Source organism: Meriones unguiculatus, chromosome 2 (assembly GCF_030254825.1).
Source record: "Meriones unguiculatus strain TT.TT164.6M chromosome 2, Bangor_MerUng_6.1, whole genome shotgun sequence".
Lineage (NCBI taxonomy): Eukaryota > Metazoa > Chordata > Mammalia > Rodentia > Muridae > Meriones > Meriones unguiculatus.
The window spans coordinates 114,009,931-114,154,109 of NC_083350.1; the positions used below are offsets into that span (position 1 = coordinate 114,009,931).

Below are 144,179 nucleotides of genomic sequence, written 5' to 3' on the forward strand. Positions count from 1 at the left end.
CTTGCCAATAAACAAATAGTTGTTAAAAATTATGCAACATTTACATAGTACTTTTATTGATGAGTAGAGATTCAATAAAGGATTATAGCTTCAATTAAATGGCTATATGCTAATTAATGATTTGCTTTTATTTAAGCAATTCGTTTTAAAGAAGTATTTCTAAAAATTGTTTAAATTTCACATGTAATTTTTTTCTGACTATGTAGGATCTATAGCAGCACATTTGTTTTTCATTCCTGACACTCAATTTGAGTGTCCTTTTAAATCTAATTAGTTTTGTCAAAGTTGTAACAATTATCTTAGTTATCTAATAACTAACATTTGGAATTGTTAACAATTAATGTGGATATTGTTTATTGATTACCAACCTTTTCATTGCTGGAATTTATTTTCTAATAATTATATTACAAAACAGAATACTAGGAGTCCAAGCAAAGAATAATTTAGTTTTCTATGAATATGCAGGGATTTTGGAACACCAACAAACTGAGAAAATCTTTGAATGATAGGCATAGATAAGAAAGAAGAATCCCAAGATCAATTATTTAGACTAGATCTTCACCTAGATCTTATATAAAAACTTCCTTAAACTAAGAAAAGACACAATCATACAGATACAAGCAGCACACAAAACATCAGATAGACAAGAAATTTCCCATGTCATACCACAGTTAAAACACTAAATATATAGAACATCAAAGAACAGCTTTTGACTGTGCTTCCTACGTTGTTTTAGCCAGTCTACATGTTGTTACATTTGCTAGTAGGCAGTTATTTGCAAAACTGTTTATGAGAGTAATGTAAGCCAAGAATGCTGTATTTGTTAAAAGATTTACTTTACAGTTCCCATCTATATACAGGGGTAATGAACTTTAAAGAGGATCAAAGTTTGTGTGTGTGTATGTGTGTGTGTGTATAACAAATGCTTTGGAGATGTTTAAACAGAGCTCATGTACTGGTATTGTGATACCATCAAATACTACTTTCAGTAACATACTTAGCAAGTGGTAAGTTCTTTTGGCACACTGTCACTGTGAGCAGATTATGCTTTAGGCCCTGTGTTTGTTTTTTGGTAATGAAATTTCCCAACTTTTGGGTACTATAACCCAATATGACAGCATGGCAGGCTGGTGGCACAGTTTATTTTTAGAAGTTATACTTGAGCATATTCTAGGCATTTCACCTGTGTTCTTATCTGTTCTAATCCTCTGTAATAGTTAAGGCAGGATTAGCAGTAGTGAACAGACTAGACACTGTCCTGTGTTTCTTTGTAACAGCACACCTCTTGGCTATAAATCTTTGTGGAATAATTTACAGCAATGATATTTTTGTGTGATTTTCTATCAATGAGCTAAGGTTTGGAAGAACTAAATATATTTTCTTATATTCTGAAAAGAAACTAAAAAGAATAAAGAATAACAAAAATTTGAGCCCTGCCCAAAACCCAAACTCACAGCCATTTAGGAAAATAAGAAACTTCATGCCTCATGAAAGAGATACCAGCTTAATTACTTAAAGCTTAAAATTACTTAAAGCTTAAAAGGGGGATTAGTATATCACTACCACCACCACCACCATCATCTGTGCTAGGGCTAGAACCACAAGTCAAAGAACAATCATTAATGCATAATATATGGAAAAAATAACTTTTTGTGTTAAGTCTCTGTTTATGACCATAGATAAATAAATGAGATTGAAAATACAGACCATAAAAGATAGAAATTAGCATAAAATCAATATTAATCTTCAGATACAGCACCTGGTAAAGTACATTTGAGTTTAATTCCCTAGTCCCTTCCAAATGATTAATTAAAAGAGAATGAATTATCTCAGCAAGCAAAAATGCTATAAGACTTTGCTTTTCATCTGATAGTACTTCACCTTTAAATGTAGATAATTTCTTTGCAAGTCGTTTGACTAGAATTTAGAACACGCTTTTTCCTATTAATTCAATGCTATAAACACGAACAAGTTCGCATTTCTGTCCCTCCAGGATACTTAACTAATACAAGTATTAAATACCATGCAGTCAGAGCCAGGAAGTAAGTGCTTTACACTTGGAATTGCACCACCTGCATCAGTGTGATGGAGCTCTGGGGTCTAAGAAATGAAACCACCTGCGTCACCATGATTTATTTGTTTGTTACAGGAAAACTTTGCCTGGGAAAGATAAGGCTGTAAAGCAATAAATAACCTCATTGTTTGTTTCAGGAAATTCTTACATATTAGCTTATCTCAGAAACATAATCTTACCTGGGTAAGAGCTCACTTATCAAGCAAGTTTACTGATCAAAACTTTCCTCAAGATCCTTGCACTGCTATATATATTTATCTTGGACTTGGACAATGGTTCTAGACATTTACAAAGGCCAGGCTTTTTCACAATGGAGCCCAGACACTTTGATTACATAAATATCCTCCTGAGCTTCCCCTTCAACAACACTGACTGACAACTGTCAAGCAGGCCATCTCTGTTGCTGCAGTGAGTTCTAATAAGCTTTTTTTTTTTTTTTTTTTTTTTTTTTTTTTTTTTTTAGTTCTAATAAACTTAATCTCAGTTTTTGATGGCTGTCTTGGAGTTCAGTAGCACTTAGTACATTCCTCAAAACAGCTGTCTTTCTGTTTTAAGTTGGTATAAACACATCTGAGACTGAGTTATTTATATACAATAAAAATTCATTATTTTACAGTCTGGAAGCTGAGCAGTCTGATGGTGTTGCCTACTGGTGTGGGTCTTTTTATTGTGTCTTCTGTGGTGAAAAACAGAAGAACAAAGAAGGAACATACCCCCATAAATTCATTCATAACAGTAGAGTGTTTAGGACCTAAATACTTTCCAAAGGCTCCATTTCCCTTTGTTGGGGTTGAAGTTTTTAACATGATTACTGAAGAAATGGATTATAAAAATCGTATCAACATTATGAAAGGAAACAATTAATAGATGAAAACTGAGGTACAGCTGAAGAGCTGAGCTACTTACCCAATTTAAATAATTTTGAGTTAAATGATTTACATCACGAAAATCTAAACTATGGCACTTCTGGTTAAGCATTCCTAACCTGAAAAGCCTAAAACTTAAATGAGCAGATTCAAACTATTTCATGCCATATGTAGAAATGTCATACATAGAAAATCCCGTACCAAGTAAATGTTTCATGCACAAAATAATTAAAAATTGAGAAAAATTTATTTTCAATTTGAATAAATAAAAAATTTATTCCAAGGTTGTATAAAATGCATATGAATCTCAAATGAAATTGTAGGCTTATACTTGGGTCATATCCATAAGGTATTGCAGATGTATACGCAAATATTCCAAAATCTGAGAAAACAATATGGAACCTCAAGTCTCCACTGTTTAGAATACAGTGCGTTGGTGACATTACTTAGTCCCCTTTTGAAGTCTTGTTTATTCACTGAAAAATAACCCGAAGAGTCCATCATAGACATATGGTAGGCGTTCACTAACTATTTGTGAAGTGAGTATTAAATGAGACTCCATTTTTCAAATGAACCTGGAGTTGTTAAGCCTCTTGTTCTAGGTCATCCAGAAAGTGATTAGCAGATTGATGCTCTTATCAAAGTATCATGCTCTTCAGTGAACTGTGAAACTAACTCTGAAAGGGCAGCTTTTATGAGGTGGATATCTACAATCACTGCAACGGAGATTTATGTATGTAAATACATAAATGTTATCTCCGGAATGTTATCTCAATATGATCACATATATTGTCTTTTGTTACTGTATGTCTAAACTGATATTTAACTTCTGCTCATATCTTAAAATAAAGGTTACTGTAAACTTTAATTGTTAATAGTTGTAGTTCATGTTTGTATGCAAATCGTGGTTTCACATATGAGGTCTTTGTATCATAATGAGAGATGAGCGTTAAATGCATACTTGGTTGCCAAAGAGAGTTGTTAAATTTTTACAGAAGTAAAATTACAAAGGGAAAGGCTAGCTAGACCTTCTGAGATAGCTACATATTGCAAATAATGTGAGGAAATAAAAGGACAGTATGTTGAAATAAAAGGCACTTTAGTATAAGTAACGAAATAAACTGTTAGATTAAAACTGGGAAGATTCTCAGCCAATCAGTATTAATATGAGAGATGAATTCACTATATATTTGTCTTTCTTTTTTTTTTTTTTTCAATGCAGTTTATTCAGGAACATTGAACAATCCTCGGACCCTGGGGAAAGCCAGCCCACAGCTTAAATAGCCTCTGGGTAGCCAACCCAGGCGTGCCACGGGGGCAATGCAGATAGGTCCACATACATGGAAGCAAGCCAGATCCTTGGCCTTAGCCAAATGTGGAGTTGTTCGTGACAGAGAGCACTCACCATCGGGAAGGTGGAAGGCGGAAACCAGCTCCATCTTTAAGGCATAGTATTCCGCAGCCAATCAGTATTAATATGAGAGATGAATTCACTATATATTTGTCTTTCTTGTTTTGGTTTTTTTTTTTTTTTGACATAATATAATTAAAGCATTTCTCTTTCCCCTTTCTTCCCTCCAAACCTCATATAACCCTTTTCTCCTTTCACATTCATGGCCTCTTTAATTGTTACAGCACGTGTATATGCATATACGTATATATTTCTAAATATAACCTATTTAGCCTGTATGTTACTTGTATGTATGTTTTCAGGAATTATTACATGGCATAACCACTTCACTAAGAAGGCTGAAGGAGGAAGTTTTTAGTAGTTCCTTAGGCTTGTAACTGGCAGGAGCTGATCAATCCTATTAGCACCAAACTTGGGACAGCAAAGAGGGTCTGATGCACTAGAGATCACATTACTAACTACGATTAAGAAAACAAAACCCAACAAATAAATAAACAAAGATCAGTGAGATGCTTCAGAAGGCAAAGGCATTCACCATTGATTGATGGTATCAGTATGATCCTTGGAATTCACATGGTAGAAAGAAGGAACTGACTCCCACAAGTAATTCTCTGACCTCCACACACTGCTGTGGCATACATGTACCAACTAACTGTCATACCCCAGCAAACAACAAAAAAGATGTAATAAAAACAAAAATCTCAAACCCTTAAACAATAACTTGAACTTAATCAAGTTCAAACTGAACTGATAAAAGGTCGTTCTTAGCAAATCAAAACAATGCAAATGAGAAGCCCCATAATGTTATTATAGAGAGAGACACCTAGGTTTTAGAAACAGATAATAAATTGATTACAAAAAAATCCCATGCTGAGTAGTATTCCATTGTGCAGATGTACCATACTTTCTGTATCCATTCCTCAGTTGAGGGGCATCTTGGCTGTTTCCAGCTTCTGGCTATTACAAATAAAGCTGCTACAAACATGGTTGAGCAAATATCCTTATTGTACAGAAAGTATGGTACATCTACACAATGGAATATTACTCAGCAATAAAAAACAAGGAAATCATAAAATTTGCAGGTAAATGGCAGGAACTGGAAAAGATCATCCTCAGTGAGCTGCCCCAGAAGCAGAAAGACACACACTGTATATACTCACTCATATAGACATATAATATAGGATAACCTACTAAAATCTGTACATCTAAAGAAACCAATCAAGAGGGAGAACTCTGACTAAAATGCTCAATCCCCATCCCAAAAGGCAAAGAGGATGGACATGAGAAGAAGGAGAAAACAGGGAACAAGTTAGGAGCCTGCCACAGAGGGCCTCTGAAAGGCTCTGCCCTGCAGACTATCAAAGCAGATGCTGAGACTTATGGCCAACCTTTGAGGAGATTGCAGGGAATCTTATGAAAGAAGTGGGAGTTTGTAAGACCTGGAGAGGACAGGAGTTCCACAAGGAGAGTAACAGATCCAAAAAATCTGAGCACATGGGTGTTCCCTGAGACTGATAGTCCAAACAAGTAGCATACATGGAGATAACCCAGAACCCCTGCACAGATGTAGCCCATGACAGTTCAGGCTCCTAGTGGGTTCCACAGTAATGGGAACAGGGACTGTCTCTGACTTGAACTGATTGGCCTGCTCTTTGATCACCTCCCCCTGAGGCAGGAACAGCCTTACCAGGCCACAGAGGAAGACAATGCAGTCACTCCTGATGAGACCTAACAGACTAGGATCAGAAGGAAGGAAAAGAAGACCTTCCCTACCAGTGGACTTGGGGAGGGGCATGCATGGAGGAGGAGAAAGGGAGAGATTGGGAGGGGAGGAGGGAGGGAACTACAGGGGGAATACAAAGAAAATAAAGTGTAATTAATAAAAAAAAATTAAAAAAAAAGAAAAGCACAAAAAATAATCCCATGCCTTCTGGGATTTTCTTAACAATTTTTTAGCAGAGGAAGTTTTAGTGGAAGTGCATGTATATAAATATTCATAAAGTTGACATAAGACTGATAAAATACTGATAATCATTAAAATATGTGACTAGTACATAGGAACTCCTCAAAATTGAGCTGCCACCTCCAGACTCTTGAATTCCTATCAAATAAAAAGTAGTTTGAAGTAGCTCACCAGGAAAGTACTCCCTGGGAACAGTTCCTGATCATTTGTATACACATCTGTTGCAAATTCCATGATGTAATCCCAAAGACAAAGTCCTTCTCATCTACAGAAATGCTCATTACAAAAGTAGTTCCTTTTTCTTTTCTAGAGACTCTAGGAGAGTCCTGCAGCTAAGCATTGAGGAGACCTTATTCTAGCTGTTCATCTCTTTAGTACACGGGAGAAATTTGTCTTTTGTTAAAGAAAGGGACTTGTTCTACACTGGGCAGGGAGAGGTCTCCCATTCAATCTGGCTTCACTCAGCTGTTATATCACAACTTAATTCCCCTCAGCATCTCCCTATCACTTCATTTTAGTAGGATAAATAGCCTCAAGAATGCTTAAAGTGAAGTCTTTCAGAGGCTGTCTGTGGTAGGCTCCTGTCCTGTTCCCTGTCTTCTCATTCTGAATGAGGATTGTGCATCTGCTCTAGAGTCTTCCTTGTTGTTTAGCTTTTTTAGGAGTATAGATTTTAGTATGTTTATCCAATACTATGTGGCTAATATCCACTTATGAGTGAGTATATACCATGTGTATTTTTCTGCTTCTGGGATACCTCACTCAAGATGATCTTTTCTAGATCCCGCCATTTGCCTGCACATTTCATTATTTCCTTCTTTTTAATTACTGAGTAGTATTCCATTGTGTAAATGTACCACAATTTCTGTATCCATTCCTCCACTGAGGGACATCTAGGTTATTTCCAACATCTGGCTATTATGAATAGAGCTGCAACCAGTCCTGATGAGACCTGAAAGGCTAGTGTTAAATAGAAGGGGAAGAGGACCTTCCTTATCAGTAGATTGGGGAAAGGTGTACAAAGGGAAAAGAGGGAGGAGGAGTGGGATTGGGAGGAGACAAGGGAGAGGGACACAGCTGGGACACAAAATTGAATAAATTGTAATAAATAATAATAATAATAATAAAATTAAAAAGTGCTTAAAGTGAATACTTACTCTTAAAATGTACATTTCCTTAAAATAGTATATTACTCCATATACTTTATATTAAAACAGCATAAAATATGACCTATATTAAGCACATTTTATAACTGACCTCTTCTTGAAACCTGATCACGAGTCTTTTTAAATATACATCTCCCTTTTATGGCAATGTGGAAAACTATTCCATAGTGTTGTGAAAAATGCATATAATACTCAGCATTTGACAACACCTACATTTGGGATTATCATTTTTTTTTATTAAATAACTAAAGCTTAAAATGTGACATGTGGGTCCCAAATATTGTACAGAAATTAAAACTGAATTTATTGATATACTAAAAAATGTTGGTCATATTTTCATAAATTCTTATTTTATTAATGTATGCTTTGAGAAGAAAAACTGAGGATGATTTTATGTTGTTAGCCATTATTTTATTGTTCAAAAATACAGAAATTTAAAAATGTTTACATCACAGGATATAAATGTGTAGAAAAGTAGTCTTTGAGGTAAGTCCCCAAACAGGCAGACTCACAATCTGCTTCAGCTGTGGTCACGTTGGTTCTTGAGAGCAATGACAGCATAGCATCTGGGAGACTGTACAGGATCAAACAGCTTCACAAGAGCAGACCATGCTATATCCTCCTGAAAATTGAAAAAGAATTTACAGAACTATTTTTGAGTAAATAAAATAAGGATGAGTCAGACTACATAGATGGATTGAACTACACACTGTAATAGAAAATATAAATAGAAACCAAAGGCTAATTTTTTTGATGAATGAAGATTAACATTTACAATTTCATTTTCAAGAAGTTATATTGAAAAAATATACACCTATAGAGACTGACTACTGTATTCTTTGTTTCAATATAGAAAAGCTGGACAAGGCTAATAACAAATACTGTACATTAAAGAAACAATTTTATGATGAAATATTATTCACCTTGTACAGATAGTAAGAAAATGCTAAATTAAAAAAGTACACTAAACAATTACTATAGTTTTAAACTATAAAGAGTTAGCACACACATGTACAATCTTCATGTTCGACATCATTATAAAATGTATATAACATTTAATAATTAAGTCTGAAAGGCAGGAATATTACTCCTTTTAATTTTCTTTTGTTATAGTACATAGCGTAATTTTTTAAATAAATATGAGTACTTTCATAAGACATTTAAATATTTGGACCTATTAATTTTGTTGCATGGTATTTTACTTAACTGTTTGCCTACGTCAATGGAGTTTTTTTTGAGAATGGATATGAGTACCTATTAAAATAATTGCTGAGTATCTTACCCCTCACTTTGAGGATCAAGGCTTTGTAGTGATTTGGAATTAAATGATGGCTAAGGAAAATATGTTATTTAAATACTTCAAAAATTACCTTAATATGTAATAAAACTACCATATAAAATAAAGACATTCATTTAAATCTATTTGTTTCAAGAAGCATTTGAAAAGAAAAAGCATTGTATGACAAAATAAATTTCTTAAAGGATTTGTAGTGGACAATAAGTTGATTTCTTGAGGGGAATTAACAATTTAAAACAATTTACTGATCACAGCTCAGCAGACCACACAACACAGAAGAAATACTACTCTGGGGGAGAAATACTCTTCATTGACTAGAAAGACATTTGTATGTTATAGGACACATATGTCCAAAGCACATTAAAAGATCAGGTCTTAAAAAGTGAAATGTATACACAGGATCTTTAATGTCTGGCTGTAATTAATTTTGGCTCTAAAATCATATATGGTTGCTTATATTCATTGCCTATGAATATTAACTATCACATAATTAAAAGAACATCAAGTTTATTGCAGCAATTTTCCTGAGGACATCTGCTGTACATATGTGCATCTAGGAAGTAGGAAATAAGTGAATATTAAAGGTATTAGAGCACGAGAGACATTATCTTACTCATTTCTATGAAATAACATTAACTCAGCTATATGAATTTACTTGTTTTATTCTACCTAATAAAGATATTTGCTACGTATTGAAAAAATAACATAATTGACCTGTTCCTTCAGGTAACAAAGTCGATCAAGAAGAATCAGGGTTTCTATACAAGGAGCCAGAACAACTTTCAACTGCAAGAGAACATGAAAGGGATTGGGGCTTTAAAAGTTTATTTGCTTAACATTTATGTTTGACAAAATATATCCACAAAACTGCACATATGTCAGGTACCCGATACCCACTGTACATCTTCAGAAAATGAATACTACAGATCAAAAGCTTTTCTTTACCAATAATAGGAAAAGAATGCCTTCTAAGAGACATGAGGTGGAATCCAGGAAGCAATCATGTGATGGAAAGCTTTTAAAGCACTCTTAAGAATGCAATTCATTAAAAGGAAAGCTTGTGAAATAACTGCTCTGGAGATCAACATGTGTTCAAAGAACTCTGAAGCATCACTCTGTGCATTTATGATGCACTTTAAAGGAAATCTACCATGTGCTCATTTTATGACATTACTAACACCTAATATAGTTCTGAAATAGGAAATGATCCCAAATAGTTTTCCTACAGAGACAACACACACATGCACACACCAACTCTCAAACACACAACAACAACACAGATTGGTTGGCCCATGATAAAATTTAATAGGATACTTTTCTAGTCTAGCAACATACCCATATAATTCATATATATATTATGAATTATATACATATATATGTATTATACATATATATATGAATTATACATACATATGACTTACCATATTAAATGCCTCCAGCTCATTCATTCTAGGTTTATGTTTCTCATAGTAGTCCATTATAATTTCTTCAGAGACCTTGCAAATAAAAACAGTAAGAATAAATTTATCAATGCTTAAAGTTAAATTACTAAGAACTCCTATAATATAACCTAAAGTAAGTATAATACCGATTTAAGATAACTGTAATGTGTGAAGAGTTGAAGAGCAAGTACATATAACAAAATTCGTTAATTCAAATATTTTGAACTGATATTTTTACCATTTCATAAAAAACCCTATCTTGTTTTTTTCCAAATTCAGTACATAGTGGTAAAATATTTCACTTTTAGCTAAATAAGCAAAACAAGCAATATATGAAGCTATAACTTATTTATAACATATATACATTTGCATATATAGATATAGATATATATCTGTAGTAATGCATAACCTTTAATATCTAGCCTTTGTTGAAATAAAGTACCAGTCTAGAAAAAGCATGGCTTTCTCATCTTCTATCTCCAGAATATTTCAAATAAGCAAATACAGGAAGAAACAGAAACAGTACTTTTTTAATTAATTTTAATTTTTATTAATTACACTTTATTCACTTTGTATCCCCCCATAAACCCCTCCCTCCTCCCTTCCTAATCCCACCTTCCTTCCCCCTTCTCCACACATGCCCCTCCCCAAGTCCGCTGACAGGGGAGGTCTTCCTCTCCTTCCTTCTGATCCTAGTCTATCAGATGTCATCAGAAGTGGCTACACTGTAATCAAGAGGGAGGACTCTGGCTAAAATGCTCAATCCCCATACCGAAAGGCAAAGAGGATGGACATCAGAAGAAGAAAAAAACAGGAAACAAGTTAGGAACCTGCCACAGAGGGCCTCTGAAAGGCTCTGCCCTGCAGACTATCAAAGCAGATGTGGCCAACCTTTGAGGGGATTGCAGGGAATCTTATGAAAGAAGTGGGAAATAGTAAGATCTGGAGAGGACAGGAGCTCCACAAGGAAAGCAACAGAACCAAAAATATTTGAACACAGGGGTCTTCCCAGAGACTCATACTCCAATCAAGTACCATGCATAGAGATAACCTAGAACCTCTGCACAGATGTAGCCCATGGCAGTTTAGTGTCCAAGTGGGTTCCATAGTAATGGGAACAGGGACTGTCTTTGACATGAACTGATTGGTCTGCTCTTTGATCACCTCCCCCTCAGAGGGCAGCAGCCTTACCAGGCCACAGGAACAGTACTTCTTTAACAGATCATTTTAAATCTTTAATTAAATTTTTATTTTATTTTTTTACTATAATTTTTATTTTTTATATTAATCACAGGTTAATATAAAAAATACTTTGTATCTCAGCCATAGCCCTCTCCCTCATTCCCTCCCAATCCTACCCTCCCTCCCTCATCTCCTTCCTGCCCTTTTCCAAGTCCACTGATAGGGGAGGTCCTCCTTCCCTTCCATCTGACCTAGCTCATCAGGTATCTTCAGGACTGGCTGCACAGTCCTCCTCTGTGGCCTAGCAGGGCTGCTCCTCCCTCAGGGAGGAGGGAGGTCAAAGAGCTAGCCATTGAGTTCATGTCAGAAATAGTCCCTGTTCTGCTTACTAGGGAAACCCACTTGGATACTGAGGTACCATGAGCTACATCCAAGCAGGGGTTCTAGGTTATATCCATACATGGTCCTTGCTTGGAGAAACAAGTCTCATAGAAGACCCCTGTGACCTGATAAATTTGGTCCTTGTGGAGCTCCTGTCCTCTCCAGGTCATACTAATTCCCCCTTCTTTCATAGGATTCCCTGTACTCTGCCCAAAGTTTGGTTATGAGTCTCAGCATCTGCTTTGATACACTGCTAGGTAGAGTTTTTCAGAGAAAAGATCATCCTGAGTGAGGTACCCCAGGAGCAGAAAGACACACATGGTATATACTCACTTTTAAGTGGATACTAGACCTATAAGATAGGATAAACATACTAAAATCTCTACACCTAATGGGATAAGATGATCAATCCTCACTTAGAAAAACAAATGAGATGGACACTGGAAGTAGGAGAAAACAAGTAACAGGAAGGAGCCTACCGCAGAGAGACTTTGAAATTTTTATTTTTTATATTAATTAAAGTTTATTCACTTTGGATCCCAGCTGTAGCCCCCCCCTCCTCCCCTTTCAATCCCACCCTCCCTTCCTCATCTCCTCCTATGCCCTTCTCCAAGTCCACAGATAGGGGAAGTCCTCCTCCCCATCCATCTGACCCTAGCTTGTCCGGTCTCATCAGAATTGGCTGCATTGTCCTCCTCTGTGGCCTGGCAAGGCTGCTCTGCCTTCCAAGGGAGGCGGTCAAAGAGTTAGCCACTGAGTTCAGGTCAGAGACAGCCCATGTTCCCCTTACTAGGGTATCCACTTGGATACTGAGCTGCCATGGGCTACATCTGAGCAGGGGTTCTAGGTTATATCTATGAATGGTCCTTGGTTAGAGTATCAGTCTCAGAAAAGACCCCTGTGCCCAGATATTTTGGTTCTGTTGCTCTCCTTGTGGTGCTCCTGTCCTCTCCAGGTCTGTACACCCAAAGAAGGTGAGCTAGAAGGAGGACCTGGGTAAGATGATCAGTCCTCTCTCTGAAAGGCAAATGGGATGGACATTGGAAGAAAGAGAAAACAGGGACCACTGAGGGTCTCTGAAAGACTCTACCTAGCGTTGTATAAAAGCAGATTATGAGCCTCATTTTAAATCTTAAATTAGGTGTCTCATAAAGTACAATAGCCATGATGGAGTGACATAGGAAGAGCCCAAAGACATACCTGGCGTCACAGGTCCCGCAAACCCAACAGAAGATAGTTCTCTAACATTATGTCTCCTAAACAGCAAAGTCAATAAGTGCTATCTAAAACAAAACAAAACAAAACAAAACAAAACAAAACAAAACAACAACAAAACCACAGCCACTGGTTCTTCTCAACTGGCACCAAGAGAAAATAACATGGAGAATTCAGAGCCACATAAAAAACCCATATTTGCAGAAATCGACATGATAGAGATTAAGAGTTCACACTGTCCTTCAACTGATAAACTTAGGACATTGGGAGAAATATGCTAAAGCTTTGATTTTGACCTTTGTGAGATCAGACCTTCACTTGCCTCTGATTGCCACTATACACTTTTGTACTTTAAGATTTAGAATTTCAAAGCTATAGAAGAATTTGAAAAAAAAATACATATGAGAAAACTCTAACATTTATCTTTTTAATTTTTTTCAGTTTTTGTCTTCTTTCACTTGCTTTGATGTGCTGTCTTAGTTACTTTTCTATTGCTGTAATGAGATACCATAACCAAGGCAACTTATAGAAGAAAAAATTTATTGGAATTTAACAGTTTCAGGGGGTGAGTCCATGGCTATCACAAAGGGAACAAAGCAACAGACAGGCAGGCATGTAGGCATTGCACTGGAACAGTAGCTGAGAACTACACTGTAAAACAACCAAAACAAAGAGCCAGAGAGCTAACTGGGAATGGCATGGGTTTTTGATACCTCAAACTCCAATTTCATTGACACACCTCCTTTAACAGGGCCACACCTCCTAATCCTTCCCAAACAGTTTCACCACCTGGAGACTAAGCATCCATGGTCTGATTGCTGTTCTCGTTGAAACTATCACACATGTATTTTACTTATTTGGTTGGCATATTTTTGTTTCAAGAGATTAGCTCTTGATGTGTAGCCCAGTCTGGTCTTAGATTTGCACTCCTCTTGCCTGGGGCCCCCAAATGCTGGGATTCCAGGGTACACCACCATGCTTGTTTTTGACATGTACTCTGGGAGCAGTTTCATCAGATTACTCCCGTTTGGTCTGTACACCACAAAGACATTCATTTTATAAAAACAATCTTGTTTGCATTCAGTTTATTGAACATGCAACTTCATCAATTACGTATGACTTATATTATTATTCTGGTAATATAACTGACATTAAAAAGTTTAGAAATGAAAATAATTGACTCACTAACCACTAAGTTCAACTGCTGAATGAAGACTTGTACATGTCCTACAAAGTAGCTCCAAGTGTGATAATTCAGTATAGTAGGAGTGTACTATCCAGAGAAAATATGGGAAATAATGGTTGCTGATAGATTACTTTAAATGTGAACTGTGCTGTTCCTGTATCCCTGTTACCTTTGAACACTGAATGTACACTGATGGCTGATGGAAGCACTGAATATAATTCTATTTCCTGTTGTCCAATCTCCAACCGTAGAAAAAGCCCTTAGTATGAATTGAGCTGTCTGTAAGGAGTATGGGTTGTGGTCAAATAAATGGTCAGTTCGAAAGAAAATTGGAGTGGAAATAGTAAACAAACAATCCTCTTAGGCCCTTTATTCTCTCTCCAACCCTCCCTGTAATTTGTTCAATTATTCTGGCTAAATCTGACCTTACATATTAGTAAGGTAATGTATATAGAGTATATGTGTTACTGCCCAGTAGATTTTGTACACCTGACCATATTCATGCTGCCTGGAAGAATTTCAAGAGTTAAGATTCAGATGGAAACATTTTTCTGTTAACTGCTCAGGAACTCATAATTTCTTCTGTCTTTATTACAAACCTTAATATTTAGTCTGCTTAGAAATAAATTTATTGCTCTTCTAAGCCGGCACTCCATAAGGAAGAAGCCATGTATATCTCGAGTGCCAAGATTGTGAAGCTCAATGGTGAGAGGCTTGGAGGAGTTGAGTTTGGCATCTCTCAGGCACTGCTCCATCTGGAGATGAACTCAGATCTTAAGGAGCAAGGACAGGAACTCAACATCATGGCCAAGGAAATTGAAGTTGGTGGTGGTCAGAAAACTATCATAATTTTTATGCCAGTTTCTCAGCTGAAATCTTTCCAGAAAGTCCAAGTCTGGCTAGTTCGTGAATTAGAGAAAAAGTTCAGTAGAAAGCACGTAGTCTTCAATATTCACAGAAGGATTCTGCCAAAGCCAACGAAAAACAAGCAGAAGCGCCCCAGAAGCTGCACCTTGACAGCAGTGCATGGCACCTTCCTTGAGGACTTGGTTTGCCCAAGTGAAATTGTGGGTAAGAACTCTGTGTGAAACTGGATGGTAGCAGCTCATAAAGGTTTATTTAGACAAAGAACAGCAGAACAATGTGGAACACAAGATTGAAACTTTTTCTGGTGTGTATAAGAAGCTCACAGGCAATGATGTTAATTTTGAATTCCTAGAGTTTCAGTTGTAAAGAAAATGACTGAATAAAGTGAAAGAAAGAAAGAGAAAGAAAGAAAAGGAAAGAAAGAAAGAAAGAAAGAAAGAACGAAAGAAAGAAAGAAAGAAAGAATTATTTGTAGGCAAGCATGGATTTCCTCTTCATTCTTCCTTTGCAGCCAGTGTGCTTGATAAATGCAGTACTGGAAAACATTCCCATCGGTCTTTCTAAACGAGGATTGATCATCTTACCCCATGTCCGCTCAATTGATTATCTTTTTTAGGTGTACAGATTTCATTATGTTTATCATATCTTATAGTCTATATAAGTGAGTATATACCATGTTTGTCTTTCTCCTTCTGGGATATTTCACTCAGAATGATCTTTTCTAGATCCCACCATTTGCCTGCAAATTTCATGATTTCCTCCTTTTTGATTGCTGAGTAGTATTCCATTGTGTAAAAATACCACAATTTCTGTACCCATTCCTCCGTTGATGGACATCTGGGTTGTTTCCAGGTTCTGGCTATTACAAATAAAGCTGCTATAAACATGGTTGAGCAAGTATCCCTTTTGTGTACTTGAACAAACTTTGGGTATATACCTAGCAGTGGTATAGCTGGGTCTTGAGGAAGCACTATTCCTAATTGTCTTAGAAAGCGCCAGATAGCTTTCCAGAGTAGTTGTACCAGTTTATATTCCCACCAGCAGTGGAGGAGGGTTCCCCTTTCTCCACAACCTTGTTTAGAAAGACAGATGGGATGTGCATAGAACGTATGACAGGAGTCTACTGAGCGTATCTGAAAGACTCTAACTAGCAGTGTTTTCAAAGCAAAGACTCATGACCAAACCTTTGGCAGAGTACCGGGAATCATAAGAAAGAAGGGGAGTTAGTCTGATGGGGAAAGGATAGGAGCTCTACAAGGACCAAATATATCTGGGCACAGGGTCTTTTCTGAGACTGACATTCAACCAAGGACCATGTATGGATATAACCTAGAACCTCCACTCAGATGTAGCCTGTGGTAGCTCAGTAACCAATTGTTTTCCCAAAGTGAGGGGAACAAGGACTATTTCTAACAGGAACTCAATGACTGGCTCTTTGGCCTCCCCACCCCCAAAGGGAGGAGCAGTCCTGTTAGGCCACAGAGGAGGGCTTTGCAGCCAGTCCTGAAGATACCTGATAAAACAGGATCAGATGAATGGGGAGGAGGTCCCCCCTATCAGTGGACTTGGAAAGGGGCACAGTGGAGATGAGGGAGGGAGGGAGGGTCTGGGAGGGAATGAGGGATAGGGACACGGCTGTGATACAGAATTAACAAAATGTAACTGATAAGAAAAAAATAAAATTAAAAAAAAAAAAAAAAAAGAAAACATTCCCAACTGGAAAACATGCACAACAAACATTCTTCATGTGAACAATGCCTGTTATTATGTAAGTATGACAAGATAACAGCTATGGAGTTAGTTGTCTTAAATTAGAATACTCCTTTCCCAGTGACCTAGATTTTGTCTTTAGAAGTCCGCTTAAGGAGCGGTGGTGGTGGTGGTGGTGGTGGTGGTGGTGGTGGTGGTGGTGGTGGTGGTGCACACCTTTAATCCCAGTACTCAGAAGGCAAAGATGGGCAGCATTCCAGCCTGCTCTACAGAGTGAGTTCTAGGACAGGCAGGGCCACAGAGAAAAAAAGCTTGTCTTAAAAGTCCACTTATCTCCAACTTCAATACAATAGATTTTGATTCATCATGTATTTTATTTTGTCATGCTTAGTTATCTTTTTTTTGGGGGGGGGGTCAAAGTTTGGCTGATCTCCACTAATGAGCAAGAGAAAAGTACTAGAGGTGGAGAATGAGAAAATGTTGGGAGAAACTGGGAAGAAAAACTATAATCAAGATAGATTGTACGAGAAATGAATCTATTTTTAATAAAAATTAATATAGTAAAATATATATTAATTCCATTATTATATAATACATACTAATTATATTATTTAATATATATTAATATCAATATATATTGATATAGTGAAGACCTGGAGAGAGGTAGATGAATGAGAATTTATAAAAAGTAAAAATATAAGAGCTTTACAATCTTCAATAGAAATGGTGACCAAGTCTGTGGCCTTGGATGTTTTGGGTTGTTCCAGCCACTTGTACCTGCATCTAGTAATTCAGGTGCCCAGGAAGCAGCTTTCTAGATTTTCTCCACCTTTACTAGGTATTTAAAACAAAGTATATCAAAGCCTCACAAAAAAGAAAGAAAATCTACTTAACTTATGTCTTAATCTCCTATAAAATCAAAATCATATCAATTATTTTATAATCACTAAATTCAACATGATAAAATATTTCAGAACAATATTTGCATGAACAGAAATTTATAAACATCTTATGCTGTTTAAATATTTTGACTGATTGATTTTTTTAACTTTATGTGCATACACATTTGTCTGAGTATATGTATGTGTGCTGAATGTATGCATATGTTCACAGAGGCTACAAGAGGGTGACAGATCCTATGGAACCCCCCATGTATATACTCTGAACTAAATTCTTGTTCTCTGCACAAGCAGCAAGTGATCCTAACTGTTGAGTCATCTCTCCAGCCTCACGCTGGTATATACACAATCATGTTTCAGTAGTTTTGATAACAGCATAATCTTCATATATGCATTTTATTTTTTAAAAAATATCTGACAATTTATTCTGATCATGTTTTTCCTCTACCCCAACTCTTCCCATCTCTCCATCTTATGTAAGTGGTATATTAGTTTTAATTAGAGAAGTAATGCTGATATATTCTTAATTAAAGCTCATATTATACTCAGATTTTCTTGGCTTTTGCATAACATACATTTTCAGTTTCAGAATCAAACACAGGATGTCACATAACATTCATCTGTATTAGCTTTGATGCTTTTTCTTGTTTTTGATGAACTTAACAGTTTGAGAAATATTGATCATGTAATTTACAATCTTCTAGAATGATTTAGAATTTTTTTTTTCAAAAATCAAAATGGGTTGTAAGTTGTGAGAGGAAGAATGCTGGAGTAAAGCACTGTTCACACCTCATATCAAGGCTCCATACAATCCACAATCCCTGTTGATGTTGACAGTGCCTGCCAGCTTTGTTGACTGGGGAAATCTTCTGTTCTCTGTTTCCAGAGTCTACTCTATGAAGAAAGTTATTATGTACTGCCCCCACCTAATTAGTTGACAGTTATGCTGCCAGTCTTTGTGTATAGAATACTGTGGTGGTTTTAATGAGAGTGTCCCCCCCACAGAGTCAGATACCTGGTGCTCGACTGGCAGAGCTGTTTGTTAGTTCAGTAATACGGCTGGAGGAAGGACATCACTGGGACAGGCTTTGGGAATTCAAAGTCACATAACATTCCCAGTTTGCTCTCTGTATTTCCTCTTGAGAGTCAAGAAATGAGCTCTCAACTGTTCCTGCTACCATGCCTGTCACTGTCATGATTTCCTGCCATGACAGAATCTGGAAACATAAGCCAAGAGAACATTTCCTTCTATAGTTTGTCTTGGTCATGACATTTCTTCACAGCAATAGCAAAGTAACTAATACAAAAATCCATGCATATTACTTTCAAAGGATCTCTTTTTTTGTATTTATTCTATTTTTTTTTTTAAAGATCTGTAAGAAGGATTGCAGAGTAGCAAAGGTGGCCTTAATGAAGCTCAGAACACACACTGGATGAATTCATGAGAGCTGCAGTCCTTCACAGGTTCTTTCTATTTCCACCTGATCAGAGACTTAATAACTGAATTATTTCCCATCACTAGATGGTGAAACTAAAGTAGCTGCGATACCACTGACTAGTACAAAATTAGCTCAAGAATAAAGGAGAACAGAAAAACTGCTCACTTAATACAATTATAAGAATTTCCAAACGTTGGGAATGACAGGAATGGATTAACTCAAGAACAATTTAGAACCCCAAATAGACACAGCTAGAAAAGAATCTCTCTCTGAGACATATTTTAAAAATGTTAAAGCTAGAGAACAAACGAACAAAGTAGCAAGAGAAAAACTCATTACTTCCTATGTCAAACATACCAGAACAACATTATACCCTTTAACAGAAAAGGTAAAAACTAAATGAAATGGTGCAGTGGATATCCTGAGTTTAATCACTGGAACCCACATAAATGAGGAAGGAGAGACCCGACTCTACAAAGTTGTTCTCTGATCTCCACATGTGCACCAAAGGTATGAACCTTCCCCATATGCACGCACACACACAATAATAACAAATAAAACTTAAACAAGCTTAAAAACTAGAAACACATGGAATGATATATTTCAGGTCATGAAAGCAAATAACTGTCAAGATAGATTATATTTTATCTAACAAATATAGCTTAAAATGGATGGGAAATACGTTCCAAGATAAGCACAAACGAAAACAATTCACTGCCAGTAAGCAAGTATTAAAGAAGATACTTAAAGAAATTCCACACACAGAAGGAAGAAAGTCACAACACAATGTATTGTATGTGGAAGAATACATCTTATGAGAAACAGATTAAGAAATGAGCATTATGGGGTTGGAGAAGTTTAAGAGCACTTGTTCTTGCAAAGGACTAGATTTTAGCTCCCAATATGCATGCTGGGCAAATCAACTGTCTGTAACATAGATCCAGGGGATACAACATTTTCTTCTGTCCTCCATGGGCCCCATGTATAAACATACATGTAAACATACAAACACACACAAACCTTTTTTAATTTAATGAGAACTAGAATAGAATCAAACATTTCCAATTCAGTAGGCAACACATGTCTAAGATAAAGAAGGGAGAACAACAAAACAACAAAATAGTATCAGACCAACATTAGAAATGTAGTAATAGGAGTCAGCAAGCATCTTAGCATTGATGGATTTTAATGGTCTCAATGCTCCAATTAAGACATGTAGACTAGCTGACTGTATCAAACCAGAAGATCTAGTCCTTTGTTTTAAAAGACACAACTTAACAATAAAGACTACCACAGAAAACGAAAGCATACAGGAGTTTGTATCAAGTGAACCATAGTAGGAAATAGGCATATTACCTTAGAAGGAAAACACAAAGACAAATACAGTCTAAGGAGGTAAAAAGGTCACGACATATTACTAAAAAGTATAGTCCATCAAGAAGAAAAAACAATTTAAATATACATTGACCAACTGTTGGAGCTCTAGCTTTGATAAACAAACTAGGGAGCATAAAGAAGAGCCAGGCATATACACAGCATGAATGGGTGACCTCAACACCCTAGTTTCAGCCACAGAAAAATCACTCATATAAAAATTCAACAAAGAATATTCAGACTTGAAATGTCATAGCAGACATCTACAAGATTTTTGTTCCCAATGGCTATAGAACACAAAGCCCATGCAACTTCCTCTAAAACAAATTACAATTAGGGCCTTATGTCAAGTCATTAAAATACAAAAGAATCAAATTAATTTGTATATGATGTTAGATAATAATGGAATAAAGATAGTAGTAAATAGTAAGAGAAACTACGGAAACTCAACAAAGTTTTGGAAACCAAGCAATATACTCCTAAATGATAAGATAGGGAGAATCACTGAAAAGCCATGGAGGAAAGGAAAAAATTCTTAGAATTAAATTAAGAATGAAACACATAGAGACGTAAAAACTCTTAATAAAATACTTGCAAACTCAATTCACCAATACATTATAAAAATCACACACTATAATCAAGTTTTTTTCTTTTGAGGGAAGCATGATTCAACATACACAAATCAATAGCTGTAATATATCACACAGACTAAAGAGGTTAGGAGAAGCAGAAGGACTATACCTCATATAATAAAGGATATAGATGGCAAATTCATACTGAAAATAGTACAGTTCTAAGAAGTGTCTGAAACTAAAAGGAGAACTACCATATGATCCACCTACACTCATGGGAATGTAGGTTATCATATTACAGAGAAATGAGTTCTGCTACGATTGCTGGAACACAATTCATAATACCCAAGTTAGAGAATAAGCTTAAGTGTTCATCAATACAGAAACAGATAAAATGTGGCATACATATATAATGGGAATTTTATTCAGACACACAAAAAAAAAAATAAAATTAGGTCTAGACGGAACTAGACCTAAGACAGAACTAGTCATAAGAGAAATAGACACATAAAGACAAGTATCGCATATTTTTTTTTCTCAGATGTGAATCCTAGTTAGCAAGCACGCAGACACACAGGCAGCACAGCACACATGCACATAACACAGATGAGACATGAAAATTAAGAGTGCTATTTGAGATGGGGAAGGAGTCTAAACAGGAGGGAGTGTAAGACAGGGTAGTGACAGGGAGTGAATAACATATTGAAAAAATGTTAATAAGTTATTATTAAATGTTATTATTAAACAAATAAATTCCAATAAAAGTGATTTTTTTTAAATAAATCACCAAAAGAACAAAAGAGAGACAACAATTTAAAAGAGGTGGCTTTGGAGGTACGGTTAATTTCTTAAATCCTGTCAATCGAGCATAGAGAAATAAGGCCAGTGGCAAACAGGCTCAAATGGCCATAGTATTCTCCTGCTGACTGAGAATATTGTGTACTATTTCTCAAAAGATTATTGATACTGTGTTTCCTCTGCAGAAACAGAGAGGACAGAACTATGCGCAAAGTACTTTTAGACATCATGAAACTATTAATCTTTGGGAATTTGAATTTTAAGGGAAGAAAAAGAGATTTTTTTTTTAATGGAAGGTAAAATAAAGGGGCCTATTCTTTCTTCTTTCCTATTTGTAAGTTACTTACTAAGATTTGAGGCTCCACGATCCTTGTAGGCATATATCTACAGGAAATGAAATCAGCACCTTGGAAAAATACCGATGCTCCCATGTTCACTGCAGCATTATTCCTCAGAACCGAGATATGTTAACAACCTGCTGTCTCGCTGACAAGCTAACAGATTAAACCTGTGGTTGCTGTGAGCATGATACACACACACACACACACACACACACACACACACAGTGAAATACTATTCAGCCTCCACAAAGAAGAGAATCCTACTATTTGCCACAGGTACTTGACACTGTGCCACAATTTGATTTCAGAGGTACATATTTAGGCTTAACTTTCTTGGAAAATGGTAAATATGCTTTTACAATAAACCAGACTTTATGAAGGGGGTAAATGAACACCACTCCAAGGTTACTAAAAACTTTCAATATTACAAGATCTAAGAAGGGATCATCTTGAAAATAAGTTTTCAAGCATACAACCAATATACTATAATAATTGCATACTGCCCCTTTTCTTTCCCAAACTTGTGGACGGTAAATGGCCGTTATAAAAAATACACACATAATGGGAAGGTTAGGTGGCTGCAGATGAAATTAAAGAACAAACGAATAACAACAACAACAACAACAAAACCCCTCAAAATAAGTGGTTGTCAACAGGGGGCAATTTTGGTAATTTCCAAATGTTTTATCACTGTGCTACTACTGCCATCTAGTGGACAGAGGCCAAAGGTGCTGATGAGTGCATAAAGCAGCCACTCACTACACTAAGATTCAGTGCCTGAGGTTTTTTTGTTGTTGTTTTTTTAAAGTGTTTATTTTAATTAAATTGTAAGTGCACATGCAGTCATTAGGAACAAAGCTTGGAAATGCTATCCACCCTTTGACCTGACTCCTAATACTAACACTTCAGAATTCCAAGAGAAGAAACTTCCAGAATTGCATATACCATATGTTCTTAGTGTCCATATTTTATTTTATTTTTTGCAGTTGTTTAACCAGTCAAAAAACCGAATGGAGAACATTGGCATCCACACAGAGGTCCCTGGTATTATTGTTTTTCATGGCTATACTTGCTTTCTCCTGCTCTCAGTCCTCACTTAAATCCTTGAATTTGCTAATCATACCTACACATTCTCTATAACTTTACCATACCAATATTGCCATATAAGTATAATCATGTACGCTGCATGTTTGTCTTTGGCAGAATTCCCACTGGACTTATATAGTTCTCTCATATATTCTTATTCTTTTTCACCACAAACTAGAATTCTGTGACAGGGTTATTTATTCACATAGGGCATTAGGTTAGTTTTAGTTCTTAAATATATAAATAAAATGCTAAGAATATTTGTCACTGATTCTTTTTTTTCTTTTTACTTCCTTCCTTCCTTTTCTTTACATATTTTATTTTATTTATTTTTGATATTAGCCATTCTGATGGGTGTAAGGTGAAATCTCAGCATCGTTTTGATTTGCATCTCTCTCATGGCTAAGGACGTTGAGCATTTCTTTAAGTGTTTCTCTGCCATTCGATATTCCTCTACAGAAAATTCTCTGTTTAGCTCTGTAACCCATTTTTTAATTGGATTGCTTGATTTATTGCTTTTTAATTTCTTTAGTTCTTTATATATTTTGGATATCAGCCTTCTGTCAGATATGGGGTTGAAGATCCTTTCCCAGTCTGTAGGCTGTCGTTTTGTTCTGACAGTGTCTTTTGCTTTACAGAAGCTTTTCAGTTTCATGAGGTCACATTTATTGATTGTTGCTCTTAGAGCCTGTGCTGTTGGTGTTCTGTTCAGGAAGCTGAACTCTTTGATCCACTTGGATTTTAGTTTTGTGGAGGGAGATAGATATGGAACTATTTTCATTTTTCTGCATATAGACATCCAGGTAGACACATGCTGGAGAGGTTGTGGAAAAAGGGGAAACCTCCTTCATTGCTGGTGAGAATGTAAACTTGTATAACCACTTTGGAAATCAATCTGTTGCTTTCTCAGACAATTAGGAATAGTGCTTCCTCAAGATCCAGCTATACCACTCCTAGGCATATATCCAAAAGATGCTCAAGTACACAATAAGGACATTTTCTCAACCATGTTTGTAGCAGCTTTATTTGTAGTGCAGGGAATCATATGAAAGAAGGGGGAGTTAGTATGACCTGGAGAGGACAGGAGCTCCACAAGGACCAAATATATCTGGGCACAGGGGTATTGTATGAGACTGTATCTCCAACCAAGGACCATGTATGGATATATCCTAGAACCCCTGCTCGGATATAGTCCATGGTAGCTCAGTATCCAAGTGGGTTTCCCTAGTAAGGGGAACAGGAACTATTTCTGACATGAACTCAATGGTGGGCTCTTTGACACCCCACCACCACCACCCTAGAGGGAGGAGCAGCCCTGCTAGGCCACAGAGAAAGACTTTGCAGCCAGGCCTGAAGATTCCTGGTAAGATAGGGTCAGATGAAAGGGGAGGAGGTCCTCCCTTATCAGTGGACTTGGAAAGGGGCAGGGAGAAGATGAGGGAGAAAGAGTGGGATTGGGAGGGAATGAGGGTTCGGGATACAGTTGGGATACAAAGTTAATAAACTGTAACTAATATTAAAAAAAATAAAAATTGGTTGAATGTCAGTCTCAGAAAAGACCCTGTGCCCAGATATATTTGGTCCTTGTGGAGCTCCTATCCTTTCCCCATCAGACTAACTCCCCTTCTTTCTTATGATTCCCTGTACTCTGCCAAAGATTTGGTCATGAGTCTTTGCTTTGAAAACACTGCTAGTTAGAGTCTTTCAGATGTGCTCAGTAGACTCCTGTCATACGTTCAATGCACATCCCATCTGTCTTTCTAAATGAGGATTGATCATCTTACCCCATGTCCGCTCAATTGATTATCTTTTTTAGGTGTATAGATTTCATTATGTTTATCATATCTTATAGGTCTATATAAGTGAGTATATCCCATGTTTGTCTTTCTCCTTCTGGGATATTTCACTCAGAATGATCTTTTCTAGATCCCACCATTTGCCTGCAAATTTCATGATTTCCTTGTTTTAAATACCACAATTTCTGTACCCATTCCACCGCTGATGGACATCTGACCATGTATGGATATAACCTAGAACCTCCACTCAGATGTAGCCTGTGGTAGCTCAGTAACCAATTGGTTTCCCAAAGTGAGGGGAACAGGGACTATTTCTAACAGGAACTCAATGACTGGCTCTTTGGCCTCCCCACCCCCGAAGGGAGGAGCAGTCCTGTTAGGCCACAGAGGAGGGCTTTGCAGCCAGTCCTGAAGATACCTGATAAAACAGGATCAGATGAATGGGGAGGAGGTCCCCCCATCAGTGGACTTGGAAAGGCGCACGGTGGAGATGAGGGAGGGAGGGAGGGACTGGGAGAGAATGAGGGATCGGGACACGGCTGGGATACAGAGTTAATAAAATGTAACTGATAAAAAAATAAATAAAAAAAAATAAAAATTTAATTAAAAAAATTCAGTGCCAAACTTTGGGCACAGTGGAGGGAGTCTTGTGGAAGAAGGGCTGGGGGAGGGCAGAATAGAAAGACATGGAGGGGACGTCCCAGGAGCTCCACAAGGAGACTAAGAAAGCTAAAAAAAATCTGAGCCCAGGGTATTCTGCAGAGACTGATGCACTACTCAATGACCATGCATGGGAGGACCTAGACCCCCTGCTCAGATGTAGCCAACAGGCAGTTCAGCTTCCCTGCAGGTGTCCTAGTAAGGGGAGCAGGGGCTGCCTCTGGCATGCACTTGGTTGCCTGCTCTTTGACCAGGCCATAGAGGAAGAGGATCCAGACAATCCTAATGAGACTTGATAAGCTATGGGCAGATGGTAAGGAAGAACAACTTCCCTTTTTAGTGGACTAGGGGAAGAGAATAGGCGGGAAGAGGGAGGAAGGGTGGAAACAGGAGGAGTTGAGGAAGGGAAGGGTTTTCATTTGGAATATATATAGAAAAAAATTAAAAAAAATGAAATTAAGAAAAAAAAAAAAAACATGTCAATGGTGCTGAGTTTGAAAACGGTTCTCAGAGCAATGTCCACTGCTGACTTTCACAACTACTGACAGAGCCTTCAGGCTTTGTAACAGCCACTCTGAATGCAGCTTATGCAGCCTTGGTCCCCTCTGGGAAGAGTTTACCAGGGTTCTTTGGTTTCCTTTTGTGTTTAATGTAATTTCTTGTGACTAAATCTTAAGCAGTGTGTTGAAGATGTTTTAAGGTAATTCACTTGCCTACACTGTTAAATGCACATCAGTACATTTGCCACCCATTCATTGCACAGAAATATCATTAATAAACAATTATGAATTTAATAAAAGCTCTTTTAAGTATTTTGGTGTATTTAAAAATTAAAATTTCACATAGCATTTAGGATTTCATGTGAAATTTCTTTTTAAAATAAAGTTATATACAGATACCTACTGCATTATGGTGTAAACTTTAATTTTAATACTTCAGTTTCTTGGTGTGCAAGTAAAATGAAATATCTGTATAATATCAGAAATATAACTTTGGTTTTATCACTTTTCCTGTATCCAAACACTCTGGCGTAAAAGACGCTACTTTAAAAATCTATTTTGTTTAAAATGAAGTCACCAGCACACCCGCAAACAATTCTTATCAATTTGTTTTCTTTTCCCTAGTACACCATTATTTTATATCCTAAGATAGCTGCTTGCCCTCCTCTTTCCCAATGCATTCCAGCTTACACTTTTTTTTAAAAAACACAAAACAAAACAAAGTGATTGTAACAACACCAACAGGCCATTATTAATATCTTTCTTAGCTAATTAAAGAAATCATCTGAGACAGTCATTTTATTTAGTGATACTTGTCTTTTCCTGAGACTTTCTAAATCAGTTTTGAATACTAATGTAAGCATCTACTGTAAGTATTTCCTTAAAGTGTTTCTTTTAGGAAAGGTCAGAACACCTGCAATGTGTTGCGACTGTCCACAAGAGACTCCCTCATCATTAGTGTCATAAGAACAATGTATTTACTGCAGATGCTCTGTATGCTATGGTTGTTCAGGACCGTACTTTACACTGGGATCCATTCCCACACTACCCTTTTTATGGGAAGGTAACTTTCATGAATTCTGACCTTGCTGTTCTACCCAAAGAATCATCATTACACCAAATTACAGATTCTCGCACTATAGTCTAGAAATGGCAGAGACTTACATTTTACACACGTGAATTTGAGTTTGGGAAAGATGTAAAGCTTGTTTCTAAATTTACTTATCTACTTGTATATGTCCTATTGTTTGAACAACATGTGGTAAAAAGAGGTTTTTTGCTCTATTCTACAGCCTTTGTCACTTTGCCAAAGACCACTTTGTTGTATTTGTGTGGGTCTATTTCTGTATTCTCAACTCTGTTCCATGATTCATTTGTCTACTCTGCAGATACCTAGCAATAACTCCTAAGCTTTCTTGTCATTTTATGTTGTTAGAATTTTTTATTCTTTTGCCTTTATGTAAAAGACTTAGAAACAGTTTCTATATCTATAATATAATTTCCTGAAATATTGACTGAGATTGTACTGACACACAAATCCAAGTTGGGAAGCACTGACACCTTGAGAACAGTGAAGTGTCCTATCAAGAAAACAGACTGTTTCTCCACTTACTTTCTTTTCAGTTTTGTACTGAAGAAACATTTTATTTGTTTTCTATTAGAAAAATCTATATATTTCATTTTGGGACAAGATGCTCATGTAAATGCTGTTGTATCTTAATTTCAACTTCAACTTTTCCATTGTTGCTATAGAAGACAATAATTTCCTGTGTATTATCTTTATATCCTATCTTGTTCAATTTTATTGTTTTAGTTGTTCATTATTCCTTTAGATGTTTTTAACAGAAGATTATTATGCTATCTTAAACAAGGATAATTTTCTTTCCTCCCAGTAAGAATACAATTGACTTCTTTTTATTCTCTTACTGAACTAGCCAGTATTATAGGATGATGTTGAAAAGCATGAAGGAAAAAAAAAATCAACTTATGATGCCAGAGTAACAGTAGTTCAATTAAATTTCTTAGTAAATATAATTTTGAATTTTTTTCCCTCAGAGTCACCTAGCTTACTATTTACTTTCAACAATGTTAGCTCAGAGCTAATGTGATGCTACAACTTAACAGAATGCTCACACTTATAGACAATGTGAATTTAATGTTGAAAGTTATAATTAGCCATAAAACTGAATATAACTAATTTTAAAATTAATCATTTCTTCTTTGTTTAATTCTAATTTCCACCTGATTTTTAACTCTATTTTATTTAGTGAAATCACATATGCTTTTAACCAAAACAAACCAAAAACAAAACAACAACAAAACTAAAGATGGAGTCTCTTTGATGATATGCAATAATAATCTTTCCGTATATGTGACAGGGAAAATGAATTGCAAAAAGGGTAATAGAGGCTTAATTTCAATATAATTCAGACTTTTTATAAAAGGGAAAAAGTAGAAAGTAAATGATTTTGTATTGCCTCAATCCATTGTTTTCTTGTACAACTGAAAACACTACTTCTTGTATTTTGTGAAAATAAAAGGTAATCAATTATACACTGACCTTGGACTCATCTAATCCAAGCTTCTTTAGAGACATTCTGACATAATCCAGAAAGGAAGAACATTTGGAATAAATTTTACCAACGTGCCGATCACTGCAAAACAAAAGTGAGTATCTTTTTAGTTTTTCTAATTTAAAGTGTAGATGGTTTTAAATTTCAACATGAAATATGTTAAAATATCTTCCATATATATTGCACAAAATGCAGATGTGATAAAATGAAATAATACTTTTGTAACATCTGTAAATGACATATCAGGATCCGCTTCTGAGAATTCTTGGAATACACAGCAGTGGCAGATAATTTTCTGCACACAATACTATGTAAGATACGTTTCAAATTTATACTACTAAAAATCTCAGTTTAACGAGAAATATGTCCACAGAAGTTTCCACTGTGCTCAAAACACATTTTACTTTTCTTGGCTTGACATTACTTTGCACATTTCATTGCAACATGTTCTAAGAGGGGCAATACTTCAGCAGCTTTTCAAGGGAACTACCAAGTACTAATAGCCAACTGGGGTCTGACTATCAATTATGTCATGCAGATTTTATTATAATTTATACAAAGTAGCATGAAATAGTTTTCAATTCAAATAATACTATGATAGTCTATCACATCTCTCAACTTTGGCATAATGTAAAAATCAGGGGCATAATCTAGATGGTATCAAAAGTGATCAATAAAACCCCATTTACTGATGAGAGAATATTCAATCCGTGATTAGACATTATATTCTATCCTACTTTTGCAATGTATTTTAGATTTCTTTATCTTTCTGTATTTTAGATTATCTTTATCTGCTATTTCAAATAGCAGACTCAGTTCTTCTTCTATGTCATATATTTCTAATTCCAAATATTTCCTGAATTCTTTTTAAAATAACTGTTTGAGAATGTTATACATGGACAAATGCATATACTTCCATCAAAACTACTCCTATTTCTTCCTAATTCCTCCCCTTATCCTCCATCTCTTTTCCTTTACTACTTTTTGTGCTGTTTTAGAAAACCCATAAAGTCCACTAAGTGCTGTGTATATGTGCATGGTACAGGATGATCTAATGAAGCAGGGGTAGGCCCTCAGCAGTCTAATAAAAACTGCCTCCCTGTCCTCCATTCTCCCTCAACTGCTAATAACTCTTGAGCTAGGGGTCGATTCTATGACCCCTCTCAATTCATGTTTGTAATTTGGCTAGTTTGATGCATTATGTGTGCAATCATAACTATGTGTTCAATGATGCTGTCATGTCTGGCAAATACAGCCTTAAATTCCACTACCCTGGGCTTTTACAATTTTTTTCACCATCTCTTCTGAAATGATTCCTGGACCTAAGGGTGAAAAGGCATACAGATGCCTCATTTAGAGCTAAGCACTACACAGTCTTATTCTCCGCTGGTTGCTTAGTTGTGGCTCTCCATATTAATCACCATCTACTGTAAAACGCAGCCTCTCTGATGAGGACTGAGAAATGTACTAAACTCTGGGAATAAAGATAAGAACAATCCTCGGACCCCGGGGAAAGCCAGCCCACAGCTTAAATAGCCTCTAGGTAGCCAACCCAGGCGTGCCACGGGGGCAATGCAGATAGGTCCACATACATGGAAGCAAGCCAGATCCTCGGCCTTAGCCAAATGTGGAGTTGTTTGTGACAGAGAGCACTCACCATCGGGAAGGTGGAAGGCGGAAACCAGCTCCATCTTTAAGGCATGGCATTACGCAGCTCTCTACAGTTCCCCCTTTTTGTTTTATACGCATCAGGCAAGAATAGAGGTCTGATCTCTGATATTAGAAATAAATTGGGACTTTGTACTGATGTTCATTTAAGTGTCATCCACCCAAAGAGCATCAGACCCGTCTGATACCTTTTTCTCAGAGGTGGGACCTGGGGCATCAACCTGCATGCAATCAGACATGCTCTTCTCTGGGTCCAAAGCGCAGTGCTTAGCCTCGCATCCTGAGCGTAACATTTTAGCTTTTTATGGTATCCAACCAAGCTTGGGGAGAATGTCCTGCTTCAATGGCTGTAAAGGCCTGAATGATCATGGCTGCATCACGCTGTTGTGAGACTCTAATCTTGCATATATACCACAGGCAAACCAAGGAGACCAACACCAGAAGGCCTGCTAAAGCTCCCATGCCCGCCCATTCCTTCAGATGATTCATGGCTGCAGCAATCCATGTTGATAATCCTGTGCCTAGTCCTGCGTCCACTCTGGTAGAATTTACCATGACAATGGCCACTCTCAGCTGCTCCATCGTAGTATCGAATTCTCTAGTCCAATTACCTAAAATATAGCTAGACAATTGTTTAGAAAGATTTGGAGCACAGGGAAAATTCTCATGTTGTATGCTAGTGACTCAAAGTCCAGCATACTTTCATTGACAGCCAAGTTGAGCGATTTGCCATAGGGTATCAATTTGCTCCTGCACGAGGTCAATCCTCTGATTGAACACCATCAAGCCTCCTTTTAGTTGAGCATTAATTCCTTTTTGTACATCTAAGGCATGAGCTACATTGGCTAAAAGGTTATTCAGGGTCTGAGGAGTCTGCACAGTATGACTCCTGGCTAATGCCGCGGTGGTAGCTCCAACAGCCGCCAATGAGATGGCAGTAACAATGGCGGCTGTAATTCCAAGATCCCTTTTCTGTCTGAAGAGAGTCATACATAGCGTGAGGGGCATCAACGGGCACAGGCACCCAGCGAGGCTAACCACTGCACTCAGGGTCAGCCGCTTTGGACCCAGAGAAGAGCATGTCTGATTGCATGCAGGTTGATGCCCCAGGTCCCGCCTCTGAGAAAAAGGTATCAGACAGGTCTGATGCTCTTTGGGTGGATGACACCTAAATGAACATCAGTACAAAGTCCCAATTTATTTCTAATATCAGAGATCAGACCTCTTGCCTGATGCGTATAAAACAAAAAGGGGGAACTGTAGAGAGCTGCGGAATGCCATGCCTTAAAGATGGAGCTGGTTTCCGCCTTCCACCTTCCCGATGGTGAGTGCTCTCTCTCACAAACAATTCCACATTTGGCTAAGGCTGAGGATCTGGCTTGCTTCCATGTATGTGGACCTATCTGCATTGCCCACCTGGCATGCTGGGGTTGGCTACCCAGAGGCTATTTAAGCTGTGGGCTGGCTTTCCCCAGGGTCAGATGATTGTTCAAGGTTCCTGAATAAACTGCATTGAAAAAAAAAAAAAAAAAAGATAAGAACATGGCGGGGGGCATGCATTGCTGTATTAGGTTGTCCCCTTGGATCTATGATCTGATCAGTTATGCAGTTTTTTGGCCAGTTAATACTTGTGGCATGGGCTTTAAATCCAGCCAGAATGTTGTTGGTTAGTTCCTTAACATCTGTGCCACTACATCAGTGGACATACCTTGCCATGCCAGTTACTATCACAGTTCCTAATATTTACAAATAAATGAGACTTTTTATGATTTTTTCTCTCCCATTCAAATTAAATGAACCTTCCAGAACCATGAAAATTACCAGTGAGGACAGAGCTTCCAGGTGAGTAAGCAGTACAGTTTCTCTACTGGGTTTTTATTCAATGGCCCGTGGTATGTGGGAGTGGGACTGGCCCCTTTTATAGGTTTTCCACCGTTTAAACTCTCACCTGCATCTATGCATACTATGTACTTTTGGAAGCATCTCCAGTAGTTTCTATAAGGCATTTCAAAGCTCTGTAGTGTCAGTTATCTCCCCAGTCTCTTCTCTCCCATCTCCCGCCCCATGACCCTTCCTGTCCCATTCCTTCTTTTTTCTCCATCATACCACCAGTGTTCTACCCCCATCATTGAAATCTTTCTTCATTTCTGTTTATATATCTTTTTAGAAGATTTTTTAAAAGAAGAATCAATTTGTCAGATCTCTACCCCAAACGTACATAACTTTTAGATTAAAAAAAAAAAAAAAGGAAAAAAAATCCTCAGTTATACAAGCAGGACCCACATTTATACCAACATTTCCCAACCTTCTCACACACTGTTCATTACATTCTAGACTTTGGTTTCTCCTTTGAAACGACTGGTTACTGGTTTGGATCTTTGACCACACTTTTGCTTGTTTTACCTATGCACGCAGTCACTTCTGAATAGAATTGGAGGTTCCCCACTCTCTTTAGCTGTACTAGTCTTTCACATTGAAAAAGCTCAGGTGCACCTGTTCTTTTTTGGTAAAGTAGTTAACAGTTTTCTTTTTCTGAATTTTAACAATTTACTTATTCTATAGCCTTTATTATCTTTTCATTCAATTTCTTATTTTACCACTCTCTTGAGTGAAAAGGAATTTGACAGATACAGGTGGAAGAATCAGAAAACAACTTTTACAGGGTGTGTGCCTTTTTTCAATAATAATACATCTCATGTGTAATAGATATTGATATAGTAGATAGGTACAGCTTAAAAATCACAGAATATTAGCTGAACTGAGTAGCCACCCAGAAAAGATGCCATTTTATGCCAATTTCTGCTTTTCACGCTAAGAATGCTTGTAAGTATCCTCCCCACCCCCAAAAAGAAAAGCCATTAATTCTTTCCCTTGGTGCAAGGATTCTATTTATTCTACAGTAGTCACTGTTCCCTTTGGAGTTCTTCAACAGAGAAAGCACCATAGATAAATATATAGTTTTCAATTATACTAGTTCTACCATCTACTAGCTTCATAATAATACCAGTAATACCTAACTTTTAGAGAAACTGCAAAAATTACCATGGATAACACGTACAGTTCTTAGAACGAGACACTGGCTCTTTCTATGCATACTATATTTTCATTTTAAAATAATTTATTTTGTGTGTGATCATGGGTGTGGTGCCGATGTGGAGGGTAGTAGACAGCTTGCAAGAGCATGTGTACTCTTTTCTACTATGTGGAGCTCGGGAACTGAATTCAGATAATTAGGTTTTGGAGCAAGCACCTTTACCCAGTGAGCCATCTCTCTGACTCCATTAAATAAAAAACCATTCCTGAATTCTTAAATTTGTGTGTGTGTGTGTGTGTGTGTGTGTATGTGTGTGTTACAGGCCATAGTATGGCTTGGGTATATATGTATTTCCGTTTACACTTTACTTTTTCAGACAGGGTCTCTCACTGACCTGGAACTCACCATTTTGGCTAGACTGGCTAGCTGGCAAACCTTAAGGCTCTCTTGCTTTGCTACTGTGTTCTTGGTCTGTGATGGTTTTTACTGTAGGCATGGTATGTGGGTACATGAGATCCCAACTCAGGTCCTAAGGCTTGTGCAGGAAGCATTTTACTCAGTGAGCTATCCAGTAAGCTCCTGAAATTTTTTTTAACCTATGAAAATATTAACATTTTAATATTCAGGATGTATTCATGTCTGTTAGGTTATCTTTTAATTTTTGTTTAAATTTTCCCTTTTTGATAATCTCATACTTCTTTTAATCCTATCCATCCTCCCCCAACTCCTCTCAGATCCATCACATTCCTCACCCACCCAGCTTTTGTGTCCCCCACCCTTTTTAACCCATTAAATACAATTTGTATTTCCCACATATTCTTGGATATTTGGATTTCCACTGGCATGTGGTCAACCTACGAGAGGCCAGCATCTTAAAAACTTTCTCTGCTAGTAGCTATCATCTTCCAATAGTTCCTCTGCCAGGAGTTGATTAAGTAACATCAAAAGAACCAGAATTAGATGCCACTGCAGGCAAATGTAAGATTATAAGTATAGATGGACTGGATTGATTCCCGAATTTTATATATTGTACTGCTTAAAAATAAAAGAAACATTTTAAATTTTAATTTAATCCCTTTATTGTTCCAAAATCTCACAGCATAATTATTGTTAACACTACTTTTAGTACATTAAACAGTAATTTGTTGTGTAGGACATCTGGAATCTTTTATTTATTTGTATTATTATATTTATATTTAGCAATAGCAGGAAGAAACTATAAGCCAAATAGAACTAGAAAGATGATTGGTTGGGTCACTCTTGCTTTTTAAATTCTTCAAGAGTGTCTCAGGAATCTTGAATCTTAAGTGTAGGATATGAACCCTTCATTGAGTGAATAAGCCTGTAATGTGGTTCTCTGAGTGTTCCAACACTGTATCCTCGGCAACACTGGCACTTTTACAGCTTTTTGAACACACTTTAACTATAAACATTATTCTTGGAACATTCCTTCTACTTTCAAGTCTTGTCCTTGGAAGCCCAAACTCCCTTTAAAACCTACCTCAAACACTGCTTCCGTAAGGATGAATGCCTCCTCTGGAATTCTAGATGAAACTGGAATACTGACACAAACATTTATTTCACATATTCTTATTTTTCTGATTATCCATTTCTTGATATTTTAAGCTAGTAGGCTTTTCCAAGAAGAGTATTATAATTTTACTTTCTTTCTGTTTTTTTTTTTTTTTTTTGTTCTTCTCAATGCAGTTTATTCAGGTCTTTCTGTTTTTTTTATTCCAAATTTTGAGCTCATTGTAAGTTACACACTAGCATATCACAAATAAGTATTTGTGTTATATGCATATTCATAACTACTGATAAAGATATGACATTTAAAATTATGTCTGCAATTACTACTCTAAGCAGCTGAAGAAAACCTTCTACTGCTTTATTCATGTCTATATTGTTAATGCCTAGTATGGTAGGAATATATGGTAAGATCTCAATAGTGGAGCTAATCATTAATCAAATAATTTTTTACCAGAACAAACTTTGCACAGTAAGAGGAAAATGTATTACTAGAGTAAACAAGTCTATTTATTGTACTCAGATTACAAAAAAAGGCAGGCCTAACTATACAAACAAGAATTAGTACATAGCAAAAACTATTAAATGAAAAGTGCAAAGTAAAAAATCCACTGTTTCTTAACTCATTTAACCCACAAACATCTCCATGTGCCTACATGTCATTACTAATGCCATGAAGGAAAATAGTATGGAGAGGTTTAGTAAGCTGCCTGATACCTGTTTTTACCACTTCAGTTAGTAACTCCTGCCAATACTACATCCAGCAGGGCACGGATTGAACACATGCTTTATATTACCAAGCTGCAAATGAAGAATGGTCACCTCTGAGCTGTAGGTAAACTGAGGTAGGCATATTTCAGGACACCTTTCTATGCCTAAAGCTGTTATAGGATAGCTATGAAAATCTCTTGTCACACTTAAGGAAAAGTGATTTTGAGACTTTGTGATGCAGACTATGAGCTATTTTTTGTAGTTGCAAGAAAAGGATTGTTATTGACCACTCTTCAAAAGCATCTACAGTTGTAAGGATAAATACTTAATTTTGTTGGTTAACATGAGAAAAAGAGGAGGCCTAAGACCTTAAATACCTAAATTATAGAAAATAAATGAGTGGAATACGCATATACAAAAACAGAACATGAGTGTATTGTTTTTCAGTACTGTTAGTCATTTTGTGAGAACTTGCTGTAACTATTCTGCACCTTCCAGCTTTCTAATCATCATTCCTAACAATGGAATTTTCCTACATAACTTCAGAATGTAACAGCCTTAAATAAAAAGTGCTAACCCCATTTTTTATTATAAAACAAGGTGCATTTAGAGTCTGCTTGGATAATTTTATTACTTACATCACATCTTCACTGCCTTAATTTATACTGAAATATTTCAATAAAATAGAAATCTTTCAATTCATTACTTAGGTAATATTTTCTATCAGAAAATACATAAGACTAAAGGTTTGAATGTTATGTTCTTTCTTTTTTCTGTATCATTGAAACCTTTTTATTTAGATTTATTATTTATTTATGCATATGTGGGCGCATGTGTGCATGTGCATGTTATGTGCAAAAGAAGCAGCAGCTGTAAAAGATGTAGGCTTCCTTAGAGTTAGAATTTACAAATGATGCTGACAGCTCACTGTGGGTGGTGTGAACTGATGCTGGCCCTCTGGAAGAACAGCAAGTGCTCGTACTCACTGACTCACCTCTCCAGTCCCTTTTTGTAAGTTGCTCCTCATAGGCTCTTTATTTTCATTATATAAAAAGGTTCAAGGGTGACTGCTGAGGAGGCTCAAAAAGTAAAAGCACTTGCCACCAAGTCCTTATCTATTCCAGGACTCATATGGTGGCAGAAAAGAACTGCCCCCAATAACCTGTCCTCTGACCGCCACACAGGTACCACTGTACATGGACAGCATCCCCCAAACTCTGAAACAAACAACAAAACCAAAAATGTAATAATTTAAAAATTGCATGCTGGAAAAACTAAAATACTCAAGGGAAGATGCTCAGTTGATTGGTTCAAGCCTGAGAACCTGGGTTCGATGCCTAGGCCTGAGAACCTGGGTTCGATGCCTAGGCCTGAGCTGAGAGCACAGACAGAGCTTGTGCTTTTCACCCAGCCCTGGAGAGCTGGAGAGATGGAGAGCTGGAGATAGGTGCATGGCCAGCCAACCTAGGCTTTAGGTTTGGTGAAAGAACCTACCTCAAAGGAGAGTGATCAAGGAAGGACAGACCTTAACCATGTGCACTTGTACGCACTTTTTCACACACATCAAAATAGACACAAGCACACACAACTTTACATTTTTATCTCTGGAAAAAAACACAAGCAAGCAAGCAAGCAATAATAACAAAAATACAACCTGTGCTCTAATCCAGGATACCCAAATTATTTAATATATGCTATATGTCAAATGAATAAAAAACAGAGAAGAGCTGATTCCTATGAGCATTTAAATTACATGACACCAAGTAATATTTGCTTGGTATATCATTAATATATTATAGAATATTTTATACAATTAATTTATGATATATATAGGCAAATAATACTCAGAAGAAACTGTCAAAAATACTTGCAGGCTTCCAGACAGATGGAATATTGTCACATATAAAATTATAAAGAAAAGCAAAGACCAGTCAGCCAATGAAAAATGTTGCACAAAAGTCCAAAATATACAATGTGCCTATATTTACTACAGCTAACAGAAAATACTAATGTAAACAGTTCCATTTAATAAGAATCTTAGTACTTTACAGTTATTGACAAATATTTGTCACATTAAAAAACCATTAAGTGCTTCATTGTGCTGCTGTCAGTTCCTTTGGATTTTGAATAGGCATAAACTGACTTATATACCAATGGAGGTCATCCTCAGAAGGGTCAGAACAATTCTTTTCATGATTTGTTGGTGTTTTTCAGAGTTTGTTTCACAAAGCACTGAAAGAATACTAGCATGTATATATTTTGACAGATGAAGTCAACAAAGACATTTATTAGAAAACTAATAAACACTATGTTTCAAGTATTGTTTTGAGCAATAACTGAACTTTCAAAGTATACCTTTAAGATGTCATCATCAGTCTCAATTACAAGGAGGAAAACCGAAGGGAAGCGACTCTGAAGCACAGGACCTCCCTGCGATAACACTGGGCATAAGATTAATGCCTGAGGCATAGAGTTCTTTTGCTTATGATCTCTTTTATTTTTTCTTTATATTCATGTTTTTGAGACAGAGTCCTGGAAAGTTACCCAAACCAGTTACGAAATGGTAATCTTCATGTCTTAGCCATGCCAACATGTTTTAAATAAAGGTGACTCTGCTGTCTCTCATCCAGTTACCTACTCTTAAAATATAAATGTGCTGTAGGAATCCAGGCAGGGGGTTCATGCTCCATATGATGCATGAACTTGCATTAGGAACTTCTCTATTAAAGTACTTTTACAGCACTGCTTTGAAACGACAATATAGAGGACATCAACTTACACTGATCAAAGTCTGATTTATCCTTTTCCAAAAGCTTTAAAAAATACTCTGTGAGCTGCTTATCAAGTACTACCCCAACTTAAAAGGGAGACCTATAAGAATACAAGAGGCCTACAGAACACCTAATAAATTAGACCAGAGGGGTCTTTTCTGAGACTGATCCTCTAACCAAGGACTATGCATGGAGATAACCTAAGACCCCTGCACAGATGTAGCCCATGGCAGTTCAATATCCAAGTGGGTACCATGGTAATAGTAACAGGGACTGTCTTTGACATGAACTGATTGTCCTGCTCTTTGATCACCTCCCCCTGAGGGGGGAGCAGCCTTACCAGGCCACAGAGGAAGACAATGCAGCCACTCCTGATGAGACCTAACAGACTAGGATCAGAAGGAAGGAAAAGAAGACCTCCCCTATCAGCGGACTTGGGGAGGGGCATGCATGCAGAGGGTGGAGGAAGGGAGGGATTGGGACAGGAGGAGGGAGGGAACCACAGGGGGAATACAAAGTGAATTAAGTGTAATTAATAAAGAATTAAAAAAAAAGTACCACCACTTGTACTAAAGAAAAGCAAGAAAAAAATGTCGTAGGAGTTTCAGGATGATCAACAATGTAAGTGCAACAGGGAATAGCAATGAGAATCAGGAGAAAAAGCAAAGCAGGGAGGAAGTGAGAAGCAAGTGAGGGTGATTGGTAGCTATTTGGCAAATGATGACTCTTAGTGAAGAACTGAAGGAAGAGAGTGAGAGAGCCACACAAGTACCTGCCTTGGGGTGATATTACAGCCAGAGAATAGAGGATACAAAGCCCTAGCTGTTCTGGCATTTTTAAAAACATCAAGGGACTCAGTATTTCACAGAATAGGTGAGAAGCATGCTTCATCACAAAACAATAAACTGTAGGCAGCACAGATTCTAGGCAAAGGAAGATTAAGACCTGAGAAATGACTATGGTCTTCTTCCATTCCTGGCCTGCTTTCCCATGCTTAATGGCATGGTCAGAACAATCACAGCCTGTGGATCCTGGGACTGGGAGTAAGGTAAGAACAGCCAGGGGATGGAGACCTCAGGCAATGAAAAACAGACTTCCTGGGATACAGGCTTCAGAAAGACAGCTTATTTAATTGGGGGAACAAAGGCAATTTTCCTTAAACCTTTGGAGAATGCATAGAGGCTTTTGGGGTGAGTGTACATCATTGGCTGGGGCCAACGTTCGGGGAATGCCTTTTTTATATGAAGAGGAATACCAGGTGCTTATTATGGACATGCCATAATAAGGAGAGAGTAAGTTCAATGTGTAACCAGGCTGCCAAGCTAAGTGACCATCTCACCGGTGGCAGAGGTGGGGGTCCTAAAGCTACGTGCACTGGGATTTTAGGGGTTTGGACAGACCTTGACCTCAGTCTTGCTCCAGGCCCAGCTCTCTGGGTTTCAAGTTTTCCTGGTCCCACAGTATTCAGCAACAGGCACACTAAGGCTCCTGAAAGGGGTGGTTTGCTCCAGTGGGAGAAGTAAAAACAAAGCAGAATATATTCAAGGGAAGTAGAAAAGCAATAACAGCACGCCAATTTATTTATTTATTTATTTATTCATTCATTCATTTATTTATTTATTGGAAAGAAAGCATAAAAGACCACAGCTGAGTTGGGAGATGATCAACAGGAGAAAAATGTCCAAAGAGGACTTTGGCCATTAAGGAATTCATAAGGTGGTTGAGGAGTAGAAGAGCAAATCATTTTACTATGAATATCATTAAAAGGCAGTGATTACAGTTTAAGTAATATGGGAGGAAAGAGGATCAAAAAGAAAAGAAAGAAAAAAGGAAAAAAAAAACCCTCCTCCATTGAGTTTAAAGGACATGCTCTAGGGTAAAGAAGTGGTAGAACTGGGTAAGAGAATATGCCAGATAGACAGAAGAGTTCCAAAAAGCAAAAAGGGCATAAAACAAGTTACATAAATAATGCAATAATCTAGTAGAGCAACGGTGCATGGGCAGCTGCTCAGCGAGCAAAGAATATTAAGTGGAAAGGATATCTGTAACAGATTAGAAGTGGCCTTCAGTTAGACAATGAATATCTTTTAGTTTGGGCATATAAAGGTTAAGAACTATCAAATATTTTTAATAAGTTAGAAAAATGGAATTATTGTCTGAAATAAAAATGATAGGAAATTAAAAGCAGATTACAAGACAGCCTATCAAGAATAAAGCATGGCCACCATGCTAAAGAGGAATTGTATTCTTTTTAATAAAAGTGAATACACTAATTATGACTAAAATTCTACTCAAGGTAATCTAACACTACCTACATACTTTTCCAAAATTAAAATCATAAGAACATGGTGATGGTATACAGTACTCTCCAAACAACAGCTGTATGGATTTATAGGAAATAATGAAGCAGCTGTACCTGAAATAAATGAAAACAAGCACACAAAAAATAGAATATATAGCCAGCACTGTAAAAGATCTATGAACTTATCTTGTACTGGTTACATGTTAATACACATTGAAGATTTCAAACAGCATTTAAAAGACCAATCTTTGTAAAATATTAAATTACATTTCAGTTAGAAATGTATAGTACTTTTAATATTAACTTGACCACACACTGAAGATTAAAGGGTCTTCTGATGGAAGGAGAGGAGGATTTCCTCTATCAGTGGACTTAAGAGAGGGACAGGGAAGAGATGAGGAAGGGAAGAAATGAGAGAGGGAGCTACAGCTGGGATACTAAGTAAATAAACTCTAATTAATATAAAAAAATTTAATTAAATTTTTTTCAACTATTAAAAAAGGTCTTCTGAAGTTTTAAAGCTCTGGATTTTCATTTTACTATTTGGTCATACTAAAGAAAAATAAGATTAAACTTGGTAACTTATAATTATAACAGAAAAACTTATCTGTTTCTTATATAGTTGGGTATGGCTCTCAATTCAGAACAGAATAACATGGATAATGCAGTATTGATGTAGTTCAATAGTGAAGTGTTTGCCTCGCATGTATGGGTTCATCCTCAATACAGAAAAAAAAATTAGAATATAAGTAAGATTTAAACCTTGTGAAATTCCTTCTTTGGTGCTTCATTCCCTTAGGAACTTTCCAGATAAAGACTAATTATGAAATAAAGGAATTTCTATAAGTTATTGACTTTAACATGAACTCAGTGGCTGGCTCTTTGATAACCTCCTCCTGACAGGGAAGCAGACTTACCAGGCCACAGAGGAAGGCAATGCAGCCCATTCTGATAGGCTAGAGTCAGAGGGAAGAGGAGGAGAACCTCCCCTATCAGCGGACTTGGGGAGGAGATGAGGGAGGGTAAGATTGGGAGGGGATGGGGGAGAAGGCTACAGTTGGGATACAAAGTGAATAAACTGTAATTAATAAAAAATTAATTTTTAAAAAGTTATTGACTTTAAGTGTATTGAGTGCTAAACCAAAACTATAATGGAATAAAATGTTATGGTTAAGTCCACAAAAAACAGTGACTTCTAATCTTTTTTTTTTCCTAATTTTTTTATTAATTACAGTTTATTCACTTTGTATCCCAGCTGTAACCCTCTCTCTTGCCCCCTCCCAATTTCACCCTCCCCCACCTCATCTCCTCCCATGCTCCTCCCCAATTCTACTGATAGGGGAGGAGGTCTTCCTCTTCCATCAGACCCTAGCCTATCAGGTCTCATCAGGACTGGCTGCATTGTCTTCCTCTGTGGCCTGGTAAGGCTGCTCCCCACTCAGGGAGGGGGAGGAGATGATCAAAAAGCCAGACACTGAGTTCAAGTCAGAGACAGTCCCTGTTCCCCTTACTAGGAAACCCATTTGGAGACTGAACTGCCATGGGCTACATCTGTGCAGGGGTTCTAGGTTATCTCCATGAATGGTCCTGGGTTGGAGTATCAGTCTCAGAAAAGACCCCAGTGCCCAGATATTATGGTTCTGTTGCTCTCCTTGTGGAGTTGCTGTTCCCTCTAGGGTTTTTTGTTTGTTTGTTTGTTTTTGTTTTTTTATCTCCCCCTTTTCTAATCTTCTATTTTTGGTTGTAAGTCTAGCCTTTAATGGCTGAGCCTTCTCTCTAGTCCCTTTCTAATCTTAAGACTGTATAAGCAATTACACAGAGAAGCTTACAGAATAATACTGGAGGTATTCTAGAACAGGTTTTCACCTTAAGATAACTTAAACTAAACAAAATATTAAACAATTAAGTCACAGTATTTTTTCTGTTTTCTGTTCTACAAAAACTTATGAGTAGATTTCAATCAACTTCAGTTCATACTCTTCTGGATGGCTCAGGCACCTGAGCTCAGGGAATGGAAGCTTGGTGTCCATTAGGACGATGAGAGGCAGTGAGCCCTTCAGAGATGGAGCAAAGGGGAAGTTGTTAGACACTTAGGATGTTGCTGTCTTTACAAGGGGTTAACACAGGTAATATGGGACCTTCAGTATTCACAAGGATGAGTTGTTTTAGGACTCCTTTCTAGGAAGCTCATGAGGCCCTAGTCTTAGACCAGGAAATACTGGCAATGAGGGCTGCTGGGGAGTGGGGATCATTTTCCTCAGTGGTATTGCCATTGGAATGTTATCCATGCATCAGTAAATAACCCCACATCCATGCTAATGCAAGCAACCCCAGCTAAATCAGGATCATAATGCACAAAAGGACTAGGGAATAGGAGGGGGATCTTGTTGAGAAGGGGTACAAGGGGAGGATGAGTAAGAATACAAGAGGCCAATCAAGGGTAAATATGCATAATTACTGAAACCAGGATTATAGGCATGCATAAAACTGTCAAAGGATTTAAAGAAAATAAAGACTCTTTCCTACACTCTCTTGTAGCATCATCTTGCCACCTGAGTCTTTGTGCAACGGTTCTACCACAAGGACAACACCCTTATCCCTTCCCTTCTGTCTTACCTTTATTTGGTATTCAGCTCTCTTATATACATTTTAGCAAATACATGTATGCACTAATACATCCATACCCTAGAATATCCATTAAAGGCACTGGATCACAAGGATCTTGTAATCATCTTGAGAGCTTGCATTTTAGTTTTTCAATGTATGTATTTTAAAGAGTTCTTCAGCATTTTTGTATGTTATTATATTCCTCATGAGTGTCTTAAATTACCATAGTTTTATCATTAGACACACTATTTTTCATTCTCTCTTTTGGTCATTTAACAGAATTTCCCTATATAGCCTAGGTCAGCCTTAAACTTTGATATTCTTGCCTCAGCCTCCTGAGTAGCTAGGATTGAGGTGTGTTTGACCATGCTCAGTTCTAGATAAGGCTGAATTTTTAGTTAAGATTCTAGTGGTACTTAAAAAATATGCTTTTTAATGATGCCTGGGTAAAGAACTATCTTTCTAAAAATCTGACTACCACCCTAAGATCTTCTGTTTAGTAGCTTCCCACGACTCAACATAGTAAAGTAGTGGATACTCATTCCAATAGCCAAGACATTTTCATTATCTTAAGGATCACTTGTTTTGCTGTCTTTCAACCATACCCAGTCCTTCTCATCCTGCCTTCCTGTACTTCCCCCAAGCCCCAAATCAGAAGTATCCTGCAACTTCTGTAACTTTTTCATTTCAAGAATGTATTGGAATGGGTCTTGTTGGTATAATATACTTTTGGGATGTATTCAATTTACCCTTGCTTGTTCAAATGTTGATTTCTCTCCCCCACTATCTGTTTTCAATCCAGACATTGCATTGAGATGCTTATTCTAAGCATGACCTGTCTCAAGTTTGTGTAAACATGCCACAGTTTGTTTTCTATATTGTCAATTCAAACAAAACAACCGGCCACAATGTTAAGCAACGGAGAGGACAGGGTGGGACATACTGGTCTGAAATGGGAGGAGGAGGAAGGAAGCAGGAGAGATTGGAAACAGGAGAGGAGAGGAGGAGACTCTGGAGGAAGAGGTCTTGGAATCATGTGGAGAAATGAACTGGACCTAAGATATCATTAAAAGCAAGTATAACGGGTGAATCTGAATGATAGGAAGCTATGCAGGCTTGGAGGTTTAGGATGGAGTAACTATTGCCCAGCATTGTGCTCTAGGTTAAGTAAATAAATCCCAGTCTCTGTGTGGTGATTTGGACATATAGCTGGTTTAGGAATGACTGCTACTTAACTGAAAGCTGTATCAATAATAAACATCAATAACCAACAACAATTACCCTGTTGCGCCCCACACCTTGCCCTGTTGCAAGCACCAGGAGTAAGCCCATGGCCTTGCGTTTACTAGAAAACTGCTCTTCCATCAAGTTATGTTTCCATTCCCAAGAGTGTGTAAAAACAGAATCACACACACACATATATACTTTTATAATTGGAGTTTTTCATTCAACACAATTCTCTGGAGATTCATTCAGGTTGTTGTATATATCAAAATTTGCTGCCCAGTGAGAAGTCTCTGGTAGAAACTATCATAAATTGTTTTAATTAAATATCTACTGATGGACACCCATTTGTTTTCTTCCATTTGTGCATGCATGAATAAAGTGCTATGAACAACTATAGAGCAAATCTCTGGATATTTGAAATGACTGGTGGACGGGATTCATCCTTGCTACTGCTATGACCACAAGTGGTCTTCACTGATATTGGAGTATCTAATTATTGTCGAGAAAGAATGTAAATTTTGATTCTTTATTACACTGTGTTTGGTGGGAGAAAGGGGGCATTGCTGAGTAGTTTTATAGGGAGGAAATCAAGCTTTAATCATTAATAAACTCAATGGTCTCTGTGCAAAATTTTTTTCAAAGAACTAATAAGCAAACAAATAGGCCTCAGAGAAAGAGGATGCAGGCAATCCTAATGAGATCTGAGAGGCTGAGGTCAGATGATAGGAGAGGAGGGCTCCCCATTTCTGAGGAATAGGGAAGGGTCTAATGGAGAAAAGGAATGGAGGGTAGAACTGGGTGAAGATGAGGGAGGTGGTTACAATCGGATGTAAAGTGAATAAATAATCAAAGTAAACGAACACTGATTATAATTTGTCCTTCATAAATTTACCCAAATACTTAAAAGAAACCCCATTTATCTAACAATATAAAGCAGCTATTTTTATTTATTTATTCATTGTTTGGTTGCTTGGCATTGAACCAAAAGTATTTCACATCCTAAGCAAACTATCTCTAGGACCAAGCAAAATTACAAAATAAAATTTTCATACCATTTGCTGATGCCATAATAATCTTTAATAATATTCTGAAGAACAGCACGATAGAAGAGTGATTCGGTAGGCAGCTGAAAAAAAAAAACAAACAGATGTATGTGTAAAAATAATAAAGGAAATCTAGAAAACAGAATTAATATTAGAGACTTGAGGTCCAGTAAATGTATACGCCTGATTTTGTTAAATAGAGAGAAAAACTTTACAGTGTCCTATTGAAATTCCAAGTATGTTGGTAAATCTATTCTTGTTTCAAATACTGTTAGTTACAAACTGCTTTCAAAGTTATCCAGTTTTTACTGGCATAACTACAAAGTAGATGACAATGTTTATATTAAACTCCTGAAGTAGTTAAAATTTCTTATGCTTTTGAAAAATTGCATAAAATGATATTAATATATTATAAAAGATACTTTTTAAGTACCTGTAAACTTTAGAAAAATAAAAAGTAGAATGAGAAAGTAACAATAGACTATATGAGACACATTTGCATTTTAAACATGATAATATACATAAATAAAATGGACAGAGAAAAACAAACAGGACAAAATAGATTATCATTTCCAAGTTACCCCAAGCAAACAATAGCTTTCCAGTTGTTTCCTAAAAGAAAGAAAGTATAAGTCACTTTATAGTGCTCATTTTTGGAATAACTATGTTGTTCTGTCCTGGTGAGTACAGATATAGATGGGGTTGGGGGGAAGATAGTCAATATATTTCAAGCACTCTGTGCCTGGCTGTTCTAGGAATAAACTGGATGTGGCTTAGAATTGACTCTTATTCCTTCACAAGTAGTATATCCAGCGAACACTTTTAGTGCATTGTAAATTCAGGAAAAAATATAGAGAGATTGTGAACCCTTTGACTATATATACTATGCATCCAATGCACAAGACTAGGGCAAAGGGGACAAGCTACAAGTGAGGGTTCTGCAACTAATTAAGGAAACTACACTATACCATTAAATTCCTCCTGTGCATCATGTTCTGATGTAAGGCTAAAATAGTAGCCAATTCCTAAGATTGAATGGAAGCATAAGCAAAACCTTAAAAAATATAAAAACAGTCATACTAGTGGAGACTAATATGATAGAGGCCCCTCACTATTTCACAGCCCTAGGGAAACCACTAAGAGGCTTGTACTGTAGAAGTTAAAAATCTAGCTGGAGATTGAAATCCTAGAGTTTGTTATCTTACAGTTGCCTCCTGCATATTGGTGCATAATGATGATACATAACTATTGATTATTATTAATATTTAATATTGATTTATCTTTTAGTTAAACAGCAGTTATTCCTAAACCAGCTGTATACCCAAATCACCACATAGAAACTAGGGTTTATTTAATTAACCTATAGCACAATGCTGGGCAATAATTACTTCATCCTAAACTTCCAAGCCTGCATAGCTTCCTTCCTTTTAGATCTCCCATATAATACCTACTTTTAGTCATATCTTAGGTCCATTTCATTGCATGTTTCAAAGTCCTCTCCTGTAGTATAACTCATAGTCCTATGTATTTATCAGCAAAACTGACAAGAAGTTTGAACACTACATTGGAATGCTCTATATATTAGACTTGATATTTATTTTCAAGATAATTATCTTCCATAACGGTGATTATGGTTGACATTTACTGAGTACTTACTATACATTTTAAACATTTTTCCTGTTTCTATTAACTTCATGCACCATGAGACAGCTTAGACAGGCAAAATGAATAATCCTAAAAAAAAACTGCAACTGCCACCACCACTTAATTGACCAAGAGTAAATAGTACTTGTTATTGCTATTATTATTTTAAAAATAGAATTAACATTAATATTCCTTGAAAAGAAAACAATACTTTTTAAAAATTTATGTTCAATATAATAATTTTATAAAGATTTTAAAATATGATCTTTAAAATTCCTATGTTTCATGAATACACAGTAGAAGATAATACATTGTATGGATATCTGGGGACATAACAAACTTCTGTTCATACCTGCCAGTCTGGCTATTTCAACTAATGACTAATTAAGTTGAAAAAAGTTATCAAATAGCTAAATGAAACATTTCAAATTACACTTAAATAATACATTTAACGTTACTTCATTTTCTTTGCTTGAACAAACTCCATAAAAGCCTAATGTCACCTACAATGTTCGTTAGAAATATTTACAGATTGTTAATACAATATGAAGAAATGAGAGGTTTGGTATAAGAGCATAATGTGGAAACTTTCCTCAAACCTTAATGTGTCATGCTGTAAGTTCACTTTACACACACAGAGGATGTATGCACTTGAATGTACAGCGGTGACAAGATGGAGTGATATCTATTAAAATCTACCAGGTTTCAAGTTCAATAGCAGGTCAAATTTGAAGAGGACTTGAGAGAAAAACTATCTTGTTCATTAGCTACATTAAACACTCTCACTTACCCCTTGGCCAACTGCAACCCGTTCCAATGCCTTAAAGAAGAAAGAAACAAGACAGAGATTGTTGACATATTTAGTCTTATGGGATTTATAAATATACTCTTAAGGATTTGCAATAGTGACAATCAAAAAGATTAATTAAGTGATAGCATGTATGTTTATATAGTTAAAAGTATTAATATTACTAAAAATGTTACCTCATATGCTTGTATAAATTAGGACTAATTTATAATGAAAAGTGTTATATATACAAACACATTCATATTCTAATTATACACTCTGTGAATTGTAAAAGGAATCAGCAGGAAAAAAGGCAGATTCTGACTTATGTTTAGTGTGGCTAAACAATCAAATCCAAAGCTGCTCTTATGTATGATAATGGCACAGACGTAGTTATAAACTTCTTTTTGATATCTTATAGTTTATGGAACATGTAAGTTCATCTTTTTAGTTTTCCTCCAGTGCTGAGAATTAAACCAGGTTCCTGCTCTTAAATGCAGGTGTTCTACCAGTAAGATACCCAACCCCATCTGTTAATTTCATCTTTTGGCAAGTAAACATGAACAGATTGGAGGTGGAAGAGTATTTCAGGGGAAAATCTGTATGTCATGAATTTAGAGCACAGTTTCAAATGACCTAGCATTAGAAGAAAAAGAACTTGTTAAAGTGTAAACTGGTCCCACATGTTTTGATGCTTTTTTTGGTGCTACTGCTATTTGAGGGGTGGAGGGGCTGTAGAACACTTTAGAGACAGTTTAGGTGGTAGAAATCAGTTACTAGTGGTGGACCTTTGAAAGTTATACCCACTCTCTGGTTGGGTCATGATGGCTCTGCTTAAAGATGTGCAGTGCTGTGAACACTGTCCACAGTGCCATGAACTGGGGGGGAATGCTAACTATATGAAAACGTGCTTCCATGTATATTACAGAATAAATGTACTACAAATTAACTCCCCTAAAGAAGTCTATTTCAATTTCTTACCTTTAGGGTATAAGCCTGGCAAGCAGTGTTCCATGCTCATTACAATCTAAGAGTGACTGTTATTCTAACAATATTCTGAGTGTGCTTCATTTACATATAAAATGAAGGAAAAAGAGAAATTTCCAGGGAAGTAATGTCCTATATAAGACAGTGATTATTTGAGAATAAATAGATTTCGAAGCTATTCATTGTATACAAAATCTCTGCTGTTACTTATATGCACATAACAGTAGAACAGTAATGTAGAAACAATGGGCTTTGAAAAAATTCATTCATCTAATGGTTGGACATTAAGCAAATTCTTCAGTCAACTGTATTTTATTCTTAAAAAAGTTTCTCTATGTGTAAGTAAACCTACATGTTGTGATGTCCAAGTATAACAGTGAAATGATTGAGAGAAGTAAACATTCACATCTCCATTATCACTTTTAATTTGCATACATGTAAGAGTACTATGTTCAGAATACTTAACAATGTAATACTATAATATTATAGTCATGCTTCTATAATTTAGTTTTCTAGAGTCATTTTTCCAAACTAACTGCAATATTTAAGCTCCATGACAATAAATATTCACCTGTAGTAATTAGCTTGCCCTTTTGTAAACTCACATGGTAACATGGACAAAGAATGTCAAGGGCTAAAGTGAGTGATCTATATTTAGGGACACTAGTCAAACCACACAAATAAAGTTTTTACTAGTTATTTCTAACACATTTTAATATCTTCCTATTCCATACAAAATTAGAAGATAAATTGATGTTTACAAGTATACAGACACTACCAAGCTATATATAAAGTACTGAACTAATTCTGTGTTTAATTCTGGTAGTTGATGCCTTTCATTTCATAAAGAAAACAGCCACATGTAAACTTTTCTATGATGCTGTACATAAAATGGATGGTTGAATACCTTCACCATTATGTTTTTTACAAATTGTAATGTTCAAAAACATTAATGGTTGTTAATTAATTAATGGTTGTTAATTAACCCATACCAAACATGCTGACATTCTTGCATTACGGCCACAGCACCATCTCTCCTCTTTCAGATAGCGGCACATAGGAAATCCCGAGTTTTCTTGAGCACATTCTACAGACGGGAAAAATAAAAATTATTTAAATAAAATTCTTCCTCTTCCAGTTACAATAAATAATGTATTGAGAGAACATATCAGTCATTGAGGCAGTCAAACAGTGATGAAAATGAAGTGGTGACAAGATGTTTAACAGTGCATTCCAGGTTTGTCAACGGACAGCTTGTTAATGTTATCAAATACATTTGCTCAACAACAGCTACCTCGTGTTTAAGCTCCAGATCTGATATGAACCAATTTGCCAAAAACTATTTATGTAAGACTTAGTGAAAGCAACTTAAAACTCAACAGTTATCCTGTTTAGTGTAACCATAGGAGACAATTAATGACATAGTAGACATTTATTGCTGTCCCAATTTTCTAAGAGGAAAAAAAAGTACAACAGCTGGCAATTTATTAAAGAAAGTATGAATTCATTCCTAACAACACTGCAGCACCATCTTTCCTGTCACTGTGATCCTTTCTTTGGAATGGAACAGCTGTATGGGCTCTGAGCTTTTCACTGTTTTAAGACGCTGTAATGTTTTTAGACTGCACTGCCATTTGGCTTAACTGTACTTATGGTTCAAATGACAACAAAAATCAACATTTCTACTGCCAACTAATTCAGACTACACAACTTGCTAAAGCGCAAACACCTTACATGGAAATATTAAATCCATTATGCTTTGGGAAGGAAAATAAGACATTTATGTTTTAAATTGAGTTTCAGATATTAATGTTATTAAAATTGTGACAAATAATTAGAATTTGAAATAAACATACATTGTTGTTATATCAAGAAAAGCCTACAAACTTGAAAAAATACTTTAAAGAAAATGCAAATGAGGTATATTCTACTAAGAAATGTCTATACTATAAAGGATTGAGTGACTTTTGAAAAGAGATAAAGCTTCAATTTTACGTAGATGATTAATCATTGAAGTATTAAATTAAAATTCAAAATATACCCTATCAAAAGCCAGACTCAAAGCCAGACTCCTCTTCTACCTTCAGAATTGAAGCACACATAATTGTAGTACCAATATGATATTCAATACTGTGAAATACTACTGTAAGTGCTTTACATATACTGACTTGCTTTAGCCTGTGTAGGAGTTCTGTGAACTAGGGATACCATTATTTCTATGCTTCAGATAGGGAAATTGGGCATAGCCAAATTACGAAATCGTATTGATTTGCACATTCTTCATGGGTAGTGTGACTCCACAGTTCATGGTTTAGTTATCAAGCTATATCAACGCACATTCACAATCCATCTCACTTGCAATTGCATAAGTCAGGTAGCCCTTACATTCTACCCAGACGGCAGTGTTCGCTAACTACTTCTATTTTCAAGATTACGTGAAAGAAAGGTTTGAGTCTTGCTGAAGGTCTTATGACTTAACTGAGACATAGTTCTAGGTTAATGAAAGAATAACCCACAGCCAGATATTACTGCAAAGAATGAAGCACTGGAAAGCAGGTGTGCACTTTTATTTACTGTGGTCAGAACAAAGCACCCACTAATAAAAGCTAATTCCATCCTCCCTGTTCTTTGTACAGAGAGAGGGTTTATTACTATGGAGAGTCAACTGAAATTTCCAGTCTCCCTCAGAGTTACTACTATATGAATTGCCTTTGGCCAGATGAATGGGTGCAGAAGCAATGGACACAAACTCGTATTCTAAACTCATATTCTCTCCATTATTTGTTTAGCTGAACGTGATTACTGTGGTAGCCTAACTAAAATGATGGAAACAAGAGGGACAGAGCATGAAACAATGGGACAGAAGAGTCCCATTGAAGCTGTTTGTTCATACCAACTCTAGTTGTCACCTTTGGCCTGAAACAGAAATATCCCCGTGTCTTGTTTTTTTATTAATTTATATTTTTTATATTAATTAGTTTATTTACTTTGTATCCCAGCTGTAGCCCCGTCCCTTATTCCCTCCCAATCTCACCCTTCCTCCCTGATCTTCCATGCCCCTCTCCACATCCACTGATAGGGGAGGTTCCCCCTCCCCTTCCATCTGACCCTAGTTTATCAGGTCTCATCAGGACTGGCTGCATTGTCTTCCTCTGTGGCATGGCAAGGCTGCCCCCCTTCAGGAGGAGATGATCAGAAAGCCAGCCACTGAGTTCATGTCAGAGACAGCCCCTGTTCCCCTTACTAGGGTACCCACATGGATATTGAGTTGCCATAGGCTACAACTGAGCAAGGGTTCTAGGTTATATCCATTATATCCATGAATAGTCCTTGGTTGTAGTATCAGTCTCAGAAAAGACTCCTTTGCCCAGATTTTTTTTTTTTTTTAATCTGTTGGTCTCCTTGTGTAGCTCCTTCCTGTCCCCTCCAGGTCTTGCAATCTCTCCCTTCTTTCACAAGATTCCCCGCACTCTGCCCAAAGTTTGGTTATGAGTCTCAGCATCTGCTTTGATACACTGCTGGGTAGTCTTTCAGAGGCCCTCTGTGGTAGGTTCCTGTCCTGTTCCCTGTTATTTCCCTCTTCCAATGTCCATCCCGTTTGTCTTTCTGAGGGAGGATTGATCATTTTACCCAGGGTCCTCCTTTTTGCTTAGCTTCTTTACGTGTACAGATTTTAGTATGTTTATCCTATAAGTCTAATATCCACTTATAAGTGAGTCTTGTGTCTTGTTTAAGCCAGTCATTCTGATTCTGAACCTATTATGCTTCCTCAAGTTTTTCTTAGCAGTCTTAGAACAAGGTTTTTGTTTTGTTTTTTAATCAACCTGATCTTATCATAAGCAAACACCCATGGGATGAAAGAAGAAATACATTAAGAACACCCATAAAGCAATAAAAGGATAGTCATGAGATAGTTATGTCCTAATTATTATGGAATATCTTTTAAGGATGTGATATTTGAACAGAGACTTAAATCAAACGAGAAAGTAAGCCAGTTGGCCCTCTGTTTCCAACATTCAATGTCTCCAGGGACATCAACTAAAGGGCAACATATTTTTAAAAATTCAGTCTATACTAAATGAACATAGGCAGATACCCTTTTTTGTGTCATCATTCACTAAACAAAATGGCACAACAGCTCTTTATGTAACATCTACATTTATGAGGTATCTAAGTTATGAATGATGTTTTAAAAGTATAGAGAATTGTCTATGTGAACTGTGTGAAGATATTATATGACTTTACATGAAGAACTCAGACATCTGTATCTTTAGGTAGCTCTGATGGAGCCTGTAACTGATGAGCTGATGAAATTGAGGGGCAACAGTATCAGGGACGATTCAGTGAAATACCACAAAGAAAAACTCCTATGCTTCCAAAGAGATTATTCTCCACAGTACCTTCTTATCAGCCCCCAAATCATAACTGAATAGCAAATTTCTAGTACCTTCTAATATCACAACCTTACAAGCTTGTAAGCAAACAAACTTGTCCAATTGAAAAACAGTAAATGAAAGTAAATTTATTTACTCAAGAACACAACACAAACTCTTCTTAAATGAAAGAAAAGAAGGAACCCCAAAACAAAAACAAAAACCTCCAACCCCCAAGGGAAGCAGGTAGGTAGGGTTACTGCAGATCTTTACCTCTCTCTTTTGTTCCAAATCCATTTCCCCACTCTCATTCTCAGCCCTGTAGCAGACCACCTGCTGCACCAACTCCCTCACCTCTAGGTGAATCAGACAAATTTCCTTCAAGCATCACTTTTTTCAGCCTCCAACTTCAACAGGCAATTCCTGGCAATGACATCACTATAAAATAATTTTTTATATAGTGAGTGCGTGAGATGTGTTTAGGTCTCCATTACTGATTACTATGCCAAGCCTGCCAATGAAAGAAGTAGACCAGTGAAGTAGCTAGGTGAGCTTCAGACCTGCACTCTCCCTCCCCTCTGCCATATCCAATCTTCCTGTCTCATTTCCAGCTTTGTAGCCTGTTGTGGCCTCTCCACACTCTCTGTTCCAGTTCCCAGAGGAAGCCACTCTGCATTCTACAAAAGGAGAAATATAAGCACCAACCCAGCCATAAACCCTCTGATCTATAATGATGTCTTTCTTAGAAGATATACTAGGACAATGGTGGCACAAAGCCTGTAGGAGTAACCAACTAATATCTGATTTGACTTAATGTCCACTCCAGGAGATGGAACCCATGCAACACAATGCTTTGGTGGCCAAGAACCTGTGAATGGATAGCCCAGGAACCTACAGTAAAAGCAAATACTACTGCTGTTAAAGGAGCAATAAAACAACTCCTAATGACATTCTGCTTTACTCAAAAATCAGGGTCTTGCTCAGCCATCATCAGAGATGCTTTTTCTAGAAGCAGATGGCAACATATCTGGAGATCCACAGGAGGACATTATGCAGAGAGTAAGACCTTGGAAGATTCAGTCTTGAATGAGGTATCTTCATCCAAGCCCTCCCCTAGGGAGTCAGGGAATTCCAAGTAGAAGAAGCAGAGGCAGAAAGAGTGTAAGGGCCAGAGGAAATGGAGAACACCAAGAAAACAAGGCCATGTAAATCAACAGATCCATGCATATACGAACTCATGTAAACTGAGGTGTATGCACAAGGCTTACACAGTACTGCACCAGATGAAGTTCTAGAGCTGAAAGGAGAAGTGGACACCAACTCAGAAGTAATCTCCAATTGATAACTAATTGCAAATGAAAATTTAGTTTTCTTTAAGGTAGTCTTACTGAGGAAACAAATTACTGTTAAGGACAGCCTGCATACACAGGAAGTAGTAGATGGCCAACAGAAAACAAACCCAAAGGTGTCTTTGGAAGTTCTTTGTCTCATAATGTTATGTTAGGGCTTTTTTTTTTCCCTTTTTCTTATTTTTATTTTATCACATGCACACACATACACACACACCTCTTTACCATAAAGTCCTCTGTGTGAATACTAAGGCTTATAATTTATAGTGTTTTTATGGGATTCCTAAGGATACATATCAGTGGATCCCTACATTATATATTCCAATGTTATAGTTTGTTTTAGCTTAAGGTATTTATTTTCTAATTATTCCTTAAAAGCCTGTTTGCTTTCTAATTAGAGACAGAAAGAGAATGAGGAAGAACTGGGAGGAGTATAGGGAGGGAAAAGTGTAATCAGAATAGTCACATAAATTGGCATTTCCAAAAAAAGAAAAAAAATAAAACAAACAAAAAAGAAAAAGCACATATATATTAAAAAAATACTCCAACCCCCAAGCAATGGTTTTATAATGAAAGGTGTAACTGAATTGCAATGCAACACACGCTAAAAAAAAAAAAAAAAAAAAAAAAAAAAAAAAAAAAAAAAAAAGGTATGTTCAAGTGAATGGAAATAGGTAAAAAGACCTTCCTAGAGCAATAAAGGAAATTTGTACTGAAAAAAATTACTTAATACTAGATTGAAAGTAATACAGAATTTAAAAAATATATTACATTGGAAGAAGTAGAGTATTAACAGGAAAAAATTAATAGTAAGAAATTCATGGCCAAGTTATTCCCAAATCTCTTCACTACAGGAACTGTGAGAAATAATAAATTACCGTGGCTGTAAATATGAAGACTCAGTGTTGACTTCCTACAGTTTTAGGGCACAGATATAGTCTTAGATTTAGCAATGAACTATAAAAAGATAAGGATCTTGGAGGGATTAGAGATACAAGGCACATACCAAAACATAGTAAAGGCAATACAGAGCAAGCCTATATCCAACATTAAACTCAATGGAGAGAAACTTAAATCAATCCCACTGAAATCAGGGACAAGGCAAGGCTACCCACTCTCTCTCCATATCTCTTCAACATTGTACTTGAAGTCCTAGCTAGAGCAATAAGACAACCAAAGGAGTTCAAGGGGATACAAATCAGAAAGGAAGAAGTCATAGTATCACTGCTCACACATGATATAATAGTATACATGAGTGACCCCAAAAATTCAATCAGAGAACTCCTTCTGCTGCTAAACACCTTCAGCAAAGTGGCTGGATACAAAATTGACTCAAACAAATCAGAAGCCCTCCTATATACCAAAGAAAAAAGGGCTGAGGAAGAAATTAGGGAAACAGCACCCTTCACGATAGCCACATAAAGTACCTTGGTGTGACTCTAACCAAGCAAGTGAAAGAACTGTTTGATAAAAACTTAAAGTCTCTTAAGAAAGAAAATTAAGAAGATATCAGAAGATGGAAGGATTTCCCGTGCTCACAGATCGGTAGGATTAACATAGTGAAAATGACCATTCTGCCAAAAGCAATCTATAGAGTCAATGCAATTCCCATTAAAATACCAACACAATTCTTTACAGACCTTGAAAGAAAAAGTCTCAACTTCATATGGAGAAACAAAAAAACCCAGAATTGCCAAAATGATCCTGTACAACAACAGATCATCTGGAGGTATCGCCATCCCTGATCTCAAGGGCAATATTACAGAGCAATAAATAGTAATAAAAACTGCATGGTATTGGCATGGAAACAGAATGATGGATCAATGGAATTAAACAGAAGACACAGAAATAAACTCACACACCTATGGATACTTGATTTTTGACAAAGAAGCCAAAACCATTCAACGGAAAAAAAGACAGAATCTTCAACAAATGGTGCTAGTCCAACTGGATGTCTACATGCAGAAAAATGAAAATAGATCCATATCTATCACCCTGCACAAAACTAAAGTGCAAGTGGATCAAAGACCTCAACATGAAACCAGACACACTAAACTTGTTAGAATAAAAAATGGGGAAGAGCCTAAAACTCATTGGCATAGGAGACAACTTCCTGAACAGAAACCAACAGCACAGGCTCTAAGATCAATATTCAATAAAGGGGACCTCATGAAACTAAAAAGCTTCTGTATGGCAAAGACACTGTCGTCAGAACAAAATGACAGCCTACAGACTGGGAAAGGATCTTCACCAACCTTATATTTGACAGAGGGCTAATATGCAGAATTTATAAAAAATTAAAGAAATTAAAATGCAACAAATCAAGCAATCCAATTTAAAAAAAAAATGGGATACAGATCTAAACAGAGAATTCTCTGTGGAGGAATATAGAATGGCAGCCAAACACTTAAAGAAATGCTCAACATCCTTAGCTCAACATCCATCAGAGAGATGCAAATCAAAACTACCCTGAGATTTCCCCTTACACCCACGAGAATGGCTAAGATCAAAAACTCAAGTGACAATACATGTTGGAGAGGTTGTGGAGAAGGAGGAACCCTCCTCCCTTGCTGGTGGGAATGTAAACTTACACAACCACTTTGGAAATCAATCTGGTGCTTTCTCTGACAATTAGGAATAGTGTTTCTTCAAGATGCAGCTATAGCATTCGTAGGCATATATCCAAAATATGCTCAAGTACACAAGGACATTTGTTCAACCATGTTTGTAGCAGCTTTATTCATAATAGCCAGAACCTGGAAACAACCCAGATGTCCCTCCGTGGAGGAATGGATACAGAAATTGTGGTACATTTACACAATGGAATACTACTCAGCAATTAAAAACAAGGAAATCTTGAAATTTGCTGGGAAATGGTGGGAACTGAAAAAGATCATCCTGCATGAGGTATCCCAGAAGCAGAAATATACACATGGTATATACTCACTTATAAGTGGACACTAGACCTGTAAGATAGCATAAACATACTAAAATCTGTACACTTAAAGAAGAGAAACAAGAAGGAGGTTCTGGGATAATCCTTACTTGGAAGAGAAATGGAATGGACATTGAAAGTAGGAAAAAACAAGGAACTGGATGGAGCCTACCATAGAGGGCCTCTGAAAGACTCTACCTAGCAGTGTATCAAAGCAGATGCTGAGACTCATTATCAAACCTTCGGCAGAGTGCAGGGAATTATATGAAAGAAGGGGGAATTAGTATGACCTGGAGAGGACAGGAGCTCCACAAGGACCAAATATATCTAGGCACAGGGGTATTTTATGATACTGTATCTCTAATTAAGGACCATATACAGATATAACCTAGAAGCCCTGCTTGGATATAGTCCATGGTAGCTCAATATCTAGTGGGTACCCTAGTAAGGGGAACAGGGACTATATCTGACATGAACTCAATGGCTAGCTCTTTGATCTCCCTCCCCACCAAGGGAGAGCAGCCTTGTTAGGCCACAGAGGAGGACACTGCAGCTAGTCCTGATGAGACCTGATAAATTGCAATTGAAGAATAGTAGAATACAGGCTTACATTCAAGAATATATAAATATTTAGAGTTCTGAAAATAAAATAAATATAAACAGTGAACTGGGGCTTTGGGGGTTTGTTCTTTTCTTTTGGAGGGGGTGTTTTTTCTTTGTTTGTTTGGTTTTTTGTTGTTTTGTTCTGTTTTTGAGACAATCAATGAAACCAAGAGCTGGTTCTTTGAGAAAATCAATAAGATAGACAAACCATTAGCCCAACTAACTAAAAGGCAGAGAGATATCATCCATATCAACAAAATCAGAAATGAAAAGGGAAAAAGTCTCCCATCCAAAAAAGGCCAGGGCAAGACGGTTTCAGTGCAGAATTCTACCAGACCTTCAAAGATGAGTTAACTCCAGTTCTCTTCAAACTATTCCACAAAATAGAATCAGAAAGGAACACTACCAAACTCATTCTATGAAGCCACAGTCACCTTGGTACCTAAACCTCAAAAACTCTACCAGGGAACTCCTATAACTGATAAACACCTTCAGCAAAGTGGTTCGATACAAAATTAACTAGAAAAAAAAATCAGTAGCCCTCCTGTATACAAAAGACAAAAGGGCTGAGAAAGTAATTAGGGAAACAACACCCTTCACAATAGCCACAAAAGGCATAAAGTACCTTGGTGTGACCCTAACCAAGCAAGTCAAAGACATGTATGAAAAAAATTTCAAGTCTCTGAAGAAAGAATTAGAAGAAGATATCAGAAGATGGAAAGATTTCCCATGCTCATGGCTTAGCAGGATTAATATAGTAAAAATGGGCATCTTACCAAAAGCAATCTACAGATTCAATGCAATTCCCATCAAAATACCAACACAATTCTTTACAGACCTTGAAAGAAAAATTTTCAACTTCATATGGAATAATAAGAAACCCAGAATTGCTAAAACAATCCCCTACAATACAAGATCTTCTAGAGGTATCTCCATCCCTGATCTCAAGCTGTACTATAGAGCAACAGATATAAAAACTCCATGGTAATGGCACAGAAACAGAATGGTGGATCAATGGAATCGAATAGAAGACCCAGAAATAAACCCACACACTTTTGGACACCTGATTTTTGACAAAGATGCCAAAACCACAGAATGGAAAAAAGATAGCATCTTCAACAAATGGTGCTGGTCTAACTGGATGTCTACAGGTAGAGACAAGGTGCACTGAACTTAAAGAAATTCACTTGCCTCAGCCTACTAAATGCTGGGATTGAAGGTGTGAGCCACTCCACCCCACTAAGGAGTTGTTAAGGTCTGGAATGGGATATAGGGTATGATGGAATTATTTTTGAAATATTTCTTAACAATAGTAAAGCAGTTTTGTGGTATGGTGAAGGAATTTTTCTTGAGAAAACAATTCTCGGATTTCCCAGGTAACTTCTGGTAATAAAGAAAAGGCTTGGGGAGGCATAGCCATAATCACCCTGATTCCGAGATGACTTAGCATGATAAACAGTTAGAGAGCAGTCATACAGCCATCATACCAATCTGGAAAAGCAGAGGCTGTCATACTTCACACATGTTCCCCAACTTGTATTCATGATGGCAACAGTGAAAGAAGGGTATCTATATTCTTTTTTAGAACACATAAAGTTAGTACTATAATAATGATGGCCAACCAGACGTAACTCAAACTGCATGTAATACAATCTTATCTTAAAGCATGTGGACTACATTCATTTCTGTTGCTGTGATAAATCACGGCAGTCAAAAGCAACTTATAGGAGGAGAGGGTTTACATGGCTTACACTTCCAAATTACAGACCATCCCTGATGGAAGCCAATGAAGCACCCAAGCTGCAAGTCATACCATTCTCAGCCGGAGAGAATCAAATGTGCCTATGCTGCCTCTGAACTTAGTACTCAACTTCCCTTCTACTCTCTATTCTTATACAGTTCACGGCCCAAACCAGTACCACTCACAATGGATTGGTTCTTCTAGTAATCTAGACAACCCCTCCCCACCAGACCTGCCCAGAGGACAATTTGATATAGGCAACCCCTAAATTGAAACATTTTTCTCATATGATGTACGAACAGTTAAAATTAACCAACACATCCACATACCCCAAAGTGTTAAGGAGAGTCTTAATGCATGGCCTGGTTCCATGAATCCCTAAATAAGTTTGAAAAGCAGTCCTACTAGCTTATAAAAAATGAGTCTGGTGTCTTCAAAAGACACTTAAAATGCAAATTCTAAAAATGATTCAAGTTGGAAATGGGTTACTTGACAAAGTTCCTAGAACTCAAGATAGCATGATGGTTACATGTTCAATGTTATGGCTCACAAGTAAATGTGTTAAGTACCTCTAGACCTTGTTGTAGTAAAAAAATAAATAAATAAATAAATTAAAATGAGTGTTGGGCTATCTAATGTTTATTATTAGCCCTAAGATTATCACGGCAGTATTATGTAACCCTGCTATCACAAATAACAAGACAGCACCTGTTAGATTTATAATTGCTGTTTATCTTAGGCCGGGCAGATATTCCGACCTATACTGTATGAATCACTTCACCATCTATCTTCCAGCCCCCAATAAATGCCATCCTCCTTAACCATCCTATCTTCCACCCATAATCTTATAAATACTTGCTTTTATTCTTCATCTGGGCCTTTTCATGCCATTATTGGAGTCCTTCATCTCAGCCCCACATGGTTTCTTCTCCAGGTTAACCCATCATAGTCTTCCTTCTTCCTCTCCCTCTCTGTCCTTCCCATGATTACTCATGGGATTCTCCAAAGCCAGAGAACCTTAGCCATAGCTACCCCATTCTGCCCTGCCCAGGTACAGGCTGTTTAATTAGCCAATCAGGTACAATGACTCAAGCAGGTTTATACAGAGGGCCAGTAATTAGCAGCAGACCAATCTCCAACAGGTCCTTAAAACAGATTCCAAAGATATGCTTTTGCTTCAAGGAATATTTTAATGGAGATAACTGCAATTGGAAAATGGTCACTTCACCATCAGGATAATAGTAAAAGAATAAATTACTGTTTCTAATTTCTTTTTCTTTGGAAAATGCCTAGTTTATACTAACTTGAATGTGCTACAAGATGTGCATATGTGTGCTTAAATATTATTTCTGGGTATGTTTATAATGGAGCTTTGGAGAGAGACTGGAATTTAAACTGGAAGAAGGGAGAATGAAAGGCTCCCTTCTGTTGGTTGTGTTGTATGGTTCCTCCCTTGTGTTAGGAGGAACCATACAACACAACCAACAGAACCACGGATTCTGGGGGCCAGAACTGAGGAAGAAGTGGAGAAGCGTTGGACTGTCCTTTTCTTCTTGACTGCTTTGGCAGAAATGCCTGTGTTCTTCTATCTTTGGACTTGGATTTCTGTCATAAGCACTCCAAGTTTTCATCAGATCTTCAGACTGAGAGCAGGATTTATATAACTGGCTTTTCAGTATCCTTGTCCTTTCTAATGTGGGACTTCTCAGTCTCCATAGTCATAGGAATCAATTCTTTAAATATCACTATATATGTGTGCATAACATATAAGTGTATGGGGCTTCTGTGTGTGTGTATATGTTATACATGAGAGCCTGACTGCTACTCCATTGTAACCAGCATTATAAAAGCATTTTCCTGCTTGCTATCCCTACATCTAGTTTCATTGCATCAGTGGTTCTCAACCTTCCTAATGCTGTGATTCTTTAATATAGTTCCTCATGTTGTGATTACCTCAACCATAAAATTATTTCGTTGCTACTTCTAACTGTAATTTTACTACTCTTAGGAATTGGAATGTAAATTATCTGAGATGAAGGACATCTGATGTGACCCCCCCCCCAAGGGGTCATGACCTACTGGCTGAAAACCACTGCATTTTATCATCAATACTTTATGATTTCACTTGTTCTTCAGTTTTGAGTACAAGGTGGATATATAATTTCAGTGCATAGATATGTAAATTATAAAGACATATAAGAAAATAAAACAGTGAAAAAGTATGTATATATATTTAAAGTTCTATATAGATTAAAAATGTTTGTGACAGATTCTAGTCCAGATACTACTGTTACTATTGTTCTATTTCCATTCATGACTACAGGCTGGCATAGCTCACAGTGTTCTAGTAAAACTGTAACAATATCTCCCCAATGTGATTTATCACTGTGTATGACAAAAGTTCCCTTTGCTATAAAAATCTGTTTTTAATTTAAACCAAAACTATATTAAGGCACACGTGGAACTTCTGAAATAATTGTTTATACAAATGCCATCGATCAGACTGTACTTTGATTTCTGTTGTTTCAGACAAAATGGACAAAATTTAGACAACTAATGTATGATTATCTCAGAAAAAAAAACAAATACAAGGTATTTTTAGCAATATATTTTGAGTGTATTTTCTCTAAGGTATTCAAATTCAGATCTGCATATAAGTGCAGTATACTGTAAACTAGTTTCTGTTAAGGTCTATCAAGCATCTCTATTAACCTTAATATCTGCTTATGTTCACAATTTAAGTTATTTCTCTTTGCTACTGCTTTTGTGTGTTTTGGTGCCTATGCATGTAGGTGTACATCTGTATCCAGGTGTACACATATGGGGGCCTGAGATCAAGTTGGGTGTCCCTCAGGAGCCTGTGATTTTGCATTGTTTCTGAGACAGATGCCTCAATGAGACCTGGTGCTCAGCAATTAGGCTAGGCTCTGGCCAGTGAGCGAGAGGAACCCTGGTGTCTTTTCCTCCTAAAAAAGTGCATGTCGTCATCAAAACAAAACGACTGCCTACAGATTGGGAAAGAATCTTCACTAACCCTTTATCTGACAGAGGACTAATATCCAGTATATACAAAGAACTAAAGAAGCTGAAAAGCAGCAATCCAAGTAATCCAATTAAAAAATGGGGAACAGAGCTAAACAGAGAATTCTGTAGAGGAATATCGAATGGCAGAGAAACACTTAAAGAAATGCTCATCCTCATTAGCCCTCAGGGAAATGCAAATCAAAACAACCCTGAGATATTACCTTACACCCATCAGAATGGCCAAGATGAAAAACGCAAGGGCCAACACATGCTGGAGAGGTTGTGGAGAAAGGGGAACCCTCCTCTATTGCTGGTGGGAATGTAAACTGGTACAACCACTCTGGAAATCTATCTGGCGCTTTCTAAGACAATTAGGAATAGTGCTTCCTCAAGACCCAGCTATATCACTGCTAGGTATATACCCAAAGTTTGTTCAAGTACACAAAAAGGACACTTGCTCAACCATGTTTGTAGCAGCTTTATTTGTAATAGCCAGAACCTGGAAACAACCCAGATGTCCATCAACGGAGGAATGGGTACAGAAATTGTGGTATTTTTACACAATGGAATACTACTCAGTAATCAAAAATGAGGAAATCATGAAATTTGCAGGCAAACGGTGGGATCTAGAAAAGATCATTATGAGTGAAATATCCCAGAAGGAAAAAGAAAAACACGGTATATACTCACTTATATAGACCTATAAGATATGATAAACATGATGAAATCTATACACCTAAAAAAGATAATCAAGAGAACGAACATGGGGTAAGATGATCAATCCTCATTTAGAAAGACAGATGGGATGTGCATTGAACGTATGACAGGAGTCTACTGAGCACATCTGAAAGACTCTAACTAGCAGTGTTTTCAAAGCAAAGACTCATGACCAAACCTTTGGCAGAGTACAGGGAATCATAAGAAAGAAGGGGAGTTAGTCTGATGGGGAAAGGATAGGAGCTCCACAAGGACCAAATATATCTGGGCACAGGGTCTTTTCTGAGACTGACATTCAACCAAGGACCATGTATGGATATAACCTAGAACCTCCACTCAGATGTAGCCTGTGGTAGCTCAGTAACCAATTGTTTTCCCAAAGTGAGGGGAACAAGGACTATTTCTAACAGGAACTCAATGACTGGCTCTTTGGCCTCCCCACCCCCCAAGGGAGGAGCAGTTCTGTTAGGCCACAGAGAAGGGCTTTGCAGCCAGTCCTGAAGATACCTGATAAAACAAGATCAGATGAATGGGGAGGAGGTCCCCCCTATCAGTGGACTTGGAAAGGGGCACGGTGGAGATGAGGGAGGGAGGGAGGGAGGGACTGGGAGGGAATGAAGGATCGGGACATGGGTGGGATACAGAGTTAATAAAATGTAGCTGATAAGAAAAAAATAAAATTAAAAAAAAAAAAGTGCGTGCCACCAATGAGGTTGTGCACACTGGGATCAAACATGTCCTCAGACTTGTGTGGCAAGCCATATCCACAGGCCTTCCTATTCTGAGTGTTTATATTAATTTTTGAGATTTATTTATTAATATTCATGGCTTCTTTTATTTACTATGAGCAAAATCAGAGGGCCTTTTTAGTGCAGAGTAAACACAACTTACATAAACTTCAAAAACACTTCATATTAGTTGGAGAAAATAATGAGGTGCAAACTAAAGTAAGAAATGAGGAAACTATATTAAAGATCCATTTCTAAATAGTGCTAGACAGCTAAAAGATGCCCCAGGGCAAAAAATAAATCAGTGCCAACATTCTAGAAAACATATGGCTGACTGAAGATCAGATACAGCTGTCTGTGTGAAGAAACTGTACAATGAATGCCAAATACATCTACATATATCTGCATTCCCCCATGCAAACTGCCAAAAGGTTTTCTGTGACATTGGTACAGCTTTAAAAATTAAAGTAGTGTGCTATATAAGAAAATTACTATATATAGGTGATTTTCAAGGTTGGCAGTACAACTTATTTACCTGCTTTAGCTTGAGCAATACCAAGCAGAGCCAGGCCTGGTACTTTTATTCAAAGTGAGACAGGTCCTGACACATTCTAATTGTCACTAGTAAACATAATATTGCTGATTAAGAAAATGAAGGCTTAACTATATATTTGTAATCAAATATATAGGGCTTCTTTTTTTAGAAACCAAACTTAAGAACTTTGAGAAAAAGAAATGTCTGGGCTCTATAATCCTGGTACAAATTTTTAAGTTTCACAGAATTAACCAAATGAAGAATCACTGCAGGAAATCAGAATATTTGGTATTTAAAGCCAATACAACTAAGAAAATGAGACAAAACTAAATCAAAATGTTAAATAAAAATAAGCTAAGTTAACTTTAAATAATAAACCTGTTTTGGAAAGTTGTATTCAAATCAAATACCAATATCATTTCAGCTATAAGAGAAAGATCATCAAAGTTAATTGCTTTTCTTTTACTAATTTACAGAAGAGCCAGAGAGGCTAACTGATTTACTCTAGGACACAACACTTCAGATGGAGAATGACAAGTTTAGTCAGTCAAGCTGTCTCTACTGAACAATGCTTCCACCCTCCTATGGACATATGGAAGGCCCCATCTGGATAAGATTGTTCGCTAGCTCCAAAGCCACACTGGGAGAAGATGCAGTGGCTGGAAAGGGCAATGGCCCACAAAGGCTCACGGGCTTCAACACCTGCTCCCAGCTGGTAGCATTGTTTCGGAATAAGGGAATCCTTTTGAAAGTGGAGCCTCCTTAATTGAAGAAGTGGGTCACTTGGGTGGGGCATGAAGCTTTAAAACTTGGCCTGACTTGCAGTTCACTCCCTGCTTCCCAATTGTGAACAGAATGTGACCAGACAGCCAGCTTCCTCTTCCTGTTGCCAAGCCTCTCTTGCCTGCTGCATGATGGACTGCATCCCCCTAAAACCATAAGCCAAACAAGTCCTTTCTCCCTTAAGCTGCTATATCAGGGTATTTTATTACAGCAACAGGAAAAAATAAGAATGAAGATGACGTGTAAGGCACATAATATTTAATATCCTTATATATCACTAACACTGAGATAGTAGAGCACCTGGCTTACTGGCCACCACTATCAGTTGTATGTTTATTTAGCTAACTTTAGTTATTTTATATAAAACATATATTATATTTATAGTTTTTATACATAGTTATGTGAACTATATATTTATATATTTTATCATATATTATCATATATTATATTATATATCATATTTTATATAATTATATATATATAAAACAATTTTTAGTAAGGGCAACCACTTACCAACATACACCTAGTAATAGCTCACTGAAAGGTTATAAAATCAATTTTGTGAATTGACATTAACATTTTACAAAATTTACGAGAGCACATTAGAATAAAAATGTCAACCTGAACCACAGTGTTACATTAAGGACTTATTAATAATTAATATATAAATATTAACTATAAAAATACCTTTTTGTGAAACTGAAACATACTACATACTAGATATTAAGTGTGTGTGTGTGTGTGTGTGTGGTAGAGAGCAGAATCTAGGGCTCTACTCATGCTGACATATATAAATGTTCTATCATAGATTACATGTATCACAACCTTAAAATGTATTTCTTTAGGTGATCTTAGTCAAAATACGTGACTGTACCAACCTTATTAAGGAAAAATAGTAATTTTCATCTACAAGTGTTTTACACTGCATGCTCTGCTGGTTGAAGACCACAGATTGGAAAAGCAATGGTTTTGGAGTTTACAAAACATTAGGACCCTTTTCTTCCTTCTCAGGGAATACTGGAAAAAAGAAAGAAAGAAAGAAACTATAGTTTATGAGCAGAAAAGAATCAGAAGCAGTAATCTAAAGTTAAGTTTCAGCTAAATTTGGCCAACATAGTTATTTCCCCTCAGGATTGCTCTTACAAAAAATCTTTAGTTTCATATTGAATCAGTTATTTGAAATTTGTAGTTTTATTTCCTATGTTGGTTTGTCTTAGTTACTATTCTATTGCTGTGAAAAAAAAAAAAAAAAAAGACAAACACCATGACCAATTCAAGTCTTATGAAGGAAACCATTTAATTGGGGGCTTGGTTATAGCTGCAGAGGATGAGTACATTCTCATCATTGTTAGAAGCATGGAGCTAGAGTGAATGCTTGCTTAGTGTTAAATATTAAAGATAGTGTTTTGTCTTTAAAGATGTGCCTCTTCAGGAGCCAAATGTCTGTTTACAGTCATGGGTTACCCGAGGTTTTTAACCTCTTCTCCTAGAACTCGTGTTACCCACACAAATAGTAACAGAAAAGAAAAACAAAATCAATTAAGATTACAAAAAAAAGGTAACTCAAGAAAGCGCTGCTTATATTTTTTGCAGTATTCAATTTGAGAATAGTGAGAAATACTGTTTTAAATAAATGACAACAACAACAACAACAACAACAACAACAAAAAGATAGGAGAAGTTACAAGTGTATCTACCAGCAAGAACATGATAGCACATGACTTTCATCCTAGCACTTACGAGACAGAGGCAGGCAGATTTCTGTGTTTAGGGCCAGCCAGTGAGTTCAAAACCAAGCAGGACTATATAGTGAGATCCTGTCTGAAAACAAGCAAACAAACCAACGAAACTCCCAGGTGTATCAACTAAAATCATGTTAATCTGATAAAATCTTAATGTAAGTCGACAAAGACACCTGCCATATGGGCACACGTGAGAACACATGCATGCATACACACAAACACACACACACACAAGATTTGGAAGAGAATACATCTCAACGTCTTTTATATTTCCAGCTAGAAGGTTAATTACAAGCAAATATGTTCACTTACTAAAGTACATGTTACACATAACAAGAAATGCAGTTAGGTCTATATTGATAAGATAGCAATTATAACCATTGTTGCCATGATGGGAATAATTCATTGCTATTACTTTTACTAAGAAAATAGTCATATTTCTACAGCTTACAGTCACCTTGAGTTTTGCAAGGCACACAATAAATATCAGAAAGAGCAGAGATACAATAGAAGCTTTAAAAAAACAAATATTATTACAAAAACAAGAAATATGAGCATGTATTTATTCAACCTCTAGATCTTTTTAGATGAAGTCACTCTAACTTTAAATCAATGAAACCAATCTTTAAAACCCAAAGAGTGGATCAGACAAAGTACCTAATTTTTGTTTTATAAAGAAATACAAGTATCAGGGTGAAAGACACTCCCAAAAGATATCTGCAACTGTTTACCGCCCAATGAGTAGGCAACCAAATAGCCACACAGATTAATAAGCAAAGTGAAGACTATAATAATGAGGAGCCTAGTAACACATTAAAGACTGAGGGCAAGCCTCAGTCAGGCTGTTTGACAAGGGACAAGGCAAGGCTACCCACTCTCTCCATTATCTCTTCAACATAGTTCTTGAAGTCCTTGCTAGGGCAATAAGATAATTATAGATGATCAAGAGGATTCAATTCGGAAAGGAAAAAGTCAAAGTATCACTATTTGCAGATGATGTGATTGTACACATGAGTGACCCTAAAAATTTTACCAGGGTACTCCTACAGCTGATAAACACCTTCAGCAAAGTGGCTGAATACAAAATTACCAAAAGGAATCTGCAGATTCAATGCAATTCCCACCAAATTACTAACGAAATTCTTTACAGACCTTGAAAGAAAAATTCTAAACTTCATATGGAATAACAAGAAACCCAGAATAGCTAAAACAATACTCTAAAATACAAGATCTCCATCCCTGATGTCAAGCTGTATAGAGAAACAGGGCTGTAGAGATGACTCAGAGGTTAAGAGCATGGCTGCTCTTCTAGAGGTCCTGAGTTCAATTCCTAGCAACAACATGGTGGTTCACAACCATCTATAGTAAGACCTGGTGATGTCTTCTGGTGTGGAGGCATACATGCATGAAGAACACTATAAATATAATAAATAAATAAATTAAAAAAACTGAATGGTACTGGCATAGAACTACACTGGTGGATCAATAGAATCGAATAGAAGACCGAGGAATAAACTCACACACCTATGGACACCTGATTTTTGAAAAAGATACCAAAATCATACAACGGAAAAAGGACAGCATCTTTAACAAATGGTGCTAGTTGAACTAGATGTCTACATGTAGAAAAATGCAAATAGATCCATACTTATCACCCTGCACAAAACTAACGTTCAAGTGGATCAAAAACATCAACATAAAAGCAGACACACTAAACCTGTTAGAACAAAAAGTGGGAAGAGCCTAGAACTCATTGGCACAGGAGACAACTTCCTGAACAGAACCAACAGCACAGGCTCTAAGATCAACAATCAATAAATGGAACCTCATAAAACTGAAAAGCTTCTAAAAGCAAAGGACACTGTCATCAGAACAAAATGACAGCCTACAGACTGGGAAAGGATTTTCAACAACTGTAACTCTGACAGAGGGCTAATATCCAGAATATATAAGGAACTCAAGAAGTAAAAAGAAACAAATCAAGCAATCTAATTTAAAAAATGGGGTATGGATCTAAACAGAATTCTCTGTAGAGGAACACAGAATGGCAGAGAAACACTTAAAGAAATGCTCAACGTCCTTAGTCATTAGGGAAATGCAAATCAAAACGACCCTGAGATTTCACCTTACATCCATCAGAATGCCTAAGATCAAAAACTCAAGTGACAACACATGCTAGAGAGGTTGTGGAGAAAGAGGAACCCTCCTCCATTGCTGGTGGGAATGTAAACTTGTACAACCACTTTGGAAATCAATCTGGTGCTTTCTCTGATAATTAGGAATAGCGCCACCTCAAGATTCAGCTATAGCACTGAAGGGGAACAGGGACTATTTCTGACATGAACTCAATGGCTAGCTCTTTGACCTCCCTCCTCCCCGAGGGAGGAGCAGCCTTGCTAGGCCACAGAGGAGGACATTGCAGCCAGTCCTAAAGAAACCTGATAAGCTAGGGTCAGATGGAAGGGAAGGAGGCCCTACCCTATCAGTGGACTTGGAAAGGGGCAGGGAGGAGATGAGGGAGGGAGAATGGGATTGGGAGGGAATGCGGGAGTGGGCTACAGCTGGGATCAAAGTTAATAAACTGTAACTAATATTAAAAAAATAAAAATTTAAATAAAAAATAGTTGTGAAGCTATATCTTATGGAGAAATTTACCATATAAAATGTATCAAGTGCTATTAGAAGCTGCCAATACATTTTTCTTTTTGCTTTGTAGCCAGAGACCAGAGAGTACTAATTGAATATTACTATTTTAATAAAATAACTGTACTTAAGCTTTCACTCATAAAAATATAAGTATGTTGATTTTTCTTTTTAAAAAGAAATATCAATTCTTCAGAAATGGAGAAAACTTTGGAAATGAGGATAAATTTTTGTATTTATGAAAATAACAGCTTTACTATCATAATCAAAGCAAAACTTACAAGCACTTATAAACATAAACCCTCTAAAACATACCTTGTGTATTAGAGAATTTTCAAATATTTGCACAATTTTTAAAAAATTCTTCATTAATTACACTTTATTCACTTTGTATCCCCCCTGTGGTTTCGTCCCTCCTCCTGTCCCAATCCCTCTCTTCCTCCACTCTCTGCATGCATATCCCTCTCCAAGTCTACTGATAGGGGAGGACTTCTTTTCCTTCCTTCTGATCCTAGTCAATTAGGTCTCATCAGGAGTGGCTGTGTTGTCTTCTTCTGTGGCCTGGTAATTCTTCCCCCACAGGGGTGGTGATCAAAGAGCAGGCCAATCTGTTCATGTCAGAGACAGTCCCTGTTCCTATACAATGGAACCCACTTGGATACTGAACTGCCATGGGCTACATCTTTGCAGGGGTCTTAGGTTATCTCCATGCATAGTCCTTGGTTGGACTATCAGTCTTGGGAAAGATCCCTGTGCTCATATAGACATATAATATAGGATAAACCTACTAAAATCTGTACACCTAAAGAAACTAATCAAGAGGATGGACTCTTGCTAAAATGTTCAATTCCTATCCAGAAAGGCAAAGAGGATGGACATCAGAAGAAGGAGAAAAGGGGGAAGAAGTCAGGAGCCTGACACAAAGGACCTCTGAAAGGTTCTGCCCTGCAGACTACCAATGCAGATGCTGAGACTTATGGGCAACCTTTGGGCAGAGCGCAGGGAATCTTATGAAAGAAGTGGGAAACAGTTAAGATCTGGAGAGAACAGGAACTCCACAAAGAGAGCAACAGAACCAAAATATTTGCACTATTTTCTGTCCTCCTTAAGTCCATTTTATGGCCAAATAAATTATAAAATGTAATAGTGATATTGTACCTAATTTCATTGATAATATCAACACTATTAATAGTATTAACAGTATTAACATTAAATTTGCAAAAAAAAAATAGATGTTATCTCAAATGCTAATTCAAGTCACAATAATGGCTAGACATGGTAGCACAAGCCTCTAATCCATAGTCCTCAATCTGTGGGATGAGGCCCATTTGGGGGTCAAATAATCTTTTCACAGGGTCACATATCAGAGAGATAACCTGCATATAGATATTTATATTATTATTCATAACAGTAGGAAAACTACAGATATGATGCGGCAATGGCTGGGGGCCACCACAACATGAAGAATTATATTAAAGAGTTGCAGCATAAGGAACTTTGAGAACTACTGCTCTAAGGCCAGCACTTAAGAGAGAGAAACAGATGGATATCTGTGAGTTCATAGCCACACTGGTCTTTAGAGTGAGCTCCAGGATATCAATACTATACAGTGAGAGTCTTTCTTAAAAAACAAAACAATCAATCAAGTCATAATAATGGCCAAAAAAGAAGCAGAAGGCAGCTACAATAACTACCATAAACAAAAATTACAACACACAGAACGTTTACTACCTTTATGCTGGTTTTCAAATTCCTCAGATAAGAGATGGTAGCAACAGCCCACACTGCAAACTCCCTTGACCTCAGACTTGGATGCAAATATCCGAAGAGTATTTGGTGCAAGGTCACCGCAAGTATGAAGACCCACCATTAAACAGTCCTTCAGGGACAAGGAGGAAAGAGGCAATTAAAGGAGGAGTTAAACTATATAGGTGACGATTTTAGATGTCTTTTCAAATATGTAAAACTTTTAATTGGTTAATTCCATCTAAAAAGTGTTACTTGTAATTTTATATTCAAAATAAATAATGGTTCCTTTTAGGCAAAATGGTTATAGCTTGCTACAGCTTCTGTGGTTTTTGCTTTGCTTTTTAATTTCTGCATTTGTATTTTACCTCATCTCTTTTACAACTAATATTTCCTAACAGCCAGATACTGTAAAGGATAAGGTTGGATCAAAAATGCAGCTGCTCTGATAAACCTGAGATTTGAGATATCATGTGATACAACTTTACTAAGCAAATACTGATTGAACTTCTTCAGGCCGCCCACCTTGTAAAACATGGTTACAAGAAACAGAAAGGATGCTAAGTTGTCATTTTGACATGTTTAATTTACTCATTGATCAAATTAAAAAATAAAAATCAAGATTTTTGCTCTTGATTTTCTAACATGAATTTTACATAAAATATGTATTAAGAATTTTTCCCAATTATTCAAATCCTAATTTAAATATTCTCATATGTAATTAAGTACAAATTAATGCAACCATAGTTTTATCAATGTACCAATTATCCCTAAGTTAAATTTATTAATGCTTTGTTTAACAGGAATCATAAAATTGAAATAAAAAGGAGCAAATGTGACCTTTCATGTAGAAAATGTATCCATATACTTTTGCCTCTTGGAACGAAAGACTTTTAGGCAAGTTACACTATCTTTTCAGTTTCTAAGATGATACCCTTAAGCACAGATATTCCATGGGTCACATTATTATTGATTTATGATTTGAATATAGTCATAGAAATTTCTCAGTGTTTAAACAACATTAAACACACAGACACATACACATATACACAAGCTGTCATAACCTCCAAATGTTATGTAAGTAATTATTCACCCAACAGCTCAATTTTTATATACCAATTACAATTAATTTTAAAGGTATTAATAAAGAGGAACATGATGGCAATATAAGACTATAGTCCCAGAATTCAGGAGGCTGAGGTAAGAGTATTGCCATGAGTTTGAGGTTAGTCTGGGCTACATAATGAAGTATAGGCTAGCCAGGTTTATACAGCAAAACTCCTTGCCTCAAAACAAACAACAACAAAATTATACCGACACTGTCTTTACGAGCTATCTATCAAAGAAGTGTTTAATTACCAATAAGTCTCATTATACAAATGAAATAGATCGGTATCATTAAGGGATTTTGTAAATTTATCTAACTTTTCAGTTTGTTATGAAATTATAATGTCTCCTTATGTAGTCCAGGCTGTCCTTGAATTCAGGATCCTCCTGCTTTAGTTATGCTATCGATAGCTGTGTGCCACCATGCTCAGGTTGCACACAGGTCTAGTAATATAATACTAACAAAATTAGAAAAATCTAAGTGATAAAATATACTAAAATTTTAACTCTAAAAAACTGTTAGGGATAATCTAATTATTGCTTTTAAGTGCATGAGGAGACTAAGGTTTCATTTAGTTGGCACCGGGCAGCAGGGGCGGGAGGTAGAGTGAGTGTAGTACAGGAGGTGGGGGTGGAGAGATAGTTCAGTGGTTAAGAGCATGTACTACTCTGGCAGAGAACCCAAGTTTAGTTCTCAGCATGCAGAGTGGGTGCCTTATGTTCCTATAGTTCTACATCCATGGCATCTGCCCTCTTCAGACGTGTGTAGTTGCTGCATTCACAAGCACAAACTCACACAAGGACACAAACATATACACATAATTTAAAAACAAGAATAAAACCTTTAAAAAACATCAGCGTGATGGGGAACCCTCTTTTTAAAAATCATGTAAAATAAAAATTTTAATGTCTAAAAATTTTCTGATATCTTTGTTTAGCCATTTCTTTTGGGAAGGTTTTTGAAAAATTAACAAAGAATAACATTAACTTTAAAAGACACTTTGTCTTCTCGAGGAGTTAGGCTAAATAATCTCTAGAAGCTTCTGTATAATACTGTTATAACATATAATAGAGCCTTTAGGATGCACTGTCTTTCAACTATATAACTTGATAACTTAGAAGACATTAAATCCTTAAAGAATACTCATAGGCTAGTCTTGCTCTAGGAAATTGCATGTTTGTCAATACATTTTAGGTGAATTACCTCTTTATCTGGTGTCACTGTCCTGTTCATCTAGAGTGTGTATAAAAACAGCATGATGCTTTCCATGAACATCTATAATTACTATAAGCATCAATTTAAAACAATAAAAATCATGAAAATACTGAAGATGTTTGTTCACTTAGAATTTTTTTTCCTTAATGATTTATTTATTTACATTTTATTTTATGCGTTGGTATTTTGGCTACATCTGTGTCTTTGGATTTCCCAGAACTAGAGTTGTGCGCTAGAAGCTGGGTACTGGGAATTGAACTAGGGTCCTCCGGAAGAACAGCGACTGCTCTTAACTGCTGAGCCATCTCTCCTTGAATTAGAATTTTTACAACCTCTAAATTGTAGATAAGATAACTTGGCTTATTGACTAGCATTTGTGCTAGCTCTTCAATTTAGAAGTGAAATCAGTAGTGGGTTTGGTATTCTATAGTGTGCCTTAAAAGTTTTGACAGTTGTGGATACAACCAAAGCCAGCTCAGGATTTTATTCTTGGTCTTTAGAAATAAAGTGTCAAATACGATCACATGAGTTTAATAACAAGCTATTCAAATTTCATTCTATGTCAACAGTATTTTTGCAACCTAAAGAATTCAAAAGTACAATCACCTCCAGATCTTGAATAATGTCGTGCAGTACTGAGTCAGCAGTGATAAAAGATGTTAGTGGTGAATATACACTTGAGTCACTTGGTTTGGATGTCACATTTCTTCTCTCTCTCCTAATTTCAGACACTTCTGTGTTGAACACCTGTGATGAAGTAGGTTCAATGGCACCAATAGGCAAAAATTCTAATAGAGAAAAGCCATTTTCAAAACACAAATTCTCTTCTTCAAGTGGCTGAGCATGTAGATTTCCTTCCTGTTTTCTGATGATTGAAACTGCAAAACCTGAAAAATCTGGCAAGACATCGGTAGACAGCTCTTGATTCACAAGACTATTCTTGAGTACACTCTCAAAGTCTTCCTTACACTTTAATTCCTTTTGCACTTTCATTTCTTTTGGCACTTGTAATGCCAGTGTATTGGCATCTACTTTTGACGGAGAATGATGCAGCTTCCAATGTTTCTTCAACTTCCTGTTTCTCTCCTTAGCTCCATGAGTATTAGTATTTGAGGAATCGATGCCATAAACATTTAAACCATACTTTAAGGACAAAAAGGAGCTTAGGTAGCCTTTACCAGAACCCACGTCAATTATCTGAAGAAAACAACAACAACAAAAAAAAAAAAGAATTCAAGACTTTAGTCAGTTTGTAGTAGAAACATTTCAGACATTTTATTAAGTAAACAGATGCACTATATCATTTACATAATATTATATGTTATTTGAAGTTGATTTCTACCAAAAATCAATCCCTGATCATTTTTATCCAACGTTTTCCAGTTCCAGATAGAATAGTAAGTCAAAGGAACAACTAGGGAACAGACATAATATTGAAAGTGAGGAAGAAAATATGTTTTAATCATACCAGGCATGATTGTCTCTCTAGAAAATTTCAAAGAATTTATTTAAAAGTCAACAAAAATAACCACTGTATTATATTAAGCAATGTGCCAAAGCACAAAATAAATAGAAATTAACAATGATCCATCAAAACATATACAACACAGTAGCAATGAACATTTTGAAAGCAAAAGTTTTAAAACAAGACAACATAAAATACCTACTAATAAGTTTAACTAAGGACAGAAGTCCCATACACTGAAAACTATAAAATATCACATAAAACCCTGAAGACAGCTCATTTCATGAACTTACACTCTCAGTACTAAGATGCCAATTCTTATATTTAACTTGACAAGGAGATCAATAGAACCCTAATCAAAACAGAGGGGCTTTCTAAAGACACTGAAATTCGTACATTACAATTTGTATGGGAATAACCATCTAAGAATAACAAAAACAATTTCCAGAAAGAATAAAGTTATTACTAGTTCAACAGTTAACATAATGGGCTGCCAAGAAGGCTCAGTGGATACAGAGCTTGTCTTGCAAGCAAGCGAACCCAAATTTGGATTCTCAGAACACACACCAAGTGGGAAAGGCATGAGAGCCACCTGTACTCAAAGCACCAGGAAGCAGAGACAGGATCTTCCAGCAATCTGACTTGGTAAGGTATGAGTTCAACAAAAGAGTTCAATAAAGCGGAGCATGATCAATGTAGATATACCTGATATCTGCTTTGAGCTGCCAAAGTACACATCCATATGTGAATATGCCCTCACACATACATGTGTGAATATGCCCACACACAAGGAGGCATACCACACAAAAATACACAGGCAAAAAGAATTAACATAAGACAGTGATCAAACAGTTTAACAGTGCCGAAAGATAAATCACAGGGGGAAGTACTCTAAAAACACACCTATATTTAAATCATCAACAGGTTTTACACAGACTGCTTAGGATAAAATAATCATTTCAATAAGTGATATTGTGATACCTAGGTGACTAAATGGGGGGGGGAGGAATAAACTCTGCCTCTCACACTGGAAACAAATATTAAAAGTGGATTACAGTTGTAAATGTAATAGTAAAAATAATATATTTTGAAAGAAAACAAGAAAAAAACTTTGTGATCTTGGAATATGCCTAAGGATTTTGTACACACACAAAAACATGAACAACAAAATAAAGTTAAAATACATTTCATTAAAAGGCTTTTACTATTCAAAATATACAGTTTAAACTGAGAACAAAAGATATATTTTCAAATTTGTTTGTTTATTATTTGTGCATGCGTGGGTGTGTCTGTGAGGGGGGAGAGAGAGAGGGAGAGAGAGCGCAGAGATTCCTTATATCTCCTTCCATCCAAGGATCGAACTCAGGTTGTCAGGCGTGAAGGAAAGTAGCTTTCTCTGCTGCATCATCTTGGCAGCCTCTACACATTTAAAAACCATAGCTGAATGGAGTAGGGAAGGGACTAACGAGCCTCTACCCCTACCTAAAGGGCTACTGACAGTTGAGGGTAGACAGGGGAGAATCATTTGTCTTTAAGGGTGTGAGCCAAGCAGGCCAACCATGCTCCAGTGCACAGCTCTATATCCATGAGCATATGGGCAGCACTAACTGGAATTGGGTTATAAAGAAAAATAGGACATAAAGTTGGGAGGAGGAACAGGGGTGATTCAAATTACATACTTTAGCACATAACACTTCAATACAGTAGTAAATCGTATACAGTCTAACTCAGGAGGGAGGATGGAGACATGGTGACAAAAGATTGGACCACAGCAAGACTGAACCACAACGAGGAAAATACACAAGTTTGCAGCTCCATTCCCAGTATCTGGGTTGCAGTAGCTCTGCCCCTTCCACTTTGCTGCCTGCAACATACATCCCTCTGTTAGATTGATTCCACTTCCTGCATGCAGCCCTTCCTTGGCAGACTGCCCACTAGTCTCACATTCCATCTCAGGTTGTCCAGTAACCCAGGCTCATCTTCACAATGGCCTCTCTGAATTTTCTCACAGGGACTCTGACTCAGCCACATGTTGCTAGGTCTCAATGGCTCTCTGAACCATGGAGGAAGAAAACATGACCACCGAAATCTTGCATCTCTTATATCTCCAAAACCAGTACCATGTGGACAACACTACCAAGTTCAAATGCCAGCTCAGAATGGAGCCTGCCCCATTTGGACCACAGTTTCAACAGCTTCTATATATTGAAGATGGTGGCGTTTGTAGGTGTTTGCCCTCCAGGAATAGGAAACCACTTTAACTCTTTCCTTTCACAAGTTTGAGCCTAAATTGTATAGAGTTTTGCACTCTAGGTACCTGTGATGGCTATTCTTGTTGTCAACTTGACTACACCAGAATTAAAACCCAAAAATGGGGAGCCACCAATGTGGGAGATTTTTGCTTAATCTGAAATGAAAAGATCCACTTCTAATCCAGATCTTTGAGGTAGCAAGACAGATCTTTAATCCAGTATCTTTTGAGGTGGAAAAGTCACCTCTAATCTGAACCAAGTCTTCTGCTTGAAACCTATATAAGAACATGGAAGAATGAAGCTTTTGCTTTTTACCTGCTTTTTCTCACCTCACTACCAAGTTTATTCTTTTACCGGCATTAGAGCCTACTTCTTAGGGATTCCAGCATACACTGAAGACCAGCTGAGTAATCCACCCTTGGGTACTAAAAATACTACTGGATTCTTGGACCTTCAATTCACAAGCATTAGCTAGACAAGAGTCTATACGTCATCCTAATAAATCCTCCCACTCTCTCTACCTTTCTCTTTACAGACACAAGCACACACATGCACACACATATGTAGAGAGAACTTCATTCTCTAAGTTCTGTTACTCTAGAGACCCTGACTAATACGAGAACTACATTCTCTAAGTTGTTACTCTAGAGAACCCTGACTAATACAGTATCTTTCTAATTATTCTTGTATAGAGGAGGAAGCCTCTCTATAATGGCTCCGTTTTCTTTAACAATTACATCCTCTCTTCACTGTAGGCTGGCATAAGAGTAATCAATAATTAACAATGCCAAAAACTCAGTTATGCTGTCTTGAATTTTTTTGTATTAACAAAAATTAGTTTATTACTTTTAAATTCAGTCCTATACAAAGTCTCATGCCCAGGAAGAATGCAGCCAGATTCTTGGCAAAAAAATATCACATGGATGACCCCTAGCCTAATGCATGGTAGAATTCTTGATTCTGTTAAAAAAAAAAAAAATTCATGACTACAAGTCTACTCTCTGCCCTTCTTTCAGCATTACTGCTTCCCAAGCTCCTACTAGAACAGTTTATTAAGCTCTGTTACAGTACTCACTGACTTTTCCATCCCAAAGTTTCAAAGTCTTCCATTAAACAGTCCAAAGGCATAAAAGCTACAGGGTCAGAATTACCACAGGAATGACCCCCGATTACATTCCTGATAATTCCTGTATTAGATACTTTTCTGTTGCTGTGATAAAATATTATGAAAAAAACGCAACTTTGGGAATGATGACTGTATTGTGGCTTATACTTCCAGAGGTTATAAACTCTACCAAGACAGGAAGGTATGGCAGCAGGAACATGAGGGCATGTCTCCTGGTAACCAAGAAGCAGACTGCTCACATTTCATTCACCCACAGAAAGCAGAGTTAGAAAAAGAAAAGAAAGTGAGGCCAGGCTACAAACCTCAAACTCATCCCCAGTGACATATTTCCTCCAGCAAGGCTCTACCTCCTAAAGATTCCATAACCTTCACAAATAGCACTGCCAACTCAGGACCAAGAAACATGGGCCCTACGGGTGGCATCTCAGATTCAAAACACAATACTGTTTTGCATAGTATTTCATATTACAGAATAAATATAAATGCATACAGTTATGAAAGACAATAATACAGTAAATAACCTTTACCTTATTCTAGTTTGGTGTAGCTCAGTGCAGATCTTCCAATGAAGATTTAAGTATGTTATGTAATCTATTTGGCAACTGACATAAACACTGAAAAGAAAGTTCAGAAGAGGAAGATGGGGTAGGGAACAACAGTCCAATAAAAGCTAAAGTAGAAAACGAAATCTGAGTGATACCAAAAATGGGTAGTACTTATAAGAAATACTCTTACCTGCTTTAGGCCACAGTAATCAGCAATACTAGAGATCAGCTCTGACATTGCCTGAACCTCATGAGATTTTTTTGTATTCATAAACTGAGTTGCCTTCACATTTTCACCTGAACGAAAATAAAGAAAATTAAAACACAGCTATTAAAGACAATTTTAATGAGTTGTCACTGATATTCACAGCTTTTTAAATTAAACATTAAAATGGCATAAATTCTACTACAGTTATAATTCAGACTGAACTAAAAAAATAAAAGATCCAGAGATTATTAAAATCATTCCTTGATATAACAAATAGTTAACTATAAGTGAAAAAAAGTACAAAAAGCCTCGTTTCATCAAAAACAGCTTTAACTGCGTAAAAAGAAAAGCAAGCAACAAACTGGAAATAGACATTTCTAATACACACATACAAAATAAGACCAACTCTATACACCAATAAAAAAACATTGTCCAATATAAGAACAGGCAAATTTAACTAACTGTACTATCCAACGTGGTGCCTATTAACAAAGTGATTATTTACACTCACACTTAAAATTACCAAAGTCAAATGCAAATTAAATTTCTAAGCTCTACTAGCCACATTGAGGTCTTCCCAGCAGCATGTGGCTGTTTGCTACTCTATAGTGTATAGCAACGATATTATGAAACATTCTACACCACAGTACTTCAGACAGAACAAGGTAGTCAACATCATTGGACATGTGGGACTTGGGTAGTGGCAAGCTGAAGTTTAGGGCTGGGCTAGAAATAAAATCTACAATGGCTTGACAGTGCCCACATGTGACATGTTGTTAGTTGGCTAACCTCTTCTTTATATTAATATAAAAATATTAATAATATGTTTCCAGGTATAAATGGTTGTTATACAATGGCATTCCACTGACAGATACCAGCCTAGAAAACAAACTGACATACTCCAGGATGAAGAATGCATGGAATCCACGTACAACTGCCACTAGCTTGTATCTCTACATTGTGATGCCAACTATTACTGGTATAAGCCAACATCCATCTAGATCTTGGTGATCATATATGCTATTCTTGCTTACTTTGAGACCCAATACGTACTACTTAAATATTAGAAGGCAGAGGGAAGGCCAGGCAGACCATCCTTAATGAGAGGTTCACTCAGTTATGGCCAGTTAGAAACCTTTGGGACAAAGTACTTAGTGTTGCTGAAGAACTCAATTACAGCCAGAATGCTCTTAACCCAGCCATGATTTCCCAAAGTCTTTTGTAATTTTGTGCCACCATACGAAATATGTGAGCACGCAAAAAAAAAATTGGATTAAAATAGTAAGAGATAAAGGAAAAACAACAATAATGATATATTCCCATTACAGTAAAGGGCTTCTGTGGATCTACTTTTGGCAGCAAACACTAATCACTGGTAATAGGACAAAATTACATATGCCTCTCACTCAGGTGCACGAAAAAGCAATCTTTCAATTAAGTGCCTGTTTGTGAAACTGGACTTAATCATGAAGGGAAAAATCAAACCTTCTTACATGTGTCAAATTATCAGTGTCAGGATAAACAAGAAGGAAAAAGATCAAGGAAAAATTTTAGAGGGAAGAGATTTAAACATTACATCTAAATGTCATGCAGGAGCCTGGACTGATCCCTATACTATGAAAAAAGAAGGCTGTAGAGATAACTCAGTAACTAAGTGTTGGTAATGCAGAGGACACCAGGTCTATTCTCTGACACCCACATGGCACATACTCATACACACAGACATGCATGTAAGCAAAACACTCATACACATAAAATAAAACAAATCCAAAAGGATAAAATTTTAAGTAAAATGAAGCTGTAAGTAATTTCTGCAGTAATAAAACAAATTTAAATACAATCTGCTTACAGCAAATAGGGAGGATTTTAACATAGCAAATATAGGTTAAAAGTATCTAGGAGTCAAGCAATGTTTCTGTAAGTTTATAGCTTTCTAAAAAATATTTAAAAGTTGGTGAGATAATGAGGGACAAATGAAATAAGAGACAAAAAAGAATAAGAAAGGTCACATATTCATTATTTCTTCATTGATATAATTATTATTTAACCCACTGTCTTTACTACAGCTGGTTCCTCAGCATAGAACATGATTAATTTTTAAAACCACAGCGTCCTGATCACTACTATTTAACTGACTGTCTGCTGACATTTTGCATAACTATGACTATGAGTTTCAATCTATTCTCCACTAGATTTTTAATTTGGGCCATCCCCACTTCCTGACACTTACATTTCCCATTTCCCCAGCAACCACCCTGCACGTTGCTCATATTCTTCCCGAGGAGCCGCCACAGAGACCATTATGGCCCTAAAATAGAATGCAAAGATTCTGACATCTGCAGTAGCACAACACAATATGGGTGTGACATCTGAAGCTCCCTGTGGTAAAGACACTCAGGGATAAGGAAGGGAAAAGCATAGAGCTCTACACCTGTTCTTAATATGGGATAAGACTATAGTGGATAGACAGACAGGAGCTATATACTGCTTTTAAGTACCTAAAAAGCATAAGAACACATATAAGCACACATACCAATTCTCTGTTTTTTATTTACTCGGAGGGCTGTAAGCAATTCCTCAAAAGGAGTACACAGTCCCAAGTTTGGCACAGAATAGTGTTTTGCAGCCAGAGCAAAGGCTTCCACACTCAACAGCTTCTGAGAACTTTCACAAAATATTTTGGGGAGATCAATAAAACCTAAAAAGAAATCCGATACAGAGGAAAGATTAGCAATAGTTAATATCTAAACTGTCTGATATTTTAAAACAGCAAATGAACAATTAGGATTTTACAGCAACTTGTGGCATTTTAACTTTCAATCTTGGCACTATTTCTAACAGCTTCTTTTCCTTTGTTACTTAAACTGTCAGCCACTACAAAAAAAATGCTGATTTTAGCATTTCCTCTAATCGTGTCTTTTAAAATCAAATTAAAATCTGGTCTTTGTATTTTTCAGGAGGAATAGCAAAAGTTTTAACTCAAAAGAGAAAGATTTAATTTATGAACTGTCTTCTCTGACCTAAAATTGTGCATTTTAAAGTGCCAGTCTTTGCAATGCTTTTTTTTCCTTATTCCTGTTGAGCAGTATTGTAGTCTTATTCTTCTATGCCATTTCTAAGGCACGACAAGTTGGTTTCTTGGGTTTTTCTTTCTTTCATTGCAATTTGTTCATAGCGATTCATAAAACCTTAATGGATAAAGCAGTCCAAGTAAGCCCATTCATAAAAAAAGGCGTATTTTTAAAAAAGTACATCCAAGTGTAAACAAAATAAAAGCAAGCCCACAAGACCAACAAATCCAGTTGTTATATAGGTTTGCTAGGCATTAATTTTTAGGAAGCATACAATCTAGGGAACAAATCCAAATAAATGTCATAATGTATATGCCATGATATCTTGTCTACTAAAAATCCACTTAAAGAAAACTGTTGCTGTCTGACAAAGAAAAGAATGTAACCAATACCTCAAATTCTAAATAAAACTATATGCTTTTGCATATATATATATATATATATATATACACACACACATATATATGCTTTCTTTTTAAAACTAGTATCTCTGAAGCTGGTGGTATAATGTGTGCTAAATTTACTATTATATAGAAAAGAGATGTGTGACTTCAACTTTTAAATCAATTTAATAGAAAAATAAAAGCACAAGGTTACCATGGTGAATTTATTTAATATAGATTTGGGGACATTTTACAAGCTGAATTTACTGATGCAGCCAAAAGTAATAAAATCTACATCAAAATATTTAGGCATCATGAAGGGGGGAAACTCAGTTAATATTAAGCTAGACTTTAGGTTTAAGAGCAGTTTCAACATGCCCAGGTTCGAGGGGAGCAGTTTCTTAGACTGTGACAGAATAAGAGCATTAAAACGCAGTGAGCAGAGGAGCCATTGTCAGTTAGAGGGCATGTTGCCAACAGAAAGAAACATGATGTTACTAATGGAGAAGTGAATGCTTGAATCACTCTAGCTATCCTACTGAAAATTCTTGAAAAAAATTCCAATCTGACCTGAACTAAATGGTATTAATTTGCTTTTAATTACAAGCACCCAGAAATTTTGGGGTATTGAATGCCTAAGTTAAAATGGTATCATGTTTTCAACAAGAGTGAATTTTTAAATGATCATATATTCTGATAATCTTGTAGTTTATGCTTTCAGAGTTAAAATCAGCTTATTCCATCCAGAGTTCCACAATTCTTATTATTTTTTGATCACAGAAGTAGAGCTGAGGCTTTTTTTTTTTTTTTTTTTTTTTTTTTTTTGGAGTGATTCAGTCTGTAACAGCCACAATTTGCTGCTTTTAGAGATTCATAGAATACGGGAAGGAACACTGATCTTTACTTTCTTCCGTGATCCAGCATATGAGAAGGTCATAGGGCAATGCCAAAGTCTAGGTCCTCACCATGCCCCATGTCTTGGTGACTGGGTGTCTGCATAATCAGTTTGTGACTGGCAGCTGGTAGCAGAGAAGCTTCAGTGCTGCTGAGCTTCAGTTCCTTCTTAATTGGTTGCAAATATTCTTCCCCACAGGAGAACTGCATTTTTAAGATCTGCTGCCTGCTACACCTGCATGTTCTGTGGCTGGACTGTTTGGCACATAGCTCCCTCTCTCCTAGAAGTTCCTGATCTTCCTTCTTGTCTTCTGCTTTTGTTTTATTTGTGCAGCCTACAGTGTTATCCTACCATGGTCTCGTGTAAGTGAGGCTCCTAGACACTATGTAAAACACATTAGCTGGAGAGCGGTGAGCTGGCTCAGCAGATGAAGGTGCCCACTGCACCCTCCGACAGCAAGAGTCCACCCTCAGGACCCATGTGGTGGAAGGCTAGAGCTGACTCCTGTAAGTTGTTCTCTGACTTCCGCAGACTCACCAAGGTATGTCATGCAGGTATCCACACTAACAAATCATGCTTATAGCATACATACACATAACAATAAATAAAAATAGGATTTAAAAAATAGTAACACAGGGAATAAGATGGAAAAGAGGCAGGAGAGGATATTTTCAATAAACACAACCCCAAGATACCTCTAACCTGCTTTTAATTTTTCTACCAGATACCAATGTAGACAGGAAAACACAAAAGCCAAACACATAGACTGTAAGAAAATTAAAAAGAAAAATGCAGTTTTAAAACTAGTAAGTATCAAACCTACTTACCTGTTATCACAGTTGAATGTCTTATAAGACTCTAAGGAAAATGAGCTCCATCAGGTTTCACAATAACTCATTGCCCCATTGCTAGGAGGCACTAAATGCTCAATATCACATCCCAGGCATGACATTACACATTCTACCTGGCATGTGTGCGAGTTCATTGTTGTTCTCACCTCACTTGGAAGTCTAAGACTTGACAAGACTAAGTGATTCAAATGTGTGCACACTAAGTATCAGGGCAACTAAACCATGCAGTCTAACTTTACACTTTGGTCTTAATGCCTATGTTCCATTAGCACGGCACAGCAAGCAAAACAATAGGACCTGACTATCAGAATCAGGTTTGGCAACTTGTCTGGCAGAGATAGATTGACAGTAGTATGTGAAGATATTACACACTTGCTATTTTGTAAACACTTTCTTTACTCCTCCTAATGTCTCCCTATCCTCTAAAAGTGATGTTGGTTCCAGAAACTAAAATGTAATTTGGATATATGAAATAATTAGTGTCTCTGAAAAGTAAGTAAAATGTTTGTATAAGATTTCCTGTGGTATCTACTAGAAACAAAGCATTACTACTGTTCCCTGTTCAGTTGTAAAGCAAAAGTACTCCTTTGCGGACAGGATGAATGAATGGATGATGGATGGATGGATGCATGCATGAATGACAGCATATTTCAATGCACTTACTATGGTAGCATCATCAACTACGAATTCTCCTAAGCCTCCGAAGTGGTTGTAATCACTGAGGCCACTACAAGGACTTCAATGCACCATTGAGCCTGTTAGGGAAGCATAAAACCTCATTTCAGCTGAATGTTTACAATCTTAGGGTGAGACAAGAGTGATTTAGAGCACACAGAATACGGTATAAGATGCAAATATATACTAAAGTTATAGAATATAACTTTGTTTTAGGGGTTGCAGAAACTGTTAATCACACAGCCAATGGACCTGAATTTCAAGAAGATACTGACAATAGTACCTTCCTGATAATTATTTTCACAAAGATATAAAAACATTTTGCATTTATTTCTACAAATATTCTTATTCCTGACACATCTTTTTCTTTTCCAACTTCCTGTGTTGATCAATAGCATTTTATTCACTATTAAAGTTAAATATCTTTATAGTCTCTTTCATGTACTGTGTGCCTTTAATTCATGTCCAGCTAACCATCTCTCCTCATGTAAAATTATATTTCATCTGGAAACCCTCCCATCCCTGCGATGGCTCAACCACCATTAATTCCAGCACTACCACAAACACATGATGGTAGTTTCCTTTAGGATAAAAAGCACAATGTTCCCCAAGTGTTGGATGAATGCAGCATGTTTTTCTAAAAAGAAAATTTTTATCCCTTGGGAAATTTTCTTTCTTTCTTTCTTTCTTTCTTTCTTTCTTTCTTTCTTTCTTCCCACCCCTCCCCCCACCCCAGACAGGGTTTCTCTGTGTAGGCTTTGCTGTCCTGGGATCACTTTGTAGACCAGGTTGTCCTTGAACTCACAGAGATCCTCCTGCCTCTGCCTCCCTGAGTGCTGTGATTACAGGTGTGTGCCACCACACCCAACTTATCCCATGAAAATTTAATGGAACTTTTTAAGGCTTTGGCTTCTGCAATAGATGACTGTGCAGTTAATTGTTAATTAATAGCTAAATGTTAAGTCTGTCTAATAAACATTCAAAACTAAAGATGGGTTGTGCTAAATTCCACAAACTTTGCATCGAACCATCACACTGCAATGTACCCAGGAAACAAATACAATAGATACTGTTGCTTTTACATGATTATATGATCCAATTATGTGCTAGGATTTTTTTTCCTACACAATTCTAGCTTAATATACAGTTGCATATAAAATGAAAAAAAAATACAGGCAAACTATGCTCTGGCATGAAGTAATACATATTAAGAAGGACTGATATTCAGGTCCTTACCATACCAATATTAACACCACAATGAATATATAAATACAGTTAATCATTCCAAAAGCATTTTTACATGGAAGTACAATTCTTATAAAATTAAATTTAAATCTGGAAAAATTAACCATATTTTAATTTAAACATTCCTTACACAGCTTAGTTTGTTCACAAATATATTATACAATGCTACAAATTTAGAAATGCATTTGGCACATTAAAAAACAGATAAAAAGCAAAGTAATTCAAAGGTATATACTACTATTAAATAGTAGTTGTGGAAGACTGCATCACTTCCCACTAAAATAGCATGAAGACCCTCAAAAACACAGTACAGCAGATATAAAGAACAGGGTTAGGGAGAAAGTTCAGTGGGTCAAATGCTTGCCAACTACTTATGAGGATCACAATTAGGATCCCAAAACTCATGTGAAAGACATGAATACAGTGCCCCTCATTTACTTTCCACTGTGGTAATAAAGACCATGACCAAAAGCAACTTGGGAAAGAAAGGTTTACTTGGCTTATATGTCCCAGTCCCAGTCCAACATGAAGGGAAACCAGGGCAGGAACTCTAGTATAGCAGGTTCCTGAAGGCAGAAGCTGAAGCAGAGACCATAGAGGAATACAGCTCCCTAGCTTGCTCTCCATGGCTCCATCAGCCTGCTTTTTATCCAACCCACAATCTACTACCTGCCCAAGGGTAGCACTGCCCACAGTGGGCTGGGCTTTCCCATATCAATTACTGAATAAAGAAAAACATCCCGACAGACTAACCTACAGACCAGTCTGATGGGAGCACATCTCAGTCTTCCCAAATAATTCTAGTTTGTATCAAGCTGACAGAACTAACCAGTATGCTCCCTATAATTCCAGCTTGTGGGAGGTAGGGAAAGGCAATCCTTGGAGGAGCTGGCTAGTCAGACAAGCTCCAGGTTCAACATGAGATCCTCTCTCACTATTTAATGTGGAGAAGAGTCAAGGAAGACACTAGACATAAACCTGAGGTCTTAACACACACATACAACACATGCAGATGCATCTTTCACAGAAGTGTACATACACACACGCACACATACCATACACAAACATAAAAACAGATGCCAAAAACTTTTTTGGTGAGGAACAACTTGACTGTGGGGGCAAAGAACATGAATTTTATTCAATAAAATTTGAGAGATCAACTAGCAAGCGATAAAACAACTAAGATACACCTGTGTTTTTACGTTGTAAGAATAAAAATACCCCAAGGAGCTATTGGCAGTTGATGGTTGCTGGGAGAGGAGGACATGTTTTCCTTGGTGGTTTAGCCAATGGCAAGCTGCCCAGGCTCTAGTAAGCTACTTTACATCCATACTTACCCAAGCAACCCTAACCAAACTCAGTATCATACACACACACACACACACACACACACACACACACACACACTACTCAAGAGAGGTAGAGCACAAGAAAAAGAATACACACGCATGTAGCAATAGTACATAAGGTAATGAAATCCCATCAAGTAGAGACAAAGTTAAACACATATGAAAGTCTTGCTCTGCCCTTCAAGGTCGTTTCCCTGTATTTTCTTTGTTTTTTTGAAAGCTAACATTAGTCATTCATCCAACAAATACTTATGGAGCACTTAATACATGCCAGATATTTTCCCACATGTTGGAATCCACCCGTTTTTAAGGCAAATATGGTTCCTGTGTTTTACAAGTTCACATACCAAATTATCAAATCAGAATATTACGAGAGCAAACTGAAGGGGTGCCTAAGTTTCCAACAACCAAGAACGATTTGAAAGAAAACAAGATTCATTAAGTTCTATCATTAAAAACACTCTTATCCGCGCGGCACTTGGCATTTACAGAATGCTTCAGGGATGAAGTTCGCTAACTCTGACAACACCTGGAAAGCCTGGAAGCAATGCAGAAGCAAAATCCCATAGCTGCTATTCCCAAACTTGGTAGAATCTAAGTTTCTTGACGGCATGTAACTCCAGAGACTAGAAAACTTCATGGCCCATAACTGTCACTGAAAATACACAGTTTTAAAATGGACTAGCGAGTATTCAAGACTTTCACTGTCACCATCCTTATCCAAGATACAATCTTCCTTGTACAGAACAGAAACAGGCTCCTATCTGGTCTCCCATGCTCACCTCAACAATGTATTTGTCACCATTCAATCTTTCTTATGTTTTTGTTTGTTTGTTTGTTTGTTTTGTTTTTAACTAAATCTCCGAAACATTAAGTGGATGCACGTCTCTTCCCTGTTCCTTGACGACCTTAAATCCTGGAACTACACCAGCACCCAAAGGGGACCCCGCCCCCTGGGCGACCGGGATCCCTCTCTGCACTATCTCCCACGCACGCACTTCAGGTCCCTGCCACCTCCTCCGAGTTCCACCAGGGGGCGCACCGACAACCGCCCCGCGCGGACGCCATTCACCTGATCCCGACTCGGCTTCCCTCGGGGGAAGCACCTCCCGCGGCCCGGCCTCGGCCGCCGACGTCCTCAGCGCCGCCAGCACGCTCGCCGGGGGCAGGTCGACCAGCTCCTGCCAGAGCGATTCGGTGTAGAAGTCCACCGTGTGCGCGCTGGAGATGGGCAGGGCGCCCCGCAGGAAGCGCAGCAAGCCCCGTAACTTAGCGTGCAGCGTGGGCAGGTCCGGGGTGCTGGGGAGAGGGCCGGCCGCCGCCATGACGCTCGCCCTCCGGGGCTGCAGGTGGCGCCAACATGGCCGCGCCACGCCTCTCTCTTCCGGGAAGCCGCTGCACGGGCCGAAGCAGTCGAACTCCGAGCAAGCGCTCACTGGGCGGTGGATTGCTTCAGGCTGGTGACGTATTATGTCGGCGTCCACCCTGGTTCTGCCATCCCAGCCGGTGCAAGATGGCGCCGGGGAGGCCGACGTCGAGGTGGAGCGCCGGAGGATTGGCGGCGCGTGGGGAACGGACGCCTCAGGTCGGATTGGGGAAGCAGAACGGGAAACGCAGGACCTGGCGCCCTAACCACCATCAAGCCTTCCTGGGGAGCGTGCGCGAGGGTATGTAAGGAGACAGCCGTGGAGGAGTCCTGAGGCCCGCGGAGTCCGAGGGGGCAGGATGGGTCCCAGCTTTGAAAAAACGCTCGTAGACTCGATCGCGCTGGCGTTCGGGGAAAGCATTCCTAAGCCCGTCGAACCTGTGGGCTTCTCCGTCCTTTGCATGGGAAAACGGGACGGTGCTGTGGACTTAAAGTCGGTTAACGTCGCTCTTTTCTCCAACAGGAAGCAGGGAGTGTCTAGGGGTCCATATGTCTTATGTGTCATAGAGACGTATTTGTGTTTGTATTACAGGAAAACAAAGAGAAAAGATGGAGTTAAAAACACGCTGGCGCAAAGCCCTAATTAAAAAAACAGAACAAAACAAACAACACTTCCCCCCCGCCCCGAAATAGCCCTCCGGATTCATACTTTTATCTTCCTTAGATTTGTTGTATTGTCTTTGTAAGACCTGTCATCGCAAGTACTTTGTTCGAGCTAATAATAACTGGCAGGTGTTCAAAAAATTGTGCAGGATCCCCATTTTGTTGTTTGTTGTTTTATTTTGGAAAAATAAATGATTAGTAAATTTCTCCAACAGAAAAGTAATAGACTTGCCCACCTATTTTTATGTATTTACTGAAGACCTGGGTGATGTTTCATATGACTTAGAGAAATCTTAATTTGTGAATACGATTATAAATTCAAGATGAGAAGTCAAGTTTAGTTTACTGTTTAGTTGTACTTTGAAGTTTTTATGTGGTGTCTGACAAATGTTAGCCTTATATTCATGTAAAGGGCCAACTTGCTACTCAGTGCATCATTAAATGTGTTGCATGATGGAATCTTTAAAGTAAAGCCAAGTAATTCTATCATTTGAATATAATGTAAAAGGAAAAAAAAACCTTTATTTCAAGTAGCTTAATTTTTCACTTTCTGTTAAAGTAATTGTGACTGAAATCCTTCAACATTAGGACAAGGTTTTGCATTTCGGAGAAAATTGAAGATCCAGCAAAGTTACAAGAAACTGCTGTGGAAGGTAAAGAAAGCACCAGTATCCCAGGAATCCCAGTTCACAGATCACTACCCAGACCATCTGAAACACCTCTATCTAGCTGAAGAAGAGAGACTCAGGAAACAGCAAAGAAAGGTTGGCCTGCCTTTGTCAGAAGAACAAGCTGACCAGACTGTGTCTGAAGCAGGGGACAACACTGAACATACTCTGTCAGAGCAGTCTGGTGTTTACCAGCCTCAGCCAGAGCAGCTGAGCACAGTAAAGTATGCACTGTCTTCTTTTGAAACTCTTCTCTTTAAATGTATATCATATTTTATAAAAGATATAGAGCAACTTGTGTAAGAATTAGATTTTTTTCTTAATACATTTTTCAAGTTATGTAATAATATTTTCATGGAATTTTCCTTTTTAGTGTTTGTAAAAATATAGTGTAGTTTGGGGGCCCTTTTCTAGTTACTCACTCTAGCTCCCAGATAAGTGAGATAAGAATTCAACAAGCTTTAAGAACTGGGTACTAGAACAGGGCAGATACTCATCTAATCTAACCCTCCATGCTAGTCTGTCTACTTCCCAGCCACATGCCCGGAATTACTTGCCACATTGGTCCTGCCTGGGCTGGATCTGCTTCAACAGGTCCATCTTCATGGCCAGCTCTTCATGGCTACCTCTTTTCTCTCCCTCTTCTTCCTTCTTTTTCTCTCTTCTGCCTTCTCTCTCTGTCTCATGGTTCCTATACAAGACCCCCACACTGGATCGGAAGTCCAGCCTTTTTATCTTCTCTGCCAAGTCATTGACTCTCAGATTCCTTATTAACTAATCAGAGAAAACTAGGGAGCAACGTTTATATGGCAATGCCCATGTTAGGACTGTAACCAAATCCTGGGGCACAGATCAACCCCCAACAAGTGTTGAGTGACTGGAATAGGCTAGTTAAGTATAAATGATAAAAATATGAAAGGAGAATTAGGAGATCTGAGTTTTGAATTGCATCCTGGCAAGAACAAGTAACTTAATTGGACCACCATAATTAAGCCCTTATTAATACGTGTGTCTGCATGTGTATCTGTATGTGAATCTTAAATTTTTTAGGCTGTGCTTGATCTATATTTGTAAGCTCAACATTTGAGAAGCAGAGCCCTGACAACTAACTACAAGTTCCAGGTCAGCAGGGGCAGCATAACCACATACTAGAAAAATAATGCAAGTGTGTAGTCATTGGCTTTTTGGGTTATAGAGCCAGACCTTACATGTTGGTTACCAGTGTCCTCTGTGATGGGAAGGATAGTATAAAGGTATTTGAGAGCCCCTTTGTGCACCATGTTGTACAGACTCAAACTGGTTCATCTTCTCAAGTAAATGATGTTCCTCAAGTATTATTACATTTCATGACATTTTGTCATGTTAAATTATATCAAGCATTTTAAAAACATGTTTGATATTTGGTTAATTTATAAATGCTAACTGTTAAATGTATTTTAATTTGCATTTTCTGCAAATAGTACAGGAAATAAGTTGTAATTAACAAAAAACAAGTGAGGCATAGTTCTATATGCCTGTAGTCTCTCAGAAAGTTAAAGCTGGAAGATTGCTGTTAATTTACAGCTAGCTTTATGCTACACAGTCAGATTCCATCTTGTGAAACAATGAAATATTTAAATGTGCTGAACATGTAGACTTTTTCCTGGTTGAATGGTAGCTCATCCCTGTTAGTCCTTGTACTGAGGAGGCTTAGTACAGGAAGTTTTCACAGTTTGAGGCTAACCTGGACTAGATGGTCTGTTTCAAGCCATCTTATACTACTTCACAAAATCCTGTCTTTGGTTGTATAGGAGCCAATTTATAAAACTTGTCTACACACAATTCAAGCGAAATTACGTTAACATGTAAACAGCAAGGCATCACTTTATATCTTAACTTTTTTTTCCCACTAAAATTTCGTCTTTCAAAGCTGTGGCAGTGATTGCATGCATAAGACATATGCAAGATCAAGCCAGACAAAATCCCAGCATGGATTGGAGAGGGAGTCACAAAGTCCCATACTTAGCTTAAGAGGTGTTGGCAATCGATGGCTGGGAGAGTGGGGGAAGTCAGTCTTCTTCAGAGATACTGGCCTGAGAGCCTACTCATACTCCAATAGATGACCCCACGCCTATGCACGTACACATACTAACAGCAGTAAGTGGACTCAGTGAGTTAAATAAAAATAGAGAAGAAGCACATGAAGTTAGTAGGGAAAAGTGGTATAGAGGACTAAAGGATGGGGAAGGAATTGGAGAGGAAGAATTGGCAGGTACATTTAATCAAAAATACGTGAATATAATTCAATTTTTTATAATAAAATTGAGCATTGTGTTGCAAATAAGAGCAAAGTATATAATTGGGCATAAAGGCAGATATGGAACATTGTCATGTTTTGTTTTCAGGAGACTCTTTTGTCGTGAAATAGTAAATGAGACAAGTATATCCTTGGAGTTCATTGGTCAGGCCCTTGGTTTGTTGAGAGACCTTGTCTCAAATAAAGTGGTGAGCAATCTACTAGTCTTCACACATATGCACAAATGCCCAAATTTACAGGAGCACTCACATGCACAAAAAGAATTAGAGAAGTGAAGAATGACACTGTAACATTAACTGAAATTTTCAGAAGTAGATAATAGAAGAAAGCAAAAATCTTATTAGATATTTTGGGCTAGGAAATCAGTAGTGTCTTGGAAGGACAGTTTGGAATGGTAGAGCAGGAATCATGTCAGAGAATGAAGGAATGAATGGGAATTGATGGCTGTACTTTATTCTTTTTGTAGAAATTTGATAATGAAAAGTTAAGAAACAGGATTGGCTGACCAGTATGTAGACTTTGGTATTGGAAGACAGGCATTTATTTTTAACTAGGGAACTGCTGAAATACAATATAGTTATGACATGAGAAGGTAAGACACAGAAAAGGGAGGGTATTATTAAGTCAGATAGTAAGTAAGCTCTTACCTTCGAATTGCTCAGAGTGCTTCAAGATAGAAGATATAAAGACCATATCTGAGGATTGATGGTTAGTGGTTAAGAGGATGAAACAGAGACAAGATGATGAAAGAAGTCAGATTAAAGTTTATTTATACCACAACTTTTGTTATGGACTTTACTTCATTTCCAACTATTTGTAACATTTTAGTATCTGTCCTTACTGTGCTTTCTCTGGTTAACCTAATCAGAACTATAACTATAGTTTTAATGTCTTATTTGGGTATTTTCTTTTTGTTGTTTTTTTCTCTTCATGTTTCAGTTTGTATTAGTGTATTTTTGTATATAAACACTATATTTGATACAGTTACATAATTCTGGCAAAATCATTTTTGAATATTTTAACTTACCTGTCTTTATCTTGCAAGTTCTGTGACTAGTCCAAAGAAAAAGAAAAAGAAAACTTCAAACCAAAAGGCACAAGAAGAGTATCAACAAGTACAAGCAAAACGTGCTGCTAAGAAATTTGTAAGTTCTACTTTTTAATTATTTAGGTTTATTTCTCTTCATCTTTAACCTGTATGCAAGGTTCTTAGTATTAGCAAATAGTGTTGTCTGCTTCAATGTTTATTTTATGCATTACTCAGTAGACTTACACAATATTCAGTTCTTGATTTGCTCAAACAGTATTGGTAGGCCAGTGATAAGATTCCAAAAAAACCCAAAACAACAACAAAACATCATCGATTGGTTAATAGTATGAATATCTGTGATAATGTTTCTCAGACTATGACATAGGAACTAGGATCTTTAACAAATTCCTTGAAATAATCATCTGTGCTGTAAGTTTCAGGACTTGAGACCTAGGAAATATTGATGATTTTATAATTTTACACTGCAGTAAAAGTCAAAGGGGATGTGTTGGAATAAAATAGAAACGAAGCTGTTTTCTCTGTTTATATATCTCTCCAAGAATTTACTTTTACCCTTTACTTAATCTGTGACCTTAAAAACTACAACTATGCACAGTAGTAATGATCAGTTATAAGGATTGGGACTTACATTTTTGTTGGTTTGTTTTGTACTAAAGCTTAATTAATCTCTCAGGGTTTCATCATAACATCCGAAAGATACTACTGGTAAAATTGTGTTTATACTCATTAGAATATGAGTAGTTAAGGAAATTTGGAGTTTAATATCTAAAGTGCTTATGATTATTCTTCAAGTGATGACAGGCAGAGATGATCTCTAATGTTAATACAAAAGCCAGTGGCATTTTACCCCTGAGATCAAAATTTACTTAAATATAGATCCCTAATTGAGGGTAAGGATAATAAATGAGACTAATACCATAGGGATAAACCAGGCAACTGGGCTGTATGTCAAAACTCATGAATAATTTTAAGATGTTTCTTGAGGCAGAGTCTCACTATATAACTCCGGCTGGCCTGGAACTCAGATCCAGGCTTTTGTCTCCTCCATGCTGGGGTTAAAGATGTGCACTACCATACCCAGCTTCTGATCTTTGAGCACTTATTAAAGTAAATACTGCATCACATAGTTAAATCATTTTAAGTAATGTGATGAAATGTGATAACTACTTGAGAATCTGTTTATAAAACCAAGCTCTGCCACATAGTGATCCCAGTAAATCATGAGTCCTTGTATGTAAGACCAAAAAGTAAACTATGTAAATATTTTAGAAGAGTGGAATGTATTGCAGTTTCACAAATTAAAACTAAAATTCTTCGCTTATTATAATTACTTGTAGTTATAAGTAAGTGTAAGTCTAATGTTTGTCTGGCATATAATCTTGAGGCTCCCTGGGCCCAAGACGAAGAACGCACTTACTACAGTATAACTTCTTTTCAGCTGTCCTGTTAAAGTTAGTAAGAATGTTGGTGTGATTGTTGAATAGTGGATCTTCAGAACTACTTACCATTTTAAATTATAGTCCTCTATGCTTAGATTCGAGACTTTATCATAGCAAGTGAGATGAGCATCATAGTTCTTAAATGGCGAAACTCATGCCTTGCAGAATGTTTTGCACTCATAGTAAGTAGGTTGTCAGCATTTTTTAAGTTAAATCTATAAATTAGTTAAATGATACTTTAAAAAAGTACAAGATAAAGTTTTCTAAAAATGAACTTTTCAGGTTACTGGGATATTAGACTAGTTAACTTCTATAAAGATCCCTCTACTTCTTTAGTGGATTTAAATAGTGAAATTGCTAAATAAATATGTGACTTTTTATTTATGTACAAATGCATAAAATGCTTCCATGACTATATTATTCTCTGATGTCTCATATCATTATGAAAGCAAAGAGGACTTATTACTTCAGGGCTTTACATGTTAATCAATATAAAAGACAAATATTAAGGTTTGCAGAGTGATAGCAATTTCAGAGCAGCTTCTGGCCTGTTTTTTTCCTGTTTGTGACTAATGAACATCATGTGTGTTTATGACTGCAGGAATTTGAAATGCGAAAGCAAGAGAGAGAAGAAGCACAAAGGCGCTACAAAAAGAAGAAAATGGAAGCTTTCAAAATACTGAGCAAAAAGACTAAAAAGGGCCAGCCTAACCTGAATTTACAGATGGAGTATCTTCTTCAGAAAATACAAGAAAACAGTTAAAGTAGACATTTTGTCTTTAAGGATTAAACTCCAACTGACTGTTGTGTCCTTTTGTATGTGTATCAGAAGCCTTCTACTAGTGAGCTAAACTTGTTGGCATCAAATGAATTGGTGAATTTTTTTTTTTATAAAAGAAAAGCTTCTGTATATATTTTCTACAAAGACTGTCTTTATCATGATATTTAAAAATCTTCAATGGAATTTGTATGGAATAAACTGTTTTGAAATAGGAGATCTGAGCTTACAGTGAAGAATTTCAATGATGAGAACATATTTTTGTACAGTAATCAACCGTAGTATTTAAGGGGTTAATTACTGGGTTGAATCTGCATCCTTGTATTTGTTCGGCAGTTGTACTAACAATAAACTACATTGTAGTCCCTGGGAGCTTTGAGAAGGGTTTCTGTGCAGCTTATATATCTCAGGCTGGTCTCAAACTTGTGATTCTCTTGCCTCTGCCTGGGGATCTAGGATTTCAGACCTGCACCACCATGCCTGATAGATTAATTTTAATGATAAGGAAAGGAATCTCCTTGGAGTTTTTATTTATTAATTTTTAGGACATGGTACAGGAAAGTGGCTATTCTAGGTTACCTAAAAGTACACTAAAAGAGTTTGCACCTCCATAATAAGATAGACTTCATAAAGCAATTTGACATCTGAATTGAGTTTCATAGAAGCATGCTCTTACATGGAAGCAGTTTTTGTATCGTTTAAATGATGGTGAAAGCCCAGCCTTTCTCAGTAACAGTTAAGCTCTATTATATTTGGAATGAACTTCATCACTGTGTAGTATTGTTCGTACTTTTGTAGCTTTCTGCCTTCAGTTACAACAGCCTTGACATTGTAAGCAAAAAAACTGAACAATAATGCTCGTAAAACTGCATGCTACAGCCTTCATCCTGTGTTTAAAAATGCAATAACAAATACTGAGGAAATTCTAAACTCTTTGCATATAAAAATAATGTTTAGAAATTTGCAATATATCATTGCACTTGAACAACCCAGAAAGTCAAAATCTGATTAAGGAAGCATGCAATGATTCAATGATTTCATTGAATTCCTTTCCTCACATCTGTATTCTAGTCTTCATCCTAAAACATGGAGGTCTGATCTATTTTAAGTTATGAGTGAAAAGCAAGATCAAGTGCTTTTTACAACATTGTTGAGAGGTCTGTGTTGAGGGCTTTTGTTTTGTTTTAGTTTTGTTTCATTTTGTTTGCATGCAGGGATGTTTTAGGGCAGAAAGTAATCAACATTAGGTTCAAGACAATTGATTCAGTTTGAGTGTGATAGAAGAACCACACTTCATTTGAAAGCTGTACTCTGAGGTCTGAATAGTAGAGACTAGCTCAGTAATGACAGTTTATCCTTATGCCACACTTACCAAAGGCGCAGCCAAAGCATGGGGGGGGGATATTTAATGTAAAGAAAGTATAGAGAGGCTTGGTATGCAGGCTGAGACAGAATCTAATGTCAGAGGGATTCATTGTCAGCCTAGGCCTTGTAGAGAGAGAAATAATATGGGTGAAGTGGTTAAGAAAAGTCTTTAAGGTTGAAAACGCTAGAGGCAAATCAGAAGGAAAATTACAGAGAGGAAAAACGATTAAGATGTAGTACAGTATATAAAAGTAGTTACTGGCAGTGGGCTTGTTTCTTCTCCCTTGCTGATGCTTCCTCCCATACAAAGAAAATGTCATTATCCTCTTACTGGCTGACTTGTTCTGCCTTGGGGCAGTATTGTACTATTTAAGTTTTGAGATCATGCCGGTTAGCTTAGAGTACATATAGTCTCCCTATCCCAACCCGTCCTTCTGGTATATATGTTTATATGTACATGCCATATGTTTGGAGGCCAACGTCACTCAAAACCTTATTTTTTGAGATAAGGGTTTCTCTAACCTAAGGTTTTCCTGGCTTTTCCGCCACAGCATTGGGGTTACAGGAAGAACATTCTGGCCTTTAATGGTGCTGGGGAACCTCAACTCAGGTCCAGCTGCTTGGCCAGCACAGCAGTTATTTTACTGACTGAACCACCTTCTCTGGAGATGGGTTTTTATGCTATTTTGCCCAAGCCAGTCTCAATCCCTGAACTCTTGATCTTCCATATCCCAAGGAACTAATAGTACCTCAGGCACATGTCAGCATAGCAAACTAGAATACCATACTCTTGATTGCCATTCTCGTAAATTATAAAAACAAATTCTCTTGAGAAGGGAAAGAGAGGGATAGACACAGACCAATAATGAATAATGTAATAATTCTGAATAATGTAATATCTGAGAATTTGTTCTGTCGGGTGAGATTACCACTTAGTGACGGATGCTTGCCTAGCACATCAAAGTGCTGTGCTACAGCACTAATGCTACAAACCAAAATGGTTAAAAAGGTATGCCACCCTATTTACCAAGGCAAAAATACTTTTAAATGGTAACCATAAACACACAAAGAAGCTTTACGTGACCAGAGACTTGATTTCAGGCTTTAAACTTAACATACACAGAGAAAGTTTTGATCTTGACATCTTATTACAAGTTTATATTGGGCCGTAGTTTTAATTATGTAAAACTGCAAAAGTGCACTAGGCTTTTAATTGCTTCATTTTGTGCGCTTAAAAAAAAAAAAAAAAAAAAAAAGAAACAAAAGCACAGCAACATAGCCTTGGCTGTCCTGGAATTCACTATGTAAACCAGGCTGGCCTTAAACTCAGATCTACCTGCTTCTCTCTTCCAGGTGCTGGCATTAAAGGTGTGTACTATTATTTCCAGCTTTGTGCTTTAATCCTCAAAGTATGAAGATGAGAGTTTGACCTGAATTCAGAGCAACTTTGCCTACCAGAAGTTATTCTACAGAGGTGGACTGTAATACTGGGTTTTGAAAACAGGGTTGGGGGCCTCAGGAAGGAAGTGAGATATGACAGAGGTGCTGGACACAGCCTTCCACTAAAGCACGGAATCTCTTCCCTTGCTCTTGCCAAACTTAAAAGGCAAATTATTCTATATGGAATTATACTTGAGAGTGTGGCTCATCTAAAGCTCATGTCCTAGATAGCCACAGCAGATGGTAGCCAGGTGAGGCTTAGCAAGCTCTCAAGTGTTAATATCAAGCAAGGTGCTGGCAGAAGTAGTCAGCCTCAGATACAGACTGTTGTGGCTTGACCTTGACTTACATTAAATAGGCATGTATGAACATCAGGGGCTCATCAGAGGCTTCCAAAACTAGACAACAATCTTACTTACAACAAAGATTTAATGACAGAAAAGATGATAATTGAGGCTGCTAGACATTGATTAATCAGCGTTTGCTGCTTTTATAACTTCAAGACAGATGCTTGGGTACGGTACAGAGCTTCAGAAAAGTTCAAGGTCTAGCCTGTTCATACCAGTCAGAACTGCAGTATATGTATCAAGAGTTTGACCACTGTAAATAGGAAAGATCAAAACCAGATAAAGGAACCTAGTCATTAGTACTGCACCATTGCAAATGCTGTGCTTTTCAAGGTTATATGAGCTGAGAGGAGAGAATCAGTCTGTCATGCTGACTGCATGACAATAAATTTAACTCCTTGCTCACAGATGCCTTCCAGTTTAGTTTAAGTGTACAGCTGATGGGAATACCTTGCTGGTAAGAGCCTAAAGCCATCATCAGCTATATTGCCACTTTTTTGTAGAGGCTCTCACACATGTATCTGGCAACAAGAACTACTGTGTTATAGGAGTTAAATTATGACTTTTAAATGTGGGTATGAAATGTGATTATCCTGGGTGTTTTATTTTTCAGCCCTTTTGAAAATCAAAGAGAGGCTCTAGACTTAGTGTTGATTAATTTAACTTTTGAGGAGCTCAGTGACTCATGTTCATTCTTAAAATAGACAACCAGGCTACACCTGCCGAAAGCTCTGCCCAAGGATTAGGCACACTTTTGGGTGGGTGTAATGTGAAACTGGGGAGAACTTCAAATATTTTTATTTTTTATTTATGGTTGTGAGCCTAGCCTTTAACGGCTGAGCCATCTCTCCAGCCCATGTTTTTATTTTTTAAACTTTTAACAGTATTAAGTATGAAACTGAATCTAGGGTTAGTGTTTTTGTTTTGTTTTGTCTTTGAATTTTAACCTACATAATGGTTTCCTAAGAAGACTGCACTTTATTCCATGAGCATGATTAGGAAAAAAAATATACTGAAATGGAAAGTATATTTTTCTTTTTTTTCTGGGATTTCTGCATTGTTTGAGTACCTTCTGTTAAGAAAGCCATTAAATCATTCACAGGGCTGCCAATTTCACTGAAGCGTGTTATTAAATATGTAAATATATTTGACATATAAGCACATAGATCCTCTCCATGATCCCCTAGCAATTAGCATCACCTGCAAAATGTTCTTCCTAGCTCTCTGTAAGTTGATCTTCTCAGTGGTCCCCATGCTGATCCAATGCAGCACTGATTAGCCTTTGTTGCAATCTAATCTGCATTTTTCAAAATCATAATATAATTATTATTATTTTAATAATTATAATTAGGGTTCCATACCATGCTGTATTTTTCAGTTTTTCTAGTCAGCACAAATACTTGACAGTTCATATGTGTTAGTGCAGTATTTGTGGATTGTTTGTTTCCCCTGAAACAGGAATATTTTCTTAGACAGATATACTTCATCTCTTCATCTGTTGATTATCTTGTGAGATACTCTCAGTGTTTGGACATAACAAATAACCTTTTTGAACATTTGTGTCTACGTCTTGTATGGGTCAGTGCTTTAATTTTCTTTTGGTAAATTTGAAGGCAGCAAATGGTTGAGTCACATGAAAGAGGGATTTTTAGTGTTGTAGGAACTGCAACATCTGGGAAAGGATTAGACACTATAACAGTATCTTCTTGCTTAGATGGCAAAAGTCAAATTAGAAGAAAAATAATGCCCTTCCAAGAAGTTCAGTAACTATATCCTGGTATTGTACCTGCTCTCGGAAGTTCTCACTCTTAGTTGGATGTACTTGATACATATTTTACCTTAGGTATTGCCACTTTCTTCCCACATGCCAAGATAACAATTGTGGTGTGTTTCTTAAATAAATATTGATAATTTACAAACCTGACCACTCCTGTATATTTACCAGTTTCAATTATGTATCGCCTTCAGTGAACTTACTAACTTACTTATAATGGCATTATCAAATTAAGTTAAATCCTCAGATGTTAGCATATTAGTTACAATGAGCTCCAGTGCTTCTCTTGCATGGACTGGCCTCTCTTGATATACTGTTACATCAAGCTTTCTTTTTATCACGGGCCCTCAAAAGTCTACTGATATGTCTAGAATATTTGTATTTGATTAAATGAGCCTAGTAAAACCATACTGACACCATCCCATCATTTACTCAAACCTCAATAAAACACAGTAGTAAATATTTGAATAATGATGGGCATATCTCAGACCTTGCAATACTCTTAAATGTTCAGGTAAGGGTAGCAGGTCAGAGAAAGATAATCATATTCAAGAACATCCAAATTCAAGTGTAAGCAATGAAACTCATTCCTAGACAAGTAGCTCCCAATGGCAAGGTGCTCTGTCCTTCCTAAAGACCTAGATAATGCCTTTCTTTAGTAAATATGTGCACAATGCTAGTTGTCAGTTAAACTTTTAACAGCATTAAGTATGAAACTGTGAACCTAGGGTTAGGGTTTTTGTTTTGTTTTGTCTTTGAATTTTAACCTACATAATGGTTTCCTATGAAGAAACCATTAGTAGCATACATAGATGGTAATATCATGCATGAATTTTATGAATCATGTTTCTTTCAATTATAAATGATTTAAAAGGATTTGAAGTGTGTTTTGAATATTACTTTATTTGAACAGCATGTATGGGACTGGCTCATATTTTGTATAGCTGAAAAACTGCATTCCTTACTTGATCTAAATAAGATAGAAGAAACTCTACATCTGTCTTTTAAGAATTAGCTGAGCAAGAATATAAAAAAAAATCTAGAAAAAAGTCACAATATTGTCCAAAGCTGAAGAAATTGTATGACTCACTGTACACACGTAAATTTTTTTTTTTTTTTTTTTTTTTTTTTTTTTTTTTTTTTTTTCCTGAAAGAACAGACTGAAGTGGAAGTTTCTGGTTTCCTTGAAAACTCAGTTGAGTCGCGTGATGTTTTGCTAGAAGCTGGCTTGGGAGAGGCTATGTGATGTTTTGCTGTGAGCACTCTTATTCGAGGGGTGGGACTTTGGCCAGCTGAGAATATCTGTGGGTGGACTCTGAGGAGAGGAAATATATTAGAAGCCCCTGGAGAGTAAGACATCACCTTTTAGATTGACATCACTGCCTGATCTTTGTGCTCCAACATATGACTTTGCCGACAGAAACATTCCAGAGAACTCCTCAAGGCAATCCAGCTGAGTCTTGTGGCTTTTGCTGACTTGTCACAATCTTCTGACTCATTCTGATTCGTGTTGCTAATTGGTGTTGGCCTTTGGACTGGACTTCCGGTATCCAGACAATGAGGAGTGGACTCATCCCAAAGAACTACTTCTAAAAAAAGGTCTACAACCCTCCTCACCTAATAACCTTCTTTCTACTATACCTCTGGGCAGTAGGTAGAAGGGAGGTAGAAGCATGTAAGAACCCTAAATAAAGTAGGTTTGGTGAAAAACCCAAGCCTACAACAGACCATTCCTCTAAACGAGGGTGAGAATATTATAAAAACTAACTAGTAATTAAAAACAACAAAAATAAATAAATAAAACCCATTTAAAAAATAGTCACTCAGACTGGAGACATTGCTCAGTAGTTAAGAGCATTAAGAGCAATGACTGCTCCTCTAGAGGACCTGGGTTCAATTCCCAGCACCCACATGGCAGTTCAAAACTGTCTGCGGCTCCAGTTCCTGGGGCCTAATACACTCACACATATATACATGTGGGCAAAACACCAGTGTGCATAAAATAAAAATAATAAATTATAAAAAGACTAAATATTTTGGGTCTGGAGAGATTGCTCAGCAGTTAAGAGCACTGGCTGTTTTTTCAGGGAGTCTGGGTTCAATTTCCAACACCTACATGACAGCCCACAACTATCTGTAATTCCAGTTCCAGGGGATCTGAGACCCTCATAAACATATGTGCAGGCAGAACACAATTGTAAATAAAATAAAGATTAAAAACAGTCACTCATCTCAGAAACTAACTAAGATGGCACTTCCTAAGCCTTCCCATGAATATACAGGTGGAAGAAATCTTTTCCTCTTTCATTTTCCTTTCCAAAACCTTCCAAATTGAACATCTCTTTCTTTTGTTTAAGAAGGTACACTGTGTGTAAGAACCTAGCAGAAGCTTTCTGTTGTCTCTTATAGCATAGTCCTTCAATAAAAACAAAACAAAACAAAAGGTCTACTTATCATTTTTGCAAGAGATGGCTACAGCAAAACTGAAGCTTAATGCAGGGTTTGGTGACCTGGGCTTGCAGTCCCAGCTACTCTAGTAGCTGAGGCAGCAAGATTGCAAGCTGAAGGCCTGTCCATGCTGGAGAGAGTTGTATCATCTGTTAACTGTAATTGTTTAGCATTGCTCAAATCTCACTGTCGAAACTGTATTTCCTCTTTATAATGAAAAATACATTGAGCAATAACTCAAAAGTTTAGCACATCAAGTCAGATATTAAAGATAGGCATTTGATGAGTTTTCTTCTTAAAGGTGATAATATCATCTTCTTTTGTTGTATTCATGGAAAATGAGGTCATCCAGACAGCTCCATTTTACTGTGTTGAATCCTTCCCGGTGGCTGAGTTAATACTCCTAACTCAAACCTGTGTTGGCACACACACACACAAAGATGAAAAAAAGATAGATATGCTGTAAGAATTGCTCACAGTTTTGATATCTTATGAAAACTGAAAGAATTTATGACTCTGTAATACTTTTTGATTACCAGTAGAAAAGATCGATAGTTAGCAGCTATTAAACATTCAAAGTTAGATGAAGATAGAATACTTGAGGTTAAAAAAATTGGAAAAGTGAAAACAGGGAAATGGGAGCCTGTGTGGGGCTGAGGATAAGGATTAGGATGTATTCATGTAAATGTCACATGGAAATCTTTTACTTGAAAGAAAATTTAAAAAAATAAACATTTTAAAAGAACAGATATATACCAAAATCCAAGGTCAATGCCCTCATGTTATTAAGTGTTAAATGAATAGCACTCTCATCTATAAAATGAATGATTTGTTTCCAAGTTAGTATGTAAAATTACCAAACCTTCAGAAGGGTAATAGACCCAGTTTAAGCAGACTTTGACCGATATTCCAGCTTCTGGAATTAAAATATGCCACCACAGGGATCAATTTTTCATATAGTTACATTGGGTGCCAATACTCTGAGTTACATCAAATTATTCGATTGTTCAAGATATGGAACTGAGAATTTGTTTTATATTAGGGGTGGTGAAAAACTAATGTAAGCCAAGTAAATGTGTAAGGGTGAGACATGGTTCAGTCTTCAGCAAGAGCTCAAATGGGCTGTGCAGAAATAAGGCACAAGGAACAATTTAGCAACCTGGGGCTCTCCTTGCCTTAGGCCATGCACGAACCCTCTTCTATTAATATACTTGGCAGCTTGAGCCTCTTAACTGCATGTACTATGCACATACACTCCTTGCCAAACAATACACCTATCAGCATTTCGGAAACTTGGGACCCCATCTGCATGTGTTCCTCTTTAAAAAAATGAAAAAAAGTTCACTTCCACCCCTTCAGTTATCCCCTGATAATGACCTTTTCCTATCCAAGCATGTCTAAGTCACCATTCTTTTATCACGACCAAAGCAACTCTTAAAAATAAAAGAAAGTGTTTAATTGGGGCTTTGCTTGCAGCTTCTGAGGGCTAGTCCTTTATCATAATGGCATGAAGTATGGCAGCATGCAACTGACATGGTACTGGGGAAGGAGCTGAGAGCTTTACACCCTGATCTGCAGGAAGTAGGCAGATAGAAAGAGAGAGGCACCGGGTCAGGCCCGGGCTTTTGAAACCTCAAAGCCCACCACTAGTGACACCTCCTCTAAGAATGCCACACCTATTCCAACATGGCCATACCTCTTAGTCCTTCTTTGACAACTCAAAATTGGGACTAAGCATGCAAACATATGGGCTTATGTGGGACATTTTCATTCAAATCATTACTAAATATTAGGGAATACTTTAAAAACCAAGGCATGGGAGGCAATTTGGCCTGAACTGGTGTTGGGTACACAGACACAAGGTGGACAGTATCATCTGTGTGAACTTTTAGATATAATTCCTACTGCCATCTTAAGCCCATGCTCATTTGATCATGTGGGTGATTAAACTCAGAGATATTGTCTTAAATCCATCGAAACTGAGAGCTACTACTTGCAATGAAATCCTTCCTACTTTTGAGCTCTGTACTGGATAGTTTTATGTCAACTTGACACAAGTTGGAGTCAACAAAGGAGGAAACTTCAACTGAGGAAATGTCGCCATAAAATCTGGCTGTAGGCAAGGCTAAAGGCCATTTTCTTAATTAGTGGTTGATGGGGAGGGCCAAGCCCATTGTGGGTGGTGCCATCCCTTAGATAATGATCCTGGGCTCCATAAGAAAGCAGGCAAAGCAAGCCATGGGAAGCAAGCCAGTAAACAGCACCCCTTCATGGCCTCTCCATCAGCTCCTGCCTCCAGGCTCCTGCCCTGCTTGAGTTCCTTTCCTGACTTGACTTCCTCCATTGATGAACAGTGATATGGAATTGTAAATTAATTAAACCTTTTTCTCCCCGAGTTTCTTTGGTCATGATGTCTCATAACAGCAATAGTAACCCTAACTAAGACAAGCCCTTCACAGCTCTCTTTTAAGGGAGCCCAACAATACTTGGGGCACGTAAGTATTCTCATTCAGGGGAAACTGCTGTTTGCTAGTGTATTCTGACTCCTACTTTGCTTTGGACAAAGTAGTTTCTTTGAACTTTGGACAATCTGTGTAAATTTATTTCAGGTCCTTCTGCAAGTTTCCAGAAAGCTGGACACATTCAGTCTAGCACATGACCACTGACAACACAAATGCCCAATACTTTATATGTATACACTAACTACCACTGCTACGACATGCAGCTGCATAGATGGTTCTCCATTTTAATCCTCTCATAGTTATAATACTGTGAGATGCCATATTCCTGACAGAAGAACTCATTTTATGGGCATGGGTAAAGAGAAGCTGTTAAACACCACACACTGTGTCACTCCAGTCATAAAGAAAAGAAGTGAGACACTAGAAATGATACTGTCCAACATTTCATGAATACATTTGACCTGTCTTAAATTTTTCCTTTAACATCAGCAACCACACAGTTCCCTGAATGAGAGCTCGAAGACTTTCACTCATTTCCTTCCATGAGAGTGATTCTTTCTCAGTACAAACAAACCTAAATGGCACCAAATACCAAGCTATTGTACTCAGTTTTAAGCCCAGAAGCCAGGAGCCAGATATGAAGAAAAAAAATTAAAACCAGTCATGACCTTCAGCCCAAGGTCTTTTAGAAGACATATTATATTGGTTTTCTAATATACTAGGTGGCTCAGAACTATAGAAATGTATTGTTTTACAGATGCTGGGTCCAAATGTCTGAAATCCAATATCAAGGTCTCCAAAGGTCCCTGCAAGCTTCTGATAGTTCCTTGGCTCTTGGCAGCATAACTCTGATTTTCACAGGCTGTTCTCCCTGTGGCCATATTTCTGCATTCAGATCTGTTTTCTAAAGGCTCTAACTATTATATTAATGCCCATCCTAACACCTCCTTTCAGGTCTTTTAGATTTATTTGTGGGGTTATTTTGCCTACATGTATGTCTGTGCACCATGTGTGAGCACCACTGCCTCCCTTTAATTTAATTAGAAACCCCTAGGGTTAGAAATAAAATAGATGTTGGCAGAAATATGTTTCAACTCATGACATTCATAAGCTTAAAATTACCTTTTACATTGCTGGAAGATCATTTCTGTTTCTTCTATAGACTCTTGTCGCCATGCAATATAACTATGGACCAAAATCAGCAGGTTTCCACTCAAATGAGATCTTAAACTGACATTACATATAATACAACCTGCACCTAACTGTGACCAAGGACAATAAACCAATGACATTGATTGCTTCTCCAGTTGCTGATATAGCAAATAAGATTCAGCAACATTAATTTTTGATTTTTGGCTGAATATGAGAGTATTGTTTTCTCTCAGCCTACTGGAATTCAGTGATACTTTCTTTTTATTTTCAAAGTGCATGGCTCAGTTAGTATGTATCTTTTTAATGGAAAGAGAGAGAAAGATGGAGACAGAGTTAGAGACACAGAGAGGGGAAAACAGTCATACAGACAGTAAGAAAGAAAAGAAAAAAGAAAGAAAAAACAAAAACAGACAGAAAGACAGGACAGTAAAAAAAAAAGACAGACAGACAGATGGTGAGGAATATGGGCATTTCCCTTTCTATTTACAAACTGTCTCCATACTGTGAGTCAGCTGTGATTCCAGTTCTATGTGTCATCATCAGGTGGCTCTCATTCTCCAACAACCAGTTTATGCAGGCTTTGGTACTTTCCATTGGTTCTCTAGAAAGAGCAAATTTGTGTGTCTAAAAGCCATTCAGGTCATTGAATCCTAATATGCACAGCTTTTATTAAAAACTATTTGTAGGTACAAATAATAACCAAGAATAGTCATCAAAATGTGTCATTTCAGCAACATTTGAGAAATAGCAATGATTTGAATTATACTTTTATCCTCACTTATAAGTAGATATTAGACATATAAGATAAACATACTAAGATCTGTACACCTAAAGAAGCTAACAAGAAGGAAGACCCTGAGGAATATGATCAATCCTCATTCAGAAAGGCAAACAGGATAGATATCGGTAAAGGGAGAAAACAGAGAACAGTACAGGATCCTGCCACAGAGGGTCTCTGAAAGACTCTACCCAGCAGTGTGGATGCTGAGACTCATAGGCAAACTTTGGGCAGAATGCAGAGAATCTTATGAAAGAAGGGGGAGATAGAAAGACCTGGAGGGGACAGGAGCTCCACAAGGAGAGCAATAGAAACAAAAATCTGGGTTCAGGAGTCTTTGCTGAGACTGATACTCCAAGCAAAGACCATTCATGGATATAACCTAGAACCCCTGCCCAGATGTAGCCCATGACAGCTCTGTCTCCAAGTGGGTTCCCTACTAAAGAGAACAGGGGCTGTCTCTGATAAGAACTCAGTGGCTGGCTCTTTGATCATCTCTCTTGGGGAGTATAGCCTTACCAGGCCACAGAGGAAGACAATGCAGCCAGTCCTGATGAGACCGGATAGGCTAGGGTCAAATAGAAGGGGAGGAGGACCTCTCCTATCAGTGGACTGGAGGAGGGGCACGGGACGAGAGAAGGGAGGGAAGGAGGGTAGGAATGGGAGGGAATGAGGATGGCTACAGCTGGGATACAAAGTAAATAAATTGTGATAAATAAAAAATATTTTAAAAATGATATAAATTACACAAAGGCTTTGTAGTGCCAATTTCCTGAGCATTGGTTTTGAAATACTGCTTCCTGTTTAATGCATTGTGTTTGTGTGATATAAATAACTATGATTTACATTAACATATTCTTTACAGGGTGTATATTATTTCAAAAAGACTGAACAGTTTTACATTAGTGGCCTAGTAAGTGGAGCATGCACATGAGCCATGTGCAAAAATCCTTCTGTTTACACAAAACTTTTAGTAGCACAGAACATAGACTGTTCTATAAATCGTTAATCCAGTCTAAAGAGTGAGAATTGATCTTTGTTCTTGATTGAAATTATTTATCTGTTTGCAATATTTTGCTTTCCTAACAATTACTGAAATTCTGAAGCATCATTGAGGATTTGTCTAAAGTGTGATAGAAGTGTGATTTATATGGAGTGGGATATAAGTGCTTGAATGATTATTACTTTACAAATTTATAATTTTACTACTTACGGCATACATATTTGGAATTGTGATTATGAAATTACTTAGCAGTTTAACAGCTATTAAGGTTTAAGTCTTCTATCTTGGAGGCATACTGCAGATGACAAATATTCGTTGCTGTGAAACTAGGACACACTGCTTTCAGGATTAGACACTGAAATAATCAATGCTTCTTGTAGGCTTTCCTAAAAATACCTCAATTAACCACACTCATGTCCATTTATTCCACTTACAGTTCATAAAAACAGAATTTTAAATATGATTTTGATTTTAGGAATGGAGATATGTGGTGGAAAAATCCTGCTTATCTACTGATTCAAGGTCACACAACATTTTAGTTTCTGAGTTAGAAACAGAAACTCAGTTTCCTAACATCCATCTCAAGCTGCTGGATGGTATCTCTAGAAATCGCATCTGTGAAATTTCAATCAAGACAGATATACTTAAGCCCTTGAAAAGATTTGCTTGCTCTATAATTTCATACCTCAAGCTGATTATTATATAGTAATTTACAGTAGGTTTTTGGACTGTCCATGCTGGCGCAGCATTTGGCACCCTAGTAGAACAAACAAGACACATGCTTAAATAACTTAACATTTCTGCATTGAGTCTTCTGAGTAACCAGTATGACTTCCTCCCTGGAAGACAAGATTATTTCTTACCCAGCAACATTAGGAGCAGTAATTTTATCTAGTGTTAGGACTTTAATGAAAGTCAAGGGGGTGTGTCTAACATTCTACCCTCAAGATGTTAGAGTCATGGAAAAGGAAAGAGGGAGAAACTTTTAGACTCCTGGTAAGTATTTACACAAAACAATTCACATTTTAACTGCTTACAAGCTGTGTGATTTTGTATGATTACCTACTTTATCTTTTTCTCATTTATTTGTCTATGACATAAAGAAGAAAGTGGCTTATAAATTACTTCTAAATCTTTTGGATGAGTGTGGGTGTTCAGAATCTAGAACGTTCAGAATTTCATGAAATGGCTGCAAACTTTTCTTGTTTTATAATAAATTACTATAGTAGTTAGAGAGAGTGGAAGGCATTAATGGGTTCAGATTTGATTTCTGTCATGTGGGAAAATAATGAAATCAAGCAAGGCTTTCAAAACTGTTGGATGGAGACTAGATCTCAGATAACATAAATATCGCAGAGTAACTGAAATGAGAAATGGATTATACAAGGTGCCTAGAAGAGTACCCGTGTCTTATATGGTATCCATTATTATTATAACATTATGCATCTTGAACTTTTTGAGATGTTAGTCTTTATTTTAATCATTTTGTTTACAAGGACATAGCATAAATTAGTTATTATATACCAAATATGTGTTGGATGAGTTTACTTGGTTTACTGGAAACCAAGATTTTTACACAAAAATCTGTGTTCTAAGGAAAAAAATCTAAATGTCAAAAATAGCAAAGGCATTAAAAGAAAGAAAGCACAATGTGTCAAATTAAATTATGTGTCTGGATTATTTTGCTAAGTGGATGTTCTATAGTTCTGTTCCTTTCTGTGAAGTCCAGAAATAATTTTGAAGTATGAAAGTTTAATATATCATTATAATCTTCCTAATGTGTAGAGGAGTTTTAATCCAGCAACTAAGGTTGCTCTGGTAAGGGATCACATCCAAAGACCTTCAGTTCTGTGTGATCTGGATGGAATGACATACCTTTAATTCCTCTGGCTGGAATACAGACATGCCCTTAGTACACACCTTTAATCCCAAACAATGAAAATAAAGTGACTTTGTAGAAAGAAGCAGCCATGTTTGAAAGTGATATCTAATTGAGGGGCAAACATAGTTGCAGGACTGTAATGGCCCAGGATTATAGAGGAAAGGTTGAGGAGAGTTTCAACCCCAGGACACCTCAAGTAAGGACAGCAGGAGTTTGGTTCCCCCCTTCTCCCAACCTGTGCCATAAAGGCAGCTGTCCCACTATCAACTGTAATAGGAATTTACTACTCTGAGAGTTGTCAGGCCTCACTCCTTGTTTGACCTTATGAGCTTTTTCCCTCTCGGAACCCTGAACCCCTGAGTATACAGATGAATTATCTTCCAACATCCCTGTCCTGGCCAATTACACATAGCCACAAAAGCCTTGCCCCAGAGACCCTGTCCATCTCCCCAGGGGCAAAGAACAGAGATTAAAGGAATGTGCAACTGATACCTGGCCCAACCTGAGACCCACTCCATGGGAGAGAGCCAACCCCAGACACTATTGATGACACTCTACTGTGTTTGTAGACCAAGGCCTATCATAGCTGTTCTCTGAGAGGCTTTGCCCAGCAGCGGATTAAAACAGAAACTGAGGCATACCTGTACCTGGCACCATTATCAGGCCAAGAATCTATGGCTGGATAGATTACAGGCTCTAGGAGAACCTACTACTTTTAAATTCTTCTGTTAAATGGACAGAGTACTGAAGTGCCTCCTAATGACTCTTCGTTATACCCATGTATGCATACATCTTTCAACTCTCTTCAAAGAAGTTTTTATTTTTAATATGTACTGATTTACACAAGGACCAGATGATTAATACAGGGACCCACAATTGGCCAAGGTACAGAGAATAAGAGATTACATAATGCTAAACCATAAGTGGCACATATATAAAGCACCTCATTATTCAAAGGCTTGGGGATCATTGTCAATCACTGTGGTCAGGGTAAAAAGAATGTAAGAGCTAGAGGTGACGGATGACCACAAGGGAACAGTGTTCTCTCAACATAGCAATGCAGCTGTGCTTATGAACTTACAGTAGTTGTAACAGTATGCACAAGACCTGTGAAATCTAAGGTAGAGCAAATCACAGCAGGGAGAAGGGAGATACACATGAAATACCATCTCTAGATTTGGAGATATTGGTTGTTTTTAGCTACTGGAAAGAGAGACAGTTTAGAGTATAGCCCTGAGTAAGAAAGCCACACTCCAGTGGAAGACCATCTATGAAAGAATATTTGGGCAGCACAAACTGATTTTGATGGGTTAAAAACAAAAGTAAAACAAGGATATAAATTTGGGTGGGTATGGAGGGTCAGTGAATATATAAGAGTTGGGAGAAGGGTGACTGTAATCGAAACGTATAAAAATCTTAAAGAATTAATACGTTTTAAATAGAAAACTAATATGTATTCATTGTGTTTAGAAAGAATATAACAATGTATGCATTCTTGAAATTGTGTTGAAGCCTGTAACTTCTAGGTCATAATATCAATTGAGATTTTAACATACATTTTTGGCTTCTAAAATGAGATGAGAACATACAATTTGCATTCTGTCAAGTCACAGCATGTGGCTGCTTAAATTGCAATTGGATGTTTACAACCCATTCCTCCTAATTCTCTCTGTGGTGTTTTAACTGCATTGCTACATATTAAAATTCACAACCTTTGGCTTATACTGTATTAATGCATCTTCTCAAGCTGAGCGTTCTTTGCGAAAACAAGACTAACATAGACAGAAATGGTTATGATATCCCTGTTTTGTCTTTTTCTGTAAAAGGAAATTAACCTCTTATTACAATAGAGGAGCTCATTCAGGACTTGGTTCCTCCTATTACTCCATTTTCATTTCTTGTGTTAATAGTCTGTGTTACACTTTTTATTTTTTATTTTTTATTTATTTATTTTTTTTTACTTTAAGCATGAAGCTTTGATAATGTACTAGGCATTCCTTCCCTATCTCATCTTGTTATGGTGCCAGTCTTATCCTGAGCTCAAAAATCTGATTTAGGATCCCAAGTGCTGGAACTGCACATACATGCCAAGTCCCTGGACCTCAAGTCTAAAAAGTAAAGACATATTTCTTTTTACTTAACTTCTTGGGATTATCTTTAAATTTGAGCTATTTTGTTGTCTCATCAAAATCATCACAAGAATCTAAGATCGCTGGTCTTCCAAGAAATGACATTTCTTTGTTTCACATATTTTAATTAGTTACTGTGTAAGTGTGGGGTTAAGGGAATGTTTGCATGCCACAGCATGCATGGTGAGGTCAGAGGACAACTTTTAGGAATACATTTCTTCCTTCTACTGTGTAGGTTGTAGAGAATCAAATTCAGGTAGTCAGTCTTGGTGACAAGTGTTTTGATATGCTGACCCATCTCAACAACCCTCAAAAGTGACTTTACTATCTCCTCCTTCTTTCATATGGCTCCCTGCACTCTGCCCAAATTTGATTATGAGTCTCAACATCTGCTTTGATACACTGCTGGGTAGAGTCTTTCAGAGGTCCTCTGTGGTAGGTTCCTGTCCTGTTTCCTGTTTTCTCCTTCTTCCAATGTCCATCCCGTTTGTCTTTTAAGTGAGGATTGATTATCTTATCTGGGGTCCTTCTTCTTGTTTAGCTTCTTTAGATGTACAGATTTTAGTATGTTTATTCTATATTATGGATCTAGTATCCACTTATAAGTGAGCATATACCATGTGTGTCTTTCTCCTGGGATACCTCACTCAGGATGATTGGTCCCACCATTTGCCTACAAATTTCATGATTTCATTGTTTTTAATTGCTGAGTAGTATTTCATTGGGTAAAAGTACCATAATTTCTGTATCTGTTCCTCTGTTGAGGGACATCTGTGTTGCTTCCAGGTTCTGGCTATTATGAATAAAACTGTAAAAACGTGGTTGAATAAATGTCCTTGTTGTGTACTTGAGCATATTTTGGATATATGCCTACGAGTGGTATAGTTGGATCGTGAGGAGGACAGGAGCTCCACAAGGAGAACAACAGAACCAAAATATCTGGGCACTGGGCTCTTTTCTGAGACTGATACTCCAACCAAGGTCCATTCATGGATATAACCTAGAATCCCTGCTCAGATGTAGCCCATAGCAGCTCAGTATGCAAGTGGGTTTTCCTAGTAAGGTGAACACGGACTGTCTCTGACACGAACTCAGTAACTGGCTCTTTGATGGACTCCCCCCGAGGGAGGGGCAGCCTTACCAGGCCACAGAGGTAGATCTCCTGATGAGACCTGATAAGCTAGGGTCAAACTCCCCTATCAGTGGACTTGGAAATAGGCATGGGAGGAGATGAAGGAGGGATGGTGTGAATGGGAGGGAATAAGCAAGGGGGCTATAGCTAGGATACAAAGTGAATAAAATGTAATTAATGTAAAGAAATAAAAATTTAATTTAAAAAAGTGACTTTACTTGTCAGTTGTGGAAATAGCATCTTGGAAGTCATATGATGAGTTCCAGTACAGTTTGATATGCAGATATCATATGTAATGGTTTCCATATGTGAAATGAAACACATTCTTTTAATGGTGAGCTCTAGCAACTTCAAACAACAAAGCAAAGCAAAGCAAAACAAACAAAAACGAGAATAACTTACCGTTATCCCACTGGTATTTGTCAGCTATATCCAGTAAAACATTACCGTTAATAGTAAGATTGAGTAAATGTATCTGTTTCTCAGTTCTGAGGAGAGAATCAGATCATTTGAGAAAGGATTACTAGTAAAAATGTAGTCACTAAACCGTGTTAGAAATAGATAAATAAGACTAAGGAAGGCATCCTTAACACACCACAGTGTTAAATGAAACAAGCTGTACTCAGAAAGACAAATTATTGTACTTTTCTCTCACATGTAGAATCTAGAACACACACATACACACACCCCAAGAAAGTGAAGGGAAGAGTATTTAGAAAGAGAAAGAGTACTTATGAAAAAGAGGAAGTTGGAAAATACAGGGTGACTGTGAGCAAATTATATAACATACAAACTTGAAAATGTTATAAAAACATTAAAACTTAATGTCAAGGAATATACTGCTTAAAAAAATCAACCAAAACATCAATCATTTAAAATAAAGCAACAGTATTTTCCAATAACTATACTTACATATGCCTCCTTCATATGCTTGAGTCTGTTAAACTAATTCCTACTCTTCTGGATCTGACTTTTTGAAATCTGCTTCTGAGCTAAAATGGTTCTTGGGCAGCATAATTAAGTCCTCTGACGCCATCTGAAAGTTTCCTAAGAAACAACCATCTAAATTCCAAAGCCTGTAACTGAGTTTATTTCTAGGAAGACTATCTGGTACAATCCTTTCAATGAATCTGAGACCGACTAGATTTTTTTTGCATCTATTATTATGTAGCACAGGTTTTGAGAGAACACACAAAAAAGAAGTTATTAGTTGCCATGAAGACTGAGTGTTAGTATTTTATTCATCAGAGCAACGGAATATTAGAATTTTTTTTTTTTTTTTAATGACAGGATCTTATGTATCTCATCAAGCTGTTCTGGAACTTTCTATGTGGCTAAGGATGACCTTGAATTCCTGATTCTCCCACTTCTACCTCTGTGTGCTGGGATTACTGGCATGTGCCAGTTTACCTAGTTTATGGATTACTGCCAATCAAACCCAGAGCCCGATGAATGTTAAGCAAGCATGCTGCTGACTAAGCAACATTCCCAGCCCATTTACCTTTCTTTTTGATAGATTTTTTAAAATTAAGGCTATTAGAAGGAGAAATGGTCATCCTTCACGTAATAAAACCAGGTTCCTATTTGTTGATGCCATGAGTAGAACATAACTTACTGAATACACGTGAGCCGGCTTCATGTATGCATACTCCCAGTTAATGTTCAGGATATTGTGTGATCTCTCTTATTGTTTAACAAAGTTGAGCATCATGTCATTTCCACTTCTATCTTCCCTTTGGGTTGGACTGTTGTTAAATTGTTAGAGCAGAAACTATTGCTGAAAGAATAGTTTCAACAGCAAAAGATTTGGAGAAGGCAAAACTATTTTGAAAAAGAAGAGAACATTTCAGAGAATTTAGCAGTTTGGTTTCAAAACTTTCCACTAAGTCACAGTCATCCAACAAGGTGTGCTACTGGCACAAAAATAGACATAACGATGAATGGAATTTTATTAAGTCCAGAAATAGATCCATTCATATACATTGATCAATTTTCCCATTTTAGACAAGGTTATTCAGTGTGGAAATCATTACTGTTTCAACACATGGTAGTGATTTAGTTGGTTATTTATATATTGCAAGAATTAAAGAGAATATAAGATCATTAATCTTGCTTTGTGTAAAACACGAAACACCAATAAACTGAAATACAAAACTTAAAACTGTAAAACTTCTGGAAGAAAACAATAGGACTTTTTATTATTTTAGTTTACAAAATAATAATAATATTTTAGTTACTTAGATAAATAACAAAAATATGTTCCTTAAAAAAAAAAGCCATGGATAGCGGTGGTGGTGGTGGTGGTAGATCATCTCTGGGATGTGAGTGTCTCCCAGGAGTCTATGGGGGTGATCTTAGCTGAGACTCCTAGCAGTGGGGGGTATGGAGTCAGAAGAGGCAACCTCCTGCAGCCAAAGGGACAATAACCCAGCCACAAAGCCTTTGGCCCATAATTTTTCCTGCTTACTGGAAGTGCAGGGATAAAGATGGAGCAGAGACTGGGGAAATGACCAACCAATGAATGACTGTCCCAAATTGAAACCCATTCCATGGGCAAAGGCCAACCCCTGACACTATTAATGATACTCTGCTATGATTGTAGATAGGAGCCTAACATAAATGTCTTCTGAGAGGCTTCATCCAGCAGCTGATGGAAACAGATGCAAAGACCCACAGTCTAACAATAGGCTCAGCTCAGGGAGTTTTGTGGAAGAGTGGGAGGAAAGATTGAGGGTCCCAGAGGGGTCAAGGACACCACAAGAAGACCTACAGAGTCAACTAACCTGGTCCCATTTGGGCTCACAAAGACAGAACCACCAACCAAAGAGCATGCATGGGCTGGACCCATTTACACACATGCATCAGATGAACAGTTTGGTCTTCATGTGGGTTCCCTAACAATTGGAGTGGGGGCTGTCTCTGACTCTGTTGCCTTCCTCTTGGATCCCTTTCCGTAGTTGGGCTGCCTTGTCTGGCCTCAGTGGAAGAGGATGCACCTAGTCCTGCTATGAACTGATGTGCAAAGGTGGGTTGGTTCCCATAGGAGAAGGCTTCCCCTGATGGGGAAATGAGGGAGGGGCTGTGAGAGTGGAAATGTGTGGAAAGGAGAGAGGGGCTATGCTCAGACTTCAACATGAATAAATAAATTAATTAATGGAAAAACATTGATACATTTGACTTCATCAAGGTAAAGCTTTGTACACACAATTCCATAAGAAACTAGTTTTAAAACAACTATTTGCAGTGGTACATGCTGATATTGAGAGGTCCAAAATTTGAAATTTAATTCCTGGGGCAACATGACCACAGTCCTGGGTACAAGTTTAGACAAAGAAGCAGGCAAATTGAGACAGATGCACCCCGCTGCAGAAAAGTAACCAGACTTGCACTTGAGAGATGCCATTGCCTGGCAACGCACCAAAATAGCCTCTAGTTGGTGATGAAGGTCAATAGCCCTGCAACTAAGAAAAAAACACAAGATGTGCTAATTGTTTCCCCTCCCTAACAAGTGCAGATACCCTCCAGATGGACGGGGCCAGGACCATTATGGCCTTGGTGCCAAAAGTAGACCAAGGCTTGGAGAAGGCTTGGAAATTCCTTGCTTTCAGTTTTTCTCTTCAAAAAGCCCTCAAACCTAAGGACTGCATACCTCTCTGTTTCCACAGACAGCTTGCAACCTGGGCTCAAGCTTGTATTAAACCCTCATGTGTTTGCAGCAGAGTCCATTCCTGGTGGTCTTTGGGGGTGTCTCATGAACTGGGCATAACATTATGATGAAAAGACTGTTCTTTTGGCTATTTTAATTGGTTTCTGAAATGTAGGTAGCTACACTTGACTTCTTAGGGCTACATGTTGTGACCACCAAGTTCAGTAAGAGGGACATAAGCCTGTTAGAGAAACAAACCTAGCCCTGGGGCTCAGGGGCAAGAGTTCAGTATTGCTAAACATTGTAAATACTCTATGTAGGTACTCTCCTACATGCTATTGGAATTGTTAGTTCTGATTGAGAGTTCATGAAGTCATGATTGTAAACACAATTTAATAATGGTTTCTGTGAATGACTAAACGTGTTTAGAGTGAGATAGGGAGTGGATGAAGTCTGGAGTGAATGGGTATTATTGACATGGGCCATATCAAGGATTTTGGTGCCTCAGACTCAAGGGAATGGGAAGGTCTACTCCTCATCCCACACACCTCCCCAGGCCCCATACCCAAACACCACCCTGGTTAGGTAGTTAGGCTCAAAGGAATGGTAAAGCCTTTCTCTAGATTTAGTGTGGAAATTGGCAAAGTGTGCAGAAAGTATCAACCATGGCTTCCTCATCCAGCAGCCTGGGACTGCTCCACTTCAGAGACGCTTCCTTGAGATTAGTTAATTCCTCTCCTCCTCATTTGGTTTTATACATAAACGCATTTATTTTCCTGGCTGATTTGGTGAGTCTCCTGTTGATTTTAAGAAAGAAAATCAAAATCATTTGATTTTACCAATAAAGACACAGGAGCCAGATGCTGGGTAGAAAGCCTGCTAGCACAGAGAGGCAGAGAATGCACCCAACTGATCTTCCTACTCAGCTCACATCCTAGAAGTATAAAGTTCTTTCTACTCAGCTTACATCCCAAAAGGTAAAAGCCTTTCTTACTCAGTTCACCTCCCAGAAGGAAAAAGCCAAAAGCCAATAGCCAAAAGCCAAAAGCTAAAAGCCAAAGGCCTTTTTTCTTCTCCATGTCTTAAATACTCTTCACTCAAAGTCTCTCTTTTCTGCTTAATCCCAGTCAGCTGATTGCTTGCTCTGTCTCTTGACCTAGGATTAACTTTATTTAATCCTGTTTACAGAAAACTCTTGGAATTGAACTCTAGGGCTGAGCCAAACCCATAAGTACTTGTTTACAGTAAACAGAAAGGTCTTGGGTTAAAAATTTGTGTTAGGGCTGAGCCATATCAAACAAGAAACAGGTTTTTACAGTTCACAATCCCAGGGTTCACAATAGGATCAAACTGCAACAGTGTCCAGCAGAACCGATAGCCCACTTAATCCCAGTTTTTCTCTCTGTTTGTCTGTCTGTTGTTACTTGACCCATTGCCTCACTCAGCTAAGTCCTAAAGCTGTGCAGGTCTCCATAGAGACCCTTTGATAGGCTCTTCCCTTATGCCCTTGGCTTTGAGTAGGAAACTCTTAAACAGGCCCTTTACTGAGAACTGCCATCACCACTGTTTTGGACATATTGTAACCATTCTGAGGACACTCCAGCAGCTGAAGAGATCATCCTCTTGCACTGCTCTTGGAAAATAGCACTTGAAGCATGATAACCCTCAGTAAATTCTATGACCTTGCAAACTTTTTTGCCTTGCTTGTTAAGACAGCACACCTGCCCTCCTTTGCCTGGTGTTGAGACTGATATAAATCGTCCCTCAGAGGTATACAGATGGATTGTGAGAGGTATAATACCCTTGCTGTACCTTCTCTCTGAATATTTGACTGACTTTTTGAGTCCTGTGTTATTCCCTCATGCTGAACCATTAGGACAACAACAACAAAAAAATTCTATTCAATGGCCTTTCCTTTTTCATCTTTATCATGAGCAGAGCTAGCTAAGAAGGTCAGTTGAAGACGGGCTAGCAGAGGGAGCTGGGCCAGCAGGGAAGTGGTAGCAGTAGCAGTGAAATTCTGGAAAGCAGGGAGGACATAAAGGATGGGGAGATGGAGCAGGAAGAGAGAGAAGGTGGGGAACCAAGTCTGAAGGGTGAAAAGCTGAGAAGAGCCAGAGAAGAGGAAGTAAAGGCATTGGTCAGTGGAAGAGTTCAGAGTTGTCCAGTTTTTAGGGCTCAGGGCTCTGGACACCTTAAGACAGTGGTTCTCAATTTGTGGGTCGTGATCCTTTTTTGGGGGGAGGTCAAAAGGACCCATTTGTAAGGGTTGCCATCAGAAAACACAGATATTTACAGTATGATTTATAGTAGTAGCAAAATTAGAGCTATGAAGTAGCAATGAAAATAATTCTATAGTTTCATAGAATTTATATGGTTCCACAATGTAAGGAAGTGTATTAAAAGGTGGCAGCATTAGGAAGGAGGAGAACCACTGCCTTAAGGTAACCTCTTTAATGTCTGCTCTAGAGTTATATTATTTGGAGGGGTAAGCTCTTGAGGTCAGTTTTTGAAAGCAGTAACACTAGTAGCCACAGTGTGGGGCTGCTGCTGCTGCTACTGCTGCCTGAAGCCATTACCTTTGGTAGCTATACAACAACATTAAGTTATCAAAACTCACCAAAATAAATATTTAAATGGGAAGATCCACATGCATTTAACTCAATAAAGCCATTTTAAGGTAGTGTGAAATGGAGAAAAAAAATACAGCAGCTGTGTGAAAAATCTACTTTTTCTTCTTATGTACGGTCTTCCTTCTCAGGCTGCCTGGCTGAGGCACCAAGCAAATTCCAGGCACTTCTCCAGCACAGGTTTAAGGCATGCAAATGATTCCAAATCCTCATTGTCAGAACCACCTGGAGAGCTATCTAAAAATAGTAGCATAGAAGAACCTAACCCCAGCTCCAAGATGGGGGATAGTGCAGCCAAAGTAGGGCATTTTGTTTATTCCCTAGTTGAATCTAGTGTGGAGCCAATGCTGAAGAAAACAACACCTCCAAAACAAACAAACAAACAAACAAACAAACAAAACCAAACATACACACACACACACACACACACACACACACACACACACCAGTGCACTGTTTTATTTGTTTATTTATTTTTTGAATAATTTTGGAAGCTATTTTGGGAATCCATAAATACTGCCAGCACCTGTGATCACAGCCAACCATGTGGAATCCCATGAAATGCCAGGTGGAGAAATGCTTACTATGGCTAGTCTGTAAGCCTACATCTCTAAGCAGAGGCTGGGCGAGAAGGCAGAATCCAAAAGCCACTACTGAGTTCCCCCATGTAAGGATGTGCTCAGGGGCTTTGTTGTCACTATGCCTCCCTACCTGGAATTTCTGGATTCACATTGTTGGGTGATTAATTTTATTTCCCTTGGAGGTAAAAAGAGGAATTAAGAAACAGTCCAAGCAATTGCACTGTACGTCTTCAAAGATGTAATCTATGAATACTTTCTAATGACTCTGCAAGCTTCATTTCCTTTATTAAGCTATTATGTTATTAACATATTAATGCTTTTTAACTGAAAAGTAAATATAAAGCTGAAAATTACTTCCACCCTACCCATTCCTACTGCCTCATTAGTGATTATAAAGGTCCTTGTCATTTCCTGCCACTTCTCTTTTACACACACACACACAAAATGATATATAAATGGTATATTATCTGTTCTTTCCTCAGTGAGTCATTATGATTCATTGAATGATTCATCATGCAGTATATACTTCTTTATGATCAGTGCATATGCATCTCATTAGATCCCTCTAATAATTACATAATAGCATGACTGTACTAAAATTTAACCATATTTTCTTTGATATTTGAATTTCTCTAATTTTTGCTACACAAACTTATATCACATTATGTGCTGCTATTTGTATATTCTTGGATATAAATTCTAAGTAGAATTACTTCACCAAAAGTTGTGTGTGCGTATGCATGTTTATAACTTATAATTAATGCTCTTGCAGCAGCTTACATGTTTAAAATTTTGGTTTGCACATGCTTGAGCTAACTATTCCATCAGTGATTTATAGCCTTCATTATATAACACATTTTATTTTATTTTCCTTGATTGCTAATGAAGGTGAAAAAAACTTTTACACACTTACTGAATGTTCAGAATTTTCTTCTACTTCTTCTCTCCCCCTGCTGCATTCTTACTTCCTTTTGAGAAAGACAGGTTTGAATACCTTAGTGTAGCTTTGAACTTGTGATTCTCCTACCATAGCCTCTTGAGTGCTGGGATCACAGACAAACATGACCATGCTGAGCTGAGATTCCTTTTAGGAATTTTTGAAAATAAATCATTATTTTTCCATTGAGTTGTTTTTATTTTCTTAACCAATTTATTGTCACTCTTTACATATCAGGGAATTTGCTCCTTTATACATTATATCTCTCGCAGTTTTTGACACTGATCTTTGCCTCTGCCTATACTGAATGTTCCTCTTACAAAAATGCATTTGTAATTAACTGTGATTTCCGTTTCTTCTGTGACTTTCTAAGCTTTTTACTTTTGACACTCCCCGTTTAAAGACATGCAGTCCTTCAAACTGTTACTAGCCTTTCTGTTGATTCAGTTTTTTTTTTTATTAATTACACTTTGTTCATTTTGTATCCCCCATAAACTCCTCCCTCCTCCCCTCCTATTCCCATTTTCCCTCCCCCTTCTTCACGCATGCCCCTCCCTAAGTACACTGATAGGGGAGGTCCCCCTCTCCTTCCTTCTGATTTTAGTCTATCAAATCTCATCAGGAGTGGCTGCATTGTAATCTTCTGTGGTCTGGAAAGGCTGCTCCCACCTCAGGGGGAAGTGATCAAAGAGCAGGCCAATCATTTTATGTCAGAGGCAGTCCCTGTTCCCATTACTATGGAACCCACTTGGACACTGAACTGCCATGGGCTACATCTGTGCAGGGGTTCTAGGTTATCTCTATGCCTGGTACTTGGTTGGAGTATGAGTCTCTGGAAAGACCCCTGTGTTCAAATTTTCTGGTTCTGTTATATTTATAGTTTTTAAACTTCCACATAAGATTTAGTTTTGTATAAAGTATATAGATGAAGTCTCTGGTTGCTTCTACAAATATGAACAATTATCTCATCATAAGTTACTAACAAATGCTTGACTCTTTTGTTCAATCCATATATGTAATTACTAAAGAATGTTCTGTTCTTCGGAATCTTTTAGTCTCTCCCTCTGCCTGCTTAAACCCTTTCGATTAATTTGATTTTATACCGATAGCCTTTCGCTTTACAGATCTTATAACTGTAGGCTGTGCTTTAAGCCTGGAAAAACATATGAATGGTTAGTTTTTTACTTATAGCTTAACTAATTGCATAACATTTATAGTGTTGGCAAGTGTTTCTCATTTTTTCTTGCTAAACTACAAATATTAGGCTTTGTAAAGTTGAACTGTCTTCGTAAAGCCAGCAGAGGGCAGAGAAGTAACTGTTTTGCTGGTGAGGAACTGAAAATAATTTTTAAATGTATCATCTTACTCATTTATGGAATAAATTTGAAGAATTCAAAATATTTACTCATTTAGGTATTTTTATTGATAAAAGTTTCTCCTATACAACCAAAATTTATCTAAATATTTTAATGCCTTCCATACATAACTGAATTTAGGGATGTACCTAGATCTTTTGAAAGGGAGGAATTTGGGACATAAATTTAGTTTATGCGTACAGCACAAGTAACATGAAATTGAAATAACATGGTGCATATTAGATGTGACTCCTACATATTTTTCTAAAGATCAAAGCCAGAGAAAATTGTAGATGATTGCAGAATAATAAGTACCTATTATTTTTTATAATACATTTCATAACATGAACAGTGAGAGCAGGCATATAAACAGTCTTTTGTGAAGAACACCCACAGGTAATTGTAAGGCACTTGTTCATGTACATACGCTGTGAGAAATTTGAAAATACTGTGAGCAGGGCAAGGTAAAAGGGGGTTAATTTAATGAGGATTTATAAATGGGCTGTTGTTGGGTATTTTGAAAACCTTTGTTATTACAATGTTGTTTTTGCTTGTGGCCTGCTGCTTTTTGCTATTTATAAATATTAGAATGATGGAGACTGCTATGAAGTAGGAACCGCTCCACTGAACCTCTCAGGGACAGTAAGTAATTCAATCAAGCAAAGGTTACAAAAGCCCTGTGGGCCATTTGTTTGTTATGTGACAGCACAGATAGACCCGGTTTTGTTGTGTCAATGTTTTTAAGTCGGAGGCCTAGTGTTAAGTTAATGTTCCATTAGGCCAACTCCATTACTCTGAGATTGCTGTATTCATTTCATTTTTGTCCTAGATTTACTTCTGCTTTGTTGTTGAAATATAGTATCTGCTCTATTACTATATATACATTTTTTAATATGTAGTATCATGATGTGTCAATATACTTTACAAATGATGATATAAATAAAATTAAATAGGGACAATAAAGTGTTTAGAGCAACTTAAAAGTTTACTCTGAATCAAAAATTTCTTAAACAAATGCATTTTGTAGTACACATAAACTTTAAAATTTAAAATAAATACCCAGATAATCTACCTAAATTTTTACCACTGCTGAGATTTCCAAGCTTCCTCTTAACATATTTTACATAACATGAGCATTTTCATTTTCATCAATAAAAACAAATGAAACTGCAATACTTACAAATTTCTATTTATGGTTGCAAATATTTATGGTTGTAAAGCACTTGTTTAGCATGCGACAAGCCCTAGGTTAAGTTCTCAATGAATGCACAACACACACACACACACACACAAATGAAGTTTTGAATCATGAAAATTTGTTATTCTTATAAAATATGCTCATTTGAAATTGGACCTAAATATATATCTGGGGACTCAGAGCCTGCTGTCATCAATATCAAGCCTCTATACACAAATGCACACACATGCACACAAACCATCACACATGCAACACACACACACACATACGCACATATATATTGTAACTTTGCATATGTGTTTGATTGTCCACGTTTTTATAAAAGCTGAGAAATAATCAAGTAGTACCTCAAAGCGAATCAAAGAAAAAATGGGTTTATTTTAATACAAGAACTTACAAATAATTTTTGCACATCAATAAACCTTATCAGGCATAACAGACAGGATGAAAACTGGTAAGATATATTTTTATAATGTATTACAAATCATAAATCACAGGGTAAAATTTTCTAATTCATAGGATAAACTGTCCCAATTCAGGGTTTAAAAATAAAACATATATATTTCATGATACAGTGCTTATTAACTGAGTAGATACAAATGGTCACTGTGAAAAGGTGCATTCTCTCTAGAAAATGGAAATTCAAAAATCGAGGCTGGCTTTGAATTGATGCGTGAAGAGGTTGACGACATTAATGTTGAAATTTCGGAAGTAGTCACTGATGTAAGCTTTCTCTTCTGCGGTACTGAAGATCACACCGAGGTCATAGCACGTGCCAGGCCAGTGCTCTAACGCTGCTCTCTCTCAAGTCCTTTTAAACAATCTTTATTTTGAAGCAGGATTTCACCGAGTTGCGTAGGCTGGCCCCAAAGCCTCGAATCTCTTCCCTCAGTTTCAGGAGTAACTGGGCTTACAAGTTAGTGCACCCTTCCTGGTTTCATGCTCATTTTCAATGCAAGTAATCTTTTAGGCACTGAAAGATTTATGAAGACATTTAAAAATATTCACACTGTGTGACCTGGTAATTGCATTCTGAAACTTTATTGTAAAAACATATTCTTTGGCATTTTACAGTGACTTTTCCTTCACTTGAAAGCTCTTCCTTGAATAATTATGTGGCTAACTTCATCACTTTGTCATCTATCTTCATTCAAACAAACATCAACGGTTCGATACAGTATTCCCCAAGCAACTTATTTAGGTTGGAACATCTGTCCTTCTAAACCAGATTTCCTTATTATTATTTTTTCCTTTTCTTTATTTCATAGCACTTAACATCTTCTAGCATACTTATATTTTACGCGTTTACCATGTGTCAGTGGTTTTTCTTTCTCTTTTTGGTGGAATACAGACTCAACAAAGATAATCTTGAAACCTTTGTCTTGTACCACAATCCCAATTATCCAGGAGAATCATTGCTTATTTGTTTATGCCAAAAACACACTGAATGACTAAACACCAATGGTCTTCATTCTAGAATTATTTATAGCAGCAGAAGTAAAAAAGAATATCTTGCTTTGTAATTGAAATATGGCTAAATAAACCGTAGGGCCTGCACATTGCTTTTCTAGGGTAGTGCTTCCAAAATTTATTCTCTCACAGGTTTGAAGTCCAGCAGTCTGAAGGCAGGATGTTGGCAGGCTTCCTTTATTCTGAAACTCATTAGGAGTCAGCTCAATACCATCTAACTTCTAGTGGTTTCTAAGTCTTGGGTGCAGCCTGGAAAACTTCAGACCACTGTTCTGTGTCGTACACCCTTCTCCACTTGAATAAGGATGCTTAGTAGTTTATTTGGGGCCACTTCAATCATTCATTGTCATCTCTTTTGGAGATCATAAGTTTAATTATTCATTCCAAAGATCTTTTCCCAAAATAAAGTCACATTCACAGTTTATATGGGAGGGGTCAGCACTCCACTAAATGCTGTTACTGTTTAAATTTATAATGTTCACGATATGATGGTTTTTAATTAAGAAAAGGCAATGTTAACTACATTTGCTTGTCTGTGGATGTGTGTATACATATGTGTAGATATCTATTCACAAACAGAATAATTTTTTTTTATTGAAAATGCATGTATAGAGTATATTCTGATCATGTTTTTCCTTCCCTCTTCTCCCTGAGCCTCCCACCACCCTTTCTGTTCAACTCCATGCCTTCTTTCTCTCTCTTTATAAAACTAATGAGCGAATAAAAAACCAAACATGAACAAATTAAAGCAGACAGGAAAAAAAAAACAAAGGAAAAGCATGAGAAATATGTACAGAGAGACATGCATAAGTGCGCACACATGAAACCCATAAAAACACAAAATCAGAAAATATAACAGAAAAACAAAAGTCATGTAATGCGGAAAAAAAAGACAAACAAAAATATGAGATAGAACATCCCCCAAAGCATCGCTGGGATCGTTTTGTGTTGACTGTCTACTGGGCATTGGGGCTGCCCTTAATTGTGGCTTATATACCCAATGAGATACTACTGGAGAAAACTGGGTTTTTCTTTGTGAGCATTTATTAGTTGGAGTTAGCTTCTAGGTTAGGGATGAAGCTTGTATCCAGTTTCTCTCTCAGCAGTAGGACCCCGTCTGGCTTGGACCTGTACAGGCCCAGTGCCTGCTACCACAGTCTCTGTAAGTTCATATGCAAAAGAGTTCTTTTGTCTCTGGAAGGGCCCCTTGGTGTTTTCCATTCCCATTGATAATTACAAACTTTCCACCTTCTCTTTCACAAACGTTCCCTAAACCTTGAGGTGAGGGGTTTGATGAAGACATTTCATTTAGGACTGAGTGTTTCAAGGTCTCTTACTCTCTTTACTTTGTCCAGTTATTGGTATTAATTCCCATATCATGCAAAAGGAAGCTTCTAGGATGCTTGCTAAGTGAGACAGTCTTCATTGGATATTGTAGACTATCATTAGGAGTCATTTTATTGCTATGTTCCTTAGGGAAAACAATAGCACCTAGTTTTTTCTCTAATTTCATGACCTATCTAGCTTGAGCTTCTTGGCTACCTGAGCAGTGGTGGGGATGGGTTCCATATCATGGCGTGGACCTTAAATTCAATCAGATAGTGAGTGGCTACTTCCACAACCTTTGTGCTCCTATTGTTCTAAACATATCATGCAGACACGTCACCGTTATAGAACAAAGAGTTTAGAGCTGGGTTGGTGTTTGCCTTTTTGGTAGCATTGCAGAGCACCTTCCGGTAGCATGGACACTAGTTCACAAGGATGAAGACTTTAGAGAGGCACCAGCTAACTTCTCTGTGTTCAGTGAGATATGTGAATGTTGTCTTCAGCACCAGGGCCTGCTGTCAGTTTGTGCAGCACAAGCAATAGCGTTGGCAATAGCCTGGGTTGCTTGGGAGTTTCAGTGGAGCTTCTTTGAACAATAACTCAGTTACCTTTAAGTCATTTCTGACCCTGGAGGTTTCCCTTGCTGGTGAGAGAATTCTCTTTGGGGCTTCCTTTCCCCTGTTATTTGGTGGTTTTATTTAGATTTCTCTCGTGTATGCATATATTTTAAGAACCTTCTATGGTAGTAGGTTTCCATAGGACCGCTCAAATAGCCCTTAGTGTTAGCTGTCCCTCTCTATATTTCTCCTCTTATTCCTCTCTTCCCTCATCTTCTCTGTTTAATTCTCCTATCCAAGTCCCACCCTCATGTCTTGCTGTAAGTATTTATTATATTTCTATTTTCTCTATCTTAGAAGTTTCTTCCCTCTCCCCTAGTTCTTTACTTTATACCTATTTTCTGTTGGCTATATGAATTGTAGCATGTTTATTAAAGACTTGGAAACTAACATTCTTACTAAGAGAATACATACCATATTTGTCTTTTAAGACACAAGTTACCTCACTCAGGATAATTTTGTTTCTTTAAAAAATTTTTTTATTAAATTCAATTTACATCTCAGTCACAGGACCCTCCCTTTTTTCCTCCCAGGCCCACCCTTGCTTTCACATTCCCTCTCTCCCTATTTCTCAGAATAGGGGAGCTCCCCTACCCAGACACCCTAGCTCATCTATTCACATGAGAACTGAGTTTGCCCTCTTCCCCTGTGACCTGGTAAGGAAGTCCCATCAGGGGAAAGTACCCAAAAAGCATGACATGATATCTCCATGTCAGAGATATCCCTAACTCCCCTAGTGGGCCCATATGAATCTAAGATGCCCATTGGGCTTATCTTCTTGGGATCAGTGCATTGTAGTATGTCTAGCCTGTACTATATGACTAAAATCCGCTCATAGGTGAGTATATACCATGTATGTCTTTCTGGGTCTGTGTTACCTCACTCAGGATGATTTTTTTTTGTTCCATTCATTTGCCTGCAAATTTCATGGTTTCTTTGCTCAACATCCTTAGTCATGAGGGAAATGCATATCAAAATGACTCTTAGATTCCATCTTATACCTGTCAGCATGGCTAAAATCAAAAGCTCACATGACAATATATGCTGGTGAGGTTGTGGAGAAAGGGGAACACTCTCCATTGCTGGTGTGAGTGCAAACTTGCACAACCAATTTGGAAATCAACCTGGTACCTTCTCAGAAAACTGGGAGTAGCCATACTTCAAGACCCAGCTATACCACTCCTATGCATGCACCCAAAAGATACTCCACCATACAACAAGGACATTTGCTCAACCATGTTTATATAAGCTTAATTCATAATAGCCAGAAGCGGGGAAACAACCTAGATGTCCCTTAACCAAAGAATGGAGAAAGAAACTGTGGTACATTTACACATAAGAATACTACTCAGTCATTAGTTTTGCTTCTTAATGGAACTTTGAATTAATAATATTACAGTCCATAGGGATAACATACCAAAATATTAAAAGTCTATAATAGAGTCCATATCAATAGAAGTATGTCAATTGCTTTTCTTTAAATTATCTCCATTGTTTTCTAAAACTTCTGCAAAGACCATAGATTTTAATTTTGTGTAGTTTCCTTACAACAAGAAAAATAAAAATTAGTTAAATATCTTTTATACATAGCTTTTTGGAAAATATGTTTGAAAATGACACAGTGATTAATCATCCCTAACACTGTCAGGTTTATTCTCATGAAATTTTTTATGCCAATCTGCTCAAGAAGATACGGAATCATTTGTCTCTAGAGACTTTTATGGAGAAGATGAGAGATCCATTTGTTTGGGTAGTTTGGAAATTCACCTTTCTGAGAACACGGAAATTATGCAAAGAGATTCTGGGACTCTCTGGAGTCTCATGACTGTCACTTTGGGTGCACTTCACATTTTGTGTTTCAGAAAAGGCCTTGTAGGTTCTTATCATTATAGACTGAGCTGACATTTTTACCTGCTGCCTAAACTTGACACCATTGCAATCGCTTTTCTTATTGCTCCACTTTTCTTTCTTTTAATTAGTGTAACAATTATCACTATTTAGTGTTCTCTCTCTGTCTCTCTATCTATATCTCTGTGTCTTTCTCTCCCTCCCTCCCCTCTTTATGTTTCCCTTTCTTGTCTTAGCCAGTGAGCTTGTATTTAAATCTTGAACCAGTTGATGGGTGTATGGACAGGTGCCTGCACAAAGTTGTGGTAGGGTCTTGTAATGACTCTGTCTTTAAGTCAGTCTTGCCTCTACACAAGCTTAACAGAGAACCTTGTCTGCTTCCTCTGGGCACAGGGCCTCCGCGTAGGACCTGGTTTGCACAGGTTTGACTGGTTTGACTTCCTGGAAGTATTGGAGCCAACTGTGAAAATATGTGTCACAGAGATTCTTGGGCTTCTGACCCCATTTTCTTCAACCTTATTTACCAGATTCTTATATGCAAACAAAACTACAGTTGAATATTTAATTCTGTCAAGATGGTGGAGGTAGGAAACATAAATGAAAAATTAGTGAATGATTTCCCTTTTAATATTTTTCTTGATGATTGAAAGCTGTTGTTATAAACAATTTGTAGTATGAGTGCTATACATGAAAGAGATCTCCCTGCAGCACAATATTCTTTTAAATCATATTTATTAATAACCATCAATTCACTTAAACAAGAAATAACTTGCTTTACAAAAATTCCTGTTAATCTTAGAAGTATGCATGAGAGCAGCTTCCTAATTGTTCTGACCTGCTGTGGACATTAGACAGTATTAGGCCTTTTAGCACTAACGTGAACACTTCCATTTTGAAGTTCATTCAAAGGATGATACCTCTAGGAATTCAGCAACCCTTTACATTTCAACTCTATCTGCTGTGCCTCTAGGGAAATCCGTTGGGTTGTTATTCAATTAGTTGAGTTCAATTCTCTGAAAGCCTTTTAGCAGCACTTCAGTGAACTCAAGAATCTACTTTCATGATATTCCACTTAAGCTGGTGAAAAAAGTACCTGCCCCATCTTGTACTTGATGCTCAGTAGAACTGTTGACAACAGGGATTGTGGGAAATCTAGTCCTACTTCCGAAACTTCAAATATGGCTGGTTATGTAGGTCATATATGAGTAAATCAAGAAAGCCCATAGCAATTTTCTCTCTTGGTCTCATTGTTTAGTCCAGGTATTCACCTTACATAACATATTACTTACTTATTTCATTGCTTTTATCAAACACCCTTGGAACTGGCCTGCCAGAAATGAAGATATTCTAGAGGCACCTTGTCTCTTATTCTCCCAGACTGTTGAAACAATGGGAAGCAGCAAAATGGAAATTTCTTTATGAATCTCATATTCAGAGGAGGAAAAAGCTAAGTCAGAGGGAGAAGTTGTCTCCTGAAAAAAGATTTCCCACAGGTCTAACCACTTGCCAGATCACTAAAACCTAGCGGTGGATCAGTGGTGGGCAGTGCTGATTTCGCACTGCTCAGGTATACATATACTTGGCCCTACATTTAAAATTTAGATTCGTTTATCTTACTTTATGTGCATGAGTGTTTTGCCTGCATGTATATATATGCACCATGGTGCACGAAGAGGTGATAAAGGGACATTGATCCCCTGAAACTGGAGTTATGGATGGTTGTAAGACACCATGTCGATGCTGAGAACTGGACGAGGCTTCTCTAAAAGAGTAGCAAACCTTCCCAGTGGTCAAGCTATCCCTCTCACCACTTTTTTAAAGCTTTAATCTCACTTTATGGCCTGCACCAAAGATGGACATTGTTGAATCCCTGAGTCTCGTCTCTTTGTCCCTCTTCACAATGTGGTCTCATTATATAAATCTTCTGTTTTCCCCTATTAACTTGGCTCTTTTAATTTGGCTTGTTGAGGAAGAGTGACCAAATTTGGCTTGGGCCATGGGCTATGACTCCCAACTTCAATAATACCTTGACCAGGCCAACTTAAGAAAGGAAGGAGGAAGGAAAAAAATGAAAGGAGGGAAGGAAGAATGAAAGGAAGAAAACAAAGAAGGAAGGAAGGAAGGAAGAAAGGAAGGAAGGAAGGAAGGAAGGAAGGAAGGAAGGAAGGAAGGAAGGAAGGGTTTATTTTGGCCCACCATTTTAGAGTATAGTCTCTCATGGTATGGAAGCCATGGTAATAGGATTGTGAGGCAACTGATTACAGGAAGCAGAGGGAAATGGATGCTGCTGTTCATCTCTTTTTCTTTCTTTATTTTTAGGCCAATATACAAGCCTAAATAGATGGTGTTTTTCACATTCAGAGAGACTCTTATTTTCTCAGGTAATTTTTTTTTTTGGAAACAACCTTAGAAATATACCTGGAAATGTGTTTTCCTGATGATTTTAATCTTAGCAAGTTGACAATAAAGAATAACCACTACAGATAGCATTTTTAAATTATAAAACAAAAGTTAAATTTTTTTTTGTCTTATTTAATGAGATGGTTTATTTTTGTAGTCTTGGCTGTCCTAGAACTCACTTTGTAGACCAGGTTGGCCTCAAACTTACAGAGATCCGCCTGCCTCTGCCTCCCAAGTACTGGAGTACTGGGATCACAGGCGCTACCATCAACTGGCATTTTAAGCCTACCTCTGGTGGAAGTAAAAGAATCGCAAAGCTAATAGCAAAATGATAGAATTGTTGGAGATTGATCTGATGCGAATTACTGGCCCTCTGTGTAAACCTGCCTAAGTCATTATACCTGATTGGCTAATTAAACAGCTTATAGAGAATGAGGTAGGCTTGGCTAAGGTTCCCAGACTTTGGAGAACCCTAGGAGAATCATTGGACTGACTGATGGGATGTATTAGCCTGGCGAAGAAACCATGTGGGGCCTAGACCTAGAGAAAGGATTCCAATAATGGCGCAAAAAAGGTCTAGATGAAGAATAAAAGTAAGTATTTATAGGATCATGGATGGAAGAAAAGATGATTAAGGAGGATGGCAGTGGATAAGGGCTGGGATATGAATGGTGAGGTTACTGAGACAGCCACTGTAGTAGGCTTAAAATTTAATCTTCAACCAGTTGATGGTGGTGTACTCTGTGATCCCAGTAATTGAGAGGCAGAGGTTGGTGGATCTCTGTGAGTCTGAGGCCAACCTGATCTACAAAGTGTGTTTTAGGACTACAGAGTGAGTCCTAGGACAGCTAAGACTACAAAAAGAAACCATCTCAGTAAACAGGACAAAAAAAAATTAATCTTATTTACCCAGCCCAACGTAAATAAGGCAATTATAAAATCTAACAGGTGTCTGTGTCTTACTATTTGTGATAGTGGGGTTAAATAATACCACCATGATAATCATAGGGGTAATAATAATAAATATTATATAGCCCAACACTCATTTATAAATTTTGTATTTACTACAACACACAATGCACAATGTCTCTAACACATTTCCAGGCTTCTCTCTGGGTTTCTTGTTCCTTGTTTGCTTTTGTTACATTTCAAAAGAGTACCATTGTTGCTGCTAAGAATATTAATATGAAGGAACCTCATCATTTTAAAAATATCTTTAGTATTTGATAATTTTGTACATGTTTATGGCATATTTTGATCAAGTTCACTCCCATTTTTCTTTCCTTCATGCTTCCTTTAGCCTCTCTACCACTTCCCAAATTCATGCTTTTTGTTAGTCTTGTTCTGCTTTGTTTATTTTTTTCCCCTCCAGATACACTTACTGCTGTCTACATGTGCCTAGTCATAGGACCATCTACTGTAGCATGAGTGGCCTCTTGGGGCTCACATCCTTAAAGAAAACTAATTCTCTTCCCAGCAGCCATCAACTGACAATAGCTCTTCAGCCGCAGGTGGGACTTGATAGCCAACTTGATCTTTCATGCTAGAATTTTGTTGTGTCTCGATCTCATGAAGGTCTTGTATGTGTTGTCACAAGTTCTGTGGGCTTCCCTGCTGTGTCTGGAAGACACTGTTTCACTGTAGTCAACCACTGCCTCTGGCTCTTATACTCTTCACATCCTTCCTCTACTAGATCCTAGAGCCTTGCAAAAAGAGGTCTGAGGTAGCTCATTTAAGGCTCAGACTACACAGTCTCTTATCCTCTTCTCACAGACTAGTTGTGGGTTTCTATGTTAATGGCCACCTTCTGTTAAAGGAAATCTTTCAATGAAGGTGGAAAGATACACTACTCTATGGGAATAAAGATAATTGTACAGAAAGAAGGAGCCTAATATTATGCACATTCAGTAGGACGATAGTAATAGATTATTCCCTAGGACTTAGGACTATACCAACAAATTCTTAGCCCCAATAATGGCACTAGGCACAGGCTTCTCTTGCAGAATTAAAACTATTTATAAATGGGGGGGGGGAAGAAATGATTATTATATTGAAGGCTGTTTTGTTGAGGTAATGAAGAAAATTTAAAAGAGGTTGCTGGGATCTAATGCCTACTAAGTAGAAAAAAAAATATATCTATATATTTGTGTTTCTTCATAGCATGTATGTTGCATACTTACTTTTTTGCATAAAAATATTTTTTTCACTAGTTAATAGCATTTATATATTTACTGAAGCAGAAAACTTGTCTACCATATCCCCAGCAGAATTTTAAATGCTTAAAAATAAAGTCTGGCACCCAGGAGACACTCAACTATTTTTAAAGCAAATCAATACCCCCTCATTGCAGAGAACCACACGCCACAGGAACTCAGTTTGCTAATGTTTAAGGCTTGTCTGTTTGTGTGTGTGGACCTAGAGAATAGGAATAAGAATATCATATTTTAATAATATGTAATTACAAAGAAAACATTTTGTGTCTGGATTGATATGTTTTGCTACTGAAAAGTACAAGGTTACAGAGGGCTACCCAACTGTCAAAGCAGAATCATAATGGCAGGCAGTATGTACATTTATTCACATCATTAACTATGCCTTTGTATGATTAATATAGTATCTTCTTGCTACATTCTTTAAATTGCAGATTTTAGTATTTATGTTGAAAAACATTACTGGGCCTCTTACTAACAGAAAACAGTTTTGAATGGAATCTTATCTATCACAAAATCTTATATTTAATTGGTATATGTATTATATTATATGGAAATATATTATATGTATATATATTATATGGAAATATTATTTCGTGTCTATTCAAGCATACATTGAAGTCTTTGGCATATTTTTGGCAGTTCTGTTCAAATTACTTCCTCCTTTGGGACATGTTCAAGCCAAACTAACGATTTGGCTTGTCTGAGAGCCTTCATCAATGGTTGTCTGATTATTTTTTATTTTTTTTTCATAGCTTAAACCAAATGGTTTCCTTGTATATAAGCTTAGCAATAAAAGCTATTTCCCTTAACTGTTATTTTGCAGTGAGTTCAAAGACATGTATTATTAGCCTAAAATACTCCTTCAAGGATTATTTTAAGGACTTATTTTCGTATTCTATTTTATTTCATAAGGGTAGTAAAAATTCCATTCAGAATTTGCAAATGTTATCTTTTGCTTAACTAATTTGAATACTCAGATTTCTATTTTTGAATTTTCTGCTTAAATGGCATTATAAATGAAAAATCATTCTCTCACTGCTAATTATAAAGTATTTTAAACTTTAGAAGCCAGTTGCTTGGTTAATTGGCATTTTATTAGTTTTTAAATGTCTGTCTTTACAGGTTTTGCTTGTTTGGGTTTTTTGCTTGTTTGTTTGCTTCCGTATGAAAACAATTTCAAGCAGAAACTTATCCTATCTTTACTAATATTTTCTTACATTAATGGCACTCAAGTTTAAACTTTTTATAAATGTTGTGTATGGGAGATACCTTGTTTTTGTTGTTGTTGCTGTTTGTCTTTTTGTTATTTTGTCTTTTTGTTATTTGAGAGTTGCCATCCTGTCCCCCTGAGCTGAGGGCTGAACTGAGAGCCTTGTTCTTATGTCCTACCACTGAGCTACAGCCACAACTCCAAGTTTTTAGCTTTTAAGAAACACTTTTATGCACTTTCACTCTGTTATTTTCCACATTGTGACACTATTTAAAGTTCAAAATAATTTCTATCTCAATGTGTTACACAAAAAAGAAATAAGGTGAAGTCCATGAGGTCCATTTGTTTTTGTTTTCTGAGACAAGGGTTCTCCACAAAGCCCTGGTTGTTCTAGAACTCACTATGTAGGTCAGGCCAGCCTTGAATTCAGAGACATGCCTGCTTCTCCCTAAGTGCTGGGATTAAAGGCATGCACTACCTTATACAGTCTCTGGCCTACCAGTTTTAAGATAAATTACTTTGACGTATACTGTTAGAGCCTATATTACTGCTTATTTAAGAAAGAGATATTAAGGATATAGTGTTATTATGCTAATTGTATGTACTAGGAAATGAACTCAAGAGTATAAGGAAAAAGGATACTTAAATGATAGACATTGAGTTATAGAATGGTATTACAGGTCAGAAAGGGTGTTCTTCACTATAGTCAAAATCAAGAAAGATGTTAGGAGCCCTGGGAGAATTGGTCCCTTTTTTCTGTCTCATCACTTGTGGTAGTTTGAATAGGAATGGCTCCCACAGACTCATGTTTATATCCTTGGCCCATATGGAGTAGCATTATTAAGAAGTGTGGCCTTCAAAGAGGATGGACATCAGAAGAAGAAGAAAACAGGAAACAACCTAGGAACCTTCTGCAGAGGGCTTCTGAAAGCCAGAAGAAGAAAACAGGAAACAAACTAGGAACCTACCACAGAGGGCCTCTGAAAGCCTCTGCCCTGCAGACTATCAAAGCAGATGCTGAGCCTGATGGCCAACTGTTGGGCAGAGTGAACGGAATTTTATGTAAGAAGTGGGAAATAGTAAGAGCTGGAGAGGACAGGGTCTCCACAAGGAGAGCAACAGAACAAGAAAATTTGAACACAGGGAACTTCCCAGAGACTCATACTCTAACCAAGGACTATTCATGGAGATAACCTAGAGCCCCTGCACAGATGTAGCCCATGGCAGGTCAGTGTCCAAGTGGGTTACATAGTAATGGGAAGAGGGATTGCCTCTGACATAATCTGATTGGCCTGCTCTTTGATCACCTCCCCCGAGAGGGGAGCAGCCCTACCAGACCACAGAAGACGACAATGCAGCTACTTTTGACGAGAACTGATAGACTAAGATCAGAAAGGAGAGGAGAACCTCCCCTATCAGTGGACTTGGGGAGTCGCATGCATGCAGAGGGAGGAGGGAGGGTGGGATTGGGAGGGGAGGGAGGGGCTTATGGGGGGATGCAGACTATCAAAGCAGATGCTGAGCCTGAAGGCCAACTGTTGGGCAGAGTGAATGGAATTTTAGGTAAGAAGTGGGAAATAGTAAGAGCTGGAGAAGACAGGGTCTCCACAAAGAGAGCAACAGAACAAGAAAATTTGAACACAGGGAACTTCTCAGAGACTCATACTCCAACCAAGGACTATTCATGGAGATAACCTAGAACTCCTGCACATATGTAGCCCATGGCAGTTCAGTGTCCAAGTGGGTTCCATAGTAATGGGAAGAGGGACTGCCTCTGACCTAATCTGATTGGCCTGCTCTTTGATCACCTTCCCCTGAGGGGAACAGCCTTACCAGGCCACAGTAGAGGACAATGCAGCCACTTTTGATGAGAACTGATAGACTAAGATCAGAAAGGAGAGGAGAACCTCCCCTATCAGTGGACTTGGGGAGTAGCATGCATGCAGAAAGGGGAGGGAGGGTGGGATCGGCAGGGGAGGAGAATAACACTTCCAAGCTCCATATGGTTGAATGAGACCATGTGACCATGCGTCAATGAGGTGTGAGCAGTAGTGATGTGTATCATTTAAATAGCAGTATGGACTCTCCAGAGTGTGCTTTTCCTCTGCTGTCATGATCAGTGATGTTACAGCTAATAGCTGCTTCATTAGCTTTGATTCTGGAGTGAAGAGAAGGCAAATTAAGGCCTACATCCATCCCTCAATGGAGCAAGAAATAAAGCTTTATTGTTTAAGTCACCGGGATTCTGGCACTGTTTAACTTAGTATAGTCAAGCCTGTTTCAGTAATTTATACTACACACGGAAATGCATTAGACTCACGGCATCTTCACGGCTATGATGGTTATTCAGAACCTCGCTTTTGGCTATTGAATGTCTCTGTTTGCCACTCACACCACTGTCCAGTCTCCAGTGTGCTACCATTTTGTTGTCATGCTGTGTTGTTGTTAGAAAACATATACAAGGGATTAAATGTATTAGAGTTGACCCAGGAGTTAGAAGGCACATATTCTTTGTCCCATTTATTGGCTACATTCCCATATGGCACATTACAGTGTTGATAATAATTACTGTTAATATTTACAGTTGTTTCTAAACCCTTTGTTTTCTTACATGGTTTTAGCCCTTCCTGAATACAGCTTTGGATAAAAAAAGACGATTATAGTTATTTCAAAACAAAATGGGCCATGTCTAGGTGCTATTTAGTTAAGCTGCTTATTGAATGTCAACAAATAGTGTCTATATTTCTGGTTTGATTTTGTTAACAACCAAATGCAGGGAGGAGATTTGTGAGATAGGCTCAGTCTTCAGATTAGGCTCTCTGCTAATTTGATGAAAAGATGTCATGAAAATGTAAGGTCTGTTTGCTGTTGATTCTTAGGCTTCCTCTCTGGTTTTGGTATTGAGATATACATACCTGTCAGACAGTAATGGTGTGAATTATTTGGGTTCCCTAGAGGAACAGAATACATGAAATTTCTCTCTCTTTCTCTGTATTTACTCACAAAGAGATTGATATAGATTGTGTGTGTGTGTTTGTGTGTGTGTGTCTGTGAATAAAGAGAATTTATTAGAATGATTTAAAAGCTGTGGTTCAGTTAACTGAGCAGTGGCTAGTTATGAAAACAAAGTAGTTGTTCATTCCATGATGTTGGATGTCTGTCTCATCTGGCATTCCACAGTTATTGCACATGTTGCTTATTTCTAGAGCTCTTGTTTAGCACTTGTTCTTTCAGCCTTTTCAGTATTATCATAAGTATCTGGACTATGTTGAATGCATTTTTAATATTTTACATATGTTCTTGCATGCATGTCTGTGTGTCTGCCATGTACATGAATGTACTCATAGAGACTAGAAGAGCGCATCAGATTCCTTGAACTGGAGGTATTTTGAGGTGACCAATGTGAGTGCTGGGAACCAAATTCTGGTCCTTTGAAGATTGGCAACCATTTTAAACAACTGAATCATCTCCCCAGCCTCCTAAATGTATTATCACATAAAATATTCAGATTATGACTTCTCAAATTTTAGTAGGGATCATAAGGAGCAAAAGATCTTTAAGAAACAGATTATCTGGCTGTATTCCCAGAATATCTGATTAATTAGGCACAGGGTTAGAAACACTAGAAGTTACTAGATTGCTGATCCAAAAAGCATACTTAGAGAATCATTGATCAAGAATATTTTCCATTTACTATTTAGACTATGTATTAAATAATCATTGTCTCCAAATGTTTCAAATTGATATGGGCTAGTCACAATCATTTGCATCTAAAGTAGACAATATTAATTGCATTTACAGTATAATGCACATTGAGGATTTTAGATGGGTCTAAAAGAAAATTATTTTAAAAAACTACTAGAATAATTTATGATGTTTATATTTTTGTTTTTACTCTTTGGAATAAAGCCTGTTAGGGTAACATCATACATACAATAATATTCCAGTATAGTGACATACACAACTGTTATATCATATTTGATATCAATTATTGTTAGGTAGAATTTTGATACCAAAGAGAATTAAAAATTATTTTAAATGGAAATTTCAACAGGTCTACTTTTGAAATCATTATTATGCATGTACACTGTATACATAATGATGCTTAATGTCATTTTCAATATTGTTCAATGCCTTTGTTTTTTTTACAGAAGTATTTTGTTACCCAAATACATAAGCACATAGAGAATGAGTTGAAATCTTTTAACAGTTGATCTAGCATTTTTTAATTTATAAATTAATAAATTTTAATTGATAGAGCCGTTTTGGCTCGTGGAAGAATTTGTGACATGCTCTGACCTCCTCTATTCATAGTTTCTTTTATTATCAACACCCCCATTAGAGTGGTATATAGCTTACAAGTAATGACTTTACACAACAATGCCATTATTACATGAAGTTCAGAGTTTATATTAACATATCCCTCTTTGGGTTGTACATCCTATGGATCTGAGCCCATATAACATGACCTGTGGTTACTATCATACACACAGGATAGTTTTACTGTCCTACAGTTCTTCTATGTCCTATGTATTCATCCTTCCATAACTCCTGAAAGACAAAAATACTTTTTTTAAAATTTTTTATTTAACTTTTATTAATTACACTTTATTCCTTTTGTATCCTCCCATAAGCCCCTCCCTCCTCCCCTCCCGGTCCCACCCTCCCCCTCTTTCTGCATGCATGCCTCTCTCCCAGTCCACTGATAGGGGAGGTCCTTCTCTCCTTCTTTCTGATTTATTTATTTTTGTTCTTCTCAATGCAGTATATTCAGGAACCTTGAACAATCTTCTGACCCTGGGGAAAGCCAGCCCACAGCTTAAACAGCCTCAGGGTAGCCAACCCCAGCGTGCCTCGTGGGCAATGCAGATAGGTCCACATACACGGAAGCAAGCCAGATCCTCAGCCTTAGCCAAATATGGAGTTGTTTGTGATAGAGAGCACTCACCATTGGGAAGGTGGAAGGCGGAAACCAGCTCCAAAAATACTTTATTGTCTTTATGTTATGAAGTTTTCCAGAATTCCATGTAGTTCGCGTCAGGTCCAAAATCAACTTGGGACAAATGGTTAACTCTGGTGCCTATTAACAAACCAAAGTGTCTGATGGCCTCCAGTCTAGCTCAGTACCTGTGGCTTCTCTCAGCTCTTATCACTGCTGCTCCTACCTTGGACTTCTTTAGCTTTTAGGCCTCCTCCCTTCTAGCTGTTCAATCTTTTTTTCCTCACTATTAGTTTATTTATTCACTTTACATCCTGATCACAGCCCTCTGCATCCTCTCTTCCTGGTCCCACCATCCCTTACTTGGATGTTTTGGCAACTGTACATAATTCTGTAGTTAATATTCATATGAATATTATAATGTGAATATGCTTGTATCTGGGCAAATACCAAGAAGTGTGATTGCTGGCTTGGATGTTAAAAATGTTTATTTGTATGTGAATTCCCAATCTGTCTTTCAAAGTGGCTATGCTATTTTGTACTTCCACCAGAAATAAATGAAGTTATTTGAGTTTCAGAGAATAGAAGTAAAAGAATTACCTGAAAAAACAAAAACAAAGCAAACAGACAAACAAACAAACGAAAACCTAAAAACCCAAACTCTAAGACCTCCCAAAAAATCAAAGGAGAAAACAACTTATTCCATTAAAGAATAAAGATAAAATGTCTGTAAAAGAGTTGACTGCCATAAGAAGGGAATTAAGTAAAAAACAAAAAGTATTTTGTGCTTTTAGTGATAAAAATAAAAGGTTAACAACAAAACATAACCAAATAATATATAATAAGATCAAACAAAAACCACCACATTGATGTTGGACAAGGCAAAGCAGCCGGCAGAAAAGAGCAGTCTATAGAGTGAGTTCCAGGACAGCCAAGTCCATACTTTTTTATTTCAGAAAATAAAAGAAAAAAATCCCATATAAATACTAAATTGAAAGATATAAAACAGACACAGAGGACCTGGTGCAGACCCATGTAGATGCTCTGTTTGCCCCTTCAGTCTATATGGGTTCATATGAGCTTTGCTTAGGCGATTTGGAGGGTCTTGTTCTGCAGTTGTCTTCCATTCCCTCTTACACTGTTTCAGCCTCCTCTTCCACAGGGTCCCCTGAGTTCTGAGGGGAGGGATTTTTGTTGTTTTAGCTTAGAAGCCTGTTCTTTTCAATGAGAGAGAGAAAAGGAGTAGCTCTGGATAGGAGGGGAAGTGGGGAGAAGCAGAGATGAGTAGAGGAAGGGAAGACTATAATCAGAATATATTGTGTGAGAAAAGAATGTATTTTTAGCAAAAGGCAAGCTTCTTTTCAGAGTTAAAGACAAATTTAAGAAAGAGGGAAGCAAAACAATGCCCCAACCCCTAAAATCTAGGCTGTTCAGCATGAAGAGAAATATTCCCTTTTGGGTAGAGAAAGAAAATGAAGCCCAGACTTCAGAATTAAAACCCAGTATTATGTCTGCCACCATGTGAAACTGAGAGCTTGGGAAATCCCCAAACCCATGCCCCAAGGTCAGTATCTACGTACAGAATTGCTGGAACTGCGTATAAGATAAAAGGATGATTGTTTCCGTCAGCCTCATGGACTCATGGACAGAGTTCTGTCCCAAAGGAAATTCAACAGGCCCACTGTAGTGTTCCAGAATTTGGTAGAAATTAAAATTCCTGACACATGTCAGAGATCATTGAAGGAGCTTCCAGACTGCAGTAGCAAGAGTTTGGGGTACCTGGCACTCTCAGTCCCTTCTAGACTGTGCACAATCTTGTGGCTATGAGGATTAGAGATAGCCCAACTTACAGTCAACTTTTCTGGTGACAGCGCTTTCTCTACTGCTCATTTCTCAACCTTGGATAGCATAACTGTGGTCAATTCAGACTGAGTTGTAGAACTGTCCTAGTACTAGGCACAATGTGGCCCCAGGTGGGTCATACATATGTACCACATTTTGCACACTTATGGCTTTGGAGATACTAGATTCAGGTAAGATCTGGCTTACTATCAGTCTGGGTGGCCATGCATCTGCTTTCAGTAACAGTACCACAATATCTAGAAGATGGTGGAGTATAAAAATATTCGTTGGCAGTTGGACAGGACATTAAGTGCAAGACCTCATCCTGGTATAGAGTGGCAAGCTGGAGAAAACTAATAGCCCCCTTCCCCAAGCCTAGCTGTGGATGAACTGTTTAGAACGGCTCTTATTCTAGGAGAAGACGTGGCTCTAGTTCGTAGACTTCTATTCTGACATCACCTGTGGCTGGTTGCAGTAGCCCTGGGTCTTGAGTCCACCTCAGCAGTAGGAAGAAATGACTATGTAAACATAACTTGAGTAAATAGACTCCATGGTGCATTGCAGAGAGAGAGGCAGTAGTATGCAGCCCTATGAATACAGCATGTTCTTCTGGTAATCATGCACCTCTAAACTGTGACCGTCAGCAGGGCTTCTTTTCTCCTCTGGTTAGGTGAGACAAGATGCCTAGGATAGACTGGAAATGGGTAGTCTCCTTTTCTACTGACCACTTACTTTCTTCCAGGTAGCAAAAATTCTGCAAAAACAATACAAGCCTTGTAAAGCATCCTTCCAGAAAGATAAGGCACTTTGTCATATTTTACAATGGGTTGTTTTTCTCTCCATTCCTGAAAGCAATAGGGTATTTTTCTCTAGGGTTTATTGTGAAGATTTGGTAGAGCTGTCAAAGATAAACCACAAAATGGGGTTGCCTTGTGACTGTTCCCTGCAGTCTATTGCACTCGTTCCTTTGTTTCTTTTTTTTTAAGTCATTCTAGTCACAGAGTTTTGGTCCAAGAAAATCATATTTTTGTGATATTTGTGTTATGCTGATGGCAGTTTTTATAGACTGTTGAACTACAATGTTAGCAAAACAATTTTCAAAAGATTATTTTCATCAATTATAAAATCATATTCACAAAATGAAGGGTATTTGATTTTACATCAGTTATCATAATATTTTTAATTTTTTAATGTTTGAAAATACTGGAGATTGAACTAAGGGATTCACACATGGTAGTTAAGTACTTTACAACTGTGCTATATCTCCGGTGTCATTCATTCTTTCTAAACAGGTGAATGTTACTTTTTATTACTAATTGGTGTTTGGCAACAAGAATCAAGATCAGGATGCATAACTTTAACTCAATTTTATTTATTATAC

At 37.3% G+C, this 144,179-nt stretch overlaps 3 protein-coding genes across 11 annotated transcripts; 2 read left to right on the forward strand and 1 right to left on the reverse strand.

Moving 5' to 3' along the window:
* Window positions 1-7,813: 7,813 nt before the first annotated feature.
* Window positions 7,814-89,738, reverse strand: Mettl25 (methyltransferase like 25). 9 transcript variants are annotated; one of them, XM_060377978.1, is made up of 13 exons: window positions 89,486-89,622; window positions 85,808-85,899; window positions 82,478-82,642; window positions 79,927-80,033; window positions 74,955-75,545; window positions 72,011-72,158; window positions 50,099-50,193; window positions 48,123-48,152; window positions 45,698-45,771; window positions 28,786-28,879; window positions 10,199-10,273; window positions 9,492-9,563; window positions 7,814-8,102 (listed from the first exon to the last, which is right to left on the reverse strand). In XM_060377978.1, exons 4-13 carry the CDS (start codon window positions 80,005-80,007, stop codon window positions 8,001-8,003), a joined length of 1,362 nt encoding a protein of 453 aa, XP_060233961.1. In that variant the 5' UTR covers window positions 80,008-80,033; window positions 82,478-82,642; window positions 85,808-85,899; window positions 89,486-89,622; the 3' UTR covers window positions 7,814-8,000. The 9 variants fall into 9 exon arrangements, 5 of the variants coding, with proteins under 5 accessions (XP_060233961.1, XP_060233957.1, XP_060233958.1 ...); XM_060377974.1 differs by lacking the exon at window positions 85,808-85,899 and having other exon boundaries at window positions 89,486-89,738; XM_060377975.1 differs by lacking the exons at window positions 9,492-9,563; window positions 85,808-85,899 and having other exon boundaries at window positions 89,486-89,738.
* On the forward strand, window positions 14,852-15,416 carry LOC132652177 (small ribosomal subunit protein eS7-like). The gene is given in 3 exon segments (XM_060376920.1): window positions 14,852-15,257; window positions 15,260-15,283; window positions 15,286-15,416. Coding segments are annotated over 3 exon segments (561 nt in total).
* Window positions 89,739-89,773: 35 nt separating the features above from the next.
* On the forward strand, window positions 89,774-99,307 carry Ccdc59 (coiled-coil domain containing 59). Its single transcript, XM_021628071.2, has 4 exons — window positions 89,774-90,080; window positions 91,031-91,334; window positions 94,452-94,551; window positions 96,498-99,307. Exons 1-4 carry the CDS (start codon window positions 89,774-89,776, stop codon window positions 96,657-96,659), a joined length of 873 nt encoding a protein of 290 aa, XP_021483746.2. The 3' UTR covers window positions 96,660-99,307.
* Window positions 99,308-144,179: the final 44,872 nt, after the last annotated feature.

What these genes read in the sequence shown, in the direction of transcription:
- Ccdc59 (XM_021628071.2), top strand. Translation starts at nt 89,774, where the DNA reads ATGGCCGCGCCACGCCTCTCTCTTCCGGGAAGCCGCTGCACGGGCCGA. An exon ending in GAGCAGCTGAGCACAGTAAA is followed by an intron (nt 91,335 to 94,451) that starts GTATGCACTGTC and finishes TTATCTTGCAAG; the next exon opens with TTCTGTGACTAGTCCAAAGA. An exon ending in AACGTGCTGCTAAGAAATTT is followed by an intron (nt 94,552 to 96,497) that starts GTAAGTTCTACT and finishes TTATGACTGCAG; the next exon opens with GAATTTGAAATGCGAAAGCA.
- Mettl25 (XM_060377974.1), bottom strand. Translation starts at nt 89,738, where the DNA reads ATGGCGGCGGCCGGCCCTCTCCCCAGCACCCCGGACCTGCCCACGCTG. An exon ending in ACATTATTCAAGATCTGGAG is followed by an intron (nt 72,159 to 74,954) that starts GTGATTGTACTT and finishes TTGTCCCTGAAG; the next exon opens with GACTGTTTAATGGTGGGTCT. An exon ending in TATTATGGCATCAGCAAATG is followed by an intron (nt 28,880 to 45,697) that starts GTATGAAAATTT and finishes TTTGTTTTGCAG; the next exon opens with TGATCGGCACGTTGGTAAAA.